At 36.9% G+C, this 144,179-nt stretch overlaps 1 protein-coding gene across 1 annotated transcript; it reads right to left on the bottom strand.

Annotated features, from left to right (window-relative positions):
• Window positions 1-41,996: 41,996 nt before the first annotated feature.
• LOC149088410 (homeobox protein orthopedia-like) lies at window positions 41,997-101,355 on the bottom strand. The gene is made up of 4 exons (XM_089252960.1): window positions 101,148-101,355; window positions 94,575-94,897; window positions 51,891-52,175; window positions 41,997-43,308 (listed from the first exon to the last, which is right to left on the bottom strand). The coding sequence occupies exons 1-4, from the start codon at window positions 101,179-101,181 to the stop codon at window positions 42,907-42,909; spliced, it is 1,044 nt and encodes a 347-aa protein (XP_089109086.1). The 5' UTR covers window positions 101,182-101,355; the 3' UTR covers window positions 41,997-42,906.
• Window positions 101,356-144,179: the final 42,824 nt, after the last annotated feature.

The raw sequence follows: 144,179 nt of genomic DNA, 5'->3' as shown, positions 1-144,179 counted from the left end.
TATGTTTTTGTCTTTTTAATATTCTTTATAAACAGATAAAATCTTGTTTAGCAAAGTTGAATAGTTTTAACCTTGAATATTTTTCTCCAATTGCCTCAATTTGAGGCGATTTTATAAATCTTTGAACCTGTAGAATTTCAACAGTTCTGAAAAAATGACATCAATAAGGAATCAACTCTTTCTAGATCAGTGTTCCCAAAGTGGGCAATATCGCCCTCTGGTGGGCGATGGAATGGTCCGGGAGGGGGCGATAGAAGCTACGGGTGTGTAACATAGGATCCGATGGTTTCTCCTGAGTTAGGGGACGATGAGAGAAAACAATTTCTGAAGAAGGAGGAAAACAAAAAGTTTGAGAAATTATGTTCTAGATAAAAAAAAGTTATTGTATTTTTCTTGTAAAAAAGTATTGTAAAATAAATGTATTTTCTAAAAATACCAAAAAAATTGTAAAAAAAACTGATATAATGTTTTTTATTTTTTTTGTTATTATGGAACTGCCACGTATATTCAAATATACAACGGACCTATAGGGTTAATAAAATTGATGCTAAAATGGAATACGCACAAGAAGCAGCTTGAATTGAATATAAGCTCTTGGCTTTAGATAAAAAAAAAAGAGAAACCAAGAAAGTGCAAGAGATACACTGTTGGTCCCGACAATGAAAATACAGTAAGACCCCTCTAAACGGACACCCCTCAGATGCGGTCACCCCCCCCCCCTCTTACATGGCCAAAAAATAATTTCTCCTTATATAATAAAAGTATGCATTTCAAATCCCTGATCAAGGATCACCTCTCTTTTAAATACAATTTTTTCGTCCCACCGGTGTCCGCAAGAGAGAGGTTTTACTGTATCTCTGCTCCAAAATCCACCCACAATCGGTGCGAAAATTGTTGTTTTTCCAGCTTTTTCTCACTGTAACAGCCCGAAATATTTTAAAAAGGGGAGCTTGGGAGAGACAAGACATGGCTGTAGCTGATTTTTATTATTATTATTTTTCAAATGTCGTATACCTCTCTCCGAGGGAGCGGAGCGAGAGAAGCTCTAGATCACGCCGGAGCTGGAATGGAACGTAACGTACCGCGGGCTCCAAAGCTCCAAGAGACGAAGAGAATGCATGCGAATGTGTGTAGTGTACGTTACATTCTCTTTTACCCCGAGTTTTGCTCTCAATATTGAGTTCATTAGATATGTACGACATGCGTTGGCGACGTCATCACACGCGCAGCACGTGCAACTAGCTCTTCTCTCTTTCTACATTTTTTTACTTCTCTCCCCGCAAAACTGCCAGAAATCCCTGGATATTTGGTACACGGACAGTCGCGTGACTTCAATTTATCACCGGAATCGTGTCGACATGTTTTATTTTTTTTCCCTTGTTTTTTTAAATATCTTTTCCTACCGTGTTTTTCAGATTCTTTTTTTTTTCTGTGACGCGACGAGGCTTCATACGATGATACGGAGCAAAAAAAAAAATATATCTGGGAGAGAGCGATAGAATATAGTAGATTTTTCTCCCTCTTGCGCTGGTAGTTTTATTCCGGCTTTTATATGGAAATAAAAAAATAATAATGCCGTATATTTTCGCCCCGATCAACTCTAAATACACACACACGCACGCACGCACCCCGAATGGAAACAGGTGTCTCTTTCACGGTATTAACGTCGAATTAAATGATAATGCTTTTCTCGCCTTCCGTTATCACCGATGAGAATTAAAGCTCATGAATAACATCCCCCCCCCCCCACTCGTACAAAGAATTCGTGAATATGCAATTGTTGTTTATTTCGTTACTCGAGTGGAATAAAAATCAAGATTGGGGCATAATATGCAAATTTACTAGCTTCCACTTACATAGGATTAAAAGCGGAAGTAACTGGAGTATTTTGTAATCATTCTTTACAACATAGATGAATGAATGAAAACACGTGTGCATTTTACGGCTGTTAAACAGCTTTCGAAAGGGGTTTCCCTCTAGATGTTTTTGGATTTTAACCCTTAAATGTTATTCATTTTTACTTATTTTTTTTTTAATTGATATTGTTTTTCATAGTTTATCCTTCCTTTGGCATTGTTTATCTAAAGCAGTGGTTCTCAACCTTTTTTGACCCACGGAGCCCTTTCCGGTGTGTAATTTCTATGGTGGAGCCTATTTTTTATTTATTCATTAAAGTTTCTGACTTAGTTTTGTTATTCAAACATATTAATAACTATTCTTTTTCAAATTTACTGCTTTTTTATTTTTCTCGAGAGACCGGTTGAGAACCGCTGCTCTAAAGCAACATAGGTTCCGTTTATTTTGCGATCAAAAGCATTTTATATTGTGAGCTCGTTCCGGCATTGATGCTTCTAAGCAACTTCTAAACAATCGATTTTTACTTGTGAGCTGCTTATGAAGTTTCTATAATTATCAGCAGAGTGTGTCAACGTCTCTCCATGATTGGTGTGAGGCTAATTTCTTCCAGCTCAATGCCACGTCGTCAGCTATAAAAGAAAATTGTCATCGACCGAATTTGACTATACCATTGATGCAGTCTCGATCAGTCGTGTTTCCGTAATCAAAGACCTTGGTATTTCCTTTGACTCCAAGCTTGCATTTAACGATCATATACTGTATATCATCTCACCAATAAATGCTTAAAACTGCTAGGATTTGTCGTGAGGAGCAGCAACAATTTCAAATCAATCGCAACAATCGTGGCACTTTTCAGGACTTATGTACACCCGAAACTAGAGTACTGCATTATTATATGGAGTCCTCACAACAATCTACTCACTGATTCTAGAAAGAGTCCAGAACAGATTTCTACGTTACATGTTTTACAGGCAATTTCACGTCTACATCAATGACGTAAGTACAACTGAACTGCGACGTTTTTTCCATTTCCAATCATTGGAATGCCGAAGAAGAAGTAGTTACCTTCGCTTTTTGTATAAAATTTTCAATAATATAATTGATGATTGCTACTTGTTGATTTTTCTGTGGCAATTGGAAATAGGCCTGTTCGGCGGACTTTTCACCTCCCTAAACCCGAACAAATATTTTACGAGGGTCCCCTATTTTTGAGATGTACGATATATATAATAAGTGCGATGTGAAACCCAATATGTTCAATTCAACTATAAGAGAATTTCTTAAAAGTTATATGTAAGTATTGAATATTCATGTTATTATGCTTTTCCGTATGTACACTCATGTCCATAAATTAAGGATAATTCAAAATCACACGGAAATCAACAATACAAATTGATGTGATACAATAACAAATACAATACAACTTGTGAACAATTTTACTTACAAATACAAATATTTGTTTTATTTGTATTTGTAAGTAAAATTGTTCACAAGAGTTCTGTAAGGAGCTCAGTGCCATAAGCGAATAGTTATGACACAGAGGACGCATGTGGATGATTTTTTACGTGGTAGAATTATCGGCCGCCTGGAATGTGGGCGTACTCAGATGGAAGTATCCGAGGAACTTGGAATTGCCCAAAGTGTCATCTCTAGGCTTTGGCAACGATTCCAAGATAACGGAAATGTCAGTAGACCTTACTTACAGTACAGGTCGCCCCCGAGTTACAACGCCGAATGAAGACCGGTATTTGGCAGTAACTGCCAAAAGAAGCAGACGGAGCACAGCATCCGACTTGTCTCGTCAGCTATCTGCAGCCACGGGTACCACAGTTTCAAGGCAAACCGTGTACAGACGTTTGGGAGCTATTGGTTTTTATGCTCGCAGGCCTGTCAGATGTGTGTCTGGAGTAGAGAACATGCAATGTGGACATCGTCACAGTGGGCTTGTGTGATGTTTTCCGACGAGTCCAGGTTTAGCTTGCAGTCTGATTCACGTCGGACTTTCATATGGAGAACGCCAGGTACTCGTTACCACCGAGACAACATCATTGAACGACACCGTTACGGTGGTGCAGCATTGCTCGTTTGGGGTGGAATTATACTGGGTTCCAGAACAGATCTGCATGTTCAAACCGGAACCATGAAAGCCCAAATTTATCGAGACATCATTCAGGAACAACATGTACATTTGTTTAGTGGTGCCATGGGCACAGAATTTGTGTTTATGAATGACAACGCCCGTCCTTACCGAGCAAACATCGTAAACGAATGCCTTGAATCTGAGGATATAACCCATATGGAATGGTCAGCATTCTCACCTGACTTGAATCCGATATAGCATGTGTGGGACATGCTTGGCCGACGAGTTGCAGCCCGTCAACCACCTCCTACATGTGTACCGGAACTTCGGAGAGTATTGCTTGCTGAATGGAGTGGTCTTCCCCAAGATCAGATCGATAATTTGATACTCAGCATGCGCCTAGGCGTTGTACCGACTGTATTTCATCGCATGGGAGACATACAATGTATTAACCATCATACCAACCATGTAATAGTAAGTTTTTTTAAAGGAGATATTTTTTACAATTGCTCCAGGGAGCAAAAATCGTAGTTTTTACGAATGGTACCATACATACACCATCGTTTTTGTTCTTTATCTTTTGTTTAATAAATGGGCTTTATGAATAAGTAACGTTTGTTTTGTTTCTGAACCTTTATTTGCCGGAGCTGGCATTATCCTCAATTTATGGACAAGAGTGTATTTCTAAATATTGTTCCACTCGTTTTTGCTTTTTCGTAATTTGTTGTATTTGTGTTTTTGTATATCCCTTCTCTTGTCCATCTCTGTAATTGGGCAATCCTTGCCTGTTGAGACGTGAATAAATAAATAAATAAATAAACGGTACAAGTTTCCCATTTCTTCACAAAGATTTTGGCGACAGATACGCACAACATCATTTTCGCACAAGTGTAATTTGGGGACATTTACGCACAACCAAGCCCTTCATTTCAGTTTTTTTTTCTCTCTCTTTCTACCTATTATTTTCTTTTCGCTTTCTTAAGTTAGATTAGAGTTGCATAGGGGCTGTATTAACATCACGTTATTAGAGTTCAAATGTTTTTTTATCACTAGAATTTCGAATGTTTTGGAATTTTTTACTCCAAACTATTTTTTCCCGTAAATGTTACTGGAAAAGTGGCAAATCAGTGATTATGCATAATCACCGATCGCCTCGGTAAATTTGGTGAATTTTAATGTAATTATCACTTTCACCAGCGATTATCCATGATTCCTAATTGAAGTCGGTAAATTTGATAAATTAAAAAATGTATATACATCACCTTTGTTCTTTTCAGTAAACCAGTTTATTAGTTTGCAATATGTCCACGATACGTATTTTGACATAAAAATTAAAATAAGTGTTGAAAGATTTTCTCACACACATAATTATCTACAAATAAAACCAACACATTACCGATCGCATTCACAACTTTTGGTAAATTCAAGTAATTCATTGACGATTTATAATATTTACCAACACGACCTGGGCATTATATATAATCACCGATAAATGTGATAAATTCTTGGGGGGAGGGGGGGGGGTTTAAGAGCAAAATCTTTCAAATTTATAAAATCTCACCAAATACAATCGAGAGCCCATCGAATTTATTACAATGGTATCTAAACATATCATTTCTGAATCCACCAAGGGAGAGTGTTGGTGGTGGAATATTACAAATCTGACCAAAAAAAAATAAAGTTGAGATAACATTGCGTGTTGTTTTTTTGTTAAAAGTTTCAAAGTGGGCTACATGTTTTTTAGGAAGTTTACATTATTTTGCTTTTGCCTAATATAAACTCAACACTTCATATTTCATGGAAAGGAAAAAATGAAAAAAAACCGTAATTTCAATCACAAATATGCTTAAAAGACGATGTCAGTGACACAATTTCATGTGGATACAGTCCCCTTTTAACTTCAGCCTATTTATGGTATAGAAGAAAAGAGGGAAGGGACATTTATAAAAAAAATAAAGGCAAGAAGGGCCTATGTTTAGCGCAAGTGTTTCCCATATGCGGAAATGAACCATGCGGATCTGTCCCGAAATTCCCCATGTGCGGAAATCTACCGTGTGGATCTGTCTATACAGCCTTGACAAGCCAAGCGGGAACGATTTTTGACCCTTGCATTTTTGAGGGAAATATCATGTGTGGAGGATATTGCTGTGCATTCTACAATAATGGCAAACAATAGATGACATTTTTATACTTTTCACATCTATGCTATTCTGTCATATAAATACAGTGTATTTCCTGAATACACATCATCCATACATGTACAACATCCCATATTTTTTTAATTAGGGGAAAATTCATTAAATATTAACAATGCATTATTTTTGTCATACAATAGAGTTCAAGTACCCCTCATTTGCTTAATGTAACCCCCTCCAAATTTTTCTCCTCTAGATATTTTAACGCTCGCCAATTAAAGAGTTAATGACTCATACTGAAAGCCGGAAAAATCATTGAAAAATCTATTTCGAATAAAATTGTACTGCTTATACGTTATTGAAGACGTGGAAATCCTCAAAAATCTCACATAAAATAAACGCAATTATGAAGTAATGTTACTTTCCAAATATATAACTACCTTCTTTGTGTGATTCAAACTATAGTAGGAGAGAAAAAATTGAGTCACGCAAACTTCAAGGTAAAAAAAAATTCAAACAAAGCATTTTAACAAATTAGCAAAATCACATCCATGCATGATGTTCAATAAATAAAAAGTTGTTGTCGTTAATTGGGGCATTTACCAGCAAATTGGAAACGTAAAAAATTAAAGAATATGACTTCACCTTATGTGCATATATATAGGTTGTGATTCTGAATTTTTATCTTCGAACAAACTGCAGTAATGAACGTTTAAAGAACCCTTTGCACACATGCAAAGCAACGCATTTTAAGGGTTAAAAACCTTAATTATGAAATTGAAAAATAAAAATTTACATGAAGAATACGCAGAAAGTTCAAACCTATCAAAACTTCAGCTGTAATTTCCTTTTGTCCCACCAGTAAACACAATGATCACTACTGCGGGTAACAGTTTTTTCTTTCATTTATTGCAATTACTGCGACACTAAGTTTTCTTAAAATAAGTTTTTCCTGTTTTCTTTAGTATCTTTTAAACCTCTCTCTTTCACCTTTACCCCAATTCTTATCTTGAAGTAGTAGATGATTTTTTTAATAGTTTAGGTAAGACGATGAACGTGACTGCTACTAATCACACGTACACTATGAATGTGATTACTGCATGTACCTGTCATGCCACAAATACGATTTGAAGAGGTAAAGATATAACAAAGTCCAGAGATTATAGACATACGTAATACCTCATCTGGCCATGAGGCACATGATGAAACGTATAGGAAAATTCACTAAAAATGGAGACATAATTTCAAACGCTAAACGTAAAGAAGTTATGGCGTTTCAAACATTTTTTTTTTCATACATCCACATTAACACAAATTCTCCTGATGCTTATTTGGTGGCATAATTTTAAATTGAAAGCACTGGACGATGATGGCTATATTGAAATCATACCAGGTAGCATGTCGTAGACTAATGTGAAACAACAATAGTGCTCAAAAGTCTCTTGACAAATGCAATGATATTTGTAGCGTCAACTCATTTGCATGCACTGCCCTGACCGTGACATATGTAAAGCAGAAGGAAGATATTCATCGACACCCGTAGCTGAAATTTGATTGTTTGGAGTTAGAGAGTTTTAGTTTTTTTGTTTTTAGGTGGTTCGAATGTGTTTCGAAAAATATAATTCAATCAAATATGGAAGTAATTAATTCTTATTTAATATGGATTTATAGTATTATTCTGCAGAGCACATAATGAACACTATAAAACATAAAAAATATTCGGTGGATTTTGTTTTCGGTAAAACGTAATTAAGGATCTAAGTAAGGGGTGAAGTCAAACTCAAGCAGCAAGTAATTTTAATACTTGAAGACAGTTCATAATTTTTAGAACCACGTTTAATAATCTCAAGAAACTATAAAAAGTTATTCTCTTTTAATACGACAAAAGAAGACAACAGGTAGGATAGATAGAACAATCAAAATGCATGCAGAAACTTCCTCGAAATGTTCACTAGGCAAATAACCTGATGAATTTAATTCAAAACATTTACTGAATGTGAATGTATTGCTTGTAAAACGTTGGCTGAACATTACGGGCTTGTTTGATTGTCTTCCAAGCAAAAGAAAAAAAAAATCGTTATTGCTTAATAACAGAAGGGCAAGGGAGAAAGAGAATTGTACCAATCTTCCTATTGACAAGAGAAACAAGCCAAAGTACAAATAGGTAACATATAATATGCATATGAGGTATTACAGGCTCCTATAGGTAGTAATAAGGTAAGTAATAAAATAAGTTCTTATTGTTAAACAAGAATGGCGATAGTGGGGATGCTTCTTTGCTAACGGTGTTGGCTTTGCCTTCTGCATAAAATAACACAAGACTGAAGAAAGGTTGAATCCAAAAATTCGTTTCATAACCACGCGTCGTCCTTTACGACGTCACACATGACGCTCTTACCTATATTCCAGCACGACAATGATCGTAATTATGGTTCATAAGTTGTTAGAAATTACTTGAAAAGCAACAAAATGAGAATTTTATGGGTGGTAAAGTCAAAGCCATAACTTGAATACCACCGAGCACTTATGGATGGAGTTCGATAGACGAATCGGAGTCAGAAAGGATTTAAATTCAATGTATTTTTTTTCACTTGTGCAGGAATAGAATGAGGAAAAAATACCCACTGACTATGGGACAAACTCATTGAGCCCACACAAAAACATGGAAAGTAGTTTTACAGTCTAAACTGCTTCCAACAAAGTACAAATACAAATACTGTACAAATATAAGGCCGCAACAGGTAAATTGCCCAACCAGGTGGCTGAGAAAAAGATGCCCATAACAAATATGGATGCATAAAATGTTGACTTATTCTACTTTGTTATGGTGCCCAATGCATGACTGATTTGATTATTTTATAGGTCATTGCTTTCTTGTTTGATTGTGTCAAAAAACTTTTGAGCCAACATAAAAGTAAATTAATTTCTCTCTGGATAAAAAAATTTTAGATTCTCAATTTTTTGTTTATAATAGTTTTTAATGAGACTCGGTGTTTGTGTTTCTTAGGATAGACTTCATTAAAAAAATTCAAATTTTGCAGACACATTTATGGTTTTTAAAAGACTTTTGAGCGTTGCTGTATGTTATAGGAGAATCAATACTCAAAACACACAAAACTCACAATAAACTTTTTCAACTGGAAAGAAAGTGACGTAAAAAGTTCTTGTCAACCTCCGCGTGTTCTTACAACATTTCCTAAATCCCGAGCGTTCGAATTTCAGCAATTTCGAACAATATGTTTCGTCAAAATAATAGCAAAAGACAGATAAAGATCAAAGAAGAAAAAAAAAAGAGTTATCCACAAAAGAAGAAGTTGACGTCAGAAAATGACTTCGGTCCAAGCTCCAATCACGAATCAATCATTCTAACTTTATTTCCAAAGTCCTCTCTCACACCATTCTTCGCCATTTTATTTTTCACCTATAGGACTCCATTCCATTACCTTGAGAGAGGTCTTGAAGAAGTAGAGAGAGGAAAGAAAAAATACATTGAGGTAAAGTGGAATGAGGGTAAAAGGGAGAAAAAAAAAGGGGAAAAAAAGACAAGTTCTCCGACAGTGAAGTTTAAAAACTGTGAGAATATAATCAAAGAGGTAGAGTGGAATTCTGTGTTGCCGTCTACTTTTTTCTGGCAGGGCTGTAAGTAATAGAGAATAAAACATGTTAGTCGACTTTAAGGCCATTAAAAAGTCCAAGTTTTTTTCCCCGTCCCTGAAAGTCCCTACCCACACTTTCAGGGGTTGTGGAAGGAGGTGATCCTGGTAGAAAATTTCAGATCTCAAGGTTTAAAATGCGAACAAAACAAGTGAAAGTACTCTTTAAGAAAAAAGAAAGCTAAAAGAGCTGTCTAAGTTTTTCGGATCTCTCCCAGCACCATACGAAGGTTCTTTCCGGTTTTATTTATTTTTTTTAGCTTCATTCGGTGCAAGGAGGTGTCTGCTTACCATTCGTCACTCTCTTTTTTTTTACCCTCAGTGTTTCTGTATGTGTGTGTATTTATACATTTCTTAAGGCACATTCCACTCCCACTACTCACTCGCCCTTAAGGGCCGCTTCCAATGCTGCAACATTTTTCCTCGTTTGCGTGACAATGAAATGGGTTCGGAGATCGTTTCCTTGCAAGTTCAGGTGGTGCACGTTGTTTACTGGTGGAATTTCCGTGTAATAAATGCAATTCGGTACCTTAATACATTCGATTATGGTAGGTGCACGATTTCGAAGACTTTTCAAAAAGGGGGAATGTTGGAAGTAAAAAAAAAAGAAATAATGGTCGATGGTGAAGTGGTAAAAATACTGATTTATTGTCCTTGTATCATTTCGACACTGCAAGTGTTGTTGAGAATAGAAGATTTCCGAGAACATTGAAAAAAAAAGGAAATGGAGTTTTTTTGGAGTACCGGAGTCAGTATCCAAGGTGGCTTCCGACGGAAAAAGAAGTAAAATAAAAAAACAGTTTTTTCCCCTGTAGTGAGCTAAGTATAAGACAGTAGCGTAAATTAATGAAAGAAATGAAAAGGGTGGAAATGGTATATCGTTACGCAGCCGCATCATTATGCATTATCAACGTTCTTTTTGTTGGGATATTCCACAGTCTGACAACCAAGAATATGTAGGTGGAAAGAAAGAAAACTTGTTGGTCATCAATTTTTTTATGAAGAATCTTTGTGAAACGAAAGCCTTTTCAGACTATACATATTACAATTTTTTGAATAAATAATTAAAAAAAAAGCAGAAATACGTGAAAAATTATTACAGAAGAATTCGCAAATATATTCAAAAAAAAAATACAGTAAAAATTCTCTTTTGTGAACACGACGGGAAAAAAAATTCGTCCGTAAAAGAGGGGTGACCGTTAATCAGAGGATTGCAATGCACACATTTAATGTACAAGGAAATTATTATTTGTCCGTAAAAGAGGAGTGACCGCATCTGAGGGATGTCAGTTAAGTGGGGTTTTACTGTATTAAACTTTTCAGAACAGTTTGAACGCTGAAACGTAATCGTAATCGTGTAGTTCTTATTTGGGCCTGTTGGCTCAATGTCGAGAATCTATAGTTTGTGAGGAAATTTTTTTAAATTGTACAGCATGTATGGATATTGGAAGAGGAATAAATTCAACAAAACCATTCACAAAAGTGATTTTAATTTAACCAGTTATCTGACCAAATAATTATCCATTTTAACTTTTTTCTCCTTTATTTAAGACTTTGAAGCTAATGAAATATGCATATTTCCCTGATTAAATTTTCTAATTTTCCTGTGTAATCAATACTAAAAATAAGTATTGTTGTAAATATATTGTTATCCATCATACTGAATCTGAGAGAGAGCATCGTTATCATAAAAATATTTCATTCATCACGTTTCCATTCATGAATCTGGTGGCTAATTGATGAACTTGCTTATATTGGGTGTTCCATAAAATCGTTTTTGAAAATTCAAAAAAAAAAAAAAAATTGAAGAAATTGGTATATTTGAATGTGGTTTGCGAAAAAGTTTTTCTCACGAAGGGTTTAATTTTTGGTACAGAAACATTTGTTCAAATTTTTGTCGATAGAGAGCGCTGTGTTAATTTCTGCAGAAGGGGCTGAATTTGAACCTTTCTTTAATCTCTTCTGGGCCTAAACCGTTCGTAAAGCTTCAGCCGGTGATTCGTGGCTGAAGTAAAACAACTTCACTAATTGTTCTTTATCCACCAATGTCAACATCATAATGAAAACGTTTTCCTGTTCAAATATTCAAACCGCAGTCAAACATACCAATTCAATTCATTAAATTATACTAATAGTCATACTAATTCAATTCCTTCAAACCGTGCTTATTCCTTCAATTTTTATGAATTTTAAGCAGTTTGCGAATTTACGGGATACCCTGTATGCATAATATTTTTCTCGCATTTATAATGGGATATCGATGGTATATCACAAATAATATGAATTTTAACTTATTTTCATTAAGTCTTACAAAATCCTGAATAAAAAAAAAAGTGCTTCATCAACATTCCTCTGTAAACAGCAAGTTATCTAAACTTGCTAATCCATTTAATCCTAGATTGCTAAATTAAATTCAAGTTTTTAAAAAATTTCTGAACAAATTGTGTAGAAGAAATTTTTATAAACTGAATCTTGATCGACTTTTGAGGGATAAAAGGAAAGTAGTGGTATATAGGAAGTGAAAAAAAAAAGAAAAGTCTCACAAGGTAGTCACAAGTTGACTGACCAAATCATTGGCTTGAAGTAAATGGAACGCCACTACCACCGCCAACCACCACCATAGGAGTCCATCAATCCTTAAAGAGAAAGACACCAAACCTGTTTCTTATCGGCTGTTACTTTGAAGAAAATATTGGTGACTGGCCAGCCTTGAGAGCAAATGGGCCATTTTCTTCCGGCCTTCGTATATTGCCCATTACTGCCCCCAAAAACCACCCGTGACCCTCCTCTTTTCCATCAAACCTTCACTCATCGCACGCAGGAGCTTGGGACCGTCGTCCAACACACACTCTCTCTCACACACACACACGTGCTTCGGAGCATCATACAAAGTCCTGACCACATCTCTCTTTCTCTCTCTCACTCTCATCCAGGTTAAAGCTTTTCTTTCGCTAAGCAGTTAGCGGTCGGGAGATGAACACGAGAAGATATACATTGGTTTTTGGATGAAGCTGGTGGGGGCAAATGGATGAAGGTAGCTTTCTGACCACCACACCATTTTTATTTATTTATTTTAGTTTTTTTTTTGCTTCCACATACTACTTTTATTACCTCAAGGGGGGGGGGGCGGCGGCTTCATCTTCCAAACCCCGTTTCATGTTGTATCCTCCTAGTGGCAAATGGAGTTGAGAGAACTCCTGATACTATACTGGGGGATTGTTTGAGCATCGAAACCCTAAACGGTGCCGCTGCTGTTATGAAACAATGGCTGATACCCGAAAGAGGGGGAGGTTTAGAAGATTGCAGACTAAGGAGTTTTTTTTTTGTAAGCTTGTGATTTAACTTAAAGAATAGCTAGGACCAAGGTTTTTACAGTATCTGTACAATCTTTCATATAATCTTTACCTTTCCATTTCATCGGTGAAACACGCTGGTGAGTGGTTATTAAAGTGGTTGAAAGAAGTTTAAGGGAAACCGAAAAATTGCCATACATCTCGAAAACCTGTGGATGTAAATATATGAATATTTTAGAGTAATAATTATATACAAGAGTGGAACTATTTCCAGTGACAATAATTTTGATAAGTGTTGCACTGCTTCATTAAAAAAAACTGTTTAAATTATAGTAAGGTCCAAACCTTCAAAAAAAGTATGAGGACAATTGAAAATTATGTGCAAAATTTTAGTTTCAATCAAGAAAGACACATTTTTTATTTATAATCTTTATCATTCGGGATGGCATTGATAGAGCATAACCATAATAGATAGAGCATAAACCATAAATAACTAGTTGTGTAACCATCTAACAAGCATGTTTGATGACTGCAGCACGTTTTGCTTGTTACCTCTCGCGTACTGCGCGCCATTTCTACACTCTTTATGAATTAAGAATGAAGAGAGAGAGGGAGAGATAGAGATAGAGATAGATAGATAGATAGAGAGAGAGAGAGAGAGAGAGAAAGAGAGAGAGAGAGAGAGAAAGAGAGAGCTGTACAGGATTAAGAAAAGGACTTCTCAATGAAAACTCGAGGGTTTCCAGCTGAATTGGCTTCAAACCAACACCTTTTAGACTTTGAAACATGTGCAGGAACATTGTCTTGTTGGAGCGAAAACTGTCTCAAAGTTATGAGAGATGTCTCGGAAAGTAAAAATTCTGTTGAAACTATTTTGAAATCCCTATATTTTCAAAATATTGCTCTGTCATTGCATAAGACAGTAATATTTAAAACCATCGAGTCCATACAAATTGCTCCTCACTTCAAAGAAAACACCATCATCCCACTTGATACAGAAAGATACATGCTGTTTGACCAGTTCACATCACTTTTGCTTGTGCCGTTTTATAAGGAGGGGTACTTCGGTTTTGATACCAGACCTTTGAATTTTTCTTATTACACTAGGCAACGTGTGCAAAGCAAGTTGTGTTTCTTCTGTGGATTACATAGATTTTTTTCAGGCAAAAACTGTGAATATAATCGTCTTTTCTTGACCAATGGTAAGAGAAAGAAGCCTTCGTGTGCAAGCTTTCAGTCCATAATTCTCAGGCCCTTTTATGAAACTTTAACAAAGTCTTCAATCTTTAATTCTTCTCGAAATTTCATGACATGGAATCGCAGTTTCTCAGAGAGTAAGTATTTTGCCTTTTTAATGCACAATAAATAAATAAATATGTTATCTTTGGTCATCTTGACACTTTCAGAAAAAAATTCGATTCGACAGTGTGTGACCTATCGAAACGATCTCGGCTTTACGCCAACATGAGAAAATTGTCCCCAACGTCAGAAAACACTCGTGTCCTTGGACTTTTTTTCCGGGTTTTGACCTTTACTATAATTTAAATAATTTTGTCTGTGGCAGAGTGCAGCACTCATCAAAATTATTTTCAATGGAAAATGTTTAATTTCATTTGTAATTATTACTCTAAAATTTTCATATATTTACCCCAACAAGTTTTCGAGGTGTTGTGATTTTTCGTTTGACTTTAAACTTTTTCACCACCTCGGTTTTCAGGGTCTCTCGCTTCATGCGATTAATTGGTTCCGCAAAATAGCGAAAGACGAAATCGCGTGAAGTGAGAAGGAATTTAACATGAGGTAGAGCTTCTCAAAGTGGGCGTCGCGATGAGCTGGAGATATTGATTTGTGTGCCTATTTACGCTTTGAAACGGTTCTTTTATAAGTGAAAATATCTGTCAAACTATAACTGGGGAACCGCAGATGAGCCAAGGATGACAAAAATTTGAGAGTAACCGGGATGGAGAAGTGTTCATTATATATAGGAAGATAAAACAACCAAACCCAACTTCCAGAAGCAAAATAATTTATTTTTGAATGAATCGATTGCTCAAATTTTTAAATAAATCTCGTGAATTTAAGATGTATGAGTGAACTTAATTAATATACTTTTTACTTGTCTTCAGTACTTTTGATTGATTCTAGCGTGAGTGTGGATGTTTTCTTTCCTGAACAGCCTGATGTGATTACTGGCTGATAACTTTTTCTGATGAACCACTTCAGATTCATGTGACAAATAGAATTCTTCGTCTCACACTTCAGTGCAAAGAAAATTGCCTAGAGAATATCCCTCGCAAAAAGTACGAAAATTACAGTTTTATTAGAATCCTTTTCTTTGGTTGAAATTCTGATAAAGTTATCAAAAGATGTTGATTAGTGAGATCCTATTGAATTTGATTTGACCGTGTTCCACGTTTGTCTCATTTTAATCATGAAATCTAATGAATTTTTTCATTTCAACTACGACATACATTATCTTTAATGTGCAAGCCCGTTTTCAAGATTAACATCAACGCCAAGTTTGGTCCCATTTGGAGATATTTAGAGATATAGATGAGCGCATTGGTAGCTCAAAGAACTTCGAAACCTATGTATCAAGATTTTTTTTGGACCCGGCGAACTTTATTTGAAATCTTGTGTAGAAACGTTTCAATAAAAATCTTCAATAATATTCAGGCCCTATCAGCAAACCCGTGAAGATGCCGCTGATCATCATACTGCGTATAAAATTTTCTGAAATATATTTCTGAAATTTTTATTTGATACTGATAGTATATTAAATAATATAGAATATATTTTATCTGTATTATATAAGTTATGCAATACCTGAATAACAAAAAAAAAAAAAAAAAAAAATTATCTCGACCACGTTACACCAGAATTTGTGAAAGATAATAACACTCGCAGAAAAAAAAATGATATAAGACCGGGAGGCATTCTAAAACACCGACCCGCACACCGGAATTATCTAATTTTTCAGCTTCCATGTTCAAGGGGGAAAGGCGGGACGGGAGAAGAAGAGAGAGAGAGAGAGAGAGAAAGTAAAAAGGGGAGCGAATGGTGCACAAAAAGGCAAACAACCGTACTGTGCTTACACAGATATGTCAAGTGGCGTGAGATTGAGATCCCATTCGATTCGGAAATTTTTGTCGTCTGTTGCTGTAGCCGGAAATCACTCTAGCGTGAGATCGTTATTAATAGAAGTTCCCGAACTTTCTGTGCAATGGGATCAGTCTTGCACGTCTACGTGTGACTTGTTTATCGCTTTAAGTTAATGACTGGCCTTAAAATTATGAAAAGTATTCAGACACAATATGCGACATACAGGATGTCCTGTAAGTACGAATTCGTTCGTTATCTCATGAACCGTTTGTTCTAGAGGCATGGTTCTAGGTTTAAAAAATGCTCAAAATCCCTCTGTACCAGTTTTGCGAATGAAAATACAGTTTTGTCACAAAATGAAAAATCATAATTTTTCATTCTTTGTCCTCTAACTTTCAATTGAAAAAATTTCACGTTTCCAAGAGAAATGTTCGCTGAGATATTTGAATCCAAGAATCGGAGAGAGGTTGGGAAAGAACAACATAAATGAGGGAAAGAAGCCTTGTCTGTTAGATTATGCTGTTCTTTCAAACTTTCCTTCGATTTTTTGAAATCAGATATACCAGTGAATATTCCACTTGGAAACGTTAGATTTTTTGGTGGTCTCAGAAGAGGCCGGGCAACAACTTTGCCATCGGGTTTTTCAGGGTGGGGTGTCCATTTTTTTATTTTGTGACACACTGTATTTTCGCGCTCAAAATTGGTATAAAAATATATTTCTGAACACATTTGAGCATTTTGCAAATCGGAATCATATCTCTACGTTGAACGGTTGATGAGACATAGAACGAATTAGGACTTACGGGACACCCTGTATAGTCTTGTGCGTTACATTGACAGTTTCGAGCAAGAAATAAAAACATAGGAAAATATATAAAAATAACAACAATAATATATCACTACACTTCTGCTCACATTTGAGACAATGGCCAAAATTATTGCAATTATCATTTGCAAGACTATAATTACAGTCGGCCCCCCTCTTAATCGGTCATTTGGTCACTTTTGTCGCACCACGGTCATTCCGCATTAATGGAAAATATCTTGACAAGTTAAGATAAAAAAAAAATACATTTGAGAGTAAATACTGGCTTCCAAGTATTCGGGGGGGGGGGGGGTCTCTTCACTATGTATATTTAATTATTTTATTTTTATCATCTGTAGAGCCAATAGAGGGCACCAACTTTCGTAATGCAAAGTAAAAATCAGGTATTGGGATCATTGTAATTTAAAGAATTTTCTTTCCATTTCTCATGTCTGATTTATTCGAGAAGCTTTATTAATATTGATCCTTCATCAGTTTTCAAATATACAAACTATACGTTGTAAAATGGCAGTTGAATTGTTCCAGACATAATTGGATACCACGCATAATCCGATATTGGGTGCTGGAATCGTTGATATCTGATTAACGGCCGTATTCACCGACATGGTTTAAATGGCTTATATGACGTTGTAGTCTAATATGACGACTGTAGTCACAATTTTTGGATAAGAGATCTACATAGATTGGTTAAAAACCTGAATTAAACCAATCCGTGTCGATCTGTTATCAAAAAATTGTGACTATAGTTTTAACCATGTCGGTGAATACCGCCTTAAGCGGGGACGATGACTGTATATCTAGTCCAACTGAAAATTAAGAGTATCTCTGCGAGTAGTAATGTGAGAGTTACGCAGAACATTTCGTAAAGTTGGTTTTTTCGCATTTATGCTACTATGACAGTGAAACCATACGTCAGGTAACCATTAGCTACGGTGCCAGTTTCTTTAACGTTCTTTAACACTCAAGACTGGTCCATGTTTGAGTCTGATTTCTTATTCAGTAGGTCTTCATTGTGACATCCAAATTAAATCTTCCATTCTGGTTAGCGTTCAAGGATTTTCACGCTTTTCCAAGTTAGAGCCCCATAAGCCGTAAAACATGGTGATCTTCTGATACTGGTTGAAACGGTGTTGATGTCTCGAAAAAAGATGGACTCCTTTCTCTGGTGTTTAAACTCGCTGGGATTTTTTTGGTCGCAAATTTTTTTTTTGTGTTAGGCCTATTCCTGTCTGTGACTTGGCAAGGTTAAGTTAGACAAGGGTGCACCACCGTAAATAGTTTAAAAATTCATAAAAATTGAAGGAATTGGATAATTTGAATGAGGTATTTGTGAAAAAGTTATTCTCACGAAAGGGAATTTTTCGGAACAGAAAAAAATTTAAGTTCGAGTTTTTGTCAGTAGGGGGAGATGCATGAACGCAAATCACTGGAAATATGCAAATCAGAGATTCCTATACAATGCAGGGCGTACGCTTAACAGCTGATTTGTGAATTTTCTTGTTACTGGCGCTTACATAAAGGCTTCCATTGCGATTTGGAGAGTACAGTTTTGCACGATGGATAAAGAACTATTGGTGAAGTTGTTTTACTTAAGCCTTGAAAAACCGGGCTAAAGTTTACGAACGTTTCGGACACAGAAGAGATTGAAGAAAGGTTCAAATTCAGCCACTCCTGCAGGACTTGCACAGCGCTCTCTATCGAAAAACGTTTTCGTGAACCACATTCAAATATACTAATTTCTTCATTTTTTTTTAAATTTTCAAAAGCGATTTTGTGGAACACCCAATATAAGCAAGTTCATGATTCAGAACTTGCCATTCCACCAGTTCCAACAGATTCATGAATAGAAACGTTATGAATGAAATATGATACCGATGCTCTCTCTCTCAGATTCATTACGATGCAGGATAGCAATATATTTTCAACAATACTTATTTTTAGACAATGATTAAACCACAGTGTTTAAGCATCCCATTTATCTGAATGCAATATAATTAGCTCGTGTAATCGAATTACTTCACGTTTCAGTCACGGCCCTCACACGGTGCATGCTAATAAGGCTCCTGTTCAGTTGGCTTTGAATTAAGTTTAAGAGCTAAAGTTAAAGTTCAATTTTGAGTTAAGTCTATTTTTATTGGGATAATTAGGCATCAGTTCACAGACTGGAAAATATGCTGGTATATTTCACAAATTCCTTTATTTTCGGTCTTTTCACATACATGAATACGTTGAATGCATTGAGTAACATGCGATTATATACTCTAGATTTAAATCGTGTTTTTCTTGGATCATACATTTTGTAACCGTTCCAGTTTTGCCAAAACTTGGTGTTCAGTTTGTGGCATCGTCATGTTACCCAATAAATTTCATATGAAGCTGTGTTTTTTGAATGCAAATTTGGGTGTAAACTTTTGTTTATGAATTCTTAAATTAGACGCATAGTATAAGAAAAAGTAGCAAAAGAGGCTTTGGGAATCACAGTAAAGTGTAAGCATGAAATTTTTTCCCCTCATTTATTCCATATCAGATGCGCAACATATCTTTTATTCCCTAAGAGAAATCTTTCTTCTGGATAATTCATCGTGTTTCCAGAAACTTCTCGAAAGTATTCGCATCAAAATGAAAAAAAAAAAAAATTAGTTGATAACGAAGAAAATATCTGAACATTAACGAAACTGGATGTTATCAGCTATGACGAAAAACCAAAACAATTTTTATCACTTGGGAATTTCTCGATTATCGGTGAACATATTTTTGTTAGAATCGTTACGACTACTAGGTGACTTCGAAAGTTTTCAATTAAGTAAAATTCATTATCCATAAATTCATCGGAAAATTAAATGATAATTTCAAAATTATTCAACAAAATGAAGAAAATGCTTCGAAGTTCCTTAAAACCCGTCGGTGAATCAGTTGTTATTGGAGAACAAGACCTAAAATCAAAACAAATTCTATCTTTACAATAATATTTGTTTGGATACGGTGCTATACGAAACTGAAAATGAGTTTAATTTGCGTGTTGCAAACTTTGAATATCACTGAAGTCGGGTTATTTAATTATTTAAATCATTTCAGAGTTTGGAACCAGAGTCACCTGGATCTCAACGGCTACTAAATGATGCAGAATGTACTAGCACCACCTAAAGAACAAAGCCCAAGATGAGTGGTGGCTGCTCAACACCGGGGTGATGATGATGAGAGTTTAGAATGACAATTTCGTAATTTATTTTTTAAGGACATGTAGCTTTTATGAAGTTATATTTATTTACTAAAACATTCTTTTGAAATCGAGATATTTTTGACTATTTTTTTGTTATTTTTTCACTATTTTTTATTTTTTATTTTTCGCTATTATACAAATACAAATACAACGCCACAACAGGCAAATTGCCCAACGAGGTGGCTGACTTAAGAACATCATGGATCCTCGAGCCATTTTTTGCAGGCCCTACCTACTACTGCTACACCACAAATACACCTCCCCCCCCTGCGGAACCCCCAAACGAACCCCCCAACGAATCAGTACATGCGGGAATGTGCGTGTACGTGTAGTGCAACCTGACGTAAAGTTTGTTTCTGTGTAATGTTTGTTATGTGTAGTGCTGCCATCAGTTTTTCTAACAATGAGTGAAGTGTTATGATTGAATGATTTATCGTTGTAGGACTGTTGCTCTATGTGGCGAGACTTTTTAACGGGGAGATCGGCTCGCATTTGCGCCTTGAAGTTGGGAACCACAGAAAACCAACTTCAGCCGACCACCACTGTGGGGTTCGAACCCGGATCCTCGCATCGCGAGTCCGTCACTATAACCACTCGACCACCACAGCTTTTTCATCATTATTTTTTTCATTCTTCTGTTTTGTTATCATTTTTTCGCTCTTCTTTTTCATTATCATTTCTTAATTTTTTTCCGTTATTAATTTTTCTTTTTCAGTTTCATTACAATTTTTTTAATAGGGAAAAACTTGTAATGAAACCGATAAATGAAAAATAATAATGAGAGAGAAAACTATTCTTTTCACTACTTTTTCATTATTCTTTTTCTTCCTTTTTCGTTATTTTTCACTATTCTGTTTTTTTTCACTATTCTTTTTGTATTATTTCATCATTTTTGCATCCTTCTGTTTCATTATTTTTTGATACTTCTGTTTCATTATTTTTTGATACTTCTGTTTCATTATTTTCGCACTCTTGTCTTTACTTACTATTTATTTTCTCATAATTAATGAAACAGAGGAAAGATTCCCGTGATTAAACATCACTAGCTGTGCAAAAGATAGTGTTAGGTATATCTTTTTTTTTTCAAGAAAGAGCTTGAATGAATAGTAGAGCCGCAACCGCCATGTTTTAGAGCCGCACAAAAGCCTATTACTCTGAATGAATGTCACCATCATTGGAGATAAAGTCAGTGATCCCAAATTAGTATTCTTTAGAGTAGCCTATTGCTTAATACACGCAGATATAAAATACGAATACGAAATTCATTAAGATAAGACAAATAAGTTTAAAGATGGGGGAAAAAAATTCGAAAACAATTCCTAAAACAAACATGAAACTCAATTCGAAGTTTGTCGACAACCCCGCGTGTTTGCACGGTATTCTTTTTTTCCGTATATGTGGAGTAGTACTCACCGAAGCAATCACGAACATTCTCGTAAAGTATGGTAGAATACGAGATGGTCTAGAAACCTGAAGACTCCAGTGTTGTGTCGTCAGTTGATTTGATGCGTCAGAGGAAGAGGATTTTGATTTTCTTTTTCGTTTTCTTGGCCAATTTGCCGAAAAGACCAGTAACAATGATTACGGTGAGAATTGGTTGTGGCGCGAAGGGAAGTGTCTAAGAATAGTAGTAGCGAAAGAGAGGAGAGAGATACTCTCTCTGTGGTATGTCAGCGACGAAAGGGGGGGCGATTGGTTGTTGCTGATGTGGCAGTATCTTGCTCTTTCTTTTTAAAGACTTCCCCTTGAGTTTTCATTGGACAACCTACTGTTCCAAGAGTTATGGGTCATAAGAAGTGACTGTTGTTAGATTTAATGGGGCGCAAGTCACTGTCCAGTGTCCAGAAAACACACACACACGTTCGCTGCTTCTATATTTCTGTTTTCACTGGTTTGTTATTCTCGTGATAGCATATTGAACGTCGCTTTCTTCAAATATTCTCTCCACCCCAGCTATTTGTAGTGCATGCTTTACAAATAGGGCTAAGTAGAGCAGGCAAATTTCATCTCACGAATTGAATTTTTTGTTTTTCGTGATCCAGTTCTATTGAACAGTGGTGGTCGGTTGAAGTTGGTTTTCTGTGGTTCCCAACTTCGAGGAATGAATGCGAGTTGATCTCACCGTTAAAAAGTCTCGTCACAGAGAGAAAAAGGCCTACAATGGTAAAATATTCAATCATTGCTCGAAAAATAGATGGCAGCACTATAACAAGCATAATACAGGACACACACATTCCAACCACATAATTATAGATTTATAATAGAATGAATATATCAGTGGAAGTATATTTATATGATATGAAAAAGTTCAAGTATTGGGTGGCGTAATCACTAGTAATAGATCTAATTATTCTATTTTGTATTTGCGCAATAGAATGAATCGTACTAATGTAATCACTGCCCCAGATAGCGAGACCAGATAATAAACGTGAGGGAAAAAACGAGTAGTACAATGATAGTAGGAAAGAAAGGGTTGCATTGTCATTGATGTGCTAAAATTTGTAGGGACTGAAACGAAGTTTTGATTGAATCTATTTCACATGTGATTCCCACTTAAAATTTTTGTCAATGTAGTAGGCACCGAAATATTTGATGGTGGATGTTTGCACTAGTGGTGAGTAGGTATGACGTGAGTTGGAAAAGCAGTTAGAGGTATGGAAAACGAGATGGTAGTTAGAATCTGTATTATTCTGCAGAGAGAAATTCATATATTTTGTTTTAGATATGTTAATTTACAGGTCGTTTGCTAAAAACCATTCACGATCCCTGATCAAATCATGATTAATTGTATTAGATAGTAAGTGGTGGTCTGTTGAGATAAATGTAAAAGCACTGTGTCATCGGCGAATTTGATTATTTTGCCATTTGAATTGAGGTTACAAAAGTCATTGATGAATATTGTGAAAATTAGAGGTCCCAGAGTCGCTCCCTGAGGAATGTTCTTTCTGGTTATCATTGGACTACTGACACTTTTCTCACATTTGATTGTTTTCTGTTAGTAAAGTAAGAGTTGAAAAGATTATACGCGTTTCCCTCTAATGCGGCATGTATACAGTTTGTCAAGCAAAATGCCATGATTAACACTGTCGAAATATTTGTGAATGACGAGAAAAATTGTTATTGTTTTTTTTAGATTTATCAATGCTATCAACGATGTATTTACTAAATTCGAAAAAAGCAGTTTTTCTGTATTTTTCATTGAGGGGGAAGAAGTGTTGGTACTTTGAGGAAAAACTGATTAGTGTTTAAAAATAAGAAAAGTCCCCGATGATGGTCTCCAGAATTTTAGTAGCAGTGCTATGGACCATCATCGGTCTGCAATTATTTAAATCATTATTATCGTCTGTTTCATAGATAGGGGTGATTATTGCATTTTTGAGTGAATCTGGAAAAGTCCTATTTCTAAGCAATTATTGTGTTCCATCACCAAAAAGTTGCTTTAAACACTCAGATCTCAGAAAATTCGCAATGCAAATCAAAATCAATGATATCGTCTGATGGGTACTACTAATACCAGTCGGGAGGTACTCTTCCGGTTTCAATACCTCTTTCCGTCCGGGCACCATGCCCACTGCCCTTATTCATAACACAATTGTTTTATGCTGCCTTGGGGTGTACAGTATAAGATGATGATATCTTGTTGAGAAAAAATTACACAATACCCTATGCCAGGAAAGGCAACTTCGAGTTTAATTACCAGGACTAAATATGCATGTATCTCATTGCACTTAAATAACGGGGGTATTCACGTTTAAACTTGGGACTGTGTCATGATATATCCTTTAACATTTTTTTTCCTTATCGTTCCGTGGCTAAGCTAATCCATAGAATCCGATTTTATATTTACAGTTGCTACTACTCTGATCCATTACAGTACGTAGTCAAGGGGTGATATCGTCCACTTTGCGAATAACTTTGGGAATGTCCAACCTGATTTACAGTAAAAAAATCTGAATGTATAAGAAATATTTTGGAAACTTTCTGTTTCCCCGTCACAATTTTTTTTCACTCTACTTGCGTTCGCAGAATTTTTAAATCACACAAAAGAACTCGGCTCATGAATTTATTTTTTCCCCGCTTAAGAGGAAAACGAAGAGGATCAAGAAACAGCAAAAACTAAAAAGAAAATTTTTGAATTTCACGGGGCGAAATCCGGGAACCATCGAACCGTGGGAGTAGGTTGCATTGAAACACATTCTTTTGGAATCTCGTGATCGTACAGCGTATCTACCGCATCTTTCCTTGTAGTTTTTTCTTACAAATATTTATTTTTTCCTTTGACGCTACGCTGACTTCTACTGATGGAGTTTTAGATGCAGTGAAGTCTCAATCGGAGTGACGGGGCATGATCTCTTTTCTTTCTCTCTCTCTCTCCTCGTTCACAATCTCATCCTCTTCATCGTTTTTTCTGAACGAAAAGAAGGTCTCCGTGACACTCCTCCACGCACACACACATACACTCCCTGGTGGTGCTTCACACTCTATAGTCTTTTATGGTCTCATCTTGATGGAATCATCGCCGAGGAAAAATAGAAAGCCTTTCAAGAAAGCATTCACCTCATCAGTCAACTCGACACAGAAAGCGTTTTTCAATGGCCGCCGCTGGCTTCTCCTTTAGAAATGAAAGGCACCCCAGCCATTTACTCTCTTGGCCGCCGACTGCTTATAAATAAGAGGGCAACGAAGAGCAAGTAGTGAGAGGAAAGAGACAAAAAAAAAGTCACACATGTATAGAAAGGAAACACACACTCTCTCACAGAAGAGAGAGAGAGAGAGAGAGGAACAAATTCGGATCAAGAGAAATTTAGAAATGAAATAAATCTATTCGAGTATCGGCTCTCATTTCAAAAACGGATAGATGGAATTTGTTTTCGTTTCCACCGAGCAAGTTCGGATTTATTTGCTTCCGTAAAATATGGTACGTCCCTTTGTGCTTGTGCGCTTACGTCTCTTCGATCTTTATGGTCGCATTTTCCAGAGGAACGTTTCCGTTCTTTATGTATGCGAGGGAAAAAAATTACAGTTTTGGGAAAGAAAATTAATGGATTTTTTTTAAATGAAGTTTCCAGAAAAACTTGAAATTTGTTAAGTTTCAATCCTTTTTGTGAAATTTAGTAAATTTTGACTATAATCTAGTACATTATATGTGAAATCAGAATAATAAATTAAAATTACGACTTATTTTTATGGGGTTTTACTCTTAACAAGTCATCTCTCTCTCTTTGGTTACGACGTCATATACCGTCACGGCTATACGTAACGGTGGCGCCTACGGCGGCATATGACGTCATGATCATTTTCGGTCTATATCACGTGGATATGACGGAATAATTTGTCATATAGCTGCTCCCATATAAGTAACAGTAGTCTTTCTACATTATTTGTTTGCCAGTAGATGGAGTTGAAAAATCATATTTCAAGAAATATATTTCCTGCATTCAATTTTGAACTTGAACCATCCTGGCATTGTGTACAATTAAAAATTAAATATTTCTGTTTTGAATGCTTATTAGTAATTTCTGCAAATATTATTGTTATTATCCCCCCCCCCCCCAAAACAGCAAAGAACATAATAAACTGAATTTTAATGTATTCGCAAAAAAATTGGGACAGACTTCTTTCTTGTGTCGTAAACACGGCCGCAAGTTTTGGCGTGAATGCGTTTTTTGTTCCTTGAAACGCGTGATAGGTACTAAAATAATGAAATTATGGTCGGCTTTGTCTTTCGCATAGCTAACAAACGATATCAATGTCGTTTATTTTCATTGTGAACTGCTCGAGATAAAGCGGAAAACAATTTATTACAAATCAGGACAGCGGGCCTGGTGCCCAAATGGGAAGAGATATTAAAACTGGAGTGATATCACTGAATACGCCTTCACAACGTGCATCTGACGATACCATTGCTTTTGAAGAGCGTTGCGTAGCCTACTTTTTGAGATGAGCGTTATATATAGAAGAATTTTCGTTAAACACCTTTTTCCGAATGCTTCCGGTATCGTCAGGTGTCCAAGTGGCGTGGTGGTAAGATGCTTGTCTATCACTGTGAAGGTTACCGCCACGGTTCCAGGTTGAAACCCGAGGGAGGATACTGATAAGATATTCTCCCGAACCAGTTTGAGGTGACTACCGATAGATCGCGCCCTCATTTGCAACCGATCTCATTAATGGCAGTAAATTGTAATATAGCGATATGGATAAAGTTGGTGAATATCGTCCGATGATTTGAAAAGGATGTATTCACGTCAAAAGATTTTTTTTATTAGCTTGAAATTTCCAAAAAAAGAGGAAAAATGCGCACGGCACGCATGTTCATAAAACATATTTTTTTGGAATAACAGAGGAAAAAGTTTGGAAAAAACAGCATTAAATGCGGTATACAAAACGGGTTATCTGTATTTAACGCTGTTTTTTCCCAACTTTTCTCTGTTTTTCGAACTCAGATGTCGCATCGTACTTACAAACTTGGAATTTTTTTAGTTGACATCAGGAGAGTCAAGTCAACAACTTTCTTACTAGGTTTTTGGGCACACGGGGACTGTATAAAAAAGTTAATTTTTTATTTTAATAAAACTACACAACCCCTTGCAACACGAATGACACATCTGAATACTACTACTATTTGGATACTTTTTTCTAATTGAAAGTATGCCTCTAGGATTAACGGTTCACCAGTAAAATGCCATACTCCTCGTTACCTATGCTGCACCCTGTATAATACTTTTCAGCATGAAAAACCAATTTTATATAGTTTTTTCTTTTCTCGGATAATCAAGAAAGATTTACTTTTTGTGATTAACAGAAGTGACAGCATCTTGAATGTCGTCATTCAGATATGAAAGAAATATTTGCAAAAAAACAAACACAAATGCTGAAATTTCACCTTGTCCCATCAGCTTCCACTTTCCCTACATTTTACAGCAAATATAATAAATCGGCTACTATGCGTAATCGCCAATCGTCTCGGTAAGTTTAATAACTTTACCACTTTTACCAGTGATTACGCATAATATTCTAATGTAGTGTTTCTCAAAGTGGGAAATATTATCCATACTATTAATATTATTCATTATCAATATTGTTACCCATAACTTCTACCGCCCCCTGGCGCCACCGGGGAGCGGTAGAAGCAATGGGTTTAGTGTAGGATCTTACGTGTTATCTTGAGTTGGGGAGGGCGATGAGAGCAAAAGTTTTTTCTGAAGAAGGAGCGATACAACAAAAAGTTTGGGAAACCATGCCATAATGCAATTCATCAAATAGGAGTTATTTCCGGGATGTTCGGAAAAATTTGTTAAAGCAGAGTTCATTCATTATACCCGGTTCAGAATCTGGTACACAAGAACGGCCATTTAAATACAGTAATAAATATTATTACGCAATAGGATCGATTTATCATATTTACCAGCACGGAATGGCGATTATACATAAAACCGGCATATGTGATGATGTAGTATGATTTTTAATTTTTACGAATGACACTTGTGTATTGTGCATAATCACCAGTAAAAGTGATAAAATTTAATAAAATTTATGAAACTTGCCAAAATAAGTGACTGTTAAGCATAACTGTTAAGCATATTTCTCACATTTACCATAACATATGTACAGTGAAACCTCGATATAACGATATTATGCGGACTAAGAAAAAATATCGTTGTAGTAGGATTACTACGAGAGATTATACATCGAGAGGCAACATTATCATCACGTGCCACAAAATTTATGCTGTTGGCATCTTTTGCTGCTGATAGAGATATCTTTAGAATAATTACTAAAGGAGACTAAGTAAATCTGCTAAAACAATTAATTATTAGCCTAATAAGACAAATAATATTAAGCCAGCCCATAAAACATGGCTGCATGAAATTTCAACTCTGGTAATCAAAATAATGACAATACGAGAGCTGTGAAGTTACCATTCATACGCTGAACTATCTGACCAACGCTTACACACCTGAGCGGGTACTTACTCCCTGATGACTTGCAATCACGCCATAGCTTCCTTGGCTTTCCATAGATCTCAAAGTTACGCCAACGTTTCCTAGCTTTCGCGTTGGTGCTATCCGCCAACTGCTTACTCACTTTCCGAGCCGTCACTTTCGCGCGTGTACTCCCGATCCGCCACCACGGATACGTCACGTCATTCTACATCATAAGAATTCAGCCAGCGCTCGTGTCCTAACGCCTTCGAACTCCAGAGGACATGCCGTACCATTCCAACGTGATGACATCCTGGCTTCCAGCCTACTCATTGTACAAGTACTGATTTTCTAACATTTGTTGACCGTCGAATGCCGCCTAAACCTACTCACATCGCTGGCCATACTCGACCAATGTACTCGCCTCCGCCACGTGCGGTCAAACGTCTTTTCATTCGTTGAAGCTTTCACTGCGCCAAACAAGCTTTCAGATGCCGATCAGATCCAACGTACTATTGGAACTTCCTTTTTTAATGATGAAGAGTTCCACCTTTTATACCTTCCCCCCCCCCACAATTTTCATTGTTTTCTATCAACAATTGCAGTGAACTAATATGTGACTCTGTTGTCACGTGATAATTGTTGACTCCCCCCCCCCCCACTGCAACAATATACTTTTTTGTGATTTGGCATTTCCTTCTCTATAGTTGAAACACTGAAAAGAGTTAAAAAGTAACAAAGGCATGAAAACCTGTTCCAAGATTGCATTGTTTGAAAAATGCGGTGACCAGATACATTCATCGCGATCTGAGGCATATTTACAGGGAAGGAGGGGACTTAGCTTTATAGTCTGGGGCAGACAATTTGAGAGATGATAGGTCAAGAAAATTAGCAGAATGTGAGGAGGGCAGTAAAATTTGTGTAGCCCACAGGCAGCAAAACCATAAATCAGCTTTTTCCTAGAGTGACAAGGTCAGTGACTTAGGCATTGGAATTCGGAGAGCGGAGGCTCTTTGAGCATCTCCCCCCCACCAAATAAACTTTGTGAGGGAGGCTGAGCACCCAATAATTTATGAATATGCAATGCAACGTATCCCTCCTTCTATTGCATATGCACTTGAGTCCCGTATATACAGGAAGATTGGCAACTTGCAGTCCCCTAATGTTTTCTCTTCATGTCGGTACCTTTTGTCAATAAGTAGCCAAAAGAGTGACCTAGAGAGTTAGAGGCCAGGTCGTGAGCAACCGAAAGAATGTCCTATAGCATGTGCAAACATGTAAATGGCTAAAAAATGTTAGCTAGAGAGTGACTTGTAAGGGATCCAGGTCAGTGAGTGACCTAGAGAGCAAGGGACCGTACAAATGAGTGACCTAGAAAGTGAGAGACAAGATGAACGAGTGATCTAGAAAATGTGCGAGACGTGAGTGAAAGTGTGCATGTGAGTGAAAGTAACCTGGAGAGCAAATCACCAGGTCAGAGAGCACTAAAAATAGTGACCTGGAGAGTGAGTGATCAATGATCGACGTAGAGAACAAGTGACCATAAAATGTGTGACAAAGAAAGTGTGCAATCATGCGAGTGACTAAGAGACAGAGGCTTATTTACAGAGCGGAGGGCGGAAAATTTGAGGAATGAGTGGTCAAGAAAATTAGATCTGAATACAAGAAGCGACAAATCTGCAAGACCAGGATATGCAGGCTACTTAGCAGCATGAGAGAACGATATTTTTGAGCAAAAAGAAGTTTCGAGTTAAATATTAAAAAATAACGTTGTAGCGGTATGAAAATCTCTTAAAAATATCGTTATAGAAGGATTTATCGTAGTTGAGGATATCGTTGAATCTGAAATTTAATATTAGAGTACTGACATTTCCAACCAAGACTATGGTTGTAGATAAATTTATTGTTATATTGAGTATCGTTGTAGCGAGGTTTCACTGTATATCAATTTTTCTGCATTCTACATTCTATTATATAGAGTGTAATTTCTTGATTTCCCTTGCCGTATTTTATCGGTGAAACGTTGATCCTAGAAGCATACTTCCAATTAGGAAAAGTGCCCGAATAACGTGTAGACCTCAGATACGTCATTCATATTGCGTGGGGGGGGGGGGGGGGGTTGTGTAGTTATTAAAATAAATTGAATGATTTATAGTTATTAAATAATTGAAAAATTTGAGAAAAATTAGGGAAGAACAACAAAAACTAACGAAAGCCAACGTTTCTTTCCGAACTTAAACCCTATTTTCAGTTCTATAATATCCCAGTGAATATTGCACTTAAAAACATGTTGTTTTTGTGTTTTGTTTTAAAAATTTTTTTGTTGTGCTGAGAGCAACAACATTCTAATTGGATTCTTGAGTACAGGGTGTCAGTATACAATGTTAATTTTTTTATTTTGATAACTACACAAATCATGCAACATGAATGACGTATTTGAGTTCTACACGTTATTTGGACACTTTTTGTAATTGAAAGTATGCCTCTATGATCAACGGTTCGCCAGTAAAATGCGGCAAGAAGAATCAATCAAGCAATCACCTTATATGTCTATCGTAGTTGTACATTTTTAAAATTTTTATGCTGTAAGAGATGTGTATGCCTCAATGGCCCTGAAGAACAGTGGAAAATATCGCCGAAAATTGTGTTGATCAAAGAAATGTCTCCACGTATGCTTATCCTGCATGCTTATCCTTATACTCTGTACAAGAGTTTTTCCTATGTATCCCATCAATGCATTCTTGTCTTCACATAACGGAATCATTGCGTCCTATCGAAAAATCCGTTGTAGTGGAAAAAATATTCAATGCAGGGTAAAAGTTAATGAAAAAGGGGAACATTCCGGTAGAAATTTCTTTGAATAGCAAAGTTCGTTGTATCGAAGCTTTTTGTATAAAGATTATTGTGCGTGTTTTAAAAGTAAAGCCGCATCTACGAATGTATCTCGTTGATGAAACGTTAAGAAATATTTAAGAGCTTAACATGAACACAGCATCGCTTTATGACAAGTGTTCTTGTATTTAGATAAAAATTTGATTTGCCAATTTACATAAAAATTGGCAATGAAATATTAATGTATGGCCACAAATTAGTTCTAACTAATTTGAGTGCCCTCTGATGGTCAATCAAATATTTATTACGATCTACGTTGAAAAAAAAAAGTTTTCTTTCTTCAAATTATTTCATGTTGATGTAGAAAGATTCATACTCATAGAAACTAGAGAAGAAAATCACGTATACTCATTATTTGACGTGTAAGCGGACCCGAAACAGGACATGCGAAGTCTGAGAAAAATTGAAAATTCAATGTTTTTTTATTTTTGAATCCTTTTTCCATCAGCGTGTCTATGTTTTAAGTCTCTATGTGTCTACGTCCAGTTTTAATCGCTCTCACTTGGCCAGTTCATTTTTAGGCTTCGCTGGAGAATCATTTAATTTCCACTTATATAACAACCTAAATTGTCGGTTATATACATCTAATTTCCCGATTGTCTTCAGTCTTGTCAGGTTTGCTTTACTGAAATCAAATAAAGTAACGAAAACCTACACAACTCACGAAATTCAAAAAAAAAAAAAAATGTTTAAAACCCAAATCTAAAAAAAAAAAAAAGCACCCTTATGACAAGTTTGACATACGAATGCATGAAATCAGAATGATTTCAATCCTTGAATGCAATTTGTAAAGGGTGTTCTAGTGGAAAGTTGATCAAGTGCTCCTAGCACGAAATCGGACACAGTCACCGAGCACTCTGGGTGCTTTATAGTGCACCGTGGTGCTCACGCGCAACGGGTTGAAGTTGCCTGGTATAAATTCTATCAACTTTATTACAGTAACATCTCCCACCACCAGCACTTTAAAATAAAAAATACTTCGGGGAGATAACTTTATTAGTTTTTCCTCAAAGATGAAGTAAATCAATTGGATAAGGTGAAAATAGCCTTAATAATAATTTGATACACCATATTGAATCGAAGAATGTGTGTATTATCAAGAAGTAAGGCCTACTTTCGGTAGTTCGAAAGGGTATTTTAATTTAGGCGCAGGCCTACTATAAGAATATTGGTGTTATTCACAACAATTCTTTTTTTTTACGTACCATGCATATTTATTTTTCATTTTTGTGCATCTGACCCCCCATAGTTGGCATTAAATTATTATTATTTTTTATTCTTTTTTGAAAAAACTACTCAATTGCTAATTGGAAATAAATTTTCTATAATTTTTGGCCGTCTGATGAACAATAATCCGAACTAGATGAGCAACGACCGCGTTAGAGAATCTCTTCATATTTTATTGGTGCTGGTTACTCGCGCAGGTTCTCGTCCGATCACCGAAGTTAAGCAGCATCGGGCGCGGTTAGCACTTGGGAGGGTTACTCGTGCAAAGATAGCTCTATATGAACAAAAAGAAGTAAAATTTAAGTGTCAGGTAAAAGTCAAGGTAAACTTAAACAAAAAGGTAAAGTTTAATTTCCATATAAGATTGTCATTTCTCTGTATTTTACAAACAGATATTCGTTAGGAAAGTCTTTATAAATTTCTCAGAAGAAATTATGAATGTCCGTAATTGAAATTGAATTTAATTAGGTCTTTAATGTTATACGATATTACAGTGGATCCCGCTTATAAGGTTCTCACTTGAAACGTTTTTCAACTCAAACGAGAGAGAGAGAGAGAGAGAAAGATCTCTCTTTTTCCCGACACTCTTTGTAATACTGATCCAGATTTCCCGTTTAATGTGTTTTTCCGCCTATAACGTTTTACATGACGTTTTTTATGAAACGTTATAGGCGGGATGCAGCCTACTGTACTTGTAATAAAAGTTCTACAAATTGTATTTTTTCTGGGAAAAAAGAATCAAAAACTTATGCGCCACATCAATATAAACCTCCAAAATTATGTTTTTGAAAACACTATCACTGCTCAGTACATGACTGAAAACACGGTAATGATTAAAAATAATAATAATAATAGAAGCCTGGATTGACGATGGGACGCTAAACGATCGATAACTTGCTTGCTGCTTCATGGATTTCGATGACCACGTTGAAAAAATTCTGGGGAGAAGACGAAAGAAAAAACTCCTGAAATAGATATATATAAATTCACTTTTGTTTTTCCCCGAGAAGTGAAAGAACTTCAACCCTTTCTATCGCACGTAAATATATTGCCGCTCGCCAGACACATATAGACCAATCTCACTTCGTTCAGTCAACTTGCCTAAATCGAACAGATTCCAGAGCATTCCTCTCTATCTCTGGAGCAAGAATGAAATTCCGGCAGTTCAAGTCACCCGACTTCACACAACCTGATTATGAGAGGCAGTTGCTAAGCAACGATGGGCGTGGTTGAACCCCATGGGACGCCCTCCGGAGCATAATGAGCAGCTTTCCACACACACCGCCCCCCATCTCCCTCTCTCTTCCAAGGAATAAAAAGAAAAACGTGAAGAAAAGCAAAAGAAAAAAGATGGCTGCCTTTTCTCTCTCTCTGCATTCTTTTTAGACACCACCGCCATATTTCTGATCGGCGATCCATTTTTCTTCTCCTTTCGCCGTCCGCAAATTGCTCTTCGATTTTTGACAGCGGCTTTTGATGCTTAAAAATATATTCGCGTTTTTTTTTATTTCTTATCCTTTTATATCTTGATGGAGAGTAGACAGACGCGCGCAACCTCCTTACGCCGCTTAGTTTATGAGAAGTGGTTACGGATAATTATTAAATTAAGAGCGATCAAGATCGTGAGAAATTACCTACGGATTATATTTCTCAAGCGAAAAAAAGTAATAATATCGGATTTGCTATTATTGATTCGAAAATTTATTCTAAAAATAGAGTTTTCTGAGTTTATTGACTTTCTTAAATCAGTTTTTATTCATGCTCTATTTGATGTTTATCTAAAATAAATGAAAATGTTGGTAAATTCAAAGTAGAAGATTCCGGGATATGTAGATGGAATTACTTCCAAATGTTTTGTTCGTTTGTGGTGTGTTCAGATATAATTAAGTGATCTTCCACGACTGTCTAGAGATGATTCGTAGATCTCTTAAATAACGTTTTGAAGAGCGCGGGGCCACACTTCATTGATGGGAAAACGATTCGCGAGCCACTTAATTAAATGGTCTGAAACAGTGCCTCTGGTTATTTAATGGTCCGTAAATGTGCTGCGGGCCGATTGGGTGATCAAGCTCCTCTTCTGGAAATCTTATCTTGACCAACAATGCTCTTTCTGACATCATCAATTCTATTTCCCAGTTTTTTAACAATGAACTTCTTAACAGTGTTCTGGAACGATGCTACGGGCCACTTGAGTGATCTGAAAATGTGCCGCTTAGTTCATTTTTTTACAAAATTACGTTTGAGATCGCGGGTCACATCAGAGGACTCCGAGGGCCATGGGTTGAGCATGTATAATGTGGACCATTGTTTCATAAACATTTTATTCCACCGGCCCCTTCATCATAAATTTTTTTCCCTTCATCGTCGTAACTGAATGTCGTAGGATAACCCATAGGATCCTATATTAAATCTAAAGCTTCTACCGGCTCCCTAAACTCTTTCATATCTCCCAGGGGCAGGGGTGGGTTAGGGCCCAGGGATGGGCCTGTGTCTCAGGATGGGCCCAGTTATATTTAATAACTGGTTGAGTTAAATTCAAAATGAAATACGTAGTTAATGCATTTTAACTGCCTTTTTTTCTTATTTGAGGCCCGGTGCCGGCCTCACACTACCTTCTACATCAGCCCATATTCAACCTTGCTTACTATACAATGGTTAAACCATTCTAAGTTCTTTTAGAACTTTTTCTATCCTCTTTATACAAACTCTTTTGTGCCAACGGCGGGACAAAAGAGAAAAAAAAATCGTTCATTGAAGAGGGGTGTCCATAAAAAAGGAGGTAATTGAAACGTTTAAAACAGAGCTTAATTATTATTTTTCCGTAATAAAAAAGATGACTGCATCTGCGGGGTCATCGTTAAGAGGAGTTTCTCTGTACTTTATCGCCAACCTGTGAGAAGCATCACAGCCTTCTTTGACTTCTAAAAACAGAACCCCAAAAACTTCAGAACAAATTGTAAATTAAAGACTGAACTTAAAATAAAACTGAAAAAATAAAACATCTTTATAGGATGCTTCCATTGATATGTCCATTATGTGATGTTTTAAAATATCTAACAATATTTTATCAAGAGGTATTCAAATTTCATACATTTTAATATGGATGTTGAAAAACTACTCAAATAGCAAACTACGATTATATGAGAATATAACGACTCAAGTTCTGATTAAATTTTGAGATTCATCAGAATTATCAGTTATAAATGATAAATTATCAATTTCACTAATCTATTAAATTCATATTTTGAAATGCTTTTTACATGTACATAATTTTCAACTTCAGAAATTAAAAATGACTTTTTAGATATTTCCAACAATTAATCATTTCGGAAAAAAATTCAATCGCTATAATTGCTCAAAAATTACCAGTGGAAACATTGAATTCAAACGAATAATAATTAATATGATCATCGAAACTTATTTCATCAAATATTCAAAATTATTGCTGAATAAATCCTGAAAAATTGTAATTTACATGTTATAAAAATTACCTAAGCAATTTCGAATGTGAACTGTGACGGTTCCAATGAAATAAAAACAATTTGGAAATTGAATGTAATGACGGAAATATATCCCGAATTCATTATTTCCAGTTCTAAAACTTCCTTTAGGAAAAAGAAAGGAAATATTAGCTGTTGGTGAAAGTTTCGAGGAATTTCTTTCGGTAAATATTTCAAATTGTTGTTTCTGATGGAGTGAAAAAAGAGAATGAGAGAGAGAGAAATTCATTAATTCCAAAGATATTTGAATAATCATTCGAAGTTATCGCGGAAAAGTAATTAAGTGAAGGGAAAACAGAATAACAAAAATGATTCTTTCGTGATTTTTGTAGATACGAGAAATATCAAATCGCTTTTGTATTACTTTCCCCTTTACGTGGACTATGAGATATCGACTTGCTCTCACTTCAAATAGTGCTGAAGACTTACTACATTTAATTCTATGATTAGTTTTAATGATATAATCACTTTTGTTTTTGATTCTTCGTAGAGATGTGTACATTGCTGATGTGGAATATAGAATAAATCTCTGTTGGCTTTTATGTTTATGGGCCATTTTTATGGCATATTTTTATGTTATTTGGCTTTGATTGTTTATGCTGATTGCGTTAGATATGAAAAAAATATATGAACTTTTTATTTTATTAATTAAAGTTATCGCCGAAGCTCTCTCATTGAAGCATATTTTCTGTATAAAATACAAATTGGAAAAAAAAAGAATTATTGCAATTCTTTTGTAAAACGTGTCAAGTAATACGAGTAACATGTTGTTTGCATTTTTTTTTGAATCTATGAAAAGATCGCATAATTAAATAGGAAGATGAAGTTTTCAAAGTGAAATTATATTTAAATTTTTTTTAAGGGAAGTTTCATTTCGACTAAAAGTGAACAAAAACGAAAAAAATAAAAGAAAATTTTATAACTTTTGGAAGAGCCAAGTGAAATGACAACATTTTTAGAAATAGAGGGAGAGCAAAAACCATTGTGACAGCTAATTCATAGATTTCGTTATAATTAAAATCTTTGGTATAACGGTTTCTTCATGTTTCCATATAAATAAAACAAACAAGTGTTTCAGAACTAGCACTTCGCAATTTCGTATTCGGTATTCCATATAATATAATTTTCTGCAGAAAAATTATTTCAAAACTCATGGATACAAGCCCACTAAAATACATACATGGACTTCATATATATTTTTAATTGAGTTAGTCAAAACATGTAAAATTTTGTACCGAATTTGATGGATGAATATATATACTGTATTTATAAACTAACATACATTGTATTCCTCAATAAATACAATAATTATTCGGCCTACTTATCTAAAAGAATAATTTTCTTTTAAAGTTCTTTAAATCTCATTTCAGGTAATTCTCTTAGTAAATTCAATTTAATTTAATTAATTCAATTATTTAAATCGATTCTTGAAATTATTATTTAATTCGATTTAGCTTCTTCCAGAAAAGTGAATCTTGTTTGTATTGAATGATGAAACAAATGTAATAAAATCTTTTCTGGGTTATTGATTCATATTTGATACCCTTTGAAAAATACATTGCCAGTTTTGTTTACAAGTGTTTATGGTCATTTGTAATTAGTTATCGAAAAATACTTCGTAAAGCCAAAATACCCAATGAACCTATTATGATAGGATTATAATCTCTAACCGTTTGTTACCGTAATAATCCTTGATTTAGTATCTATTGTAATTTTTAATTTATAACGTATAAGAAATTATAGCAGATATTCACTGAATTGTGAATTTTCCGCGAAAACGTGAATTGAAGTAAATCGAGGCATTTCAATCATTTTTACTTCAAAGTCAAAATCGCACCGAAAATTATTATTCTCCTGTTACAAAACAAAGAAATTTTCTCGGTTTTATTACTAATGTTACTATTTTTCTTAATATTTTTCGATAGCAAGGAATTATTATTTTTTAAACATTATATCTATCTTTTATATCAGTTTTATCAAGGAATCTGCTGATTTTGATTTATTAATCTACTACTACTACTACTCAGCATGGTACATGCGCCTCGTAAACATTCTTTTGGGGAATTTCTAACGAAATGGTACATGCCGGATCGCGTTCTCCGTGTATGTGTGATTCTGACGTGTTCATGTCAGAGTTATGCATGCTTCGTGTCCTTGGGGTGGTGCCATTTGTCTTCCATATTTTGAAGTGAAAATAGCAATGCTTCAATTATCGTGTTAAAATTAGCTAATAAGAAACCATACGATAAGTAGAGAAAAATAATCACAATAATTGATTAATGGAGAAAAAAAAAATTAGTGTTTCTCATACCACTAATTACAGCATTTTGCATTAGATTGATTAATCTAATGAACCTGGTAATATTATAAATGTAAAACTGAAACTAGTTTGTATCGAATCTGCTCATGGATCATTTAGGCAAATGTTTTCCGAAGTGGGTGACATTTGGAATTCATGGCTTCACTTTGCAATTTGCCTTTTACCATTGGTTTCTTCTTCATTCCGTTCAATCAGACACAGATTTATCACTGCTCCCTATACACCAGGGTTTGACATATCTTCTCAGGAAGCCCAGTCGGTATATTGGTGCCTAGGCTTTTCCATATATATGCTAAATTGGATGGAGCCAAAGGATGATATATAATTTTCTGATTTCATGACATTGGTTTTCTAACGTCGGAAGAGATACAGCGTGTCCCATAAATTCATAAATAGTTTAAAAATTCATAAAAATTTAATTGGCATATTTGAATGCGGTTGACAAAAAAGGTATTCCCAGGAAAGGTTTTTTTTTGGTACAGAAGAAATAGTTTAAATTAGTTATCATTAGTTCAAATAAAAATAGTTCAAAATTTTGTCGATAGAGGTCGATGCAACAAAGCAAATCACTTCGGACACGCAAATTAGAATACTTTAAAAGCCAGGGTGAATGATTCACATCTCATTTCTGAATTTTGCTCTTACTGGTACTTACACAAGGTTTTCATTGTGAAAATAACTTTTTTTGCAATAACCGCATTCAAAATATACCAATTCCTTCCGATTTTTATGCATTTTTAAATTATTTACAAATTTATGGGACACCCATTAAATTAGGTTCGTTCTTTAGAAATTTGCCGACGCCTAATTTTTTTCCGATTCGTCAAGCCCTGATATATACAGATTATAAAGTTTGAAATGAATGAGAATCAGCGAGTGAAATAAGAGAAGAGAGACGCCATGTAAATTTAAACATTACATTTTTTCATGCTACAATAAAAAAGAAAAGAAACAAAACTACGCGTACATTGTACAGAGTTTGAGTTTCAAAAACTTATGATTTTCTTCCATCGTTTTCTTTACACATCAAAATTTTATGTCTTTACAGAGACCTGTTCCAGGTTAACATTTACACTGAATATTCATTTTAACGAGAGATCAGTTTTTTTTTCGATTTGTGTGACGACACTTTTTTTTGTCTTTGAGAGGAAGGACAGCGATGTACATTGGAATAATGTACAAATATTTGCACAGGTACGGCAGCATCTTATCTGTGTGTTCTGTGTCTGTCTCGGAAAATATACAAGATTTTTTTTCTTTTTTTTTGTGGTGTTCGAAAATATACGGTAATCTCACAAGTTAAGAGTTTTTTGAATGTTATAAATTCCAATATATAATGTGAAATGTTTTCCAATCGAATTATATTGATTTTCATTCACATACGATGATTTTGTGGTTTATAAAATGAAATCATCGCATCTACAACAAAAACAGAAAATGTGAACCAGTTCAGAAGCACAAAATAACACAGTAATCAAAATGTATTATGTTACGAACTGAATAAAAACTTGATTAACTTTAAAGAGAGAAAATAATGTACAGCTATTTTTTTTAATTTAAAGATTCATAACATCCTTAGTTAGTTTTTTTTTTTAATCAGCTGTGAAGTTTATAGTGCTTATCGATTCGGGTTCAGCTCAGCTTAGTATGCAAATATAGGTAAACCTGTATATTTTAGGCACGTGCTGAACTTCATTTGGATATTTCTATCGATGAGAAACATTAAAATCTCGACATCAAATGTAATTGTACGTAAAAAATATCGGTGACAGGTTACAAAAACACCCAATATGTATATATCTATTGACCTTTACCTGTGTTACTGAGGGTGTTCAAAGTGATTGCTCTTAATGACCAAACAGCGATCACAAATGCGTGTAGTGATTTAAATTGCAATCCCGGTCAATGTGTCGATGGTAATTTCTGCACGATGTGTTCTAATTTTTGTTCTTATAAACACGTGGATTCTCTTGTGCTGATCAAATACACTCGTGGCCGTTTATTTATTATGAGTTTTAATGGTCCATAAATTTATATCAAGCTAGAAATGGGCTTCAGTAGACCACGTGAACTTCTGTTCACTCTCCATTTGCTGATCAAATAATTGCTTCTCGAAAAATTCCCTTGGCTTTTAATTGTCCTTATAGAAAATGGCTTCATAAACTACGACCCGATAACAACGGCTTCCGCAATGACTTCATTGTAACAATGGCGTTACAAAGCATTTCTTTGGCTCCAAAAAATGTTTTTAGAAACAATAGATTAACAAACACTGTCTTCTGAAAAATGGCATAATATTTTACATTCTAGGTGAAAATGACTATTTACGTAATTTCTTTTTGCAACAATGTTTTCACAAACAATGATTGTGAAAACATTGTTGATTTGGGAGGCAATGCTTGATGAGAATGTTTTTCATGTTGTTTTAAATTTAATTCACTCACGAAACTGTATGGAGTGTATATATCGAAGTAGATAAAGTAGATGGTGTGGTCTAATGGAGCTCATTTCAATCTCAGTGAAACAATGAATCGTTATACAGCGATACCTCGGTTAAAGAAGGAAATTCGTTCTGGAATTGCATTCGCTAGCCGAAACGGGATTTATCATAAGTTTCTATAGAAAATCATTTAATTGGTTCTACAGGCACTGCCCAAAATCTGAAGATAAGGTTCATAGAACACCGAGAACTTTTTTAGAAGACATGATTAGAATCACCATTCTATTGCAGGAAAACTCGCTATTCCTGGTCAGATTTTTAACAGAATTCTTGATTTGTTATCTGTTGGAAAACCTCTAAAATTTTCATTCAAGTCTGGTTCTATATATGGGTCTGGTACTAGGTTTGGTTTCACAGACCACGGCAGATGTGATCTATGTGATGTGGTCAGCTCATTTCTGTATAATACATGCAGATGAAAACTCCTAGAATACAACTACAAACAAACTACAAATACAACGCCACAACAGGCAAATTGCCCAACGAGGTGGCCGACCCAAGAACATCCTGGATCCCCGAGCCCCTACCTACTACTGCTACACCACACATGCACCCCCCCCCCCGCGGAACCCCCCCAACGAATCGGTACATGCGGGAATGTGCGTGTACGTGTAGTGCAACCTGACGTAAAGTTTGTCTCTGTGTAATGCTTGTCATGTGCAGTGCTGTCCAACTTAGCTGTCAAACCAACTTAGCTCTTAAGTACGCAGAGGTTTACCCATGGAACCACTTGATGACTTTGAGAAATAAAATAGAATACTACCAATAAAATTTTTCTTGGTTTTGTGATTTTAGCAAATAAGGGCGTATGTAGCTGGAAAATTTAAAAGTTTTGTGGTTATTGATCATATTTTTTGAGATTAAATGAGAAATAAAAAAAAAAAAATCAAAATTTTCATCTTCCTGTAGTTAAAGTTTGTTCACATATAAGTCAGTAAAAAAAGTAAATAATTTTGTGCTGCCATCCAATAGCTTTATCAAATCTTAGAGAGAAAACATATATTTTTCAAATCAACCACTCCTGAACCACCACTCTAGTGAAGAAAAAATTTTGAACAGCCCTTTGCTTACCTAACTCGGAAACAGCTCAGTCACACACACTTTCCTCACCTGATTTCAGTTGAATACTTCACATCTCAGTGATTTCTGTTCACCTTATACTTGTAATGAGGCAGTTGTCCCAAAACAATATGGATTGATTGACAGCTCAATAATTTCACAGGTCTCTCAGGCTAGGGTTGCGACTAGATACTTGGTCAGCATGGGCAAGAGCGCGCATTTTGGCGTTCCCGCGTAATATTGAGATAAGCTTAATTCGCCCCCCCCCTTTAACCAAGCGCCGGGGTACCAAACCAGCCTGCCTCCTCCCCTCCCATAGTTGTGGCTCTGCCTCGGGGGGGGGGGGTTCCCTTTAGCTTGATTTTCACCAGTCCCTCTGAATATCCCAAGGCCACGGGGGAGGTAGAGCACGTTGCACAAAATGTCGTTTTTATTAGACACCTCTAAAAGAACAAAAACTGGCGAGGAATTCAAAATTATCAAGGAAACAGTCATTTTCCGGACACTACGCTGAGGCAAACTCGGAAAGAAAAGTCATCACGTCTCCGCCGGGACTCGAACCCAGGAAGATTGGCTGCCTAAGCTGCTCAGTTTAATGTCAAGAATCTTGCACTAAAAGCAGGTGTACACCAAAAACATTCAAATCTAGTGCTCCCTTTTATGCATTTTCTCTTAAGTTTCATTTTACATCAAATAGCTCAAAATTTCGATGATGATGATTAGCACGAAAATTCAGCACACGACGTGGCTATGATATTTTGGCGTCTGCATCAATGCCAACGGAAATCTTCGTTAGCTGAATCCGTATTCGTTAGATGAGATATAAATAACGCGAAAAAAATCTTCGATAGCCGAGGTATCAGAGTAATTCTGTTTATTGTTCGCATATTAAGTTCGCATATTACGTTCTGTTCAGAAATTCGCATTAACGTTTTAACCAGTGTGATCCGAGCAACTGCTCACCGTTGCCATCGTTGTCTGACAGCTAAAGAAAATTATTTCCATCACCTTCAGTAACTGCACAGGTAAAAGACAGCAATAACCGTGCTTTTCTGTAGCCTGTATTCGACCTTTCATGAGCAATGACATTCACAAGCAAGAACTTTCTTTCGTTGAAATGTGCAGTGCATTCACATTTCTTTTTTTTTGGTTGACCCTGTGCCTACCGGAAAGAAAGAGGACAACACAGAACACGTGAGTATATTTGCTGCCGTAACGTGCGTGACATTTAACGGATCCTCCCTGGCGCAGGCGATGACTGACGAAATTGGAATTTTTTTCTTTACATATACTGTATATATATTTGCGATTAAGATTCGTTCACCTGAAGACGGACATGGAGGCTGTGTGTTCGAGGGCTTTCCGCCTTAAGGAAGCGATGCTTGTGCCCCGCCACATGTCTCCGGGATCGGCCCCTGGATGATGGCTGCCCGCAACCATGGATGTACCACCAAGTCCCATTCCGGCCCCGCCACATCCGAGTTGTGGGGAGGAGGAACCCGAATCGGGCGGCGTCGTTCCCGTTGCGGCGCCGGAAGCAACGCCGGGCATCCCGGCTGCCGTGATTCCAGCGGTGACTGGCGATAGCCCAGGCGGCGGCGCTACCGCCGCTCCCGCGTTCAGCGAATTCAGACTTCCGTAAGGGGATTGATAGACGCTCGCTGAACATGCACTCGTTGATGTTATGGAAGGCAAGGAGTTGGATACCAATTGGCTTGAGACCTGAAATCACACACAAAAAAAGAACCGACCAGATAAATGAATTCAATTGCATCACTGGGAAACATTTTAAAACTTGAACATTATAACTATCAATAAAAAAACATCACTTACATATTGTATTGCTGTTTCGTTAATCAAAGTTGCATTAATTGAACAAAATATCATCAGTTTCTTATATAAAAATACATGGTCATCATCACTTACATATTGTATTGCTGTTACGTAATTAAAACATAGAAAAGTAAATACAGCATGTTTCAAGGTATCCGACTACCTTCCTTAGCACTTTCCTATGAAATAGTAATGGAGCGAACTTTGATAACATTATTTGATATAAAATGTCGAAATATATTGAAAACAGTAATAAATTTTATTTCATCTACGTCATTTTTTAAGAAAAAGTTATTTTTATGTCAGATTTTAAGAAAAATTCATGCAATATTCGAAACATGATTGCACGGAATTATATGAACCAAATGTATTTTAACTTTCACAGACTACTATTAAGGATGCAGGTTTTGTACCAAAATTTAAAGGATTGTGTGGTATGCTAAAATTCACAGCAAAATCTGTTGATTGTTCGTGTGAATTTTTTGAAATGTCATTTTACATATCGTGTATAAAACACCGTAATTAGGCAAATAAATGTGATTGATCGCCGCGATATTGGTTCATAACCTCAACAATACATGTGTGTGGCAGAATACCGTATCAAATTTTGTAATGATACCATCAAAACATCATCAGAAATCGTGTTTCAAATTTAATAAAAATGTCCTAAATAATAAATTTTCATAAAAAGCGTGTAATCTTTTTATTCGCAGATTACTTTCATGTAAAAGTGTGACATTAAAGTGTGCGTAACTTTCGGTTCTAAGCGTCATATACACAAAACAAGGCTTTTTGGAATCACAAAAAGTGGGGTTTTCACGAAAGAAAAAAAAAATCGATGTTTTCTTCCAAAACGACGTTTTAAAAGTAGTCGGATACCTAAAGTGCATTAAATATATATGTTACATTAAATGTGATTAAACAGTTACTAAGTATAATCGCAGGTTGTTATGCATAATTTATCACTTTTACTGGCGATTATTCATAATACCCAAGCTACGTCGTAAATTTGATAAACTTGAAATTTATCGCTTTTTACGCTGATTATGCACGATACTCTGGTATAATTGGTGAATTTGATGAACATAAAAAATAATTCCCAAATGAATCTAGTATGCTTGAAAAATAGGCTATAGTCGGACTCCGATGCAATGAACTCCCATTTGATGAATTTCATGATTTATAGATTAAAATCGCGATTAAAAATTCTTTAAATTGTAGAATTTTTTAAAAATGGGAGTTTACTATATTGGAAGTATGATACGAAATGTCGATTATGCATAGTAACCGGCAAATGGGATGAATTTAGTAAGATTTATCATGTTTACCAGCCACGCTTGTGTATAATGCATTACTACCGGTAAAAGTGATAATATTTATCAAATTTACCAACGACGTTTGGGTATTATGCATAATTGCTGGTAAAAGTGATAAATTTAGTAAAATGTATCAAACTTACCAAAGTGGTCGGTGATATATCACATTTATATCAACATACAAAACGTATAATTTTAATTTATCAATCAATCTATGGTTACGAGAGAAATAATTTTTTCATCAAATCAATTTCTATTTCACTCTGATGTATTATAATATGAGTGATAGATTGGAATTTTTAATTCTGCAATTTATCTTCACCGATGTTAATATAATGAGTAACATGTTAGGGGACTACGGTGAATTTTCCGATAACAATTTATTGAAGAAAAAATTCACTGGCATAACGCATTTACTCGACGGTATCTCTTTTAGATGACAATTAGCGAAAAATTCATGATCATTATTAACTAATATCTATACTTAACACCAATATAATATCTCGATAATTTGCGAACGATAATTTTCTTCTTCGAATTGACAACAGCAGGTGAGCTGTCGTCGATGAATTGTGGATGTATTTTTCCCGAAAACAGTTTCTTAGTGTCTATTAGGCACGGAAAAACTATGATTTGCATTAATTAACGCAAAATCAAAAAAAAAAAAGAGAAATTGATTTGATGCTGTTATACAACAATCGAAGCATAATTATTGAAAATTAAATAAGTATTTCAATTTATCAAAACAATGGTTCATTTGACACGCATCGTTATAAAAAAAACTTTGGGATGGTGGGACAAAATTTAGTAAAAAAAATACATGGAAACTTTCATAAATTGCTATCCATGGGGGAAAAAATGTAAAACTGTGTGTTTCGATATATAAAACGCTATTGGGTTATCATACGGAAATGTTTTTTATATAAAGGGGAATTTTTCCCCCTTCTGTGGTACTGTCAGAATTGATACACTGCATATGTCATTGTAAATATTTCATGACTTACACATATTATATTCCCTATTTAACCTCAAGTTGAGTATTATTCACCATTATTTTTATCTACATTATCATAGTCATAAAGCCCTAATTACATCACTATTAACATGTTGCATCGCGAGCATTTTACTCATCGTATGATGACTTTATCATCATTTATTCATATTACATCATATTATCACATATAATTAGTTATCATGAATATATGACATCCATTAGTTCCTGTGGAGGTGTCTGGTAACTCCCGGGGTAAAGGTGTACTTCCAACTACATTTCTAAATTTTTTCGCCACCTTAGAGATGGTGTAAGATGACTCTTAAATTGTCCTCATGCCTATACTCTCTTTGGAAACTCATTTTTTTTCAATTTTTAATTAATATAAGATTTTTATTACTTAAAAAATTGAATGATGACATTTTTTCCCCCTCAGGGAACTAGATAATCTGAATATAACAAGGAACGAGAATATTTACCTTCCACGAAAAATGTCTACAATTTAAGTTTATAACAAATGTGTGTGTACATGTTCTCAATTATTATATTTCAATGAAAAAATTTTAGAGTTCCCTATAATTGAAATGTAAGTAAAATCTATAAATCTGTGTAAAATTTTGTTAATTCTTGAAGTTTTACAGCAGTGGATGTTGATAAATTGAAATATGTACTCATTTAGCCATTTTGAGAGATACATATATGAGAGTTTATACTAGTGCTTCTCTCAGCATAGAACTTCCTACATTCTGTTGCTTTAAATTTTTACAGCTGCTTCGATTTTGGCTCTTTCTGAGCGATTCATCAGCGCCAAGGGATTTTGTGAAGAGAGAGAGAGAGAATATTTTGAATAGAATTCAACAACTTGTATTCTCTCAGATAGAGCATTTCCTGTTTAAAGGATTACTAAACAGAATGAAGCCTGGTCGATTGCCCTCAAAATGGAAAGGTTTGGATTTTCGTCGTGTTCTCGCAATAGGTCGATTGCCTTCAGTCTGATTTTCATCATTGTAGGTGATGGGGAGGGGGGTGATTTTGAAAAAAAACTTCTCAAACATGTAATTTAAGTAACCAGGAATCAATGTAAATCGGAAGAGTGATTAAAAATATGTTGATACGCCAGCCAAAAAGAATATTTTTATTAGCGTCCCCTGTTGGTGACTTGAAGTATTAATTTTTGAAGTGACCCACATTATAGGAATATGTTTATGTCTTCTTTTGGAGAAATTTAGGTTATATGTTATTATTTCAATAAAAATTAATACAACTGAGCTAAGCATAGAGAAATTTGATGCATTGAAATATCGGTTAATATGCATTTTTTAATTTAATTTTGTTGTGGCGGATCAATTTTTTTCCGTTTCAAATCAGTTTCGGTATTTGTGCATGCCAAAATAAATTTGTTTTGTTTTAAGCGTCATCTATCTTTGACTTTATGTATTACTTTTTAATTTCATATACATAAACTTTTGTAATTTTTTTTTTTCATTTACTATCGTTTTTCATTCGGGAAATCAATTTCACAATAATTTACAGAATAATTGAAGATTTTGATACGTCGCGCCCACTTATCAAATGATCTGATACAGTGAAACACACATAGATTAATATATAATATGATGTGTCTCTCCCGTTTGCAACTGGCATAACGTTTTAAAACTTGGTGCTCGTTGTGATGTATTTCGTAGTACAGGGTAGGCAAAAAGTCCGTAGAAACTTTAAAAATGAATAAAAACCGAAAAAAATAACCCAAATAAATAGCGGTTTGCAGGGTTAGCATCGCTACGTCACGGGAATTTTTTGACAGGGAAAAAACCCTAAAAAAGCAGCCGATAGGTGGCACTGGTGGAAATATGCAAATGAGACGGTTATAAAAACTTGCGCTCCTAATGCACAACCAGTTTAACGTTGTAAACCATGTATGTGGACGTGCTGCACTCTTTTGTTGCTGGATTTGTGACTCTCCTGCAACGTGTTTATTCCCTGTGTTGGTTTGGTCATGTGGAACACATATTGCTGTAGTAAACGATTTGCAGGCATTTTGTTCATTATATGCGCATCTTTCCTTTGATTTGTGTACGTCAGTGCCACATATCGGCTGTTTTTCCCCGTCTTAAAAAACTTCCGTGACCTAGCGATACTAACCATGCAAACCATATTTTATTTCGGTAATTTTTCCGGTTTTATGATTTTTTAAAGTTTCTACGGACTTTTTGCTCACCCTGTACTTATCCATTATGTTTTGAAAGTAGGAATCAGGGCTGGACCTAAATCTATTGCCCGACATTCCTGGGGCATATAAAAATGTTATCAGCATACGCTTTTTATTGGCCTATTCCATGGATACATAGTTTTCGTATACGTACTGCATATTTACATTCTTTAATGGTGATGTTTTTTCAGAATGACGAGAAGCACTGATTTTTACTTGGAGGGTATTCAGAAAGACTTCCCACTTTCACTTTTCTTTTAGCCCCATTGTATATTATTTGTCTCCTGAGATTATTTTCCGGCTCGTGGTTTTGACCTGATTCCGGATTGAAAATTTGTTGCACCATTTGCATAGACGTTGACTTTCTGTTTGCACTAATTTTTTTCTTATATGCACACTGGAAACAAACTTCATATCCACAGAAATTTAGATTAATAAAAACGCAGTATTTACTATGGTATAATTAAAACACCGAGAAATAACTAAAAAATATCTCGGAGTCATTCATTTTGTACCTTCATAAGCAATCGGAGGGGGGGGGGGGTATATAAGGAATCAATGATTCGGTGTGAAGGCAGTCGATCCACACCCATTACAATTTCAATCATATTTGCTTATACAGCATACAGGATGCACAGTAAACAGGGAGTATACAGCATTTCACTAGCGAACCGTTGAACCTAGATGTATATTTCCAATTAGAAAAAGTTTCCAAATAACGTGTAATGCTCAGATATGTCATTCATGTTGCAAGGGGTCGTATAGTTATTAATTATTATTATAATTATTATAATTATTATTATTATTATTATTATTATTAATAATAATTATTATTAATATTAATTATTATTATTATTATTAATTATTATTTTTTATGCAGTCCCCAAAACCAAATAAGAAAGTTATTGCCCTGTCTCTCTTGATGCCAACAAAAAAAAATCCGCGTTTTCAAGTTCAATATTCACTGGGATATTCGGATTCGAAAAACAGGAAATTTGGGGGAAAAAAAAGCTTTAAATGCAATGGCTATGTATAGGAAGAGAATCGATGCTCATTTCCTTTTAAAAGTTCAATTTAGAATTTTTAAATATTTCTGCATTATGTTTAAAAAATGCTCCGAATATCATTTAATAGTATTATCCCAATCGGTAGTAATAGTAGACGGTATTGCATGCGGTAATACCCGTGATTCCTAAACACTGTGGTAGAGGTTTTCCTCAGCTGAATCGTTTTTCAAGTAAAAATGAGTAGAGTCAGTGTGCACGGTCCTCACATTAATTTCAGAAAGACAGGCCTTTTGCCTTTATTCCTTGATTTCTTAACATGGCAGGTAAACCCTTCATATGAATTATATTATTAGACAAATTATCCTCACTCGGACTGCAAGCGAAACGTCGTTCATCCCTGGCTCTCCCTATTGTAATACGCAAAAGTTGATGTGTGAAGTTACAATGTGACCAGAACAAGTTCCATCCGTGATGTTTTTTAGTTAGTTCTTGGAGTTCTACTTATACTATATAAAAATATTGCGTTTTAATTTCTGTGGACGTAAAGATTGTTTCCAATGAAAAAAAAAGTAAAAGGGAAAAAATTATTGTTCTATTTTAATTACGAAGAGTAAAACTTTTTTTCCGCATTTAGAGGTTTTTTTTTCCAACTTCCCCATTTTTCGAATTCTATAATGTCCCAGTGAATACTGTACTTAGAAACGTGGAAATTTTTTTGGCATCAGGAGAAACGGCAATAACTTTCTTATTGGGCTTGAGAGCTTTTCCGCGTAATCAAAAGAGGTGAAACTTTCCATTGGTGTCACAGCTACTCTTAAGGGGTGTGGTCGCCCCTGGCCTCGCGGTTTGTTGGGGCTCCGCACTCACAGTAATTGGCTTTCACCAATTCTAAAACTATTTCTTTCATCAAAAATTTTTATCAATATTCTGCAGTTTTTCTTCCCTTAAATAATTCTGAATTATCCTCAGATCTAGAATTCCTCCTGTCATCAGTTTCACACACACATCTATTCTGAAATCATTTCTTACATCAATTATGAATTTTCATTGGTAATAGAATTATTTCTTTCAGTTAGCTTATTATAAGTTGATTTATTATTATTAGTTAGCATATTATTTTATTACTTTCGGGAACTTTTTCTCTAATTAGTTCAAAATTACCTTCAGTCAAGACCTGTTTCTCACATGGGCAAAGAGGATATGTGCCCAGGACCCACAAATTTCGAGGGGCCCCAAAATTGGCTGCCATTTGTATTTTAGGTACTTCTCACATGCCCCCCTCTGCCTCAAAAAACACTATGTATAAGGGGCCCCAAGATTTCATATTTGCCCAGGGCCCGAACTTGTGAGAAACAGGCCCTGCCTTCAGTGCTGAATTTTCATCGGTTTTTTTTTTGTTAATTTATATTTAATTTTTGTGTGTTTAAGATTTTTTGTTTGGATATTTCCTATCATTCATGTATATTCTGAAATAATAGATGATGATTCCCCTCCCCCAACAAAATGCATAAAATCGGGGCATTGGGGGGGGGGTCTTAAACATTTATGGTGCAACAAAATTGTTGTGACGCGTCTGGCAAAAAGCGGACGTGATTGGCGGTACAATAAAAATGTTAGAGATATATTCATCTATTCGTTTGAATCTACACGGACCAAAACATTAGAAACGTGGGCGAAAGTTTTGGTTGGTGGTTTACGAAAATTTACCGCTGAGAAAATTCATCGACATCAGTTCGACACGAGTCAGTGAGCTAGTAAGTGAGCGAGGAATGACCGAGTGAGTGAGTCAGTAAATGATACAGTAGTTAGATAGTGAGTGACAGAATGGTAGTGATGGTGAATGAGCAAACCAGTGAATGAGCGACCTACAGTAGAGTAAGTGACCTAGTGAGTGAGGGCCATGATCAGTGACTCAGTGGTAGACTAAGGGATTTAGTGCGAATGAGCGACCTACAGTAGAGTAAGTGACCTAGTGAGTGAGGGCCATGATCAGTGACTCAGTGGTATACTAAGGGATCTAGTGCGAATGAGCGAGTGATAGAACGAGCGACCTAGTGAGCAAATAAGTGACCTGGTGATTGAGCGCGAGACAGAGTGAGTGATCTAGTCATTTAGTAAACGACCAGGTAATTGAGTGCGTGTGACAGAGTGAGCGATCTGGTGAGTAAGTGATAGAATGAGCGACCTAGACAGGGAGCAACCTAGTAAGTGAGTGACCTAGTGAGTGAGTTACAAAGTGAGCTATCTAGTGAGTGATTGAATGACCTAGGGAGTAAATGAGCGACCTAGAGATCAAGTGAGTGATCGGCCTACTGAGAGACCGATTGAATGACATGGTGAGCGACATTGTGAGTGAGTGACCCGATGAGCAAGTGAGTGACCTAGTGAGCGAGTGATATAATGAGCAACCTAGTGATTAACTAAGTGATTTTGTGAACGAGAGCGAGCAAGCTCTAGTGACGGCCGGTTTCATTCATTCATTCACTGGTTCACTTGCTTACTCGATCATTCATCCACTCATGTCAAAGTAATGTCGATGAATTTTCCAATCCGTGAATTTTTTGTCAGTGAATTTTGTTGCCACGTTCGTTAGTAGTTTTAGGACAAATATTACCAGTTGAGATGGTTGAATATCACGCAAAAATACGTCTGGCTTGCCAGTGTGACAATATCTATTAAGAAAAAAAAAACCAACAACGGAGCCACTAACAAGAGAGGCACAGATCCTGTGATGATTGAATACTTGTCCTCCAGAGCCTGAAAACCACTCCACCGTGTCTGTCGCTTCATTTCATTTCCCGTGGTTTGTGGAGGGGCTCGTATAACTCTTTATCTATTAATGAAACATTTACGGACTCTAACACTTCTCTCTCTATTTTTTTTATTTTTGTATTTTGCCTCCTCTCCTTTTATGAAAAGACAGCAACACAACGGCACTTTTTATTTACCTGATTCATGCCTCCCATGGCAGCAGCCACTGCGCTGTGCTGTGACAGGGACTGTCCTAGGCTCGGTTGTCGGGACAGGGATGGTCCCAAGGGACCTAGCCCAGGGGAACCCATCTGAGCCATAGGCCACCGAGTGTCTGCCGCTGGGCTGAATGAACAGAATCCGTCCCCCATGGAACCGAACGGGGGCAGAGAGTGCGACGGCAGCAAAGCTCCTGGAGTGCGGAATACGTTCGTGGTCTTCTTGCGCTTCTTCCATTTGGCTCTTCTGTTCTGGAACCAGACCTGCGGGAATATCAGACAACAAGAAAAGAATACTAAGATTCTAAATTTCTCCGATTTCATAATTATGATCAATAGAACAGTGACTAGAATATCAATGACAAATATCTGACGATAAAATGTACGACTATTTATAGAAGTAACTTCCCCGGGTCTGAAGGCAAACAAGCATCTAATTTCTTAGCAAGCCGGTGAATATCCCCTCTAAACCAGGGGTTTTCATTCAGATATCGTGGGCCGAATTGAATCTTTTCATGAAGCCCACGGGCCACCAACTGTCATTCTGAGGTATTTAGAATTTATAGAAACCATATTTTTTTACAATAGCTCTTTGACATCTTAATAGCAGGGCCAGATGAGCCTCTGTGGTAAACAAGGACTCAAAAAATTGAATACTTCATGTAATTCTGAAACTATATCTATCTCAATTTTATAATTATCAATTTTTATTAGTTATGAAATAATTACTTTCATCAATTCAGGAAAAATTTCTGATTAAATACTTCTTTTAATTATTCTGTAAGTATTTTCAATGATACAAGATGTACATAAAAACTGGCTAATTTTGTAGAGATACTGATTTTTTGGAAAAAATCAGTGCCCCTACCAGGACTCGAACCCGGGTCCTTCCAGCCCCGGTAGGAGCGGAGATGAAATTTTTCCAAAAATCAGTATCTCTACGAAATAAGCGTTTTTGTTATATCTTGTATTAATTAGTGGAGAGCAGTGCCGTCTTAACCACTGGGGCCCACCCGGGCACGGCCCGGGGGCCTCAAGAGAAAAGGGGCCTCACAAAAATGGGATCCGGTTGAAACTTTTTAGGATTTACCGCGTAGGGCCTCCGAAAAACCACTTGTCCCGGGGGGCCCATGATACTCTTAAGACGGCCCTGGTGGAGAGAGTACATATTTCTATAAGTACTTTAAATGAATCTTTAATTATTTATTCCGTTAATTCTCTTAAAATTCCTTCAAACATCTTGAAATTACTTCTTTCATTAATTCTGAAAATATTACTTCCATTAGTTTTGAAATAATTACAATAATTCTGGAATTATTTCATTTCGTCAATCATGAAGTGATTTATATCACTAATTATGTAATAATTAGGCGAATTATTGATAATTAATAATTTGTTTCGGCAATCATGGAATTATTATTCTGTTATATATTTTTATCAATAACGAAATAATTTCAATAATTTCGAAACTATTTATCACTAATTTCAAAAATTATGAAATTGTTTTTCTTGAAGGTATTTTTCAGCATTTCTGTGAATTCTGTTATAGTTAGGTATGTATTTGAGCAGCGGTTCTCAGCCGATGCTCCACGGTGCCGTTAGGGCCCCTTGTACACTCCCCAGGGGCTCCGCGGCCGCTCGAGAAAAATAACCAAAAACAGTAAATTGAATATTAAAACAGTAAGTATGAATATTGTTAAATAACAAAAATAAATCTGATGTGTAAATAAAAAAGTAGGCCTACGGAGCTCCGCCGTAGGAATTATATACCAGAAAGGGCTCCACGAGTCAAAAAAGGTTGAGAACCGTTGCCCTAGAGGGGTTGCGTTATCAAACTAGATCAGCGGTTCTCAACCGAGCCTCCGTGTGAGGAAAAAAACCCAGTAAAATTAAAAAAATAATAATTATAAATATTTTTAAATAGAGTAATAAGAAATATAATTCAAAATTTTAACCTTCCAAATTTTGATTTTTTTTGTTTTTCTGATTTGTTTTCTTTCCCCCTTTACAAAATGTTTCCCCTGCCTTTTTTCAAATATTTGCATATTCCCTGACATTTCCCATTTCCTTGCCCCCCCCCCCCCCCCCCAATTTTCCAACACTTTCCACATTGGCTCAGAACCCTGTATTAGTAAGTCAATACAATAAAATATCAGCATTTAAAAAAGAAAAAAACGTTTTTCATAAACCTTTATGATTTAAACACATTCTGTTATGCGCCGATTCATTAGAAATTCCGTAGAGGAATGTGTACGAAGTGCATGTTTGGTTAAGTAGTAGTAGTCCCACGCTCACAAACTTTTTAAGTCACTCCTTTCCATGCTCACACATTGACTTTTAGTCATTTATATGCTTGCACAAGATTTCGGTCACTAACATTCTTACACACTATTTTGATCAATCTCATGCTAACACACTCCCTAAGTCACTCTTTTTAGTCAATCCCGCATTTGCACTGTTTTCTCACATGCCTGCTCACATAGTTGCACATGCTCTAGGCCACTTTTTTGGTCACTCGCTGGCATGGCTCCTTGCTTTATAGGTCACTCTTTTGATCAATCACACGTTTACACTTGCTCTATGTCATTTTCATTTTTTTTGGTCATTCACGTGCTTATACATGCTCTATGTCACTCACTGACCTGGTCATTTGCTCTGTAGGTTATTTTTTGAATCATTTACATGCTTTCACACTCTCTAGGTCACTCTTTTGTTCATTCACGTGCTTGACGCTTTAAGTCACTTTTTTGCTAACTTACGCGCTTGCAAATTCTCTAGATCGCTCTTTTGATCACTCACTATATTAAGTCCCTCTTTTTAGTCATTCACGCATTTGCACACTGTTTTCTCACATGCTTGCTCACATAGTTGCACATGTTCTAGGTCACTTTTTGGTCACTCACTGGCATGGCTCCTTGCTTTATAGGTCCCTCTTTTGATCAATTACACGTTTACACTTGTTCTATGTCATGTCCTCATGCCATCATGTCCTCACTGCCTCTGCAGAGGCGGATTTATTTAGGGTTTAGAGTTATACAAATTTTGCCTCCCTTCTCCCATTCTACTAATGTTTTGGTCACTCATTCCTCAAATTTGCCGTCCCTCTGAACTTTCCGCCCTAGGCTATAGCCCGTTAAGCCCCCTGTAAATACGCCACTGGATGCCCTACGGTTGATGGTTTCTCCATTTTCAAGAAACGGAGGGGCCACGGGTGAAAATCAGATGGAAGGGGGAACAACGATAACTGGTGAGAGGGGGGCACAGAGCCGTGAATAAATAAAGCTTTCAAGTGAAACATAGTAAAGGGAAAAATGAGACTTCTTTCTATTTTAGAATCCGGCAGAAAACTGTCCATATCTTTGGACAGTTTTGTTTAAAATTTGTTTATTTTTTAAAATTTAGTTTTTATTAAATTCAATTCGATAAGTAGAAAGGGTCTCACTCTGGAATGAGGGTATGGGGGCCCTGGATAAGAAAAGGAGGGCACGAGAAGAAAATATTGTTTAAAAGGGGGGGCCATGGGCTGGAAAACTTCAAATTTTCAAATTCCAAATTTATTTCAAGTACTGGAGTACACAAGTACTGGAATTGTTAATAGGGATTATCAATAATTAATTCTAATAGAGGAAAAATTGAGAAAGAAAGGTTTTAGAGTGACCCATAAATTGATTACTGGTGGATGTACAATGCAAAATTGAGTTAACCTCTGGGCCTAATCATAATTCTCGTAGGCGAGCGGCATTCATATAAGTATTAAATAGGGCCGCAAACCTGTTCTCGCACCGGGCCGCTAAATGACCAAGACCGTCTTTGATCCCAAATGAGCTCAATACGCTCACGTCCACTGCTTAGATGGAAGCTGGGTGTATCTAGTCTTCCTGGTGTAATGCACTCATATATCACCCACACATATAGCCACTTCAAAACACCAAATTCGTATTTTGCTAAATTTAGCGTGCATTCTATTTATACCCCTCATCACCTTTCCATTTGATAATTTTTAACACATTGGGGGTGTAAAGCTAATCTTCCGAATATCGCAAGAGAAATTTTATGTGTGTTTACTGAGTATTACCGCCGAGTACTTTGCCCAAGAGCTGAAGACTACTGAGATCAGTTTCCGCGTATTCGACATTTTTACTCCCGGAAGAAGGTTTCCATTGACCAGAATCTTCTAGAAGACGAAAGAAAAACAAAAGACTGTAGAGAGAATCTTTTATTCTCCGATTCATTGCGTTACAACAGCCACGCGACTGTTCCGCAGAGGCTCTTTGTTTTCTTTCAAGAAGTATTATGCATTGAACTGTACGATAAGGCGTTACAGAAGATTTACTCGTATTTTTTCTTGTTTTTTTTTTTTTGCTCTATTTCTCTCTCTCTCTCTCTTCTACTCGCGTTCTTTTTATCGTAAGCGATGCTTTCTTGAATGTCAAGCCTGGCAGGAAAAATTCTAGAACATTCTATCTCGTCGGGAATCGATTGAGCAAACCGAACTATCGATTCCAGAGAAGAATACCGTGGCAACCCAGGCTTTAAGATGCACCTCCCTTTACTCGAGTAACGCTCGGTTCTCTCCTCCCATTTTTCCGAATCTCTTTCTCTGCTTTACATCGATCAGAAGAAAATTCTGCTTTCCTCCGGACTTTTGTCTTTTGTTGTTGTCTATTTTCCGTTACTCTACTGCCATCACTTTGCTGGAATCACGTCTCGATCCTAGGGTGGAATTGTTTAAAGTATTCCTGAATGAACAACGGAAAACCCAACAGCATTTTATCGAAAATACCAAAGGCTTGAATTTTTTAAATAAAATTATGTGAAGCGAAACCGTTTCCACAATCTCCGTCTTTCGGAACCAAGATGTAATTCTTCTAAAGTATATAGAATTTGAAATAACTTACTAGTCCAGGGATGGCCAACCCGTGGCATGGCCCCATGGTATCAGAAGTAGCACGTGAACGCTTTTCAAAAATTAAGAAAATTCAGTTTTTCAATCAAAAACTAATTCTCTCCAACTTTTAAACGATCCTTTTCTTATAAATGTTGATTATACTTGTATAATTATTGTCTAATTTATTAATTTTTTTTTTCATAAGAAGCTTTCTATATAAAGATCAATTAAATCCTGCATTATTTTAAATCAATATATGTATGTTATTTATTTCGACTCGCGAGCAATCAAAATTATGATCAAAGTGGTAATGCAATTGTTCCACTAGCAAATATTCAGCTCAACTGGAGTGATCTTTAATAATTTAGATGGAAAGTGCCTCGAAATAAAAATAAATTTTGGGTTACCTGTTTCATTTTCAAAGAAAAATTTGTTTTTACGTCGACATTTTTAGCGAAATTCATGCAATATTCGAAACACGATTGCAAAAAATCCTATAAATGAAATGTTTTGTTATTTTCACAGTATATTTAGCTAGTGATGATGCAGGTTAGGAACCAAAATATGGAATGGAAGTGGTGATGATCTAGAACAAGAGTTTCAAACCTTTTCACACCTGCGGACCGGTACAAATAGTTAAATAATTTCGTGGATCAGTGGAAATGAGAAGCAATTTGCGGACCGGCAAAAAAATTTATAAATAGGAGACATAATTTGCAGACCGGCAAAAAAAAAATAATAATAATAATAATTTGCGAACCGCAAAACAAAAATTATTTCAAAAAAATATTTTGTGAACCAGCTGATGGCAAAAACAGAAATGATAACAAATTTAGAGACAGTATTTTATTTTTTGAATTTTGAAATATTTTATATAGCGGCTACATAGATTTGACGAAATTTTTTTTGTGGACTGTCACCGGTCCGCAGACAAAGAGTTGAAGAACACTGATCTAGAGTTCCAGTTATATATATAAGTTATTTTCTTTTATCATTACAGATATGGTTATTGTTTGAGCTGCTTCATTTTAACTTAAATTATCCCGATATATACTGTTGGATAACTCGAAATAAAATTCGAGAAGAATTCCAATCACAGAATTCCAATAAACTTTATGAAAGAATTTAAACAAAGATCACATACAATAAAATTCTTATTGAAAGTGCATTTAATTCTTACTGAAGTAATTAGTGAATTTTTCTATGCTGAAAATATGAGTGAACGGGCTTAAGCTTGAATTGAGTTAGTGTTAATTTGTGTTGTTAGACAAAAGCTCTGACAGCTTGAATTATTCAAAAATAGGAAGAGTATCGATGCTCATTTCCTTTTAAAAATTCAATTTAGAATTTTTAAATATTTCTGCATTATGTTTAAAAAATGCTCCGAATATCATTTAATAGTATTATCCCAATCGGTAGTAATAGTAGACGGTATTGCATGCTGTAATACCCGTGATTCCTAAACACTGGTAGAGTGTAGGTCGATTTCCCTCAGCTGAATCGTTTTTCAAGTAAAAATGAGTAGAGTGAGTGTGCACGGTCCTCACATTAATTTCAGAAAGACAGGCCTTTTGCCTTTATCCCTTGATTTCTTAACATGGCAGGTAAACCCTTCATATGAATTATATTATTAGACAAATTATCCTCACTCGGACAGCAAGCGAAACGTCGTTCATCCCTGGCTCTCCCTATTGTAATACGCAAAAGTTGATGTGTGAAGTTACAATGTGACCAGAACAAGTTCCATCCGTGATTTTTTTAGTTAGTTCTTGGAGTTCTACTTATACTATATAAAAATATTGCGTTTTAATTTCTGTGGACGTAAAGATTGTTTCCAATGAAAAAAAAAAGTAAAAGGGAAAAAATTATTGTTCTATTTTAATTACGAATTTTTAGGAATATCACAAAAAAAACGAATGCATCAACTAGAAATGAACACATAGAAAGTCAACGCCGGTGTAAATGATACAACAAATTTCCGATTCAGAATTAGCTCATGACCACGAACGAGCCGGAAAATAATCTCAGGAGACAAATATGTAATATACATACAATGACGATAAAAAAATAAGCGGTGGCAAGTCGTTTTTTGGAAAATCATCCAAATAAAAAACCGTGCTTCTCTCGTCATTCCGGAAACTAACCGTTAAAGATCGGGGATATACAGTACATGGGAAATGTGTCGAGGTATCGTTGTTCCCCCTTCCATCTGATTTTCACCCGTGGACCCTTAGAACATTCCAGGACCACGAGGGGCCATACGGCAACAGATTGAGAACCACTCAACTAGGAGACTACTCTAAAAGACTCGAAATTGGGTCCATCAAAGAAACTTTAAGAGGAGATTCCAGAGTGCAGGTTCGTCTTAACGCCTAGACATGGGCCAGTAAATTGGGAGCCCCATGTCAACGAGACATATGCAAAACCCAATATGTGTCGAACGAAGCGAATGTACAAGCATATAAAAAAATGTATGCTTGGTGAAAATTTTCATCAAATGTGCCTGTTCTGGGAATGCCGGGCAATCGATTTGTCCCCAACTTTGTTTCCTTCATTCAAGACAATAAATAAGCACTACAAAATAGTATATTGCAAAATTAATTAATTAATTAATTATTCTATGAATTATTAATTGATGAATTGATTTATTCTATGAATTATTACTAAGAAAAAAAACGATAGAAAGTGGAAAAATGCGACCAAAACTTATGGTGGTATTTGGTAGATAACACTGAAAAACGAAACTAATTTAATATGGCACAATCATCGAAACCGAAACTGGACAGAATTTGCCCACCGAAACAAAATACTGTGAAACCTCAATATAACGATACTCTGCTGACCAAGCAGAAATATGGGTGTAGAGGGATCATCGTTGTATCGAGAAGCAACATTGTCATCACGTAACACCAAATTTAAGCTGTTCTTGGCATCTTTTCTACATCTGCGTTGTTATTAACATCAGGAAATTTGCTTTAAAGTATTATTCGTCGCAAAAAACTGTGATTAATTAGTTGATTAATGAAATTCATTCAGATGTCCCTGTAGGAAAGTTTATTGTACTGCACTTTTGTGTCGTACAGAAAAACAGCTTTATCAACATTTTCGGTGATCATGTGGTGCTAAACAACGATGTTATTAGATGCTCTTGGAATGAAAATAAGTGAGATGATGTTAAAATGAAATTCAAGACGATTTTGAGGGAAATATATAGCTGCTGCGCTGTTTCGAAATCTCATGAAAAAAGATCGTTACAGAGGGATTTATCGTAATAAAGGATATCGTTGTATCGAGGTGTTTAACATTAGGCTATAGACAATTCCAAACAAGATTTGAAAAAAATATCGTTGTAGAGGGATTTATCATTATATCGAATATCGTTGTATCGAGGTTTCACTGTAAAAAAATTGCTAACTGATATTTGACTGCATCAAAGTACTCTATAATTGAGCTCAACTGTAATAAATTTCATCAAAATAATAACTAACTACATAAATTTCTCCAAAATAATGAGAATTAAATACACTCCTATGCATGTAATATGTGTCAATTCATAAATTAATGTTTTAAGTCAGTAATAGAGGACGCTAGTAAAAACATTCTTTCTGGCACGCGCATCAACACATTTTTGATCGCTCTTGCAATTTCTTTACCAAATTGCACATAATTTTTACAACCTATTACTGGTAACTTAAATAAGATGTTTGAGAAATTTCAACTTCTCCCCCCCCCCCCCCCTACAATTACGAAAATCAGACTTAGGGCAATCGACTTGGACTTGTTGAGAGAACATGTTGAAAATTCAAACACTTTCATTTTGAGGACTAATGACAGAGCCCCCCCCCCCTTCGTAGTACCTATTGTAAGCAGCTTTATGGGGGTTCATGAGATTCACCACAACAAGATACATTGAAAGTGCAGTAAAATTTGAACAGAGTGAATCTCAACCGGTGTATTTTGAGATTAAGAAGTAGTACCGTGTATATTTAAAGTTTGTAATTTAATTTTAAAGTGTGTCGCAAGCGTGAAAACTTATTAGTTTATCTTATGGATACCATGTGGTCAGAAATTATCACACGGAAAACTCCAGAAGAGTCAAACCCTATTTTTTTCATCATCAATTTATTCATCTCAATACCTCACTGAAAATACTACTAATGATATATTTATTATCATTAATGGACATATTTTTTATGTACATAATTACATTTCAAGTGAGCTATACACATGTGAGCAAAGAGGAAATCGTATCGAACCGAAAATACGTAATTTTTTTCTGTGTATCGAAAATAAAGAATTATTTTTTCTCCCGAAAATACAGAAATCTCATAGTTTCAGAATTTCGTTAACCTTATAAATGAAACCTGCACCCATGTATGAATAACAAAGTGGCTAATATCAATCTAATGAAAATTTTTAGCAAAATATAATTTGTAAAAAAAAAATTGATAACACACGCTGTATAATTTTCACACTAAATACTGCAATGCATAGTAAAAATTCGGAAAAATAAAGGAAAACAAACGAAATTCTTGCGATTCTAGAATTTAATATAAAACGTCTCTTATAATATCTAGAAACAACAGCTGAAGGAATTACTTTACAACGATTCCTCGCACATGAATTACTGTCTTTTAATATTTATTCTCCCCCCCCTAATATAGTGTATCTCTGAACACTAACACTACACATATATCAAAAAAGTGCAAATTTATACTCGTATTTCCAGACATTTTCTTTTTTTTTCCCCCGTTTCATTCGGTGACAACACCAACGCTGTGTTCTGAACAGAAAGCGCATTCCAACAAGGGGGAAAAAACATTTCCACGGAAACATACTACCTAAAGACCGTTTAATTTACTGAAACTGCAGTATTTCTGACGTTAGGAAATTTTTCCTCAACGTGCATATTTCATTAAGAATATTTGAATAAATAACTGCACTCACACACACACCACATGTTGATACTCCTATACCGAAAATTCTTGTTATTCACATACGCAGCCATTTCATCAATTTTTACCGAACTAAAAACCCTTGTTTTTTCCAGCCGCGGAAACATCTTTTTCTCTTTTACCTTTCAACAAATCGGGAATTTGCACGGGGGGTGAATTGAAAGCAGTTCTTACATTTTCTACCAAGAATCCCCTCTTTCTCATCCAATAATAATAAAGAATAAAATGAAATTCTTTTCCCCTCTGTTTATTCCAAACTCGCATAATGCTTTAAACGGATATCCTCAAGGTACGATAAATGCCAGAAATGCCATTAAATTTGCTTATACCCCTCAAATTTATTTCTTATTTGCTTATTAAGCTCTTGAAAACACGCAGAACGTGTGGGGGAAAAAATATACACAAAAAAAAAGATAAAAAGAGAGATTTTCTAGATATTCGTGTGTTGAATAAAATAAAGAGGAATATTGAGGAAAGTAGAAAACACTCGTGGAGAGGAGAGAAATGGAGATTTAGTAAAAAAAAAACCATGTTTTTCGTATACATTTAAAACATTCATACTTCTCGCAGGTAACTGGAGCGTGGATAGACCTTTATACAGCAACTCGTGCCAGAAACCGAAAATAAAAAAATTTACATATAAGGACATAACGCTAATTTTTTTTCTCTTGCCATTGCTGCTCTTTAAAATGCAAATCTGAAAGCACTTCTCTCTCTCTCTCTCTCTCCCTAGCTTTATCCATTTCATTTATATATTCTTTGTTTTTCTCTTATTTTTTTTCATCGCATTTATTTCTTTCACAAGAATTATTTTTCTTATTTTTTTTAAACACAAAGCTTTTATTTTGTAGGCAAAATAGAGCGAGATGTAGGAGAGAGAGAGAGAGAGAGAGAGAGAGGGTTCGTTTGTGCTCTCGCTCTCTAAAGCTCCATAAGAGCTGGTTCGGTTTTCCTACGCGAGTGGAAAAAGGCTTCAATCGGGCGACGATGAATATAAAAAGCTAATAACCTGCTCTGAAGAGAGAGAAAATAAGTGAGAAAAGGCAAGGAGAGAGAGAGAGAATAATAAAAATATATATAAAAAAAACATTATTAACGGCTAGATTACGGCTATTTTGTCAGTTGTTATTCATAAGGCTGAAATCGTCGGTGAAAAAGGCTTGTTGGTAGGGAGCAAACCAGAGCGAGTAAATGGGAACCGAACCCTCCCTATCTCCTCTCGAATAAAAGAGAGCAAGGAGAATCGAGGATGGAGTAAGGCTTGCCTTTCTCCGGGGAATTCCAGAATGAAACACAGAGAGGTTGGAGGGAGCTTAAAGGAGAACAGGAGCCTGGAAAAGGCAAGGAATTGTGGAAAAGTGGGCGGTGAATGTGAGCGGTGGAGCCCAAAACGCTCACACACACACACACACGGAGCCCAAAGACTCTTCCGTTTTCACACCACCGTTTATAAATTATCCACGATCTTCGACGACAGGGGCGCGCTTGACAACAGCAGAAGCCGCTGTGACTCTCTCTCTCTCTCTCTCTCTTTCTGTCGTCTAAAACCCCGGAGAACCGTTAGCAGAGGGGGCCTAACACAGAACGAGCATTTGATATTAATGTGGTTTTGCTGTCCCCATTAAAAAGTAATCCGTCCGACGGTGTGACTTTGCATCAGCTTGGTGTGTCTGTGTATGTGTGTGTGTGCGCTATACCCACTCACTCTCATCTTTCAGATTTTCCACCCTCCGTTCCTACATACGGCATAAAGTTGTGCAAGCAAGAAGCTATGCAGGATGAACGTGCGTGTTAGTAGTAGAAAGGGGTAGTGTTCCGATAGTGGGAAGGATGGTTGTTGCAAAACAAGGAATGGTAGAAGATTCTCTTTCTGCTCTTCCCTACCTCACCACCGAATTATAATGCATCCCAGAGACGACAGAAATTGTCGAGGGATCGAGATCAAGACGGTAGGAAGCCGTATTTAGCTGATGCTATCCGTAATTAAGGCAACGTATTGAGAGTGGAGGCAAAAAAAAAAAAAAATCACGTGCATAATGGCGGGTTGGGAGTTACTTTGACAGGGCGAGGAAAAAAATGCATAAAATATAGACAAAATGTCTTACGAATTTGCATTTTTTTTTCTGTACCCTGAATGTACCGTATCGATGGATTCTTTTAGTCTTCACATCTAATGGAAAACTGATTAAGTAAAGCTTCACTGCAACGTCATATTTCTTCTGTGTACTAGGCATGGTCAAATGGTGACGAGAGATGCAGGAAAAAAATACACAATCTATTTTTTACAAATTGAATGTGGTGTTTGGGGGTATGCAATATGGATGATGTTGCGCGCAATGAACATCAGCCTGACATTACGCGTTTGTGTACAGAGGTACTTAAGAATAAGGTCGATAAGAAGCAATACGAGCACGCTGACCGTCCAGTCTATCCTCACAGCTCCAGTTCAGACAGTGATAATGATGTCTTCGATTATCAAGGACTGTTAGCGATTCAGTTCAACGAGCCATAATCAGTTACGTATTCTAAAACAGTAGTTCTCAGCCTGTGGTTATATAGCCCTCTTGTGGTTCTGGATCCTGAGATATTCTAAGGGGGGCCACGAATGAAAATCACGTGGAAAAGGAGCCATGACAGGTGTTTAAAAGCTGCGGAAAATATTCGGATGTGGAGAAATAAAGTCTGCGGTAACAAATGAATATCCATCTAGAGGAGTGATCTCAATGAAAAAGGAAGTGCATCTTGCTACCCTGGAATATTCTGGGGGCGGGAGGTTATGGGTGAAAAGCAAGTAAAAGAGGAGCCCTGGCAGGGGCCACGTAGATCTCTGAAGAAAACTGCATTCAAGTAAAATATGATGGAGGAAAGTGTGACGACTTAAGAATCCATCAAAAACGCCTATAGAGTCATCCTAATGCATGAAAATCCGGCATGACCCGAAAGCCTCATATTAATAAAGGAACCTACATGATCAGATCTGATACTATGATTTCCGAGAGTTAGAATGCAAATATGTAAACTGACACTTCCAGCTAAGTATGTCCCCCGGAGCTTCGACATCCCTTTGTCTGATGGCCCACGATGTTCAGACGGCCCTGCATAAAAGGTCTCTTCTAAAGGTAAACGTTTAGCCCATAAAAAGTCTGGAGACCGACCTTACTTAAGCACATTTATTTTCACTATAACTTCGCCAAAAAATAGCAATAAGTGGAAAATGCTCGGTCCTGGATGGGGGGGAGGTGGTGCACTGGATAAGACAAGGGGTGACGAGAAGAAAATATTTTCCAAAGGGGAACACGAAAATTTTTTAAGAAGCATTGCTTTAAGACGTTGAGACTTGCTGAGAGTCATAAAATACAAAAGTTTTGAATAGCGGTATTGACACTTTTACGATTATAAATCGATTTATAAATCGATTCTACTACTTACTAAAAACCACTCAGTCTTCCACTTAATTTATCAAGGACATCAAAAAGATACAATTACATTCTAAATATTCTCTTGATACATAAAACCGAAAAACCATTTTACATACCTTATTCCGAAATTTTATAACAAACTACCACTTGATATTATTTTTTCCCCTTCCATACCGTTACTAAAAAAGTTTAATAGAATATCTTTTCTTAATAGCTAACACCAACGATCATTTTTGAAAGAAGTAGAAGAAAAACAGAGCTCTATATCAGTCAGCACTAAATCCAATATTTTATCAATAAGTACACTTCCTACTCTTTGCCTCCAATTGTCGAAGTCACTAAACAATACTCGCATCATTCTAGCATTTTATATTCTTAATTCATAGTGTATATGTGAGTATACTGTATATCTGGAATGCTGTACTGTATTCTGATTGAATACTTGTTCATTACATAGATACACAGTTAATGTCAATGTATTTATTTATCTTTTTTTGTTTGTTTGTTCTATGCTTGAAATTGTATTTCAATTATTCATTCATACTTCGTGCTCATCAGTACAGACCCACGTGATCTCTTGATCAATTTGTTTTTCTTATTATTATGCAAAATTTCATCATGATAAATATTTTCGAAAAAAAAAAAAAAATCTTGATTGCGGCTGTGTTTGCACGCGATAATTCTCGCTCATGTACTAGAGCATCCACCTTACAGTTCGGACCTGCTACTTTATGAATTTACTTTACTTTAGTTACTTTATGAATTACTTTATCTCCTACCCCAATCATCGAAAAATCAACAACTTCTTGGAATGCTGATTGTTGTGAAGTGCGTTGTGAAAGATTGGTTGTTCTCACAGTCCAAGACCTTATTGGACGAGATCTCTTCTTTCAGGTTCAAGACAGTCAATTCTAACTGGCCTGTACAATCAGGTACACCTATTAGTATATATGTGAGTGGAAGTAGCATACGTATAGCATAGTATATCCTGGAAGTAGCATACGGTATTGTAACCCATGTTTTTTTGGCCCATTCACACGTCCATATATTGTTACCTCTGTTATTATATACAACATCGTTTTGAACTCACACTGTCGATATAACATGCTAAAAACACTCTCTTAACTTAGAAAGTAATTCGGATATAACATAGCAAAAAACCTAGAAAAATGAAGCCAAAAAACGACTTATTTGTGCAAGATGTATTGCATGAAGGTGATTGAATCTTGATGTTTTTGTTTTGCTTTTCTTCGTCGCAAAGAGACGTAAAACTTTTGTAATAACGAAAGATTTATTATCGAAATAATTACACTAACTCTAAATAATTACAATCTAATGGTCTACAGCCAAAAAGCGCCACCTGTTCGTAAAAAAAGTTGCAACAGTAAAATTTTGTGTTATATGAAAAAATTCTGTCTTTGCATTTCTGTGAAAACTGCATGAAATATGCTTTTTAAATAACTGAATGTTTTATTTTTTTCCCCGTTATTTTTGGAAGTCAGTGATGAGCGATTGCTGTGATCTTTAAAAGCACAAATCCTAAATCCTAAATGTGACGTAGTGGCCAGTGGGTTCCGACTAAAATTGGCAAACAGTGCATATGTAGTAGCGAAAGATCATAAGATCATCGAGTGCTTGAGTAGTAAGCTAGAAAACGACAATAATATCTTTCAAGCTGAATTACTAGCGTTATACATGGCAACCATAAAAGCTCAAGAATTCCAACAAGCAACTATAATCTATAGCGATAGCCTTTCAAGTATATATGCAATACAGAACCCGATGACCATCCATGCTATGGCTAGGGAAATTCGGCAGGTCCTCCACAAGAACCCACAAATTCGCTTATCTTGGATCAAAGCGCACGTGGATGAGTGGGGGAACGAAGAAGCAGACGCAATAGCCAAAGCAACGACAATCAATGACGCACATTTAATTTAAATATTATTACCATCATCAACAGCGAAACAAAAGGCAAGAAAAGAAATAATCTATGGCAAACCCGATGGAATGATGCCAAAACTGGAAGAAGTGTCCACAAAATAGTACCAAAAGTTTCATAAAACGCAAAAAATTGGAGCAGAGAACTTGTATTTTTTACAACCAATCACGGACCTTTTCCAAATTACATTCACCGCTTTTCAAGAAATGAGGAACAGATCATTGCCTTTGTGGTAAAATCGGCACTCCCATCCATTACTTGACAACATGTACATTAACTGCACATGTAAAGCATATGGCTGTGCCCGCTGCTGAAAATGCCACACTCTGGATCAGAGAGATTTTTGAAAACAAAAGTAGAATAAATAAAGTCAAGAAAATAATTAGATGGATAGAAGACAATGAAGACAAAGTGATCCCACGGACGCCTTATCAGCCTATAGCAGAAGTGCAAACTGCACCACCTCCCCGCTCACAAAGAAAACAGAAACTGATCAACTACAAAGAAGACTGACTGATAGCACAAGACCAGTATAATGTCATGGAAATCGAACGATTTAAATTGAGGATGAAATCGATTATGAATTTTATCTGATTTATTATTGATTTCAATATGTGATTTAGGACTTTATATTCGAATTAAGATTTAATATGGAATATATAGGATTATATGCTTGATTTCCGATTGTATACGTAGATTTGTGATCTCGCAATTGATTTTACACTTAGATTATGGTTTTATAGTTGTTATGATTGTAATGCATGCTTTTTTTATGAATAAATTGCCAGAGGTATCCAGTCCGTGTGGACAATGAGCCGATATTGCCATATGGCGATGTGGCCTGGGTATCTTTCGGTTTGACGGCAAACAGTGCTGAGTCATTTCTTAGCCATTCTGGACTAGTAGTGCGCGATTTTCGCCATGGTTGTATATATATATATTTTTTTAACTACTTAGAGTTTAATATTACCCATGTCGGGTTATTAATCTGGGGGAAAAGAAAGCTTAAGCAGGCAGGAGAGGAAATAAAAAACAGAAAGGCACTTAACAGGGCAGTGACAGAATGTCATAAGCCTGTTAGGACGTCATTAAGTTATAATTAATGCTATTTCATCATAATGATTCATCATAATGCATATATTACCAACTCTAATTTTTATACTTAGCGCCAACTATATATGATATTAATAAATGCGATTATATGTTATTAAATGCAGTTAATTATGATTATTTGATTAAATATATATAACTACAAATAATTTGATATTTTGCAGTTGATCTAATTATTTACACTATATATAGGTGATTATATACATTTTTAACAATCCCGATACCTCCGGTCTTTTCATAACCAAAACATTTTTGGGTCTGGAAAAAGCTGATATCTGATCTTTGGGGGTAAGTGGATATTTCCCTAAGATGCTGGTATTCTGACTCTTCAAGAGTTTGGAAGAGATTATTAGCCAGCTTTTGAGCAAAGGAGTATATGGTGGGCATTCCTGTATCGTTTCTTATATTTCTATTTCTGATGAACCAATTGACTTCCAGCAGAGCTCTTATTGTTTTGTTTTGATATTGTGCTAATTTAACCATGTGTTGATTGCTCGAGTAGAGCCACACTGGTGCAGCATATAAAAGTATGGATCTGACAGCAATTTTGTATGCATTTAATTTGTTTTTGATTGTCAATGTGTTGATCTGTTTGCAAGTACGCGTTTCAAAGTGTGTTTTGCTACGTCTGCTTTGTATTACATAATTGCGTTGTTGCACAAATGCCAATCGTTTGTCAATTATTATTTCCAAGTATTTAGTGCTTATAACAGGTTCAATGAATTTCCCTTTCAAGGAGGGGTGGGGGGGGGGTATCGGCTCGAATTCGCACCTTGAAGTTGTGAACCACAGAAAATCAACTTCAGTCGACCAGTACAGTGGTTAGGCCAGGGTGTGCCGGATTACTGGTAATTATTAAAGAAAACCCCATTTGAATAATACAGTTAGCGTCACTTATTAGAATCACCGATAATGTTATTATACAGGTATTGTTACGTTGCATCGAGTTGATGGTTGTCTTCATGGGGAGAACGACGCGAGTGATTCGATACTTGCGAGCACGGGGCAAGGGGAGTCACCACTATAAATCTTTGCTTACCTTTCCGACACAAATCCGCCTCTTTTGAGGTAACGAAAGTAAGGTGCTTTGCATCAGTCCGGGGTTGTGAGTGGTTCTATTTATCTGTCTACAGGTATTGTTATGCGACTGATATCATAACATGGGAAAAAAATCGTTTATAGTTATCAGAATTTAGGTTCGCGTGGTCTTTTTTTTGCCTGTCAAAAGTTTTTTTCCGTATTTTGACGGTGAGACTTACTGGCCAGACTTAATGCCCCGATAAATGATCTTCATTATCTGTAAGACAACGTAGGAGGTCAGAAGGTGTACCCTTTACTTGCTACTACTACTATTACTTTATCGTACATGCACTGACTCGTACACACTCCTCAACGGAATGTCTAACAAATCGGCACGTGCCGGAATGTGTATTCTGCGTGTATGTGTGGCCCCTAACGTATTTATGTTGTTGGGTTGCGCTTGTTTCGTGTTCGTGCTGCCACCTGTCTTCCATCTTCTGAAGTAGAGATGGAAATTCTTGAATTTTAATGTTATGTCAGTGTCGTGTTATAGGTATGCCAGCTCTCTGCGGAGAAACTTTTTCAAATGGGGCTGGGGGACAACTTCGCCTTTTCACCTCCAAGCTGGAAACCACGGAAAACCAACTTCAGCCGACCACCACTGTGCCGTCAATGGGGTTCAAAACTAGTTCCTCAGGATGAAAGTCCATCACGATCCACACAACGGCAACCATTACTTGCTGACAATTGTTTCCTCACTCGGTCCACAACGCTCTATTTTGGTAGTACTACAATGGCGCACCTATAGTCTCTACTATAGGTGATCTTTATGTGACGCAATTCGCAAATTCTAAAAAAAAAAAGTGTAATGTAAAAACAAAAGGTTCTTCCTTTAGTTTTTGGTCAGTTTCTTTCAGTACACCAGATTGACATTTATTCGGCAGAGAATAACACTTTCTCAGATCATCGGCGGAACGTACCGTACACACACACACATAAAAATTATCATAATTTGTAAAACATAATACATAATTCCATTCAAACCCCTAATATTGGCTGGATAAAAATAATAAACACAAGATTTTTTTCAGCTGAAAACAAAAATATTTTCTATTTCAAAACAATGTGGAAAAAAAAACGGCACGACAGAACATTTTGCAACCAGTTGTGCGAAAAAAGAAAAACCGAGTTATCCCGTTTTATACGTCCCTTTCGATTAAACTGGAGGTAGTCCTCGTATTTACTTTTAGATTTCTCCCGGATATACTTATCAATCTATTATTGTTATCAGAAACTCCGAGTCCCGATGTGATCACATTAAGTGACATACACTGCATGTTTAAACTTCTGTGAACAGACATATACAGTAACATGTTTTCTTTCTTTTTTTTCTAATGCTTGTAAAAAAAACGCCAGATTACTGGACGAGCCGGTTTAGCGCGCGGCCGGATTATCGAGAGTAGGCCTATACTTGTACGTCCATAAACTATGTACTTAGTTTTCGCAGAACGCGTTCGAAGAGAGAAAAACCTCCATTACTTTGACCAATGATTCCATTCATTACGAATCTAGAAATTCAAAGCGTTAAATATGACGGCCGCGTGGTTCGCCTCTGCTAAGCTGAGAGCCTCGAAAGAGAGAGAGAGAGAGAAGCATCCAAACTCAAACATTTAAACGTTATCTCTCTCTCTCTCTCCGCAACAAATCGATCGGAAGATGGAGTAATCGGCCGAAATTAGCGTCTATCAAACTAAACTCGCCCCATTTAATCAAAGGATTTATTGAAGAAATTTAATCTTGAAAGGTTTGTCAAATTTAATTGGACACGCCGATCTTGGCGCCTTACAGAAGAGCACTCCAAACGCCGATATATTTACCCTACAACCAGAAATGAAAAATATATACACAATACATAGGAACTATTTTTTTTAATACTTGAGTGATGAATGTCTAAAATAAAAAGATGAATGGAATGTGTATGTTGTGGTATTCAATATTTATTTTTCTAATTTGATTGCATAAGAGCGTCTGTGGACCTTGATGCTAATCATCAACACACGAATGGCGGGGATGAATTATTTACAGGATGCGGGGAAATCATGGTTAATTGAGTGAGGATATGATTCCCTCTCTGTTTTGTGAAAAGCATTTCCATTTACGGAGATGCATTTTTATTCATAAATTTGATTTTTCGTCTTTGCTTTTATTTGTCATAATTTATTTTGAGATTCAATGAGACAGCATTTGAGAATATTCAATTTTATTTATTATAGGAATATATATATATTTTGAATGTCATGGTTTATTTTATTTGCGTGAATTTTTAATTTATAGAAATAGTCTTTTAATGCAATTTTCGTTCGATTTGTAAAATTGAAATACAGTGACTTTAAACGAAAAATACGAATAATTTTTAACTACGGGAAATAGGTCTCTCGAAAATAAAATTTTTTGTCTACGCCACTGTGATATTGTATGCGTATATTTACCATTGACTATGACTATTAAAATGATTGATGTCTCCAAAATTTTATTGCTTTTTGTGTTTTCTGTATAATGAAATTATTTAATTCATTTCTGAAAATATTTAAGTGGTTTTAATTTAAGCAGATTTAAAAATTTATTCGAAATACGATTATTTTTTTTTTATTTAAGCGAGATTTTAATTTGAAAAGAAATACTTTTTTTTATGTCGTTATTTTTTTTAGTGAATTTTTGTTCGAATTGTAACTTTGAATGAAAATACAGTGGCGCAAATGAAAGATTTTATGCCGCGAAGATCCCTTAAAACCTGAAAATACGAATAACTTGTGGCTTAAGAAAAATCTTGCCAATAAAAGTTTTGTCTATGCTACTGTGATCTTAAATGACATATGGTTACCAACTGTATTAAATATCAAGTGTTTGATTCTGATTTCTTTTAATGTTTTCGAATTGAAAAAGTTATTTGTTATAAAATTTTAGATGTTTCGTAAATTGTAATTTATATCCATAACAAAAGTTGGACACAGGGGGGGGGTGGCAAGAAATTCGTAAATTAAAGACATGGGTAAAAGACACAAGAAAGAGGCTCGTCCGGAATTCTGTTATTTGTTTTCGTGCAGTGTCATTTTTCATCAAACATTTAAACTTTTTTCTTTACCACAAAAAACTCTTTCCTCTTGAGAATAGCTTTTCACAAACAGCATTCAAACATACCAATCCCTTTAATTTCTATGAATTAACAGAATACTTTGTATAATATTAATGAATTTTAAAAAAATTAGCAAGTCTCAGATATTCAGTCATCGAACAATACAAATATAAGTTATATTGTTTCAAATAAAAAATTTTTAATCCATTAAAAACTGCTATTCACTAATTTAAAATTACATACGAAAGCAATCTCGAAAAAGGGCTTTATTCATTTTAACGTCACGGAAGTGTTGTAGAATATTCAGCAAATATTCATAGTTCCAGTGGCAAAGGAATCGTGCCCATTCGGATTTCTATAGATTTGGATTCACGAGAATTCACTTTGTTCAGCATGAATAAACCTTGTTTCCATGCACATTACTGAATTCCTAGGTGTATGAACATGCATGTTCCCCATGTACGTACAGAAAATGTTTTTTTAGTCTGACGTGTAAATGACAGAGTTCTACATTCAAGTTGGGCAGCGAATCGATAAAATTTTTAACTGGTTAACCAAATTTTTTTAATCGAATATTTTCAAATGCTATTCATTTAAAACGAACGCAGTATTTTCTAGCCCAAAAAGGGTAGTTCTGTATATTTTCCATCATTTTATTTATTTATTTATTCAATATTTCTGGCACGAGGCCTCTACAAGAGGATGCTGTGGTTAAGTAGGACCAAAATGACGATTGGTGTGACAAGAAGTTTCGGAAATCGTTGTACAATCTATAGTATTTGGTGGGATGACGGACTTGCATCGGGAGGATCCGGATTCGAATCCCACCGTCGCCATAGTGGTGGTCGGCTGAAGTTGGTTTTTTGTTTTTCCCAACTTCGAGGCGCGAATTCGAGTCGATCTTCCAGTTAAAAAGTCTCGCCACAGAGAGCAACAGGCCTACAACAATACAATTATTAAATCATTACACTTCACTGATAATTAGAAAAATTGATGGAAGCATTACACACAACAAGCAGTACACAGAAACAAACTTCACGTATACATACACACATTCCAACATGCACCAATTCGTTAGAAGTTCCGCAGAGGAATATGGATGAGGTGCATGTGTGTGTGGTTCAGTAGTAGTAGTAGTATTTGGTGGGAGGTTGTTCCAGTCAATAGTAATTCTTGGGAAGAAATCAAATTTATGACAATCTGAAGAAGCAAAGATTGGCTATTTAAGTTATTTGCATAGCGCACACGGCATATATATAGCACTTATTTTCGAATCGGCATAAATATGATGAAGAGGCTATTTCAGCTGAGCACACTGAGCGAGGACCCTCGTACCATCATTCAAGATTTCAAGAAACGTGGTATCGGGATTAACTGATGCTATAAATATGTATAGGCCTATTTTATTCATTTCACGCTCGTATTCAATTTGGATTTTAATGGGATTTTAATCAGATTTTGTTCGAGTTGATTAACTGAACTAATATTTTTAGAACAGCCTAGTTTTTATACTACTCTTTCTTCGAATTCGCCACCCTGTGAGGCTTCATGGATGGCCAATGCCTTAAAAAGACCGGAGCCGACAAGAAAACTGATCAGGCTTGTTAGATTTCTACAAGAAAACCCGGACAAGGCTAAGATGATCGGACCGGACTTGAATGAGGAGAGGGTCAACAGCATCGCTGTGGAGCCAAGACGCTCGGCCAGGCTGGCAGGAAGACATCAGCTATGCGTCGAAGACTCAGACTCGTCCAAAGCTGCATTAAGAGTTCCTTTCAAGCGGCTTTGGACTCGTCAGACTAGGTCTGACTATTGGCTTGTCCTTCGACCAAGCTGGACCCAAGCAAGTCCTGCGCTGAAGGCCCTCGGTGAACGTTCGCTGTGCAGTTGTCTTCCTCCCCCTTTCTTTTATTTAACTGCCATCATGATTTGTATATATTGTAATTAATCTAGGATTTCCTTTTGTCTGTTATTTTTTCTTTCTTTCCTTTGTAAGCTAATTTTTTTTAAACTTTGTTTTTATGTATGTATTCTATATACATGGAAAATGAAGTTCCCCGACACCACCCAGCCCCTTAACCGGGACATGGGCTGAAATTGACGAATGTCGACAGAGTTTAGATGGTGTACGGTTAAAAGTAAAAATAACCCGATTGACTTCCCTCCCCTATTTCTGCAAATACACTGTGTCTCTAAAGTCATTCTTTTAGCTATTTACATGCTTGCACACTCTTTTGGTCACTCACATGTTTGCACACGCTGTAAGGTGAGCAAAAGAGTGACGTGTGGAGCTTGAGCAAGCATGTGAATGACCAAACGAGTGACATACAGAGCGAGGGACCAGGTCAGTGAGTGACCTAGACTGTGTGCAAGTATGTGAGTGTCGAAAAAAGTGCCCCAGTGCCCACTAACCTGGTCCCTCGCTCTCTAGTTCACTCGTCTGTCATTCACATGCTTACTTGAGCTCTAGGCCACTCACACACTGTTTCGGCCACCCGCATACTTGTACGCGCTCTAGATCCCTCACTGACCTGGTCCCTCGCTCTGTAGGTCTCTCGTTTTGTCATTTACATGCTTGCTCATGCTCTGTAGGTTACTCGTTTGTTCAATCACATTCTTGATCATGCTCCAAATCACTCTTATGCTCACTCACGTGCTTGCAAACTCTTTAGATCACTCTTCTGGCCATTCACTGACCTAGTCCCTTGCTCTATAGGCAGAGGTGGATCTATTGAGGGTTATACAGATAATACAAATTTTTCCGCCCTTTTCTCTCGTACTAATTTTCTTGGCCATGCATTCCTCAAATTTCCCGCCCCTTTGAACTTGATGCCCTGGGTTATAGCCCGCTAAGCCCTCCCGTAAATACGCCACTGACAATATACTCTGAAGTTTAGAGATAATTCTTTTTTGGACCACGGCCCTTAGTCCGAAGTCACCTCACCTTGATAACTGCCATTATATTAATATTCGAGAGTTTTACTTATCAGATATGAGCGATTCAGAACGGATTCTCCTAAAAGCAGTCAAATAATTACAAAGGAGATTTTTATGCGACGAAATTCGCAAATTCTAAAAAAAAAAAAATCGAAACAAAATTTAAGATATAAAAGAATATCTTCCAGTCAGAGCCATCTTTTCCCTGGAACCTTGATTACAGGGGGATGGGGGGGGGGTTGCAACGGTAATGAGTCCTGATACTATGATTTTTAGTTTGTATGTAAATGGGAAGATTTTTTGGCCAAGTAGGGTTTTCTTAACACAGAAATCTGTGATCCCCCCCCCCCCCGGGATTCATAGAACATCACTTTGGCCATGATGCTGAAGATACTTGCCATGTAGAGAAAGATGTCTTCTTCACCTGCTAATACAAGATATTCCGGAAACTGGTTGTTATGCATAGAGATGATGACTAGGAAAGAAAAATTCACATCGTGTGGAGTGGCTTTTGCATCGTACATATGCCTTCCTACAGTGAAGGCAAATGTACGAAGGAAAAAAATCCATTTCGTGTGGGACATTAAGTTTACTATCCTTTTCTTTCAGTTGAACAGATTCAATATTTTTCCGAGAGACTTTTTCAAGGAATCTATGAAACGTATTGTCACATTAAACAAGTATCGTAATCCGTAAAATGCATTAGATAGTTTCACTGCTATGTTTTACAATGGCTGAAAACATTAAAAAAAAAATCAGGATTTTTGCTCGGGGGGGGGGGGGCGTCCCGGTTCAGAGTAGAATTTAAACAAAATGTAACTATCTGAACATTTTGCAACCAATTACGCGGGAAAGGAAAACAGTTATACCAATACGCGTTTGCCATACGTCCCGTTCGGCCAAACGGGACTGTTTCCAGACATTGTTATCATTTCATTATTATTCTCATAAACCCTGAGTCCCGATGTGACCAGATCAAGAGGCGTCGGCTGTATATATCGCTCTATTAATTTTCTTTTAAAGGAAAATATGAGTCAAAATGATCAAAGAGGAATATTACTGCTTCAAATACGAAAACTCGGGGAAATAAACATTGCCGCATCCATAATCCGGAATCCCTTAGATTCCGAGGGGTCCGGATTTGAGAGGTCCTACTGTACTATAATTATTGGTAATTGATTAATTACATTACTCACGATGAGTTGAAGAAACCATTCTATTCAGGATCGAAACCCGATCCTTTCATTAAGTTCGGGTTGGGGAAAAAACAAATTCTCTGATAGCTTGTATTCTGTACAAATTCAGAAGGAAAAAGAAAAAAAAAAACCAGAGTGGGGGAAAAAAACGGTATGAAATAATCATGTTGTACCTGATTAGCGCCCATTATATTCGTGAGTGTATAGGCCCACAAATCTTTGACAATACATGGGCCCAGCAAAAATAGGGAGCCCCGATCGCATAGAGAACGACATCATAAATATCCGGAGGAGTTTAGTTGGTTTTTCCTCCCGTTTTTATTGTGATCATTATTACTTTTTTTTGGTTTCGTTGCAGTTGCCTCGCTTTTCTCGATATCTTCGTGGGTATTAGCAGGATTCGGTCCGTAGGATGTACCCCCCAACACGTACGTAGTATTCCAACCATCGCTCCCCGTAGAGCGGACTGCGGGGGAAGGGACTATTCGCGCGAGGACAAAATGTGGTAGAGGGAGGATGAGGTTAGCAGAAGTGACACCTCATTTAAAGCTTTTGCCCTATCCTTTCCAAACCCTGGTGGCATGGCATTCCGCATCCTCCACCTTTTGCAGGGCGCATCTGCTGACAAATGGATGTGATTAGCGGAGCTACGAACCGTGGAGGCTGACTTCCGACAAGTAATGCTTCGCCGGACCGAGATTGAGCCTGGTCACGACGAACCAACAAACGAAATCGGGGACGTCCCCTCATGTATTCAATGTTCCTCTACAGGTCATGGTATCATTCGAATTACGGAAAACAAAACCGTGCCGGGAATCTGATTTCTTCTCGGATGGTATTCTCATTAAAAAATTCCAAGTAAATCGATTTCAGAAATAATCTCTGACAGCCAGGATCATATATTTAGGGTCTCTCAGGCCCGTCTGCAGTCAGACGCGTATTTTCATCGGTGCAAGGGGGGGGGGGGGGTGAGCGGGCCAGTAGCAAATTTTAGGAGGAATGAGCGGTCAAGAAAATTAGTAGAACGGTGAAGGCTGTTGAAATTTGTATAGTCCACAAATGGTAAATAAATAGTCCGCCTCCACCTAGAAAGCGACGAGAAACTACGTTAGTGAATGGCCAAACGTGTGACCTAGGGAGTTTTCAAACATGTGAGTGACGAAAACAGTGTGCAAGCAAGTAGATGATCAAAAGAGTGATCTATAGAGTATGGGTGTGACCTAAAGACCGAAGTATTGGGCAAGTGAATGAGTGACCAAAAGAGTGACCACTCAATCATTCCTCAAATTTAACGTTCTGGGTAATATCCAGCTTAGACTCCAAATCACTCTTTTGGTCACATACATGAATGTACACTTTTCTAGTTCCACGCTGACCTGGTGTCCTTCGCTCTCAAGATCACTCTTTTGGTCACTCACATGCTCTAACATTTGCGTGTTCCCAATTTTTTTCCACTCATTGACCTACTTTACCACATACCAACTCTGGCCACATTGTTGTACGGAATTTACTGTCATTTACGAGTTGAGTTGTAAATGAAGACGTCATCTATCGGTGGTGACCTCGAACCCTCTAGGGAAAATATCAGTTGGCTGAACTCACTAACCTAGATCCTCATTCGCTAAGACACCACTTTCTTACACATATTCTACCGTTACACTTTTGGTCACTCACCAATCCAGTCTTTCGCTCTCATCCGGTCCCTTTCACTATATGATCACTCTTTTATTCACTCACATGCTTTCAAACTCTCCGTGTCACTCGTTTGGTCACTCAATTACCTAGTCCCTCACTCTCTTGGCAACGACTGATTTTTTTTACCATCTTTGGACTATACAAATTTTGCTGCCATTCTTTCATTCTACTAATTTTTTTGACCAATTATTGTTCAAATTTGCCTCTTCGAACATGCCGTCCTGGGCTATAACCCGCTAAATCCCACTGTGAATACGCCTTTGTGGGGCAATGTGACAAAGACAGACTAGTCAAAGAAAGAATATGTCAGAGATGAACAAATTCCAAGCGCCTGATCGCCACGGCGACTAGAAAATCGGTATTGGCGCCTAAAGTTTTCTATATGTGGTTGCTAAATTGGAGTCTCAGAGTGACACAAATATTTCCGATTTCATTACGCAACATCTTTCTGCAAAATACAAGTAATTCCATGCTTGGCTCCTAAGAAATTCGGCTGGAACCTAAATATCTCTTCGATTTATCAAACTGCGGTCTATATGCATGTAGGAATAATTATTTCAGTTGTAACGTTTTCCCTATAATGTTTTCCCTATTAGTCTTCCGTATGGTTATTTAGACATAAATCTGAAAATAAAATTTCTTTAAAAGCAGAGAATCGGATGAAATCTATAGCGTAATGTATCATGTAAGAAAGAGATAAATAGATAAAAAAATAAGAGCAAAAGAAATGTATCTCACGAAGAAACTTTATTTGTCAACTCCTTTTTGGCGGAAAAACTTCCTCGAAGGAGTGAAAAATTAGTTGCTTTCGTGCACTTTCAACTCTGCGTTATTTTGTGGCCCTTTTCTCTCTTATTTATTTATTTTTATTTTTCTCATCTTATTTCTTTCTTGTTCTTTGGCTTGATGTCGTTTTTCGAGGGCAAAAAAGCAAAAACAATTTTTCTTCGTTATACAAGTTCCTGATATGCGTTGAGAAAGTGTCTGCCAAAGCGATGCTAGCGACCTGTGAAATGAATCTTTGGCTCGCTCGGATGTCGCTATGGCTATGCCATGCTATAGCTACTATGTACGCTACTGTAGGCATATTATATATTTGGCTGGTGTTGACGTGCGTTCCTTTTTTTTTCTACCTATCATAGTCCAGTTTTAGAATCTTCACTGCGGTTTAGTTATTCCGGCAAAACTGACTAGCTTGACAAAATATTTTTCGAAACTGACATTTTTTTCTCTGCTTCGTTACTAGAGATGATTTAGCGTCTATGTACAGCGAAGAATATTTGAATAAATTCTGAAAAGATGCCATTTTCTGGTCTGTTTTACGATCTATATTAGTCAATCAGTCGGTAACCAAAATGTTACGCGAGGATTTTCGAAGCCATTTGAAATTCATTAATTTTTGTCATACGTAGTTGTGTCGTAAATCTACATTTGAACGAATGTAACCAATACTCTTATTGGTTGATTTTTTCAAGTTTTGTAAAAGATCTTTTATCAAGTTTTTACAGTGTAATCCCGTCCTATATATAACACCCAATTTTTCCGAATTATTTTTTTCATTGCATTGGGTAATACAATCGACATGTATTTTCTATCATCCCCGGCCAGTGCCGTCTGAATGAGCGGAGCGTTCGTGATTTGGTCAAAATTTTCTACAGTAAACATGAAGATTTGTAGGGAGACATTTCTAGCCAGGTAGGACCTCAGAAAAATCACTTTACCCTGGCAATACCTCCTACAGACATGGCCAGATATTTAGTCCTTTAGCAGCCCAATGCCAGAATGGTTTTGCGGCCCTCTTATTAATATATATTATAATATAATATATGTATGCCGCGCCTCTCCGCACCCACTAGAGATATGATAAGGATTAGGCCTCATATATAGATAAAAAAAATTTTTAAATTATTTATTTATTTAACCATAAAATGTGCTCTATGCATTCACCTGAAATCAATTTATGGGGCTCCATACAAGACTCGGAATTCGGGTCCGTCAAAGAACTTTTCCGAGAAGATTCCGGAGTGCAGGGCCGTCTTAACACATGGGCACAGGCCCGTTCGATAGTTCAGGTTGATAGGGAGCCACATGTTGCCGAAACATATGCAAAACAAAATATTGTCTAATACAGGAAAAATTGTTTGAATTGGGATGGGGGGGGGGGTATAGCACTGAGAGAGAGAGACCCCCATAGAAACATGGGAAAGGCTAACAGGACTGGAGGGGGTGGGGCTTAGGTATTGGCGTTATATTTTTCCAATATTTAAAACCAGGCCTATATGAATATTCTTGAAAATTAATATAACGAGCCAGCTAAAAGTCGTAGTCTGGGGAAATGTCAAAAATCAAGGCCGCATTTAAGATGATATACGGGTGCCACGGTTTCTATACCATAGGCCTATGTGTGTCTGCAAACAAATCGACATATTTTTCATCAATAGATTGACAGAAACCCAAGTTTTCTTTTTAAAGCAGTTGTAGTTGAATGTAATACGTAATCGATATAGTGAAATTAAGTTCTTACTGCAGTTTTGCGGCCCGGTGGGATTGCACCCTTCGCACTTGCCCATAGATATACGGTATATATATTGGGTGGGGTGAGGGGAGGGTATTGATTCGGGAGTCTATGATGCTGTTGAGACAGCTCCCCGGTCTATTACACCCCCTCCCACCAAGGGAAGATATTGACCATTTCAGGAAACATTGATTGAAGGTAATTCTCGATATTCTGTTTCCAATATAAAAATAATGATTGTATATACACAGTAAATGGGAAAAATGGACGAGCAACAACTCGTCATAAAGCACGAAATCGTCTCCAATCAAAAATAAAACCTGTCATAAAATATACGAAAGCTTTCGAAATATAAAAGTAAACAATAATGAAATAAAATAAAATAAAATAAAATAAAATAAAAAATCGAAGAGACGAAATTGTGAAAAGAAACACTTGATTACATGTTGATCAAATTAAGTGAGGTTATTCCACAACAAATTGACGAAAATTGGTTAATTAATTATATTAATTATGTTAAATAAACAGACTGATTAAATTTGAAAAAAATATATATAATTTAATGAAGGTAAGAGGAAAGAAAATGAAAAGTGGGATAGAGAGAAAAATAATGCTTTTCCGTTCGAATTAAATTACCGCTAATTTGAAGTTAATTAGTCACTTTAGAAAACTTCTCGAAATCGAGACGTGAGAAGTAATTTACAGTTTTTACGACAAATTAAACGCATTCGTTTGCAAATGAATAAGAATACCTTGTGGAGGAAAAAGTTTTTTTTTTTTCGTACCATATTTGAAAATTTGCCCACCACCGACTAACACTTTCCTTAGAAATTTAACTACTTGAAACTCAACTGAAAAGCGTTTTCTTTTGTTCGCTATTTTTTCCTCATATCCTGAAAATTTTCCTTTAAACAGTTTAATATAATTTCAAACTTAATCATTTAGGAAATGGGAATAATTGGATATTCTGTGAATTAATTATTCTAGAAAAGAAATGGACGATATTCTGTAAGCGAAAAAGTTCTTTTCTTTATATGATAATTTCGAATTTTGTGTTGTTTGATGAAACTAAATGAGTTAATTGTACCAATATATATATATTAATAATATGTGCAGTCCACACTGCTTAATGTGATCACATCGGGAGCCTGGGTATTTGATAACAATAGCCGAATGATTTTTTTTTACCATATACTCCGTTTAGTCTGGTGGCCCGTATGGTAAACTGATATTGGTCATACTGTGTGGGAAACTCTGATTTCCTACACTATCAGTTTCGTAATGTTCAATTGTTCCATTCTTTTCAAATTCTAAAACGGGGCTTTTCTTTTGAGCTGAAATCTTGCATTTTTTCATTCAGTGATTATGAGGTGTTAGCATGGAACTTTCTAATGTACTGTACAGTGAAACCTGGAAATAACGATACTTTGTGGACCAAGAAAAAAATATCGTTATAGAGAGATTATCGGTATATCGAGAGACAGCAGTTTAACATTAGAGTATAGACATTTCTGAGGAACGCTTGAAAAAATATCGTTGCAGAGAGATTTATCGTTATACATAGTATCGTTGTTGGAAGGTTTCACTGCATATCATGAAATTTTACGATACCTTTTTTAAATGCATAATACGTTTCATCGATTTCGTGAGAAAAAGCCTCTTGGAAGCTTTGTAACTGGTCAACTGCAAGAAACTTATCAAGAACCGAAGGAAATGCCTTCGCTATAAAGAAAGACAATTGCAAAAGAAGCTCCACACGTTACATGGATCGTAACAAATACTACGGACCAATTATGGAGTATGAAAATTTTTGTTTATAAGGAAAGGAGGAGAGAACACCTCTCTCTTCTAGGGAAAAACTATTTTTTTTTTTCAAATTTTACCAATTTTGGGTCTAGACACGTTGTATTTTCCCTGGTTATCGATCAAGGATTGCATGACAGAAGGGTGGAGCGCCCCATTGCGCTCGGACAGTTCAATCCACCCAGTCTGATTCACTCTTGAGCACTCTTCAAGATCTTGAAAATTTCTTCGGGGCTTCGTTAGATTAGGGGATTTATCCTGATCCTCGTTTGCAAACAGTGCCACCTGCGCTCTGTCAGGGTAAAGACGCGGCGATCTCCATAACGGGGTCGCTGGTACCGGAGTCACAGGAGCTGGAGAGGTCGGATCTCCATCTTCTCTGGACGTTACACAAGGAATTTCACAAATTTAGTTATTTTTTCTTTTGATTTCTCTCGACGTAGTATGCCAAGCATCCATGGTCTGTCGAGATGCAGTCTATTCGAAGGTTTTTAACAGCTGGTTGATGCAAAGATGTAATTAGAAAAGAGAGAAAATTCAACTGCCCTTGCGAAGGGTTTTTTTTAAAAAACCAGGAAAGTGAAATGACGTGGGTTCGATTCCCCGCAAGAGCAGTTGAATTTTCTCTCTTTCCTAAATACATCTTCGCATCAACCAGCTGTTAAAAACCTTCTTATGGATACCAGGGAGTGACATCATCCTCTGAGATAAAGTCTGACTCCGGACCACCTATGCCATCGTCGCAGACAACAGGTTCAGAAATGCTTCTTTAAAGGAGGTAAATAATGCGAAGAAAAAAAGCCTTCTCTTTCTCTTCCAATCAATTTAACAATACAGTATTTCAATTTTCAGACACTCCTTGTTGTGGAAACCCGCGGATCCCTTGACCACCTTTGGGAAACAACTACTATATAAAAATCATATGACGAGAGGGGGGGGGGATGTTTCATGGTCTTACTGGTGATACAACAATTTTTTTTCCTTATTTTAAAATTTATGATCATGAACAGACATGAAAAAGAAAAATTGAAATTAAACTTTCTGTCTAGTTGTGAATTGATGAGTTGAAAATGTAGCGTAAAGGGGCAGAACGGTAATGGCAGCTAAGAGACAACACACACACAAAAAAGAGCAGCGAAAACAAACATCACTCTTAATAGAATTTAGACAGAATCCTCCCTTCCATTAGAACGAAATGATGAGAGCTGAATAAAAAAAAAAGAGAGTTTTCTACAGCAAAAGAGTTTCACCCGCGCTACATTCTAAGCATGAATCCCCGATTGATGATACAGGAGAGTATTCGAACCCGGGTCCCCGAGGACTGAGGAGTACGTCAAGGTTCCGTGACGGAGGACTCGTCGAATACAGACTAGCCATTAAGAAGTGCCTTTTTTTGTGCTACCCCACAAAAGGTTTTTCACGTTCGAGTCTAAGGGAGATGATGATTTTATCGTGTAATGTATCTGAAGCGTCGTATATAGCGTATAATCACCGTTATAAATAATGGGCTAAATGCATATTCGTTCTTCAGCCCCAAAATGGTGTCATTGGATATGGTGACTTGTATTTTAGAATCAATGACACACGATACTTCAACAAATTTTATTTTGTATATCTCCGTTAAAACGGCATTCAAGAGAAGTTTCTTTTTTATAAACTAGCTCTCGTTAAAACCGAAGTTGATGTTTTTAAAATATTGGTATGAAATACGGCAAACCCAGGGTCGTAACTAGAGGGGGCGGGAGCTACTGCCCCGGGAAGAAAAACTTAGGGGTTGGCAATTTTAGGTGGGAACAAAGAACACCGTTATAAAGCTATGGAATTTTCAAGTTGTGGGGCGGCAAAATTATATTTGTCCCTGGTGGTTAAATCATCTTTGCCGGGCAAAAATCGTAGTTACGACCTTGGCAAACCTATCTATCAGCGCCCCTCTCCTTCAAAATTTTTATGTGCCCCATGCATGTCGGGTAATAGATTTGTCCAGCTCTGGTTCTTATATTCGAAACATAATAAATAAGCAATAGGAAACGAATACATGGAGAGAATTTTTTAAAGGGAATCAAGTTTTCAGACGTTATTCCAATGTTTTAGGCTCATGAAGGCAGAAAAAACATCGTATTAACCGATAATTCTCTTTTTCCGTATTATATTCGGAAAAGACCAAGTATTCTATAAATCAGCGATTCCCAACCTTTTTGTTGACTCGCGGAGCCCTTTTATCACATAATTTCTACAGAGTGGGCCTGTTCTTCTTATTTTTATTTATTTATTTACTTATCAAATTTACTAATTTAGTTAATTTTCCTCGAACCGCCCTGGAGCATCACGTGTGCGATTTGGTGCAATCAGTGCTCTAAATTGTTGAGAAATTGATTGTTTGGACAGAAAAAAATAAATACGGTAGAGAGTGGAACAAAATATGCCAAAAAGTTTATACGTGTGAAATTAGAAAGTAAGTTGACGATAGATGATGCTAAAAAAAGAAACTAATTCATTTGGGCAAAGTACACACAATTACCGGAACAAAAACTGAGCAAAATATAAAAAAAAATTTATCATAATTATAACTCACAAATGAATTAATTTATCCAGAAAGACACATGAAAATATTGCTAAAATCATAAATTAGTGTTTTGAATTAACTAAATTAACAACAGATGACAATAATAATAATAATAATAATTTTTTTTTAATGTGCATTGATTGAAACTGAAATGATTGAAGTTAGGAAAGTCCATTGTGTAAGCATTTGAAGTTTACGTGCAGGGCTGTCTTATCTGCACCATGGGCGCCTCGGACAAAGTGGTATTTTGGAGTTTCTAATTAGCTGAAAGCACCGGATAATAAACCTCTATGCTTTTTCTTTGTAAAATCGCAGCACCGAACCTCATTATCACGAGACTCCCCGGGTGCGCGCATTAAGACGGCACTAGGTATATATTTGCCAATAAGAGACATATACGGTGCGTGCTCGATTATTATTAATCGAGATATAATAAAAAGGTAATATTCTGCTAATTTCATTTCTGTAAGAGAGATTTGAAACATGCGATTTTAAAATTCACGTTTTTGTTTCTTTTCTCTCCTGAAGAATTGGTGATGCAATTGAATTTTATAATAGTTTGTGTGCCTGTTGAGGAGCAAGGATAATTTTTTTTTTAAATATGGTTTCAGGTATGTGACTTTCACATTTATACGGAAAAATACTTGGAAAATACAGAATTTTATCCCTTTTGAACTATAATCTCGTTTTTTTATTCAGAAATTGTTTGAGCTAGATTGAAACTGTCTAATGGGTATTACGAATTACGATACTTTTTATAATGCAGCCTACGGTGCGTTATATTGGTTCCCTTGCGACAGTCTTCTGGCCGAAGAACTGTGAATGTGGTCAATTCAAAGACCTGACGAAGAACTGAAGAAAGGGACTATTTTTGCGGCTTCATTATAAGAAAAAATTGCAAAAAAAAAGCGTCGTATGTACTTAGATCATAATGGTTATTACGGCTCGATTACGACATTGTGAACCTGAGTAAATACAAATACAAACACAAAGGCCACAAAAGGCAAATTGCCCAACAAGGTGGCTGAAAAAAAAAGATGCCCATAAAAAATATGGATGTCAGATGTATAACCAAAATGCAGAAACCCAATATATCGTATCACGAACGGAAAAGAAACCTAATAACAAAGAAAAAAATTTAAAAAAGCCAATAATTAATAATATATAAGAAATACACTGCCCATAAAAAAATATTTTATGCTTGTCTAAGTAAGGATAGTTTCTCGATTAAGAGCCGTATTCACCGACATGGCTTAAACTGTAGTCAATTTTTGGATAAGAGATCAACATAGATTGGTTAAAAACCTGAATTTAACCAATCCGTGTCGATCTCTTATCAAAAAATTGTGACTATAGTTTAAACCGTGTCGGTGAATGCCGCCCTGAGATAAATCCAGAAATTTATCTTCTTTTTAAACGCGTGAATAGTGTTAGAATTCATGATTCCCGGAGGTAAGCTATTTCATTTATTGACAACCTTATTAGGGAAACGACCCTGCGACACCTAAGCCTGGAATTGTCCCTTGCTAAACGATGCTGGTGCCCCATTGTGGAAACAGTCGACTGTCGGTGTATTATTCATAGCCCATACTATACTTCCCGTTGAAATTTTTAAACACTTCGATCATATCCCACGACACCTGCGTTCCTCCAATGTATACCTATTCAAGAAATCGTCTTTCTTCATAGCCGAAGCCTTGCGTGCTAACAAGAGTACTCGTAACTCTTCTGTGCACTCTCCGTCAGTTAACCAAGTCTATACCCTGTGTAGGTATGGTCTCCAAAACCTTACGAAATTTTTTTTGTCATCAAGAAAGCTTTTTGACCTCCTACATAACTTTGCTTGTTCGTGACGATAAGTAATGGGGAAAAAATGAGTCTGCTTCAACCTTAGGTTCAAAATATGTAAAAAAATTTTGACAAAAAATATATAACATAAACCGAAGTCCTGATAACTATAAATCAATTTTTCTTCATATTATGCACTGGTCCTTTCCGTACTAGCGAAAGTGATAACAATATCTGAATGACAACATCATCCGGTGCTGGCGTTGTGGAATAATAAAGAACTTCATAAAGACGTGGCAGTGGTATCAGACGAAAAAGTGTTGAACAGATGTCCGCAAGCTGCCGGTGGTATGAAGGAATCCCGCTGGTTACCCTCAATCAGCGGGTACAATGACCAACCTTTCAAAAAGGCCATCCGCCGCCCAAGGGAGTGACCATAGGAGACTCACGCGTCACCGCTAATTGAGAAAAGGGGAAAGGAAATGAACTCGTGAAAAGTCCCCATTGAAAATGACATCCTTGGATGTGAAGGATCATCGAAAACGCGATTAGAACCCTATTGATAGGTTGGCCATAAAAAGGTTCATTCATCGCAGGGCATGAAACTTCCTTTTTGTATTGCCTCAAAAGTAAATTAAAGTATGTTAGTGCACATTTCTTTATTTAATTAGTTCAATAAAGAGCCAATCACCCACTTACTTTACCACGCAATCTTCAAAGTAGAGCTCAATTACTCAATTTCACATCATTAACATACTCATGGAACACACATTGGGGGGGGGGCGGAGATTGGCAGCAGGACTCTACCTTGGAGGCCTGAGACGAATCTTATTTACTGTACATATATATTTTTTTACCCGTGAAGTTTCTGTCAGTGAAAGATACTGAGTCTAGGGTCTGACTTGTGGATGTGGGTGGGCCATATGAACATCTCGTCAACATCGTGACAAAAAAAAATGAATGTGCAAATTTTCGCTTTCTGGGTTTCTCAGCTGGTTGGATATACAGTAATACCCCGACTTACGCTACCCCGAGTCGCGGTGAAAAAGAGCATATTTCTGAATTTTGCACATGATTACTGAATTATTGCTGAGATCGTAGAGATTATAAAGTGATTATCTCGAGTAAGAAATTTTTTTGTTCACTCAGAACATTATGTGTAATATAACTATTCTGATTTTTGAGGGGCATAAGATGATTCATAGTGATAATGAGATGATATCGATGATATCTCGCTGTGATTTAGCAATGGAGGCTCAAGGATTGCGTGGTGCAGTAGCTGCCATTGTTTTGCACAATAGAACGCAATGTCATATCTGAAGTCCAAAGTTATTGGCTTAAAATTAAAAAAAATCGTATAGTGTGTGAGGTGCACTGATGACAATTCACCTGGTTTGAAACCCTCAATTAATTCTAATCCACGGGGTGTGAAAATTGTTTTCTTACCTCCAAACACAAGCAACTTATTTCGTGTTTGATGACGTCATTAAAACATTCAAACCGTTTAACACATACGGCTTTCTTTTACATAGATTTTAGGGAATAGGCCTACAGCCATTTTTTTAAGAACCGCATAGCAGTCAAAAAGCAAGTTAAATTTTATGAAATCATAGAAAAGCGCCGTTGTGATAGGCTGCTGCTGTGCGCCCATAGTGAGAACCGGGGGGGGGGGGGTAGAACTTGAGGGTGCTTGTCTTGATTTTTTACGTAGGAAATTTCGATTTCTGAATCAGTTCAGTGGGTGCTCAGACCCGTATCACCGTGGGTGCAAAATTTACACCGGTTAAGCAGCATAAAGATGAAAAACTTATAGTTCTGTACTATGTGTTGTTAATTTTCCTACTGCACTTGTGATTTTAAAACCATATCATATTAAGAATTATAACAAATAATTTTGTTTTTATCCAATACGTGACAGCAAACGTCCCATGGTTCGAACAATGTTTTTGTGCGCATTTCTCTTCCATGTAAAAATTATAAGTGCGGGAAAGCTTACCGTCTCCCTTCCCTCTAATATTCATCACAATATCTCCCTTTTTTTCCTTAAAAAATAATCTGATGTTATTGAATTTCTGAATTTTCGGAGAAAAAACTGGGACAAACAGCTGTCCCGAAAATAGTGCATTTATTGGTAAAAACAGGGACTCGCCTTGGAAACCGGGATGTCTGACCAACCTAGCTAACGGTGAACTATATTATTATTTTACCGAAAGAAGTTAAATTGTTTCTGCTGGTTGGGTTGTGGCTGTGTGGACTGGTGTGGGTGGTTTGCTGATCTTGGATGTCGTTGGATTTTTCCACCGTGGCCTACGTCTCCTGAGACGGACCAGCTTATATCCCCTAGGGGGACAGAGCGGGGGTCACGGTTGGTCTGGTGGTGGCTGCTAAATATTAAGAACGCAAAAGAAAAAAGAAAAGAAAAAAAAAAGAATCAAAATAAATTGAGTACACATTTTTTGGATCATGACTGTCAAAGAAAGCATTTCTGTGGAATTTCGCGTATGTGTGTAGGAAAACATTTCATCATCGTCGATGAAAAAAAAAGACGGCTGTGTATATCCCATTTGTTGAAAAAACTTTTTCCCTACATACCCGCGTCGGTTACATGGCCGAAAAAAATACATGTCCGGTCAAAATGTTTGTGCCCCGAGCGTGTTGGGCAGTAGATTTGTCCTTCTTCTTGTACAGCTTTGAAACGCGAATGCGAGCCGATCTCACTTTAAAAAGTCTCCCCCCAGAGAGCAACTGGCCTACAAAGACACAATTGTTCAATCATTGCGCTTCATTTATAGTTAGAAATATTCATGGCAGATGGCAGAACTAAACATAAGAATTAATTACACAGTAAAAAAGTTCACGTTAGGTCCACAACTTGTACACGCACATTCAAACATGTACTAGTTCGTTAGAAATTCCGCAGAGGAATATGGACGACATGCATGCGTAATTTAGTAGTGGTAGTAGTAGATTTGTCCTGTTCTGATAGGCGGATGTTTATGCGCACGCGTCCTACGCATTTTTAGGGAATACTTCTTGAGTATGAAAGGTGGAGAGCCTGATCCAGACTAATGGTAAAGTATTTTTTCTAAAATAACATAGGAAGGATTTAAACAAAATTACGTCAGTTAATTTTCCAAAAGAAAGCATCATTCGCCGAAGTAACCACATAATCTAAGTGCCCCAAATTTTGCTGACTGGCTGAACCATATTTGGCTATAGCCATTGGGATTCTCTTCGGAGTAGCCTACCTCACATATGACCCGATGTAGTCAGTGACAATCCACGGTCAAAGTCTGTGTTTGCCACCTGCATAAATCTTTAACAATTTGCCTTGGACGCGGATCGTACTTGATCCCATCATACATGGTCCGCTTAGGACCATGTTTGTTTGTATATGTCATGTTATTACTTTATTTGTGTGTTTATACAGCTTCTATATATGGACATGTATGACACGTTGGAGATAAAAAAAAATGAGTTTGGTTTCTATCGGGCCGTCTTACATCAGCACATCAAGCTTCGGCCATGAATATCCAGCCATTTTGCGAAGTCTGAAAGATTCGTCCTTGTAATCCCAAAGATTCGAATTTTGGTTAAAACTCGGCCAATTGTGATAAATCGGTGATCATCCATAATCACAGATATGTATTACATGTATTTATGTGTAAGTTATGTTAATAAATTTCTGTTTCAAATATCTAAAAAAAAATTAATGTATTAGATAATAAAAGAATAATCCCTCTGATTATAAATGTGTGCGAAATTTGCACGTGTTCTTGTAGGACTGTTTATATAGAAACCACAGGGTTAAATTATAACTTAAATAATTATATGTTAAATAATTATTATGTAAAATAAGTAAATGTTAAATATTATGTAAAATAATTATTTCATGATAAAAAAAAAATAGATGTATGAAAGAAGTTGTCACTTGAGTAGAGTGAAAAGTCACAGAATGTGTCAATCATGTAAACCAGTATTTCTCAAAGTGTTCGTCACGGCGAGCTGGAGATGATTTGTGTGCCTATTTATGAAAAGTGGTTCTTTTATATAAAAAAGTATCTACCAAACTATATTCTTGGGAGCCTGAAAACAAGAAAGTCACGGGTGCTGTAAGTTTGAGAGAACCACTATCAGTGGTTCCATTATTATAAACCATTATTCTTTTAAAAGCAACGCACTATCGCACTCTTCTGAACCGTGAAGACATATAAAACACGTATAGGCCTACTGTGCAAGCATCGAAATAACTTTAAAAAATAAAATTTTAAACAAAATTTGGCATCAGGCACTACATGAAATCAGGGATAAAATGAACCATTTGAAAAACACACAATTGTATTTAAGAGGATAATGTTTTCTTTTAGTTCATCCACTTATGTTTGCGGCATTCCTGACGAAACATGTTGCCAAATTGAATCACAGCCTAAAATCGCAAAAGTATTATCTTGCATTATTGTAGTGCATTTCTTAATTGTGAAACCTCTGTATATAAACCTCTCTCCCATAGTTTTCAAACTGGTGTTCCGCGGGACCCAGGGATTTGATGAGCCTTTTCTCCGGGATTCCGCGGAGTGGAACGTTTCGGAACCCGGAGCTGTTTCAAAGAAAAAAGAAACTTCACGTTGATTTTTTTCACTTTATCTGGATATCATAAGCAGTGAAAAAGATGAGTTTTTTAGTGTCAATAACCGAAGAAATGGTGTAAACTTGTATATGTTCAAAATGTTTTAGGTTTCCGTGAAACGGCATCATAATTAGGCTGACCACATATATCAGCGAGAAAAATCCTTGAATCAAGTTCCCAAGTACCGAATATCGCAGATTGACGTCGAAAATCTGCTAGAGAAGAGGAAAGTAGGCAACTGGCAACAACAATTTGTTGAAATATTGCTAATGGCGAAAAACTAAGGACTAGTGTAAGCGATGTGAGTTGAAACGCATTTCACGTACGAAAACTATGAATATGAACGATAGGATTATTATTCAAATTTTTGGTCATAATTTTATCACATTAAAAGTAATGAAATGAAAATGACCTTCGTGATGATAACAAAAATTAAAAAATTGCATAAGTATCGTTAAAAAAATGGGACATTTCATAAAAAAACTCGAACGTCCGAAATTGGGACCGAAAAAAAACGGACATATTATAAAATAGTGTCATATCGTCATATAACCCATTTAGGATTGCGTGGAACAGCCTCAAAATTATCAAAGGTTTCACGAGGGGCCCCACAGCAGAATGTTTTGCATTGTTCTGCAACGAGTCCTCGGCTGACTGGAAATGTTCTGCAGTAAAAACCACCATAATAGTGTGTTTTCTACACTTTTCTTAAAATTCTTCCATATTGTTCTGCAGTAGCACTAATTGTTCTGAGACGTACGTCGCAAATTTCAGCATATTCTGCTTTGGGGACGAGGGCTTTTACGTCGGAAATGTCTGCTGTAATCAAATCAATTTTTCTAACAAACAAAATAGAGTAAAACCTGTCTCTCTAAGGGCCGTATTCACCGACATGGTTTAAACTGTAGTCACAATTTTTGGATAAGAGATCTACATAGATTGGTTAAAAACCTGAATTTAACCAATCCGTGTCGATCTGTTATCAAAAAAATTGTGACTATAGCTTAAACCATGTCGGTGAATGCCGGCCTAAGTTGAATACCTACGGTTCCATTAAGATCTGTCCAAGTTAGAGAGGTGTCCAAGATATAGAGGTACAAAGAAGTATTTCATGACACCATTTAAAGCATAGTTTCACAAACTTTTTGTTTCATCTCCCTCCTTTTTCAGAAATGTTTTTATTTCATCGCCTCCAACTTAAGTAAACCCATAGGATCCTACGTTAAATCTGTAGGTTCTATCGTCCCCTTGGATCATTCCATCGCCCACCAGAGGGCGATATTGCCCACTTTGGGAAACACTGATTTAAAGGCTTTAAGTTATAGAATATGACAAAAAAAACTAACTATGTATACTTATAAGCATTAACCTTTTGAACAGGTATTGGAAAATAATTATGTACAAAATACCTCTTTAACTACTAACAGTATTTTACAATGAAGAAATTTAAATGCATTACTTTAATATGTATTTTGGAATGTAATAACCATTTCATTTTTTCAGTTACATAAAATCAATACTTATATAAGAAATCGGTTTAAACGCATTGGGTATTGTTTTGTTCTATTGATCGTTGCAAATATCCATTCATTTTCAATTTTACGTCGTAATTCGAACAAAGTTTCAATTAAATCTGTGGTTGATTCAGTCACCCAACCTTCAATAACTTCATTTTTATTTTCAATGATCAACTCTGCAAACTTTCGTTCACGGACGGCACATGATGCAGCAGGGCCCAAGGGCTGGGATCTTTTGGGAGACCCCGACGTCAGAATTTATAGTGCGAAAAAATAAAAACAAAGATGATAACCGCACCCCCGGGCTTGAGCCCTGTCAGTCCCATCCTTATTGAGGCCATGATTTCGCTCGCTCTTAATGCCCAGTTTAAATTTATTTGCACACTTGCGGGATGTCAAAAATGATACTTCACATACAGAGCTCTATTGAAGGCTGAATAAAAGTTTAAAATGCCGCGAGATATAAACAAAAACAAAAACAACTAGAGAAATAAAGGGATGTACAGAGTTGTCGGAAAAACACCAAACACCATAATCTAATTGCTACAACTCTATTCAACAGTAAACATGCCTGAGAGACGGGGAAACTTACTCTCCCAACAACTTCATATACACTGTCAAGCATTCAACACTTAAGCAGATAATCAGCAGATGAACTGCACCTGTCCAAAAAAAGAACCCAAAGGGTGTCCAATGTCCAAGATAGAGAGGTTTCCAAGATGCAGAGCATAATTTCCTAAACTTTTTGCTCCATTGCCGCTCTTCTTCACAAATTTTTTTCTCTCATCCCCCCCCCCTCAATAGGACCCATAGGATCCTGTGTTACACCCGTAGCTTCCATCGCTCCCCTTGGACCATTCCCTCACCTACCAGAGGGCGATATTGCCCACTTTGGGAAACACTGATGTAGAGTATTGTGGATATGCTTTGATGTAGGATTATGGGGCCGGTTCCATTTAAAACTTCCCAATATAGGGAGGTGTCCAAAAAAAGTGGCAGGTAATACTGTAAATAAATTTCTTCCTTTACCCCTCCCTTATTTTTTTGCCTTATTTCACAAAAATGTATCGCAAATTGAAATATTGTTTTCTTGTAGAATATCGTGCATTAGTCAATAAAAAGAGAAAAACGAACTCAATTTAGCCTTCACGGAAAAGACTGATTTGTCTCGTCCCATAAACAAATATTGTAGGTTCCAGTTGCCCAAACTGGGTTCGGGTGCATCGAAATTGCAACCTGTGGAGGACATTCGTGGAGCGGGAGGAGGGTATCATAATCCTCATGTTACGTTATTGCATCAGAGTATTATAAATATGGTAACTTCTATAAAAATATATGTAATTTGACAGTTTGAAAACTAAGAAAACGTTTCAGTACGAAAAAACAATATGCAGATTTTTAAAATCGTTTGAATACCATAACGAAAGACAAAAATACAAAACTGTGAATAGCTACTCAATCAATGATTGATCACTGATGTGACATATAAGAAATGCAAACACTTAGAGGATTTTTCTTATCAAACATCACCCACGATAAGAAAGATGCCACTGACCTGGACACGGGATTCGGTGAGGCCAATCCTCATTGCGAGCTCCTCTCTCATGAAAATGTCCGGGTAATGAGTTTTTGAGAAACTCCTCTCAAGTTCCTGTAGCTGAGCCGGGGTGAACCGTGTCCGGTGCCTTTTCTGTTTGACCGGCTTATCGCCACCACCGCCGACATTGCCTTGGACGCCACCGTCATTGGAGGGAGCAGATCCCGTACCACCGGGAATCGAACCACCGCCACCGGAACCGTGGATGCCGCCACCGTCCAGGACGGACAAACCAATCCCGTCGTTGGCCGACTTGAGGCTGTGTCCATCCTCTTTACTGCCTTGAAAGGAAGGACAAATCAGCAATCGTCACAATCAGAATATACCAGGATATAAAGATAAATATAGTCTATATGTTCTATGTATTTTGTGCACAGTTAATCCCGCTTATAGCGTTGCTACTTGGAACGTTTTCTCGCTCAGTACGACTTACTTTCATGGTCCTAACTCTAATTCTCATTAGGATTTCACGTTAAAAGAGTTTTTTTCGCTTACAACGTTTTCTCATGACGGTTATCGAAAAGCCTTATAAGCGGGATACGGTGTATTTAACATGAATATTTGAAAATTGCCGATAAAGTATGGTGGTTTCCACCTATAACGTTCCCACTTAGAATGTTTCTCACTTTTATCTCTATTATATATACGTAATAGAGATAATTTATTTAGATCACTCGCTACATGTTGAATTCTTGATATCCTAGGAGCAGTTCTCTGACTACCGCAGTGAAATGGATTTATGGCTGCCATAGATTCAGTCGTATCGCCATTTGTGGACAACCATATTAAACTAACTACAATGCACGCACTTTAATTGTAGAGTTGGATTTCAATAAACAATTACCGAAGCCCCTGAAGCCAATTCAATGCTTCGCTTCATATGCTGAGGCCCCATATTATGCGATCTGTTCTCGATTCATAGTATCGTTCAATATTATTGAACTGAGTATGGATATATATGTTCTGAGAAACTGTATGAGGGCTCTTATAACTTGAAATTCAATACTATGCACAAAATTTGGAAGCGTTCTTAAGCCTTTAATAAAAGAGCGTTCAATAAATTTTAAAACTCAACACCCGCAGACTATAAGTCAATTTAATTTACTTAGCTCCTCAAGGAGTAGTGATTTAAAACTCTCTAAAGCAGAGTTTCTCAACCTGTAGACCGCGGACCACAGGTGGTCCGCAACGATGGCACAAGTGGCCCGCAAACAGACTTTAAAATTCAATTCCAACTGAATGAAAACATTATTCAATTGTTTTTATTGATATTAACGATATCCATATGGGTTAAAATTAAAAATTCATTCTTAGGTCACCGTACGTCATCATACGGAAAATTACCATCCTAAATACGTGATATCACTAATTGTAGTAAAAAAAATTGCAATTTACGACAAATGCTCTAGTTACTGCTAAAATGGATGAAGGGTGGGAGAAAATAAAGGGCTGCTGTAAGTATTAAAAATTAATATTTACATTTATAGCTATAATTATCAAAGAATGAAAACGCTGTTTATTCATGATCTTAGTAAATATCACAAATTCAAATAAGAATCGTTGAAAAACGGCGCAAATTGTTTATAAGAGAATTGAAACAACCATAATACAGGAATGTGTACGGGCTACAAGAGGTCCGCCGAATTGTTTCACACCTTTTAATGTTCCTTGGGTTACGAAAGGTTTAGAAAAAAACGCTGTTCTATATATATATATATAAAGTAAAACTATCTGAAGGATCTTCATTCTCTGATCTTCTCATAACAGAAGAGAAAATAAAATTGTTCCAAAAAAAAAAAAAAATGTTTATATTAAAAGGTGTGCCTAATATAAACATTGCATAAATAAAAAAAAAAAAAAAAAATTAGAGTTCAAAAACTTCGCCTTGAGCCTTCACCCATATTAGTGTCTCCCTACCCTTCCGATAATATTGGCCCTTGTAGTGAGGGTTAAATCAACCCGCCCCGCGTCATAAAAATGTCAATAATAATTTACATATCATAAAAAAATTGGAGTATTAAATCACAATTTTACAGCACTACCATTGATGCAATGGTGTTTACGTAGAAATAAACTATTCCGCGGACACCTTGGAAAGTAGCCTACTCTGCGAAGTACCACAGGCTACTACTACTAGGCCTACTACTTAACCGTACATATATCTCGTACACATTCCTCTGCAGAATTTCTGTGAAAGTTGCGCTTGTTTCGTGTTCTTTCAGCCATTAGGACCACGGACTGAAAAACACTGGGGGGCAGACTATGAATTCGGGTGTGATTGTTTTTCATTCTAACCTTTTAAGATTAAATTTCTGACGTGAAAATTGCCACGTGGCATACAACTTTGAAATATTTATTCAACAAAGAAAAGAACATTCTTAAATTATTAATTTTTAAGCAACGAAACTCTTCTTTTGAGTTTTTTTTTTAAATATGCTAAATTTGTGATCCTTATTAACAATCTTGATTGTGAAGAATTTGTTCTCAACATTTTTACAAAGAAAATTCAATTACGAGGATTTCAACAGATCTGCCCAGCTTATTTCATAAATAATATTTGAGGTAACTCGGGAAAGTTTTGTGTGTTTCCCTCACCTTCAGACTTTATTCATATGCTTTTCATTGGATTTAAAACATCATGAAATAACTTTTTTTTTTCAGTGTACAAAAAAAAAGTCATGCGTATTAAACCTATTTATTTCTTTCATGCATGATGATATGATGACAATTTTTTTCACAGAAAATGGAAAACTTCATAACAGATAGATTACGATTATTTTAAGAACTTGTAAAACATTTTGTTATAGAAAAAGTCGATGTAGATACTTTTCATTAGTGGAGTTACCTTATAAAGATAATTTGAAGAAGTTACGACTCTATAGTTTTTATATCAATTTGAAAAAAATCAAAAGAAAGAATCGCATTATTTCCTCAATTCATTATTTTTTTATTGTGCCTCATTATTTACTAAAACCTCAATAAACAAGGGAAACACTGATAAATGTCAAGAAATATTTCTCATACCGAATAAGAAATCAACAATTTTTTTCTGAAGACGTGTGTTACTTCTTCACGATTTATCTCTCCAAGTTAATTAAGATGAGACCCGGTCGGGATTTTTGAAATGAAGTTTCACTGTTCTTCTTATGATGGAAAAATAAGGAAGTAAGAGTGCAACAGATTGGTAAGAATTAAATAGACGTCATTAACTGTCATCAATTTAAGTGAATAGTAATTAATATAAAAATTTTAAACATTGTAAAATCCGGAAAAGTCTTAATGTAGTGATTGGAGTGATGTGATCTGTATTCAATAAACTGATCATTTCATCTCCCGAACATGAAAGCGGTTGCTTATTCCCATTTCAGCATAATAATGTGTCTGAGAATTTCTCTCTATGAATGAGAGAGTAAATGAGAGAGAGTTCTCCTAACAGTGAAAAAACACCAAAGCAATTTCGTAAAAAATATCGATTGCATAAAATAAAATAATCAGTCAACGATATATTAGTGGCATTAATTTTCTGAAGGGGAAAAATATTCTACATTGCAAAAATTATCATAAAAATATTGTTTTATTGCTGTCAATAATTTGAATTTATTCTATGTCCATTAATACATCAGAACAATTTGAATTTTGGGGGAAATCATAAATAAGAAAGAAAGAAAGACATATTCCGAATTCAGAACTCTAAAATCAATCGACACTTGCTCATTGACGCTCATTGGCAACAAGAAGTGTATTAGGGTCATCCACCATCAAGAGGAGAAACACTTTATTTTTCCACGAATTAAAGTCATTGATAAACTCAGAACATTAATAGTTGTGTGCTCACAATTATTTACCATTCATATTTTCGATTTAAATTGTCAACGGACACAATTTCATATTTAACTGAACATCTAACTGCGATTATTACTAAAGCCAATGTGCTTGAACGGTGCATACCTATGAGAAAATTATTATATTTATGAAATTCCTTTAGAATAAAATTTTAATAACATATAATCACTTCTCTTTCATTCAAGAAAACTAAATGAAAACTTGTGGAAATACTTAAAATAGAAATATCCTTTGGTGGTGTACCTCACTTTCCAGCTGTTTTTGTTTCAAAAAATGTTAATTTTACATTACTTAAAGTAAATCAATTTTCTAAATCATTTGTGTGTTCATTCGATCGAATATCGACTTTGAGGTGGAAATTTCATTAAACATTTCCAAATTTTAACTTCTCCTTCGCGATAGTGTATTTCCCTTTTTATACATCTAGCTACAAAAGACACAAACCAACGAAGATTTAATAGAAGTACGCGAATCACGTTTATTATTCAAATAAATTTATTAACCATTTATTTATAAGAAAAATTAATAATTAATCAAAATTATAATAAAAACATTTGATACCCCCCCCCCCCCCGATTCAAACATACACTTTACGCTTAATCATTAATCAAATCAAATCCACAGAAAATAGACATAACTTCAAAAGCATTATAATTACTAAAAACAAATTGATAAATTGAAATATTAAATTCTTAGAGGCTTGATAAAGATATCATATCAATACAATAATTTAAACATTATCCATACTTTTCTATACAAAAAGTTAAGATTATAATTAACCACAAAGGCTTAGTATGGTAAACATTATAACAGAAAATTTGTATTGGATAACTAATTTCAGAGAATTTATTTAATAACTAGAAAATTTGTTTAACAACTAATATTTTAAAATTAATTTAATACCTTATAATTAGAGAATTTATTAAATTTCGATAATAACTGAATGCTAAATGAAATAAAGAAATGTCTAGACTTCTAATGTCTAGAAGACAGCAATGGTGGATGATTTCAATGAAAATTATAAGAATTTTGACGATACTATGAGCCGATGAAATTTCTAAATAAATGCCATTTATACGGAACATAAATACTAAATAGCACTGATTGTATTGTATTTTCGTGTTTATTTATCACTCACATGTATTCATTAATCGGATATGCATCTTAAAAAATGTGATGAAAAATTCCTAGAATTTTTAAGATGATATACACAAATGAAAATTATGGATTCTATGGATTATGGTGTATATTTATGAATGAATATAATGCATTATAACTATCAGGGGTCTGTCCAGACTTCGTCCATAAAGTCTTGTTTTTTTTTGAAAATGATAATTAATTTGGTGAAAAGTAAATAATTTTAGATAAATCAAACAATTTAGTTGATATTTCATAAAAGAAATGCAATGTCAAATTTATGGTTTTGTTAATTAGTATTTTGTGGAGGGTCCATTTTTCATGCCCAGAACTTTGTGAAGTGTCCGTAAAACGGACTCAAATTTCAGAAGGACAGTATCCTTTTACTGTGAAATTTCTAATCAAAATAGCCTCTTTTTATGGAGAAATTTTCTTGTTCAATGTTCAATACACTTCAATGAATAGAATGAATCGCACAATGCAATTATAATTCTCAGTTTTTGGAAATTAAATTTTTTTTGTGGTTAATAAGGGCCAGTGAACTGACATAGCTTATATGATAAAATGATCGCTTGTAATTTGGTAATACACCCACGCACATGTTCGTGTATCTAAATCAACAAACTGATAGTATGAAATTTAATTATAGGTCACGAGGCTGGAGAACTTTTTGAAGTTCTAGCACATGGTGTGTGCTTTTCTATATGAGAGGTGTTTATATTCTAGATTTTTTTTTTCTAATAAATTTAACTAGCCGCTATTTTACTCACCAGCGCTGGCAATACAAGCAATCAACGCTATAGTTATTATCACTCTGGGATTCCACCGCACCGTGATGCATTGCTGGTTAGCACTCGAGGCCTCGCATCTCCCAAATGGACATAATCACTACGAGCAGTACGAAGTAAACATGCAAATGACCGATCGGAGTTATGACCATGTGCTTTATATATACATGTACTTATGCAAATATGTATATGTCTGAGAGGACGGAGAGAGACGACGGAGATCCTACTGCTGCTGAGGTTTTCTGTCCGATATCTGAGAAACCTTTTGCCCGACTTCTCCGACACACCACTGCCTGTGCGTGTGTGTATGTGGTGCCCACGTGTGGGGGGTGAAAAGGTTCGGGTCCGCGAGAGACGTTTTTGGCTATTTATTTCGACCGCACGTCGTCGTCGCCGCCGCCCTTTTCCAACTTTTGCGCAGGCCCCTTCATTTGGGGCAAATTGCATTTAGCGCGGGGCCTTAGAATAGGCTGACGGGAAAACTAGTTAATCCCCGGTTCACAAATTTAATCAGCTGCAAACCTATCAGATCAGTACGGGCTAATGAAGGGAGCCGGGCTTGATAACTCAATTAATTGTGCTTCAGAGAGAGAGAGAGAGAGAGACTCTCTCTGGAAGAGCAAAGGAGAGCAGAGAGAGCGAGAGCAAGTAGAGGGTGTAGGAGAAGGGGGGCGTCTCTTATGGGGTGTGTGTTGCCAACAGAGAAGGAGAAAGAGACACACACACACACATACACAGTACAAATTTCGTTTAAGTCACTTACCTAGAGGTGCGGCTCCGTGCAGGTTGTTAAGCATCCTGGGTTCCGGATCGAGTCCGAACAGGTAACCGAACGGATTTGCCAGTTCGGTTTTTTCTACCAACAGCTTTGGACCGAAATACTAGAAGTGTACTTGAAGATTGTTGGGATTTGCGGAGCCCCTTGTAAAGTTTTCTTGCGTTTAAAACGTACTAGGGGCCTTCGTCTCTGAGAGCAAATGATAGTGAGGGGATAGAATTTTCGGAATGGCGTTTAAAACACCCAATATACTCCGGCGCGGGTCCCCCCTTTTGTTTCCAGGGCGCACTCACGAGCTCCGCCAATCACAGCGAGGAGAGGGAGGCGATGGAAGGAGAAAGGGACCTCCTCCTTCTCTCTCTTCTCGCCGCCTACATACATGGGCACGAACCACGCACCTTCTCGCTCGCACTGTCTCCCCTTTTTTACTCCTCGAGGTGCTCCTTAAAGTGGATATTTTCTACGCTATTGTACGTTAAGGAATCGCAGAATGACAAGGAAGTTGTTAGTGCTCGGCGTCTCGCCGGCAAATAATCACTTTTTTTAGGGGGGGGGGGTCTACCTGCAAATTTGACCAAAACACGAGTCTCTTCACACTATGATGTCAATTCCTTTTCGGGGGACCCTTTCATGTTGCATTTTGCGATGTTCACTTTTTTTGCCGCCCCCCCCCCCCCACATTGCGTGAGCGCAATGTGAAACACCAAAGCCGGTTTTTTTAAATGGCGACTACTGTAGGCTTGAAGGAAAGTAGGCCCCATTATATGTTGTAGGAGCAGAGCCGCCCTTAAGTTCGCTAATGACGTGCGTATTACGTAATCGCTAACACGTAATTTCATTCAGAAATTTTGAAATTTCATTCATCTTGGAACTCTACATTCTCATCTAGAAAAAAGAATTTGAGAATTCTGCATTTCCATCGACAAAGAGAGAGAGAGAGAGAGAGAGAGGAATAATTCTGGAATTATTTCTCTCGTTTATTTTGAATTTTCATTATTCTGAAATTATTTCGTTCATAAATTCTGAAATTATTTCTTTCATAAATTCTGAAATTATTTCGTTCATAAATTCTGAATTTTCATCAATTCTAGAATTATTTCTTTCATAAATTCTGAATTTTCATCAATTTTAGAATTATTTCTTTCATAAATTCTGAATTTTCATCAATTCTAGAATTATTTCTTTCATCAATTCTAGAATTATTTCTTTCATCAATTCTAGAATTATTTCTTTCATAAATTCTGAATTTTCATCAATTCTAGAATTATTTCTTCATAAATTCTAGAATTATTTCTTCATAAATTCTAGAATTATTTCTTCATAAATTCTAGAATTATTTCTTTCATAAATTCTAGAATTATTTCTTTCATAAATTCTGAATTTTCATCAATTCTAGAATTATTTCTTTCATAAATTCTGAATTTTCATCAATTCTAGAATTATTTCTTTCATAAATTCTGAATTTTCATCAATTCTAGAATTATTTCTTTCATAAATTCTGAATTTTCATCAATTTTAGAATTATTTCTTTCATAAATTCTGAAATTATTTCGTTCATAAATTCTGAATTTTCATCAATTCTAGAATTATTTCTTTCATAAATTCTGAATTTTCATCAATTCTAGAATTATTTCTTTCATAAATTCTGAATTTTCATCAATTTTAGAATTATTTCTTTCATAAATTCTGAATTTTCATCAATTCTAGAATTATTTCTTTCATCAATTCTAGAATTATTTCTTTCATCAATTCTAGAATTATTTCTTCATAAATTCTAGAATTATTTCTTCATAAATTCTAGAATTATTTCTTCATAAATTCTAGAATTATTTCTTCATAAATTCTAGAATTATTTCTTCATAAATTCTAGAATTATTTCTTCATAAATTCTAGAATTATTTCTTTCATAAATTCTAGAATTATTTCTTTCATAAATTCTGAATTTTCATCAATTCTAGAATTATTTCTTTCATAAATTCTGAATTTTCATCAATTCTAGAATTATTTCTTTCATAAATTCTGAATTTTCATCAATTTTAGAATTATTTCTTTCATCAATTCTAGAATTATTTCTTTCATAAATTCTAGAATTATTTCTTTCATAAATTCTGAATTTTCATCAATTCTAGAATTATTTCTTTCATAAATTCTGAATTTTCATCAATTTTAGAATTATTTCTTTCATAAATTCTGAATTTTCATCAATTCTAGAATTATTTCTTTCATCAATTCTAGAATTATTTCTTTCATAAATTCTAGAATTATTTCTTTCATAAATTCTGAATTTTCATCAATTCTAGAATTATTTCTTCATAAATTCTAGAATTATTTCTTCATAAATTCTAGAATTATTTCTTTCATAAATTCTAGAATTATTTCTTTCATAAATTCTGAATTTTCATCAATTCTAGAATTATTTCTTTCATAAATTCTGAATTTTCATCAATTTTAGAATTATTTCTTTCATAAATTCTGAAATTATTTCGTTCATAAATTCTGAAATTATTTCGTTCATAAATTCTGAAATTATTTCGTTCATAAATTCTGAATTTTCATCAATTCTAGAATTATTTCTTTCATAAATTCTGAATTTTCATCAATTCTAGAATTATTTCTTTCATAAATTCTGAATTTTCATCAATTTTAGAATTATTTCTTTCATAAATTCTGAATTTTCATCAATTCTAGAATTATTTCTTTCATCAATTCTAGAATTATTTCTTTCATAAATTCTAGAATTATTTCTTTCATAAATTCTGAATTTTCATCAATTCTAGAATTATTTCTTCATAAATTCTAGAATTATTTCTTCATAAATTCTAGAATTATTTCTTTCATAAATTCTAGAATTATTTCTTTCATAAATTCTGAATTTTCATCAATTCTAGAATTATTTCTTTCATAAATTCTGAATTTTCATCAATTTTAGAATTATTTCTTTCATAAATTCTGAAATTATTTCGTTCATAAATTCTGAAATTATTTCGTTCATAAATTCTGAATTTTCATCAATTCTAGAATTATTTCTTTCATAAATTCTGAATTTTCATCAATTCTAGAATTATTTCTTTCATAAATTCTGAATTTTCATCAATTTTAGAATTATTTCTTTCATAAATTCTGAATTTTCATCAATTCTAGAATTATTTCTTTCATCAATTCTAGAATTATTTCTTTCATAAATTCTGAATTTTCATCAATTCTAGAATTATTTCTTCATAAATTCTAGAATTATTTCTTCATAAATTCTAGAATTATTTCTTTCATAAATTCTAGAATTATTTCTTTCATAAATTCTGAATTTTCATCAATTCTAGAATTATTTCTTTCATCAATTCTAGAATTATTTCTTTCATAAATTCTGAATTTGCATCAATTCTAGAATTATTTCTTTCGTTTACCCTGAATTTTCATCATAATTATAAATAAAATAAATAAATAAATTCTGGAATTATATCTTTCATAAATTCTGAATTTTCATCATAATTCTCAATTTTCATCATAATTATAAATAAAATAAATAAGTAAATAAATAAGTTCTGGAATTATTTCTTTCATAAGTTCTGGAATTATTTCTTTCATAAGTTCTGGAATTATTTCTTTCATAAATTCTGAATTTTCATCATAATTCTGGAATTATTTCTTTCGTTTACTCTAAATTTTCATGGGGTAGTGGGATAATCGGCGTCAATTACTTTTCTTATTTACAATTCATGGATTCTGAATTTTCATTAGTTTTTAGACAGTCCCCCCCCCCTTCATTAGGTCCTAAATTTCAATTGGTTTCGGAATTGTTTCTGTCTTTAATTCTAAATTTTCTTTATTTCGAAATTTTCAAAAATTTAAATTTTATCAGTACAGTATTCCTGTATATTTTGTAATAATGTACGAATTTTTTGGATGCTGAAATTATTAAGAAGTCTCTGGCCCCACTATTATTTTTTCACGGGCCCCCGCGTCTGGTCAGAAGGGCGGCCCTGCGTGAAAGTACCGGCCGATATTCTACCTACTCAAATATATCAACACTTTTTACTGCACTATTGTCATACAATTTGTGGTCACGTTTGGCTTTTTTTAATCCCCATTCTTCACTTCCACTTGCCGGTATAGATAACCTTGTGTTGTCATATCTTCTTATCTGGGATCAAAACAGTAGGAGCCACAGAAATCGGTAGTGACGGTGATGCCAAAGAAACTTGCACTACCAGACGCGTCTGGTGTGTATTCCAGGAAGTCGAGGAATATGGACGTTCTTCTTCAAATAGAGGCAATGGTTTTCTGGCCCAGATGTTCGGTTTTCTTTGACTATTGAATGAAGATTCCCCCAATGATTGCCCCAAGGGGGACGATGAACTCCGCTGGAGACTTTCTGGATCAAGACACTGCATTATACTGTAATTACAGACATAAATGTGTGTTTGAAGGGACACATCCATAGCCCTCTAGGGACCATCTTAAGATCGATTAATTCTCTACATCAGCGTTTCTCAACCTTTTCGTACCCAGGGACCAGTGAAATGTCTGTAACATTTCCACTGTGAGTAGTGTGACTATATGACCCGTATTTCACGGGACATTCCTGTATTTTTTAGTTGAACTGACTTTTAATGATTTTTATTACGCAATTTTCCCGTTTTCCCAATGAAACTGATTTTAGTACGTATATGTTATCTTTGCTAAACCTGAAATGAACGTACATAATTCTCACTATCTATGATAATTTTATTAACATAATTATCATCTCACAGATTTTTGTCTTATTATTTCAACATTTTTTCCCCGAGAAATGCATTTCAACTACAATTCACTGCAATTTCCAGTAGCCCCTCATTCAATTGCCTCCCATAGGTGACTTTTCAGCAATTTTAGCAATAATTGGTGATTTTGCCAACTGATAGCAATATTTTTGGTGACAATTGGCGATGCTCTGAATTTTGCCGCGTATTCGGGATTCCAATTTTCCGTGTTTTTCCTGAATGAAATATAATCACTAAGTTTTAGCGGGTTTTTTCTTTTGACCGTGATTTGCAATGGGCCGTAATTTCAATAATTTTCTGCAATAATTGCCAATTTCATTTGTAATTTCATGTCTTGGCGGTAGTTAGCGATGTTTTGTATTTAGGATCCGAATTTCATTTTTTTTCCGATGAAATATGGTTATTCATTGTATGAGGGTTTGGTTTTGTTTGTTTTAACCCAAGACAATATTACTAATTATATAATATTCATCGAGTTAAAATTAAATTTCCAAATCTGCCTGTAGGCTATCTGTACTATCATCATGAACCACCTCTGGTCCGCGGACCGTAGCTTTAGTAACGCTTCTCTGTCGACAATTCTGAATTTTCATAAATTCTGAGAAAGTATTTCCTTCATTAATTAGGAATTTTTATTAACAGTAAAATTATTTACTTCATTATTTTGAAACAATTTAATGAATTTGAAATAATTTATATAATCTTACATTATTTATTTTATTAATTTTGAAACTATTTATTTCACTAAATATCAATTTTTATTAATTCTCAAATTATTTCATTCATCTTGAAAATATTTAAATAATCAATTCTGAATTTTTATTGATATTCTGAAATTATTTCTTCTATTAAATATAAGAAAAATTTGCATCAATTTTTATTCGTTTTTTGCGTTTTTATCATTTATTTCTGAATGTTCGACAATTTTGTGTATAACTTTCTCCTACATGCAGTGGATCTCGCTTATTACGTTTCCTCTTGGAACCACTTTGAACCAACCCATAGAGCAGTAGTTCTCAAAATGTAAGTCGTTGCTCTCCGGGGTCACCACCAATGCTTATCAAGGACGTCGCAAGCTGCCGATATTGATGTGTGCTAGTTGGGTATTTTGAAGTTGCCCCTTTTTATGAGACCAGTGTCTCTCAATCTAAGGACCAGTAAAATGTCTGAAACGATTTGACCGACCACTCGTGTCCCGTATTATGGGACATACCCGTAATTTTTGTTGTTCCGATTCCTTTTCGTTTTTCCCGTTTTTTTCAACGATACTTATTCGGATTTTTAATAATTACCAAAGTCGTAATACACACAGCGTTTTTATAATATAAATTATGTTATAATAATTTAATGGCAAAAATTATAAATATTCATCTCACATAAATTTGTCAGGTTAAACGTTTTTTCCCAGCAATTTTAATTACGTTATTTCTGGAAATTTTCTTTTATGACAATTGGCGAATCCGTATTTTACATATTATTATTAAAGATCCCAATCTACCGTCCAACCTCTCGATGAGTATGAAAAACAAGCTTGCCGTTCGGAATCGGCAATAAATTGTAGGTCCCGGTCTAATTAGCCGTCGTGTGCAGAAAATGACCGTGGTGCGACAAAAATGATCAATGATCAATGATCAAAAATGATCAATGACCAATCTACCGTAATCTTTTCAATGAAATATGGTCGTCAGATCATTTAAATTTATTTTTTTTCGTGAAATACTATTCATTTTTGTTAACTGTGATTTGTGTGTGCGTAGCAGCCCTTTATTTCCCACACCCTTCAGCAATTTTAGCGGAAATTAGCAAATTGCATCCAAAACAATAAATTGAAATTTTTTGGCCAAATTTAGTGACATCCCGTATTTAAGATCGCAATTTCCTGCATTCTCGTCGAAGATGAGAGGGGGAACCTAACAAAATTATAGGTATAATTTTACTTTAACCCACACACACATATGGATATTGCTAATATCAATTCCATGGATGGATAATTTTATCAAGCCTGCCTGTGGACTACCTATGACATCGTCGTGGACCACCTCTGGTGCGTGGAGCAAAGGTTGAGAAACGCTGTTGTATTATTGGACTAATAAAAATTTAGTCCATTTAGTCCGGAACTGTACCATACGTCACTTGAGTGATCTGTAAATGTGCCATGGGTCACTGTATTTATCCCGTTGCCAAGATTTCTTCCAACCCAGCTTTGTGGCAGAATTCGGAACATTTTGAGTCAAAAAAGGGGAAAAAAGAAAAAGTTACAAAACACATACAAAAAATTTTTACACCATATTTTTCACGGTACTGTCGAGATTAACAAACGTTTTTGGTGATAAAAGACGACACGTGGTTGGGAGTTGCCACTTAAGTGCTGTGGAGGTCACTTTATGATCTGCAAATATGCCACGGGTCACTCAAGTGATGTGAAACTGCACCGTAGATCACTTGATCTGTAAATGTGCCACGGGTCACTCAAGTGATGTGAAACTGCACCGTAGATCACTTGATCTGTAAATGTGCCACGGGCCACTTGAAAGACGCGGAACTGTGTATCGGGTCTCTCAATGATCTGTAAATGCGCCGTGGATCAATTAAGGTATCTGTAAAAGTGCCGACTCAAGTGATCTATAAATATGCACGGCTTACTTGGAATGTAATCTTGAAATGTGCCGCGCGTCAGTTCAGTGTTATCTGTAAATGTGTTGCTGTGTTCATTTTTACAGAATTATATTTGAGGTCGCGGGCCACACATTGGCTCGCGGGGTCGTAGGATTAGCATAAATGGTCTAAAATGTCAGAGTAGCCATGCTTTTCTTAATATGCGGCGCTCGTTACTCGTAAAAGGCTAAAAACGACCTGCTAAAATGCTAAAAAAAAATTTCTGGGGAAACAAAAGCTTTGTTTTGGGAGTTAATGGCTTCATTATTTATACTGGTTAGAGTAGAGTTTTGAGAAGTAGATCAGAGAGTCTGTGAGAGCAGCTGAAAACTCGAGAGGAGCTTGAAATCCCATATTGATTCATCCGGGACGGATTCTCTACTAGAGACATAAGAGAAAGGATATATAGGCGTGTGTAGAACCTGTCAAAATACCGATTTGCCGAATAACCATCGCGTAAAAAAACCATCTTTCAAAGTGATCTCTTAATATGTCAGAACTGATGACAGCAATCCGCTGCGACCCCACGCTGTTTTCGTAATGAAAACCCCGCCGGTGCTTCTCACAAAAGGGACCTCACGGTTCGAAAGTTATATACGCGCACGAGGGCACGTGCCGATTTATCCTGTGGGGGTCGCATCAACGGAGAGCACGTGGCATCTACCAGCGATTTAACCCCCCCCCCCTTCTTACGATATTACAACCACTAGTACACGTATGTATTACGAAGGGAGTGCGTACGTACGAGGCTAACCCGCGATGCAATATTGATGCGATTAGTATTGTTTGGTACATGCGACTTGCGTATTGTTGTCGATCGTAATACGTTTTACGCAGTGTTAATCGAAACGGGCCGACACGTGCATAATATCCCGGGGAGCAACATGGCGCAGCTACACTGAGAGAACGCGGCTATATCACTGAGAGAACATTGTGCGATTTTGTGGTTTTTGTGAAATTCGTGAGGATATTTAGGGTCACGTGAGAAACCGGATGTTTTAAACATGGGCGTTTTAACTACTGATCTGGTGAGGTTCGAACCCGGAGCCAATGGGGTCGTATTATGATCCTGTAAATCATATATGCGCAATCCATTACCCGCGGGCCAAATGTGGCTCTACCTATTTTTGCAAAAATGAACTAAGTGGCACACATTTACTGATAGCTAAGTTATAAGCGACACATTTACATATCACTTAACACTTTGCGGGCCAGAGGTTTTTTCGGCAGTTCCTTGGTACAGGTCGACTTTATAACGTCTCACCCGCAATGAAAAAGGCCACTGGATGCTTGTCCCTTTGCAGTTTTTGTATAGCTTATGAGTTCTACTCATAAGCCGAATTCGCAGGGGCTTGCCTATTATCGTAAGAGGCCGTTGTAACAATGAAGTACCGTTGTTTCCTGATGCGGTAATAAGTCGAGTCCACCTCGTAAAACGTTAATTGATCCACGCTGCAGTTCCCACATCCCTCAAGTGACCCACGACACATTTCCATGTCACTCAACTGGCCCGCAGGACATTCCTAAATCACTGAAGTGACCCCGTTGCATATTTATAGATCACTGAATTGACCCGCAACAACTTTTCAAACTAACGAAGTGGCCCACACTCGCCTAAAGTCTAAGTACTCTTGCTGTAAATTATCCCCCAATTAACCTGCAAAATTGAGGGTCCTCAAATTAACAGACAAAGAAGTTTCTAATATTTAAATTGAACCCAAGGTGTCCCAAAAAATGCGCAGGCCCCCAAAATTTAAAACTGGTCTGGTTGTTTTAACCCTTTCGAAATATTTATTAAATATGGTCTCATAAATAATCAGGTCCTCCAACGTTCCCTTGAATGGGTACTCTCAGCATACACTTTTGTAGATCTTTTCGTAAATTTATAGAGCGAAAGGGAAAATAGGTTGATTCTTTTCTCAGCACTATAACCCCCCCCCCACCCCACCGAGGGGACTCACAACTGTAGTAGGGGGCATTTTCTTGTCTCGCGAGCACCATGAGATACTCAGTGATGTCCCTCTCCAGGGAGTGCTCGATGGTTGTGTCCAATTTTGTTCCCGCCAGTTGTTGGCCAACTTCCGGATCATTTACTCAAGTTGTACCCAAGGCCGCAAATGATTGGTCAGCCGAGGAAAGCACGCATTTTGGCGTCCCCTTGTAATGTTGAAGGAGCGGTTAAAAGATGAAAAAATGTATGCGCCCTCTGGTCCAGTGCCCGGGGCACCAGGCCTACCTGCTCCTTCCAGTAGTGGCCCGGGCTGCAGCCAAGGCATGACTTCACAAGGATGGGGCTGATGGAAATCCAGCCTGAGGGTCTCGGGACGATTATTATGTTTTTTTGTTTTTGAAATTCACTAGAAATGGGGAGGGAAGTGAAAAAAAAATTACCTCACTGGTGGTGGGCAAAAGATTCCAGCCTAGACGGAAGGCCTGATGCAGGATGTGGGGGGGGGGGGGGTCACGATCCAAGGATGAGCATTTACAGTGGATCCTAATTATAAAATTTTTCATAAAATCATTATTGAAAACGTTGTAACTGGGAAAAAGCTGTAAACGGGAAATCTCAATGAGTATTAGTAATTGTTGAGAGAGACCACGAAAATAAGTCGTACTAAGCGGGATCCACTGTATGTTGATTTGACATGGAGTTGCCCCTATTGCTGGGCCCTCGCAACGGGAGCAGAGGAGGGGGGGGGTCAACGGGGCTTCAAATCAAACAGGACTCTTATCCTAAAAATTTATTCGGGGAATTTTTAATCATTTTTTCTTCACAATTCTTTCAATTTTAATTCCTTTCTAACAATTTACTCTCGAACAGGTGAGTTGTGACTGAACACTTTGTTGGTGAATCTTCATTGTACGTGTCTGACCAACGCCATCTTTAGCTGTAGTTATGGGCGGTGTTGATTTGATGCAGTGATTCTCGAAGAATTTGCTTAGGCCATAGACTGAAACTGAAGAGCCAAAAAAACCGGTACAGGCATGCGTATGCAAATAAAGAGATATGGAACCAATCAGAGTACGACGCTGGGGTCGGCAACGCCTATATAACACAACAAGTGTCTGGCATAGTTGTTAGATCGGTTACTGCTGCTACAATGGCAGGTTATCGAGATAGCCACCTCGTTGGGCATTTTGCCTATCGTGGCGTTGTATTTGTATTTAAGTGAGTTTGAACGTGGTGTAGTCGGCGCACGAGAGATGGGACATCGCATCTCCGAGGTAGCGATGAAATTTGGATTTTCACGTACGACCATTTCACGAGTGTACCGTGAATATCGGGAATCCGGTAAAAAATTAAATCTACGACATCGCTGCGGCCGGAAAAAGATCATAGAAGAACGGGACTGGCGAGAGTCATTAAACGTGACAGACGTGCAACCCTTCCGCAAATTGCTGCATATTTCAATGCTGGGCCATCAACAAGTGTCAGCGTGCGAACCATTCAACGAAACATCATCGATATGGGCTTTCGGAGCCGAAGGCCCACTCGTGTACCCTTGATGACTGCAGGATTCATGGTGTCAATTACTTCCAACACTACTTCAGACATTAGTCGAGTCCATGCCACGTCGTGTTGCGGCACTTCTGCGTGCTCGCGGGGCCCCTACACGATATTAGGCAGGTGGACCAGTTTTTTTGGCTCTTCAGCGTATAAGAGTAACTATCTTGGCTATCCACTCTCTTAAATTCAGCAAATGGCCCCTGAGGGAGGCTATCAATGCCTTTATTTCAGCGCCTCACTCCACAGTGCATGGAATAACAAAGGCGGGTCGTGTCTCCGGTGGTACAGGTGGCAGCATGCTTACCTTGTCAACAAGAGGGCTTGGGTTCGACTCCCACCGGAGATCAGATGACTTTTCTTTCCGAATTCCCCTCCGCTTAATATCCAAAAAAATATTTTTCATTTTTTTTTTGTATAAGTTGTTCATATTTTTTACAGACATTTTTCACCATTCCCTAAGCCTGTGTATTCCATAATATTGTTATGAATTTTTGAATGCCGACATATCTCTCTCTCTCCCTCCCTAAACGAAATCAGATATAAAGACAGCCCCTTAAAAATGTGTGGGTCACAGTCGAGGTTGCCAAAATTGTTAAGACTCCCTGAAACTTCTGGAATAATAAATCGATTCATAACAGGATTGTACTACACAGGCTGTCCTTGTAAGTCCTAATTCCGCCTTTATCTCATCAACCGATCGTCGTAAAGGGATGGTTTTAATTTAAAAAATTTTCAAAATGTGTTCACAAATCCCCCTGTGCTCAGTTTTGAGAGTGAAAATACAGTTTGTCGCAAAATAAAATAAAAGTCTGAAGTCTTATATGGACACCCTACTCTAAAAAAATCCAATTAGAAAGTTGTTGCCCTGTCTCTTCTGAGACCAAAAAAAAGTCACTTTTCGGAGTGCAATATTCACACTGAGATATTAAAATTCAAAACACAAAGAAAAGTTGGGAAAGAGCACCATAACCTAACGGACAATCTAAAGGAGACCGCTTCTTTCCCTCATTGCTTTCCATTTTTTGAGATTTTTTTAATTCGAATATCTCAGTGAATATTGCACTTAAAAAGGTGAATTTTTTTTCTCGGTCTCACAAGAGACAGGGCAACAACTTTCTCTAATTGGATTTTTTCAGGACAGGGTGTCCATATAAAAATTTATTGGCCTTTCATTTTATGGCGCACTGCATTTTCACTCTCATAACAGGTACAGGGTGATTTTTTAAACTGAAACGATTCGTAACGTAATTACGACGAACCGTTGATGAGATAAAGACCGTTACAGGACACCCTGTATACAAGTTTGTGGCTCGTCAGTGCCAGAATTACCGCATGTTTCGCCCGCGAATTGAAAAGGTTGTACGTACAGTCGTACACCCCTAGGATTTATGGGGCGTTTTTGTACAAAGTTGTTCGGATGTGCCGGCGTCATAGTAGGCCTACTATACTAGGTTCGCAAAAAGGCGTGGTGATCGCTGATCTCGATTGAATCGTTCGTTCCTCTTCTTTCTTTTCGGGGTATTTCATCCCCCGTATACCACAGGTTTTGCCGGAAATAAACGCGGACGCATAATGACGGGAATATCCATTTTCGGCATTCACGGAAACGGCAAAAGCAAATGGAACAGGAAGCGCCTGGGGCCATCCCCATCTGATACCATCAACCAATGTGGTTCACGCCCTTTCCGGACAAAAATACGATGTTAGGTAGCATTTGGGTAACCTTGTGGCAAATGATGAAGGGATTAATCCATCTTGAAATCGTTTCGAGAAATCAAAGCAAAAACAAATCAACGCTAAGTGTGATACTCGGTTATAACGACGGTGAAGTCTGTCAAATTTAGTTTTTATATGCGAGATTTACAGCCCTTTTTTTACTACCCCACCGTTGCCACTGTGGCGGTCGGCTGAAGTTGGGGTTTTCTATGGTTCCCAACTTTTTTCGAGGCGTCAATGCGAGCAGATCTTCCCGTTGAAAAGTCTCGCCACAGAGAGGAACAGGTATACAACGGTACATTAATTCATTCATTACGCTTTACTCATAGTTGGAGAAATTGATGGCAGATGGCAACATTACACATAACAAGCATCACAGAGAAACAAACTTCATGTCAGGTACACTACACGTACACTCCAACATGTACCAATTCGTTAGAAGTTCGGCAACGGAATATGAATGAGGTGCATGTGTGGTTTAGTAGTATTTTTTGGCGTAAAATATAATCATATACAATGTAATACTGTGCATAAAGTTGACCCGGAAATTTCGCCCCGACGTTTCGTGTGCCCTGACTGTATGAGTGAGTGAGTGAGTGACAATATGAAGTGAGTGCGAGTGACTGTGTAGATGAGGGAATGACCATATGAGTGATCAAGTGAACGTGATGTTCCGAAAGCCCTTTTTGCAACGCGTTTCGGTTTTGATTAGGCGATATTGAATTTCAAAGATATCCAATTTTTTAAATGTCATAAATATTTGCTTTGTTTTTTGATGTACTTGGTGTCCCTTTTACAAGATGGAAGGAAGTGTAGCGAGGTGTATGGTCCTTGATTTTCGTATACAGGGTGATTAAGAAAGAATCATCCGATTTTAAAATGATTCTACACTTGAAATCGACCATCAACAAAAATTGTTCATAAAACGTAGACACATTTTCCCCCGTATATTCATATATTACTTATCATTCTATTCTAGGTTTTTAATTTTTAAGAAATATACAATTTAGAAATCGGATGATTCCCTCCAAGTCACCCTGTAAAAGTACTAACTTGTTATCGTCCGCCGCTTGCCAGAAGCCCCACCGAATGTACAAATTTTCTTTTTTTCCATCAGCTGCTTGGATACCTTGTTTTGCTATCTAAGTTGTGTCTGAAACACGAATGTAACATGCGTGTGTTTTAATAATGCCGTATTGAAACACACGTTACAAAACATTTTAAGAAAATAACTTCCATAGAGTAACCATTGAAACGTCATTTCCCACGTTTTTTTTTTTTTCTGCAATGTATGAGTGACCATATTAGCGATCAAGTTAGTGATCGTATGAGTGACCACACTCACTTGGTTTCTCAGACGATCACTCAGCCATATGGTCACCCACTCACTCATTTGGTCACTCGCCCAGTCATTTGGCCAAAAATAACAGTCATCAACTTTGATGACTGTTATTTTTGTATTGTCAATATTACTGGCATAAACCGAAATAACTGCATCATGCAGACATATTCTGATTTAGGCTCTGCAATACCCATCGCTCACTCATCCAATGAAAGAAGAATATGATACCATAGCTCTTTGGTTAGCAAGGAGGCTACACGAAATATCCTTGCTTCATGTGCCTAGGGCAGCGTTACTCAACTTTTCTGAACCCCAAGGACCAGTAGAATGACTGAAACAATTCGACGGACCACTTGTGTCCGTATTACGGGACATTCCTTTAATTTTGGTTGTTCAAATTTTTTTTATACACTTAATATTGAATTTGCAATGTTTATAAATGTCATGAATATACATAGCGAAACACTGGCCGGTGGGGATAGCAGAGCCAAACCATCCCACTGGATAAGGAAAGAGGGGCGTCCGTGAGAGAAAGAACATGACTACTGGAGAAAGAAATTTCATTCGTAAGCCCTTTGTTGGACGGGACAGAATCATCTTGCCTCCTTTGCATATGAAGCTAGGGTTAATGAAGCAATTCATGAAAGCTCTTGATCAGGAGAGTCCTTGCTGTGACACATAGGATAAAAAATGCCTAGGAATAAGTACAGAAAACTTAACCCTAGAATATTTGATGGTCCTCAAATCAAAAAGCTCAAAAGCTATGAAACAATCATCATTTCATGGATTCAGAGCGAAAATCGAGGATATCATTCGTTCATTACTTGCACAGCCGTTTCCCTGAGATTTTCTTAGCGGTAGGATGCTAAAGCTAGCGAAAAACAAGGTGAACGATAGCACCAGGCGATAAAGATAATGAAGGACGGATATCAGGACAGATGGGATACTCATATGATGACTGTTGTCATCTGCTAACGAGATTATGTAAATTAATTGCACTCAAGAATTTCGAACAAAAGAAGCTTTCGGAACAGAATAAAATTTTCCTTGGTTTTTACTTGATTCTTCTCATTTCCAATTTTAAGTTAAGTAATTGTAGATTTACAGGAGTGTTGCTCTGCTTCTTTTCAAGTAAAATGTCTCATTACAAAATTTCTTAAGGAATTTTTTTTAACTTAACACCTATATACCGAAAGCTTAATTTGACATTTTAGCGTAAATAATGATACTGTCATATCGAAAAAAATAAGAGCCGATGGGCAAAAACTAATGTCATAGTTCTTTTCAGCTGACAAAATTCACATAAAATCAGTTAAAAAAATCCCGGCAACCAAATTATGTGTAGCCTTGTGTTATAAATTCAAAAATTCAAAACATCACCAATTCTGAATTGTGGCCTCCGTGTCTCCAGGAACCACCTCCTTTTTTTCCCTCATACAGAAGAGCGAACTTTTCTATATATTGATTTTTTAGTGAAAAAAATTTATTAATAAGTTTGATATCGGGTGGTGCCCCCACCCCGGCTCAAAGTTCAGTGAGCTTCGTCCGAGCCTCTTGTCCTGGTTCTATTCTTCAGAGCGAAACAATGATGTGTGGCAGTACAGGGTGTCCCAATAGTTTGAAAAATTTATAAAAAAATTAAAGAATTGGTGTATTTGTGAATGAAAAAAAAGTTATTCTTAGGTCGAGATTACGTTATAAAAGTTTCATAAAAGTTCTTATAAAACGTGAAATATGCAACCATTAAGCGCTGGGACGTAACTAGGATTTTTAACGCCCGAGGCAAACATTATTTTGCCACCCCCCCCCCAACTTTAAAATTCCATTATTTTGTAATGGTGTTCTTTGTTCCTACCTAAAACTGCTGTCCCCTAAATGTTGCCACATGGGGCAATTGCCCCCTCTGGTAACTGCGCTGATTAAGCGTATCGGCTACATTCACGCGAATGTAACCTATAGGCTTATTGGTTGTTTTTTTTTCAAGTTTTGAAAAAGATCTTTTATCAAACTTTTATAGCGTGATTCCGGCTTTGAAGGATGATTTTTTGGTGAAGAGAAAAAAAAATCAAGTTCACACTTTTGTCGACAGAGAGCGTTGCACGAAAGCGAATCATTGATGATTGGACCTGTGATCTTTTTTTCAATCTATTCCGTGTTCAAAACATTCGTAAAGTTTCATTCGTGGCTGAGGTTAAACATTTCCACCAATAGTGCTTATCCACTTATGAAACAAAAAAATGAGCTCCAGCCATGGTCACCCACCCACAAGAGTGGAGTGGACAATTAATGTCATTTTTTCTTCTTTCGTGCTATAAATTCACTACACAAGGGCTGCTGAGAAGTCTGGTTTTAGGGCCTGCCAAGGATCCCAGCCTGCTCCAGGATGTGGGGCCACGGCGCTAACAACAGGAAAATTCAGAAATGAGCTGTTAGTCCAACCGATTCTTTCAATTTTTATGAATTTTTGAAATTTTTATTTTTTTCACTAATTTATGGGACACCCTGTTGTTACACTTTATATCTGCCCCTCCCCCCACTATATTTCAATTGAAATTCATTTCTCACGTGCACATTTTGTTCACAGCTTGCAAATAATCACGGCTCCTCTTTTTCACCCGCGACCGTACCCGGAGGGGGGGGGGGGGGCCTTCGGATATACAGCTTTCAAATCCATAACATATTCACAGTAAAATGTAATCGTAAATACTCAATATATCGATTGGTTTCGTTTTCCATCAGTAGCAGTTTTATCATAACATACCAGTTCATGGAAAATTTCGAAATTAAAATTTATATGCCAAATGCTCAGCATTTTTTTCGATTCAGTTGTTTCGTTGGAGAGTGATTTGAAGTCACTTATGACCACCGAGAATTCTTCCCTACAAAGGAATTCCTTTTGCTGAAAATCGTTCGAAATCCCGTTCATCGGAATTCCCAGCGCAACGTTTCATTCGATATTGACTACTTTTATTTTTCTTATTTTCCGTCCAACTTTAGAATGGTATCTCTATGCTGTGACACTATTTCTGCAATAGGAGGCGGGAAGTGACCGACCTTCTGTGACAGAAAAAAAAATCGATCAAGGGAAATAACGATTCACATAAAGAGAGAGAGAGAAGGAGAGAAAAAAAATGCCGTTTACCTCAAAATCTCCGATTTTTTTCTTTTAGGAGAAGTATTTCAGCAATAGCGAAAAACGTAGAAATCGACAAGAAATGACCGTTCTTTTGATGAAAGATCACATTTCTTTGTGTGTATCGTCGTCGGATGCTTCACCTAACCTTGTGTTCTTGAACGATTGGCCCCGAGAAACTCTATTTCAATTGCTCTGTATTCTTTTATACCATTTGAACGATGATGAATTCTTATCGATTTCGTAACAGTTTGTTTTTCTTAAAGAAAGTAACACAGAGATAGAATTCAATTTTCATCCATTTTTTATGTGAATTGACTGGGAGTGACTGGCGTGATGACATTAATGTAATTTTTTAAATCAATCTTCTATCAACTTAGTTGAATTTAAAGTTCTAAAACCATATTCAGTCAACCTAGCTATGGTGGGTATGTAAATATGTAATCGTTCACTTCCAGCTAATTATGGGGGAGGGCAGAACATCACTTCGCCGTGACCCATGATGTTAAGAAGGCAATGCATAAAACCCTCACAAGAAGGAAATTCGTTGAACTCTAGCCCAAGGTAGGCACTAGCCCAGGGTGACGTGTCGGGAGGGTTGATTCTAGGTTCGATGGCTCGTCCCATATTTTACGCAGACCTATAATTCATCTTCAATTCGGGTCTTGGGAGAGCTGGTCACCCACCTTCTTTATCGGCATTGGCCCAGGGTTCTCGAGATCAATCTCATTTATAAAATTTTTGTTCACTATAAATTTGGTTTCGATAAAATTCAATCCAATAAGTAAAGAGGGTCTCGATCTGGATCGAGGGGGGGGGGGGGGCGAGAAGAAAATATTGTCCAAATGGGGCCGGTGGTGGCGAAGCATTGCGACAAATTTTTAGTGCCACTAAAAATTTGATCATTTTTGTCGCAATACGGTCATTTTCATGTTATTTGGGGGATTGACTGATTGATGACCGCTCACGCCCAGAGCTGTTGTGCAAGACGACTTTCTCTCTTCACCTCCTAGGAGGCTGGGTCGCGTCGGAGAGCATCTTCTATTTATTCAACAAATGAAAAATTATAATATACATTCTATGGAAACAATCCATCAGAAGACATTGAGGATACTTACAATCCAGATTAACTAAGAGAGACATGAAATAAAAATGAAATACAAAACCAGCGAAAACAGATTCAATACACGCTAATTTGCACTAATTAGCTATGCACTATTATATGCATTCTGTGGAAACAATCCATCAGAAAACATTGAGCACAATACAATCATAGGATTGTCATACATACAGGATTATCATGTTATTTAGGGGAGCTGCATTATTGCGGGCAGTGCGGTCTTAACGCATAGCCTCATCCCCGCTTGGCCCAACGGGCCAATGGTGCAGAGGCGGCCACATGATAATATGTTATTATAATTTTCGAGTATGTGATAGACAGGTATTTCTTGCTATGTATAGGGGGCAGAAAAGTAACTTGGTGCCTGTGGGGGCGATAAAACACTATTAAGACGGCCCTGGTTGCGGGGTGAAAAGGACGCTTATGAAATTTTTATTTATGTGAAAAAAACAAATATTGTTCAGCCGTGTAAGTACTAATAAAAACCAAACACAGAATATTGTATTTGAAGAACTATAACAAAATAGTTTTGTTTTTATTGGATAGAGGGTTGCAGGTGTCCCTGCTCAACGCTGTTTCTCGTATGTATAGTGGTAGAAAGTAGTGGTGTAATATGAGAAACATGCCTTTTTATTCTGCACACGGGAAAAAAAAATAGCTGGAATGATACCGCAAATATAATTGAATATTAACCGGTAAAAAGTTATACTGCAGTGCAGTATTAAAATTAATAATTTTTGGTATCATACCATATGTTGTTCATTTTGGAACTGCACACCTGTTTCAAACGAACTATCAATTAAAAAGGGGTAGCTTATGTTTCTTTTGATAAGTGGCAGCAGAATTCCAACGCCCTTTCTCTCATGCATAATGAAGCTTATTTTTATAACACACTTCTTCACCGACTTTAGCCACTATAAGCAATTTACTGCCGAAACGAGTTGGGTTGGCAATGAAGGCGCCATCTATCGGTGGTAGCCTGACGATCGGTAGAGAAAATATCTTTCCTCTATATTCTTCTTCCCTCCGAGTCGAACCTTGGGACATGACGGCAATCTTCACGGTGGTGGTAGACGAGCATCTTACCATCACGTCACTTGTGCTTTTTGTAACACATGGAACCACTGCTGCCATCTACGAGAAAAAAATATTACATTACAAAACAATTTTTTTTTTCTTTTTGCTGTGCCGAAAATATCGTTGAAACTGAAGATAAAATAGTTTTTCGGCACAGCAAAAAGAAAATTTTTTTTTTTTTTTACGTATGTAACACAATATGATAATAGCTGACATTTCTGCGGCAAACACAAAACATATCAACTGGTATTACGGTGTATAAAATTTACATATATATTCACATTATACTCATATATATATATAATTATGTAGCACCATACACCATATTGTTCGTTTTAATGCTGCATAAATTTTGAACCGACAACCAATTTTACTTTTAGGGTAGTCTTGTTTGTATTTGATAGGTGGCAGGAGGAGTTTCAGCTCAAATAGTAGAGTATGAATATGAAAAGTCATGTCAGAAGGCTACGAAATTTTACCTCATATTACGAATGCCATTTTTTTTCGCGAGTTCGCAAATTATTTTTCCTAATAAAAACTAGTATCAAAAGATTGAAGATTTACCGAGTACTCCCAAGGCCAAGAATTTTCGAGGGATCCTGTCATTGATTTATATTAAATTCACGCAGTGAAAAAAATAAAATAAATACCCTTCACCCAGCTATATACCCGTCCAGTGGCGTAAACAAAATTTTCCAAGAGTGGGGATTTGTACCCCCTTTGCGTACATTAGTGTACCCGTAATCTTCCTTCTTTAGGGCGGGGGAGTGGTTCTATGGAATTCTTAAAATAGTCAAACTTTTTCTGTTACACTTCATTTAAATGTCTCGCATTTATTTCTGTTTCTCAGGTCTTCGTGGCTCCTCAAATCACTTGCAAATGGTGTCCACTTTTTTATTTAATTTTTCACCAATGAACCACGTCAAATATCCCGGGGCAGCGCGGGGAGGGGGGTTCACCTGGCTCCCCGTCGAGTACCACTATTAGATATGATCTCTCATGCCTTGTTCAGTGTCTACTATCCATTGAAACCATCTGCCATCATTAAAAGACAGTCTTTTATTCAATAATTAAACGTAAAAACTTACACGTGTACCACGGCTATGGGTAGCAAATTATGTGAGGGTCATTAATTTAATTTTATACAAATTTTTATGTATTTGATAATTTTTGTTAATACCTTGGAATAATGATGATCACGTGCTTTGTTTTCTAAAGCTGCTCCGATATTCGCTGAAGCACTAAATAAGAGTGATGAAACCGTACAAATATTTCGATTTTATCGGAATTTATAAACTATTATGCAGGAATTTCTGATCTTCTACAGCAATATTGGCCATGCATGTAGACACATGCACAAACGTGAATTCTAAAATAAGTTTTGAATTCAACGAATGGAATTTATTACGTAGCATGTGTATTCGAATACGGCGTAAATTGGAGAATAAATGGAAACCTGCCGATGTTTCAAGTTATTATGGTTTTAATGTGCACGATAAAATCTGTAGAAAATTTAATCCACTGGAAAGCTTCTCATTCATGCTAACGAATAAATAACACGGGAAAAGATTCATATCATCGATTTCAGCTCTTCGTTTATATACGCATATCACAAAGCATCGTCTCTATTGCCGAGTGTATTTATATAGCGCTGAAGCAGAGGCGGTGGCATACGTATGAAAGGTTGAGATCGGACACGAATGCACCAGACTCAATATATTGCATTACGTACCTAAAGGATTTCCCCCTCTAGATGTATGCATTTCAAGGGTTTCCTGTAGTAAAAATCTCGCTCGTTGTCGGGAAGAGAGACAATAGCTGAAGCATCACTAAATGCGCAGCAGCTGCAGCTCTGTTTCAATCAAGGCGTTGAACGTTGAATGAATCATTCGAGGAACTGCGAAAATCCAAAAGAAAATTTTCATTACCTTCTAGTAACACGACTTGTTGAATAGTATGAACAAGCTTCACTTATTTGTTATAGTGTGAAGTATATACAGATAATTATTACTTCTAAATTCCACATTGAATAATTTTTATTCCGTTGTATAGCCATATTGTCCATGCTTTTATTCTCATATAGTCTACGATGCATTATAAATTATCATCATCAAAGAAGAAGAGACCTAAACAACATCGCCTGAGTTATTTCAATTCCCATTCCCTAGAACAGTGTTTCCAAAAGTGGGCAATATCGCCCTCTGGAAAGGGGAAAAGGGAGGGGGGGGAGGTGAATGAATGGTACTTTGGGACAGTGGAAGCTGTGGGTATAACATAGGATCCCATGGGGGTTGGCTTAAGTTTGAGGGCAACAGGAACTAAAAAAAATTCTGTAGAAGGGAGCGGCAGAACAAAAAAGTTTAAGAAACTCTGCCCTAGAAGACGAAGCAGGGCCTAAGCACATGGGTAAATTATACAAATACAAATAAAAGGCCACAACAGGCAAAATGCCCAATCAGGTGGCTGAAAAAAAAGATGCCCCTAACAAATATAGATGTCATACATTGGTGGTCCGCTGAAGTTTATTTTCTCTGGGGAATGTGAGCCGATCTCCCTGTTAAAAAGTCTCGCCACAGAGAGCAACAGGCCTACAATGGTACAAATATTCAATCATTACATTGTACTCACTTCACTTCTGAAATATAGATGGCAGCACTGAAAATCAGACGAAACAATATGCACGCAGAAGTTTACACAAATTCTTATTTCAGGCACAACTCACTAGGTAGTAAATTGCCCATGTGCTCAGTTTGAAAAAAAGAACCCAATTAAAAGTGCAATTATAAAAACTAAAAACTACTGTATACGTTACATACATAATAACATATATTACACTGTCCATAAAAATATTTATGGTTGCCTTATGTAAGAATGGATAGATTCTCGATTTACCCCAACATGTTTGTCGTATTTCCTTCAAACATGTCAATTCATTGCCCGTGGGGGTAAGCTATTTATTCACAACCCTAGTAGAGAAAAATTCCCTGCGACAACACAAGCCTGATTTGTCTCTCACCAATCAATAATGATGTCCCCTTGACGAAGCAGTCTATTGACGGTGTATTAATAACTCTTGGTCCGTCCCATCAATCCCGTTGAAAATTTTAAGCATTTCGATCACGTCCCCCCCCGACACCGGCGTTCTTCCAATGTAAATATTCAAGAAGTCAACTCTTTCTTCATAGCTCAAGCCTTGTATCTTGTTTTTCTTTTCATGTTGTATTGTCAGATTCGGCCTATGAAAAACTCTTCCAACAGAGAGGACAAGATGTGAGGAGTTGGTGTTGAAGATCAGTCATCCGGTTACTGGTTGGGGACAGAGTACGGTGATGAAGGCGGATGACTCGGGATGTTTTCGTTGGTCTCTTGCGTAGGCTGGGGACTCGATGATTAGGTGCCGGCTGGGGTTTTCGGGGGCTTTGGGGGGGTGCGGTTGCCGCGAGTCGGAGGTGATGGGGGTCTCGGTGGGGTTGGATTTTTTGGCTTACGGGCCGGGGATTCCCCTGTCGGACCCGGACATTGTTTTTCCAGCATGGCCCAGCCGTATGGTAATCTGCTTCAGAGCGGGGGCCATGTTTGGTGTTAGTGTTTTCGGTAATTTGCGTGTGTTGGAGGTCCGGTGGCGCGATGCCAGCCGGCGTTTGGCCCGCAGTCTTGGTGGCTGGAGGGGCTTTTTCTTTCTTTTTTCCAGCACGGTCCAGCAGTAAGGTGACCCGCTTATATCTCACAAGGGACAGAGCGGAGGTCCCGTGTGGTGTTTTCATAGCTCAAATCCCGTGTACCAACCAGAGCACGCGAATCCCTGCACCCCTTCAATTACTATGAGAACATGTGTGTTTTTCTTTTAACATTAACGAAATCGGTTGTACCAAGGTATTAGAGTCACAGACACGAAAACCAATGTTCAACAACGATCGAGGTTGACTGATAGAGAACGAGCCCATTTTTGTTTTTTAGGAGGAGAGTATTACGGCCGCTCTTAGTGGGCCGCTTATGCAAGCAATCGTGTCAGGATCCGAGAGAGAACAGGATATTTCGAGGTGCCTCTTATATGGATATATTATAGTAAATTTTTTACCCAAAAAAACATTTTTCAAAAACTTTGAAAAGAAAAATGGCAGATGCCTGATCTTTCGTGATACGTGAGTATCGTGTTGAAGATCTGCCGTGTGCTCCTCTGCGGAGAGACTTTTTCAAATGGAAGACCGGCTTGCATTCGTGCCTTGAAGTTGGAAAGTCATAGAAAACCAACTTCAGCAGACCACAAACTGTGTCGCCATAGATGTAATGCACTGAATGACTGAAAATGGAGAGCAAGAATGTGCACATAGGTTGTGTGCTATTCACGGCCCTCAGAATCTTGGTGCATAAGGAATCAAAAGATATCATTTCTCAGTGTTAACAATTTAGTCAGTTTTTTTCCCCAGGGTCTCATGATGCTGTTGATAGGCTTCTGTCATTCATTCTTCTTCGAGTTATTGTTTTGTACTGCTTCAATTAAGTGGGTTTCCGTATTAGAGTAGGGATTTTATAATGTTTTTGATGTACTGCAAGTGCTTAGTTAATGCCACACCATTTTGTTCTGTCCACCTATAAAGAGAGTCCAATTTTATCTTCACTCTATATCTACTCTTTTATCCACTAACTTTTATTATACTCGAGTGTGGATATTCTCTTCCGAATAAAAAGTCATAATAACGCCGAGAATCTCTATAATGTATATTGTCGATGAGGAAAAACACACCAGATACGTCGAAAGTTCGTCATTACAATATGGTGGGCATTACGAGCATGAAACTCATTTCTCATACGACACCATATGTCACATCAGATTATTTCCAGCATCATCCTTCTTTTATTTTTCACCTCAACGAATAAGATAGATGTATCTTTATGAAAACATCCCGCAGCCTCTTCTATATAACTCCAACGAAAATCTATGTAAAAAGCAGCCATTTATTAGAATTTTATAGAAGTAAATACTTGTAAAAAAACCTTCTTTCCGAAAGTTTGAAGTAAATACATCCAGAAAACGAACTCCATATTCATCAGGAAAAAAACCTGAAAAACGCATCATACTCGTACCTACGATTTTTCATACTTTCAGTGCAATTTTTTTTTGTGTGTGTGTCTGAGTATGTTTCTATAGAAGATAGTAGCTGTTGTATATCAACAAAAACACTCAGGAATTTTTTTTTTCTGTCATATTTTCTATACCAAGCAGCTTTCATTATCCACTTTTCAATCAATATCTCTATTTTTCTAGGGGAAAACAAACTTCAGTCTTCCGAACGGTAAAGATGCTTTCGGGCCTTGTTTGCGATGCATTATGCAAAAGAAAAGCACATTATTCAATTTCTATCGAACAAGATTTTCAAATTTAAGACGGCGAACGAACCAAAAATTCTTTATATATATATATATATTTACAAAAAAAAAATCGTATTCTTTTAGGAAAGAAAAATATCGTGGAAAAAATTCTTGTGGTTCAGGGGAGAAAAATAAAAAATCGAATGCACAAGAGAGAGAGAGAGAGAGAGAAGTAGGAAAAAAAAAACCAGTAAAACTCGCCCTCTTACAAAACCATCAAACACAGAAGCATTCAATTTCATCCCTCTGTTTCACACGTCTGTGGAGAAAAAAAAAAAAGGAGTAGGAAAAATAGGAAAAAAATAAAAATATCTAAACACTTTCTCGCATTCGTATCGATAAATATCAATGTAGAGAGGGCCATCTTTTCCATCCATCGGCAAATGGCGCAGACAAAGAACTTGTGGTTCTTGCTTGTAGCTGGTACCTTTGTAAATCCGTTGTGCATGTATGTATGTTGCGCGTCGAGAATCTTTTCTTCAGGAATATGTCGGATTTCTTTTCCCGTATTGTCGTCTTCCGTGATGTTTGGAGGAAAACAGTCTTATAGAAAACCCCATAGAAGTACAGGGAGGGAAAAACAAAAACAAAAACAAAAAAAACCCGCACAGATATATATGTGTGTGTCAGGAAAACAGCGTCTTCGGTTTATAGCGATTCCTTTCGGAAAACTTGGTTGATACGTATATATCTGTGGAAAGAATGTGAGACAGAAAGCCGACTCCACCACAAATTACCTTTTGCCATATTTTGCTTTTCTTTTTACACTAACAGTTTTTCTCCTCGTGCAATACTGAGATGGAGGAGCAAAACAGAAACTATGTATCGTGAGATTCGTCACGTGGAACATCGAAAAGGCATTAAGATGTTGTCAAAACCCTTCACCTTTGCATCAATCCTTCATAAGAATGCCAACTCATATATAGTATACGCGTCCACGCGCTATAGTACAGATATGTGCGTTGATAGAGGGCATTTCAAGAGTCCATAAAAAAATTGTTTATACTAGCATGAAAGTAATTTATTATACGTTAGTGGTGATTAGAGCACTACAGTATATCTTTCGTCAACATTTTTTCGTGATTATTTAACTTTATAGAAAGCGGAAATTCTTCCCCCCCCTTTTTTCCCCGTTTGTGTAAGACATACTACTGAACCCATAGGTCGCAGGCCAAATGTGGCCCTCGAAGTCATTTGAGATGATTCACGACCTCAAATTTAGTTTTGTAAGGATGAATAAAGCGGCACATTTCCGTATCATATTCACGGAGCACTTAAGTGACCCGCGTCATATTTACAGATCACTTGAGTAACCTGCGACACGGTTCCAGATCACGCAAGCGGTCCGCGGTAAAATTCTTGAGCAGTTCGCGGTGCAGCTCCATATCCCTTAAGTTACCCGTGGCACAGTTCCAAAACAATTGGGCCACTCGCTGTGCAGTTCCACATTACTTAAGTGATCCACGGTAAATTTCCAGGTCACATGAATGACCTATCCAAATCGCTCACATGTGTGGCCGGCGACACGTTTTCAAACCAATGAAGTGAACCGCACTTTCCTAAAAAGTTGAGCACCCTTGGTGTAAGAGCTCGAGGTCGAGATCCAGTTACATTTATTCATACAAAATAATAAGGGGGGGGGGGGTGGCTTAAAAATAAATTGTTGCCCCGAGTAACTAAATGCAATTTTTGTTTCCACTTGTGGGCTAAAGTGATCCGGGCACCAGGGCAGTTTTCAGACATAAGAGGCCCCTTTCCTGGCTACCAATTAACATATTACTCCGGAAAATTGTAATTCATTATCATGAGGCCCCCGTGCTGTTCACCTTTTGACCCATGCGTTAAAACGGTACTGCCCACACTCCCGAATGTAACAACGGGCCTCAAATTATTGAACGCTTTCGGAAATTTGAAGTGATTTCTTTCGTAAATTCTGAATTGTCAGTGAATTTGGAATTATTTCTCTCATTAGAGTTCTAGAATTTTTAATTTTCATCGGTTCGGAATATTTTTATCAGTCCTGATTTTTCAGGATCATTCTACGATTATTTATTTCACCGATTTCAATTTTTAAAAGTTGCCGGAGTTATACAGGGTGTCCCATAAATTCGTAAATAGTTAAAAAATTCATAATTGAAGGAATGGGTTTGCGAAAACATTATCCTCACGCAGGAGAATTTTTTTTGTACAAAAAAGAAAAAAAAAAACAGTTCAAATTTTTGTCGATGGAAAACCAGGGTAACCAATCCGTCAGGAGTGAATCAATCAATCTTTTCTTCAATATCTCTGCGTCCGAAACGTTCAAAAAGTCATAGAGCTTCAACAGGCGATTTGTGGCTGAGGTAAAACAACTTCATCAACATTGCTTTTACCGCCAATGCCAACATCACAAGGATAACCTGTAAGCGCCATTAACAGGAAACTTCCGAAATGAGCTGGTAATCGTACGCTGCATTTTATACGACACTAATTTACATATTTCCAGTAATTTGTTCTCGTGCAGCACCTTCCATCGACAAGAATTTGAACTAATTTTTTTTGTAATTTTTTCCAGCTGTATTCAAATATACAAATTCCTTCAATTTCCATGAATTTTTAAACTATTTACGAATTATGGGACACCCTGTACATATGAATCTAAACAGACATTTTTTTGGTCACCGAAATTGTTAAAATATTTTCTTGACCCAACTCCACTAGTTGGAAATTGCCGTATGGCGATATATGACCGGAGTTGGTGTGCGGTAAAGCAAAGTAAAATGATTATATTTGAATATTGCTCGGAAGCACTACATCCAATACCGCACGTGTGCAATACCGGGCATAAGCATTTAGCTCTCACGGGATGGACCTGTATTCTACGAGAAGTGCTGTCAAGATTTTGAGTAGTTTAATGAGTAGTTTTTGAAAATATATAACTTTTTATGAGGTGGAAAACAGATTTTAATACTCACGGAATAATACGGCTTTATCGTGTTTCCACAAAAATATTCCAGTCTAGTTGCTACAAGAACAAGACACTTCTGTATTTTTCTAAATTACATACCCGAAAAAATTCAATATTTACCGATACTTACTCTGTCGTCGAAGAAAATATCACCGATATATATTTTTAGAAAATGTACAAGGTATTCACATTAGCTCAGCGATAGCTTTTTCAAGAATTAATCCATCTTGAAGGGTACAAAAAAATCCTTCAATGGGAATATGAAGAGATTTTCCAGAAAGAAATACATATAATTTGAAAATTCCAGCTCGAAATATTTTGAATGATATCAACTAAATTACACAAACTTCTTGAAAAACAGTTCCTATAAAAAACATGACGATACATATCTCATAAAAATATAGAAGCTGAAAAAAAATGGGAAATCCAAAGAAGACGAGTAATGTTAAGATTTTTTGTTCTCAATTTCAAAATATTGTGACATTATTAGTTTAGTTTTGGTGAGAGAGATCTAAAGAAAAAAAAAAGATTCATATAATGAAATTCCGAAATGGAAAAGCCATCACATTAACGTGCAATAACTTGTAGATTTTTATATATTTTTTTGTTATTATTATTATTAGTAGCATAGTAGGTAATAATTGTGAGGATTTACGGCATAAAAAATGTCTTTAAAAAAAATTACAAGAACGTGTTCATTTCGAGCCTCAAAATGACTCTAAACGAGAAGAAACGTACCGTTGTGGAAGGGAAAATGCTCAACAAAATCAATAATAATAATGGTAAAAATAAGGAAAAAAAAAGAGGTAAAACTATTCGAGAATTTAATTTCTTTCCAGCGACGGCTTTGGAGAGAGAGGCAGAAAAATTCTTTTGCCGCTAAAAGCGCTAAAAGATTCCCCGAGAATTTCGGAATACAAGCCTGGTGGGGGAAAAAAGTAGAAGGTGGATGAAGTTAATTGAGAAGTTATAGCGCCAAATCTAGAAAATTTCTCTCTCTCTCTATCTCTTTTATTTTTTCCTATGCCTCCCCCCTACTCCTACATAGTACTAAATTCTGGGGAAGGGGGAGGGGATATACACAGAAAATGCTAGCGAAATAGCGGCTTAATGGAAGAAAATATCTCCAAAGCACTTGGAGATTTTCAAAAGAAAGCCCAAGCAAGCAAGCTCCCTTCTCCCTCATGATGACTGTAGTCGCCCGTTCCGATGGGATTCCGACGAATCTCTGAGAGAGAAAAGTGAAATTAATAAGCTATTTTTCATTTTATTCTATTTATATTGATTCCGTTTATCTCTTTACTCTTTCTTCTTTTTTTTTTATCGCTCTACTTGCTTCGTTTGAATGTTTGAGAGAGAGATTTACGTTGATTCAACTGATTTGCGAAATGCTCTCATTTTCCGAGTTTTATCCGAATTGTGTATTTTTATTTATCGTAAGATCGATGAAAAATCGTTGTTGATGGATAATTGGTGATTAGCGGTGGTTGCAACAGAGGTAGGTTTGGTTGTGGAGTTACGGTCTGATCGCGAAATATTTGATTTTTGTGTTGAACAATTTTGGGTAATTTAAATTTATGTGTTTCATACAAATTGTTCCAAAAGGGGGAATAAATTTTCTACATTGAGTATAAATTGAAGTAAAATATATTAGTAGAATGAGAGAAATTTGGCTGTGAAAAAAAATATAAAAATATAAACTGAAGAGCCAAAAGAACTGGTACAGGCATGCGCATGCAAATAAAGAGATATGGAACCAATCAAAGTACGGTGCTGCGGTCGGCAACGCCTATATAACACAACAAGTGCCTGGTGTAGTTGTTAGATCGGTTACTGCTGCTGCAATGGCAGGTTATCGAGATTTAAGTGAGTTTGAACGTGGTGTTATAGTCGGCGCACGAGAGATGGGACATAGCATCTCTGAGGTAGCGATGAAATTTGGATTTTCACGTACGACCATTTCACGAGTGTACCGTGAATATCGGGAATCCGGTAAAAAATTAAATCTACGACACCGCTACGGCGGAAAAAGATCATGCAAGAACGGGACCAACGACGACTGACGAGAATCATTAAACGTGACAGACGTGCAACCCATCCGCAAATTGCTGCAGATTTCAATGCTGGGCCATCAACAAGTGTCAGCGTGCGAACCATTCAACGAAACATCATCGATATGGGCTTTCGGAGCCAAAGGCCCACTCGTGTACCCCTAATGACTGCACGACACAAAGCTTTACGCCTCGCCTGGGCCCGACAACACCGACATTAGACTGTTGAGGACTGGAAACACGTTGCCTGGTCTGACGAGTCTCGGTTCCAATTGCTTCGAACTGATGGACGTGTACGGGTATGAAGACAACCTCATGAATCCATGGACCCTATATGTCAACAGGGCTGGTGGAGGCTCTGTGATTGTATGGGGCGTGTGCAGTTGGCGTGATATGGGACCCCTGATACGTCTAGATACGACTCTGACAGGTGACAGGTACGTAAGCATCCTGTCTAATCACCTGCACCCATTCATGTCCATTGTGCATTCCGACGGACTTGGACAATTTCAGCAGGACAATGCGACACCCCACACGTCCAGAATTGCTACAAAGTGGCTCCAGGAACCCTCTTCTGACTTTAGACACTTCCGCTGGCCACCTAAATCCCCAGACATGAACATTATTGAACATATCTGGGATGCCTTGCAACGTGCTGTTCAGAAGAGATCTCCACCCCCTCTTACTCCTACTGATTTATGGACAGCCCTGCAGGATTCATGGTGTCAATTACCTCCAGCACTACTTCAGACATTAGTCGAGTCCATGCCACATCATGTTGCGGCACTTCTGCGGGCTCGCGGAATCCCTACACGGTATTAGGCAGGTGGGCCAGTTTTTTTGGCTCTTCATTGTATATATATATCAGCGAAATGAGAAAGATTCACCTGTGATAGAAAAATGAGAAGATATTATCAAAATGAGGGAAATTAAGCTTTGATAAAAATATGAGGAAAAAATATATCAGCATAATTGAGTAGAAATGTAGCTGTGGTAAAATCTTGAAGGACATACGTATATACACCCTTGTATATGCGTATCCTCTAAGGATAAAATACGAGAAAAATATCAGGGAAAACGAGAAAAATTCAGTTATGATGGGGGGAAAATACCCACAAAATTAGAGAATGCGATTAAATCAACCGTGATAAAATATGAGAAAACATCAGAGCAAATTGATAGAGAAATTCGGGCCGTTCGGATAAAAGCTCACCAAGATATTAATGATAAAAAAACCTGGGTTTTTGATTAAAGAAAGCCCGAAATTCAAGAAAGCGTCCTTCTCCGTCATGATGACTGTACCCGACCGTACCAATGAATCTCTGAGAGAGAAAACTGAAATTAATATATAAGCTATTTTTCATTATATTCTATTTATATTAAGAAGTCACAAACGAATAAGGCAAATACACAAAACTCCTAATGCATTTCGACACACAATGGGTACCGTTTTCAGAGGGACAAAATATTTAACCATTAATCACGATAACCGAGGATCCCACTTGGATTGGATACCAAATTTTAATTCTCGGTTGCGCAGCAGAAAAAAAGTACGTCTGTTCACTTCAAACGTCGTGGTCAGAGTGAAGCTGAGAGCTTGCGTGTAAGACTCGTGCAGCGTCCTGATTGGACGCTTGCGAAATGTGGAAATGCATTAGAAGTTTGTGTATTTTTCGTGTATTTGCCTTATTCGTTGGTGACAAAGTTTTGATCTGCTCCTTTATATTCTATTTATATTGATTTCGTTTATCTTTTTATTCTTTTTTATCGCAACTTGCTTGGTTTGAATGTTTGAGAGAGAGAGATTTAAGAGATTAACTGATTTGCTCCTGATTTTTATCCGAAAAATGTGTTTTTATTTATTGGAAGATATCGTAAGATCGATGGAAAATCGCTTGTGATGGATAATTGGCGATTAGTAGGGTTTGCTGGTTGAAGATAGTTTATGATGCAAAATGTATGCAAATTACTAGTACAAATCGAAAGTCAAACTGGTGAGTTAAAATTTTCCACTAGCCAGCGCGTTTTACGTACTGAAAAACTCATGCTGCCGTACTAGGAATACGAAAGAGAGTTTATAGACGTGTTAGATATACGTGTCGTAATGCTCAGACAGTTTATGGACAGATCTGTACTGTCCAAGACCGTCGTAGAAGCATCATGGGCCCCTGGGCCAAGTGATTTTTCTGAGGCCCTACCTGGTAAATTCTAGAAAATTTCAACCAGATCTCACTTTTGTGGGCCCGTCTTTTTTTTTTGGCCTCTGGGCCGTGCTGGAATTGGCCCACGGAAAGTTTCTAGAATATTTATAAGGTTAGTCGTTAGCAAGCGCGCGCTTCAGAATGAAACTCGTTTTGACGTCATCCGATTCATCACGTGGCCCAATCGAACGGGAGCAAAATGTAAAATTGCTGGTATTTAATAGATTTTTTCCGCATATTGTTTCATAACTTCATTTTTTTGAGGCGGTGCCACAAGAACCACTTATTGTCAAGATATTTTTTTTTTAATTTTAAAAAAATTATTTGAATTTTTGATTTTTTCCCCAACTCATGGGTATGCAATGTTAAGTCAAAGGAAGTAGCTTCTCTCTTCCACGAGAGGGAAATTCTAGAAACCTTGAAGGAAATTATCAGAAACGTATCTGTATCTTTACGAGAAAAAAAAAACATACAGGGAAAGAAAATTATTTATTGGAAGATATCCTAAGATCGATGGGAAATCGCTTGTGATGGATAATTGGTGATTAGTAGGGTTTGCTGGTTGAAGATAGTTTATGATGCAAAATGTATACAAATTACTATATATACTTAGTTATATATAAATACCAAATACTTAGTTGTTCAGTATTTGTGTGTTTATTATTATTTTTGAACTTTGCCACACCTAAACTTTCACCCATTAACTTCTCCTTCAATATTAAAAGGAGGCACTAAAATGCATGCTTGCCCCTGCTGGAAAATCTAGTTGCGGCCCTGAGCAATCATTTCCAGTTAGGTAGGGAGGTTTTACAAAAACCAATTTGCCTGGGGGGGGGGGCAAGATGCTCTTAGGACGGCCCTGCTCTTCCCTCCGAGTACTATAGATATACATACATTTAAAAGTGTTTAATGATTTTGATTGAATTGAAAAAAAATTTTTTTCTTAGTTGTTCAGTATTTGTGTGTTTATTATTATTTTTGAACTTTACCACACCTAAAATAGAGCAATGTACGCTTGCAGATTTCTTGCACAATGCAAACACGCGCGAACTTGTTAAAACAATTATAATGTAGTGAAATTGATTCCCAAACAGGATGCCGCAGCACCCGTGGGTACAGTAAAATGATGCGATGGGGGGGAAGGATCTTCCCAAGGGGGTTTTCGTTCGTTTTTTTCACTGCAATAGAAAAGAAATTCATCTCGCTTCTTTCCCAGTGACGTCTTAACGCACCGGCCCACCCGGGCACGGCCCGGGGGGCCTCAAGCGCAGAGGGGAATCACAAAAATGAAATCTGGTTGAAGTTTTCCAGAATTTGTTTGGTAGGCCATTTGAAAAATAAATTGGTCCGGAGGCCCATGATACTCTTAAGACGATCCTCGGGCCTCATGATAAGGAGATCTCATTGAGATTTTTGAAAGTAAGCATGCAAATTGGTAAGCAATCCTATGGCCGCAACTAGGAAAGAAGGTAGGTCTGGTGAACTGGGCGCCGCACCAGAGGGGGCGCACAACTTTCACCCATTAACTTCTCCTTCAATATTAAAAGGAGGCACTAAAATGCATGCTTGCCCCTGCTGGAAAATCTAGTTGCGGCCCTGAGCAATCATTTCTAGTTAGGTAGGGAGGTTTTAGAAAAATCAATTTGCCTGGTGGGGGGGGGGGGCAAGATGCTCTTAGGACGGCCCTGCTCTTCCCTCCGAGTACGCCAGTGCCTCGAGATATGTTAGGAATTATGTTGAAGACAATGATAGAGCTGTGATTCTGATAATGATGAGCCGCAGCATCTTGGGATGCCGTTGCTATTTGTGCAGCAAATATTCTGCTGATAGTTTTATTATGGCTTATTACTACTTTTACTACTTATTACTATTTTTTACTGGCTTATTACTACATATAATGTAATTTAACTCCCAGAATATCACGGCACCTGGCACGCAATTTGATTCCAGAATAGTAACGACAGGGCCGTAACTAGGGGGAGGTCGAAAAAAAAACTGTCAAAAATAAAACAACTTTCAAAAAAATCAAAAAAAAAATTTGATAATCAACGGTATTCGTGACATCTTCTCAGAAAAAATGATAAAGTTTTGTGAATTAGAACCATATATGCAAAAAAATTAGTCAAAAACGGTAATTTTACTTTGTTTCAACGGGAGACGGTCACTTGATGAATCTCGGGTGACGTCACTTGATTTTTCGAAAAGTATAAATTTTCCTCTGTTCCATGAAAAAGATCGAATGGAATAATCATGAGATCCTGCTGCCATCTACCAACATAGTATGAAACGCAATCGAAACAGGAAATGAAAGTTTATGCCAGTAGATGGCAGCAAAAGTTTAGAGTGAACTGGGAGGGGAGGGGGATAGCGAGAGATTCTACAAAATGAAAAACGTCCGAGAGAATAAGAAATTTATTTTATTTTTCGCAAAGTAAGTAAAAATAAAAATATGTCAAATGTAAAAATTGCTTAAAGAACTCTCAGCTGAACAGCTGCTTACCATGCATGTACATATATTAAAGTTTCATCAAATTCTACATGTACTATAGATTAAGTTATTGTTTATTACAGGGGGATTTAGAAAGAATCAACCGATTTTAAAATATTTTTTAACATTTAAAAAAATTTTAAACAGGGAACGATATGAATGTATAAGGGCAATGCCTGTATTTTAGATCATGAACAATTGTAGTATGCAGTGCCGTCTTAACGCATGGGCTCACCGGGCACGACCCTGGGGCCTCAAGCGAAGAAGGGACCTAACAAAATGAGATCTGGTTGAAATTTTCGAGAATTTACCAGGTGGCCCATCATCACTTGGCCCATGATGGTCTTGAGACGGCCCTGCTAGTATGTTGTTTAGTTCCTTCGTAGGAGGAATAATTTTAGTTGATTTGGTTATAATTTTTTTAATATTCATAACATTTTCATGGCTGTGGCACAGCCATAGCATCCTGAAGCAGGGCTCCTAGGCTGGGATCTTTTACGGGCCCCTTTATGATGAATTTATAGCGTGAAAAACAAAAAAAATGATTAAAATCACCCCGGGTCCCAGGGCTGGAGCCTTGTCAGCCCACCCCTTGTGGTGGGCCATGGGCACAGCCACCTTTTCTTTATTAAGATTGTTTGTCGATTATAGTGATATTTTATATTTTGGAAAGTACCACGTGTGCACTCCCACCAATATATCTTCCCCCTCTTTCTTCCCAATATTTTTAAGGCCTCCCAATATTTTCAATGACTTCACTTTATCAAAAGAGCTTCATAAACGGCACACTAGCGATACTCATTGTTCGTAATCTCCTTCCCCATATAAACATTAATTTGATCTGTTGATATGTAGTTGTTGTACATGTAGAGTTTGATCAAATAACATTATATGATAAGTTACATGCATGTTAAGCAGCTGTACAGCTGAGTTGAGACATTTTTTTAGTTTTGACTCACGTTACGAAAAATAAAAATAATTTTTTATTCCGACATTTTCATTTTGAAAGAATCTCTCGGGACCCCCCCCCCCCCCTAGTTCATAAACACTCTCTAGTCTTCTCGCCCAGTGCCGTCTTAACGAGGGGCCCCACAAAAATTAAATCTGGTTGTAATTTTCTAGAATTAACCAGGTGAGGCCTTAAAAAAATCACTTGGCCCGGGGGCCCATGATGCTCTTAAGACGGCCCTGCTCTCGCCTACTCTCCCTCTAGTTCGCACGCTTTGAGAATCACTGAAATAAATCTGGGGGATAGAGGCACGATGATTGCTGGGGGGGGGGGGAGGGGGGGGCATGATGACGATGTGATGTCAATTCATATATACGCAAATACATTAGGTCAGTGGGCTTTACTTGTGGGCCCCCCCCTCCCCCAGCGTATCTCCGCTCATGATACGAGCTGACTTAATTGATACATAATCAGTGATAAATGTAAAAAAAAATATTAAATTCACAAAAATGGTCTGTTAACTATGCATAATAGCCGGTGATGCGGAATGCGAGAATTTTATGCGAAGTCCTGCCCTCAGAGCGATTGCAGAGGCTTACAGAAGGCCTGATAGCCAGAAGGCGATTATGCATAATAACCGGATTTATGAAATTCCGTAACTTGTATAGCGGTTCTGTTTTGGTTGGGAAAAATTATTCTGGTGGTGGTCATTGGTGTACGCGAAGGGGGGGGGGGGGAAGAGCCAAGATTATAGCGTTATTTTGCAGGAAAAACGAAACTCCCCCCCCCCCCCAGAAGGAAATAAAGTTTAAAACCACCTCTCGAGAAAAATGGTGGTGGTGGCGGCTTTATTTCATTGACAGTAAAGTGACGCCATCTGTTGTGAAAGTTGGAGGAAATGACGTCTTGGGGAGTGCACACACGCTGGCGTCCACATTTCTCGGTTTTCGAACATAATAAAAACGAAGCCTATAACAGATACATAACGCCATCTATGTTCAACCAAAAGAATACCAACAGTTCCTAAATACAATAGTAGATGGCAGCACTAAAACTTATGTAAATTTATTTGAAAGTAGGGTTACGAGATTCGAAAAACGAGAAAAGAAGACTCCTACAAAAACACAGGCTTAAAACGTCGCTTTTCCCAATTTCCGCAACAGACAGCGCTCTATCACACTGTTACCTATAGAACCCCATCACACAACAATAATTTTTCCCAACTAGAACACAGAACCGTTAAAAAACAAAAGTATACTATGCTGCTATTGGTCAATGCATGTAAGGGGGAAACCCCTATAAAATCACATATCAATGAAATTTTCGTCGGGGTGGGGAAGAAAATCATTTCGAAAACCAGGGAAAGAATGAGTTTATCGAACCTTAGGAAGACGCTTGAAACAACATCAAAAACATCATATCTTCTTAAAGGAGAACGCGCGCGTCTGGTCCTCCCCTGAAAGACTAAATTAGGCCAACACCAGCTATAGTAGATACATACTCGTACGTATATAATATATTAGATATCACTCGCGAAGAAAAGGAAATGAATCAGATTAGATTTGATCTATATATATATATAATTGATTTTCTGTGTGTGTGTGTTCCCTATATACAAATCTGCAATTTTAGATCGATCGTCGCCAAATTTCGCATAAATACAAATGGGACCCGACTTGAACGATAGGCTACTTTAAAATTTCGTCAGAACAGGGCAAATGCCCCAAACGGGCAAAAAACTATCGTGCAACAATGGTTTTTGGGGCTCAACAATCACTTTCGGAACGTTTACTTTGGTTACCGTGGTTCCCTAGCAATGCGTTTCAGACGTGTATATGCCTTTACAATGGTTTGTCACTTCTTTAATGCTATATATACTTTAATGCTATACATATATATTTACAATAGTTTATGCCTTTATAATGTTTTGCCACTTTTTCATTCCTTTCAGTAGGCGATGATCCTATTGATGATAGTCCTTATGAGAGCTCTTTGAACAGACGTCAGAATCATCATTAGCATCACTGAGGATCAGGCAAAGGATTATCCCCCATACAAATCAGTGTAATAATTGCAGATTTTACTGTAGAAATGCGGAAATTTGGTGGGGGTTTTCCGCTACATCAATAATTTTAAAAATTTTATTGAATTCTAGATTTTTGAAACATTGAGTTCGCTTAGAGCCTAGCAGATTAAATATGAAGTAATTAGCCGAACCTACTTTTGAGTTGGAGATAACATTGATTTCAACTTTTTATTTATATCTTCTGAAGCATGAAAATTAATGTCTCCGTATTGTCTTTTAATATCCAACTGCATAAATTCATATAGTTTAGGTTGTTTCAATATTAATTATGGTCCCGTAAAGTACATCGAAGAAATGAAGATACATGACATTGATAACAAGAAGTTCAAGGAGGGGGGGAGATCGAAATGTCTAGCACCCCTTGAAAAAGGAAAAAAAAACTTTTCATTTCTACCTTTCTTTAAATTTAGATTTGTTTATTTCATGAGTCGCGCAGGAAGTCGTCATATTGGTTATCTTAGACACGGTTTGCATGTCCCTCAAAGAAAGAGGGAGACATCTCGTGATCCAAAAAACCCTCATTAAAGAAAACCCGGGCAGCTCCGGGTATTATAGCTAGTAAATAAATAAAAGAGAGAAGCCTTCTTCCTGGCTACGCCATAGAAATTATAGTATACTTAAAAACTCCGAGAGTCAATAAGGGGTTAGAAGCGCTGCTTTCAGGACCTTAATGGTAGATCTCGCTCTGCGTACGGAAACCACGAACCTAACCACTTCAAACACCTCGGTTGTGTCATTTCTGCCCATAGTTGTCACTTCGTCCCGTAACCAAAGACGGATTTAAAGGGGGGGGGCACTCCCGGAGCCCCGACTTTACGCTTTTTTTTAATTCAAGGGTCCCAATAAATATTTTCTTCTGCATCCGGGGATTCAACCGACCTTAATGCACTACTGTCCGTAACGATGTGATAACCGAGGCCATATGGCTTCCCTTGTGATACTACTTTACCGCACACCAACTCCAATCATATATAGCCCATACGACAATTTTCAACCAATAGAGTTGGGTGGGGAACGAAGGCACCATCCAGGTGGTCATCCCAGGCTCGGTAGGTGAAGAACTTGTTTCTGATGTCTTTGCCGGTGGACCTTGGCAGTAACCTTCGCAGTAGAAAATGAGCATTTTACCACTGCGCCAATCGGGCGCAGACTCCCTCGCATAGGCGGAATTGACTTGGAAGTCTGGGCGGGGCACAGTCAGTATTGCTGGGGGGGGGGCACGAAGATGATCATGTCAATTCGTATAGGCCTATACATATATACATTAGATCAATCAATTCCACCTTTGTGGCTGGTGGGGGTGCGATGCCCCCGACGCACCCCCCCCGTATCTCCGCCACTGTTCCCTTGCGGTACAGGAATATATTGAGGAGGAGGGGGGGGGGTTAACTGGTGAAAATCAAATGAAAGCATGCCATGACAAATGATAAAGGGGCCCATATCCTTTGCCTGATCCTCAGCAGCGAAGTCTATACATACTGTGCACGATGAGATCTTGTAATACGATTTTCGAGTGTAGGTATGTAAGCTGTTACCTTCGGCTAAGTATGGGCACCAGAATATCACTTTTCCCAGGGAACCATGGTGGTGAGCCGGCCATGCATAGAACCCCGACAAAAAGAAAGCTCACTCTATCGCAGGGTAAACGCGGAGGCGTGGTGATATGTCAGGAGGTGTGATTCATTGTGCAGGTTCGTTGAATCGTCCCGTATTTTACACAGACCTATTTTTTAGGGTATACAATTCGGCTCTTTGGAAAAATGACCCCCCCCCCCATTTACCTTAGGGAACTGCTGCGTGGCCCAGGGTTACAGAGGTGAACGATGTTATTTATAAAATTTCTTGTTCGTTATAAATTCAATTTTAACCAAGTTCAATTTTGTATGTAAGAAGGATTTCTCTCCTCGGTGAAGGTGAGGACACTGGAAAAAACAAGGGAGCCACGGGAAAAAATATGGCGCAAAGGGGGCCATGGGCTAAAAAGGTTAAGAAACACTTACGTGGTCATCACTGTACAAGCAAAATGGAATCACGGCCCTTACTGAATCACGGCAGTTTACGGGAAAACGCAGAACGCGCCACCAGTAGGCACTAAAACCCACCTCATTGTTCCGAGTCTCTAACTGTATTAGGTCGAAAGTTATAGTTTTCTCAATCTCTGACCCTAGAGAAGAAGTGGTTCCCATTCCGTACGTCATTCTTCGGTACACACACACATACGCGCGCGCAGGGCCGTCTTAAGAGCATCATGGGCCCCCGGGCCAAGTGGTTTCATTGGCACCCTTACCTGGCAAATTCTCGAAAAATACTTACTTCTCATTTTTCTGAGGCCCCTCTTCTCTTGTTGCCCCCCAGGCCGTGCTCGGGTGGACCCATGCGTTAAGACGGCACTGCACGCGCGTGCGTTCGAAACAAACGCGGATAACTGTAGAACTAATTGAAACGGAGCCAGAGGAATAACGTATAGGTGAGCGGTTCTCAACCTTTATTGACTCGCGTAGTCTTTTTCAGTACCTATATGATTTCTATGAAGGAGCCCCGTAGATTTCTGTCTTTTATTTTTTTTTAATAATTTATCAAAAATTTACTGATTTATTTCATTTTCCTCGAGTGGAGTCACTGGAATTATGGGTATAAATTCAAACTTCCCATGAAGCACGAACATTATACTGTTGTGTGTGTGTATTTATCTCTATTACTATTCTTATAATTGTAAGATAATCTAGATTTTTAAGGACTTAAAGCAGTACGAGGCGCAAATGCGAGACGATCTCTCAGTTAAAAAAGTCACAGAGTGCAACAAGCCTACAGCAGTGCAAGGAATAAATCATTACACTTCACTCATAGTAAGAAAAATTGACGACAGATGACAGCACTACACATAACAAGCATTACGCAAAAGCATACTTCACGTTAGGTTCACACACGAACACGCTCATTCCAACATGTATCAATTCGGTAGTAGAAATTCCGTAGAGTAGTGTGGATGAGGTGTATGTGTGGTTTAGTAGTACTGCAACGGTATCTTAAAATGGATCGGACAACACGGCCCCGAGTTTAAACAAGTGGCCCCCAAATAATTTTAGATTTTTGGTTGTTCTGAAATCATTTTTTTTTCAAATAATTTCTTCTTTCTGAAATTCCATTTTCCAGTAATTATATGGCATTGTTTCTTGCAAAAATTTTGAAATTATTTTTTTCGTTAAGATGTTTTTGATTATTTCCGCAAATTATGCAATATATGTCTGTTTTTGGGTTTCGCCCCCTCCTCAAACTTTTTAAAATGGCCCATGTTATGTAACAGATGCACAGTGCCAATGCGGGGATGGGGGGAGGGGATTCTTCAAATTATTTGCCCTTTTTTTCTAACCGTCGTTTCAACGTTTTTTTAGCCATTTCCTAGAAAATGAAGACAATTACTAAAGCAGGCCACGGTGGAAAGCTCCGAGGGGCCACATTTGGCCCACGAGCTATGTGTCGAAGACTCCTGCACTGGAAGGTGTTTCGTGAACTCGTTAAATGGGAAATTCAACTGTTTGATGCATACTGTTTGTGCTGCCATCTACTTTCAAAATTATAGACGACTCATGCGGTTCGAATTATGTTATGTTGGGATTAAAGAAGCAAAAAATATTTATTCAGTACAGTTCCCTACGAGCAAAGCCCACAAACTGAGATGAATGGCAAGTTCAGTTATTTCTTTGGGGCATAAGGAAACGTCAAAAGCAAAGAACTTGGAATGTAGCAGACGACAAGCGAAAAGAAAATTACTACTATTTGATTTTTTCGTGATACAACAACTAGAATGTGTAGTGCCATCTATTTACATTTTGATCTTTAGAAACGCGTTTGCAAGTTCACAAACTCATCGCTAGATGGCTGTACAGATTGGCAGCCATTGAACCCTAGTTTAAATTTTCATCAACAGATTTAGAAGTAACGGTATTTTTGTTGATTTAATTTTAATAGAAATTACGAACTTATCACAAAAAAATCCCAAAACGTTGTCGAAGTAAAAGAAATCATATGGGGGTTCCTCCACCCCCCCCCTCACTTTGCATTATTATATTTTTTTAGAATCTGGAGGGGGGGGGGGGGCTCTAACTCCCGCGTCAGTAGCAACCTGGCAAGGTGACCAATAATAATGGGGCCGGAATCAAAAAAGTTCCCCAAAAATATTGAAATAATAAACACACGATTTTTTTTCAATTTATTTTTGTGGTTGGTCGTTCATAAACCTAGTCATTTGCTCTCTAGGTCACCTCATAGGTCACCCAATGACCCAGGCCATGGCCCCCCACAAGGGGTGGGCTGACAAGGCTCCAGCTCTGGGGCCCGGGAGGATTTTAATCATTTTTTGTTTTTCACGCTATAAATTCATCATAAATTCATCCCCGTAAAAGTCTGGTCGGGGGGGGGGCGGTAAAAAATCCCAGCCTAGGAGCCCTGCTTTAGGATGTGGGGGCCATGACCCAGGCACTTGGTCTCTAGGTCACTTTAGTGGTCGCTGTTTGTGTTAACTGTTTCGGCCTCTAACATGCTTTTAGAAGCTCTAGATCTCTCCTACGATCGCTCACTGACCTGGTCAATCACTCCCTCTCTAGGTCTCTCTTTTGGTCACTCCCCATGTTCATACACTCTCAATGGCATTCTTTTGATTTCCCCCCCCCCCCCGATGACCCACTTTCTAGGTCACTCTTTTTGGTCGTTTACAGACTTGATCCATTGCTCTCTAGGTCACTCAATGACATAGGCGCTTGCTCTCTAGGTTAATCTATTGTTCGCTCAATGAACCAGGCACTTGGTCTCTAGGTTACTCTTTTGGTTAATCATATGCTTGCTCACTGTTTTCATCACCCACCGACCTGGTCATAAACTTTCTAGGTCACTCGCATGTTTGCCAACTCTACAGGCATACGCGGAGATAGACTTGGAAGTCTGGGGGGGGGGGGCACGGTAATTATTGGATTACACGGTATTACTGGGACGTTCTGAAATATAAAAAAAAGCTGTTCCGTTCGTGTAGCGATTGAGGTAGTTATACAGTCGAATCCCGTTTTAACGAATACCATTATAGCGAAAATCTCGTGTTTTAACGAACACTTTTCTAATCCCCCCAGATAAGTTTACATAGGAGCAATGAAAAAACCCGGGATTCCTATATAACGAAATTTCGATTTAACGAAGTGATTTCTCCGATCTCTTGGAGTTCGTTACAACGGGATTCGACTGTATTAGAAAAAAAAAGAACTAGGTAGGTTTGCTTAGGTTTCGGGAAATCACCAAGCGGTTTGAAGCAAACTAAAATACGTTGAAAAATTCCATTTCTACCCATTTCTAGAAGTAAATAAGTTTGAGAGTAGGCATCTTTCAGGCGCAGATCCAGGACGATGTGACGGGAGGGGCGAATTGTGTAAGTCCGTTTGATTGTCCCGTATTTAACGGGACAGGCAAATTTTCTCATGTTATTCTCATACCTCATTTAAAAAGCCTTTTTTTTCTGTGGTTCACAATTTCGAGGCGCAAATGCGAGCCGATCTCCCCGTTAAAAAGGGGGAGCTCTCTTGTGTTCTCGGGCCAACAACATTAAATCATTTCACTTCACTCATAGTTAGAA

Source organism: Pholcus phalangioides, unplaced genomic scaffold (assembly GCF_987345545.1).
Source record: "Pholcus phalangioides strain wild (caught in Gottingen) unplaced genomic scaffold, Ppha-v1.0 ptg000003l_1, whole genome shotgun sequence".
Taxonomy (NCBI): domain Eukaryota; kingdom Metazoa; phylum Arthropoda; class Arachnida; order Araneae; family Pholcidae; genus Pholcus; species Pholcus phalangioides.
The sequence above is the reverse complement of the archived record's forward strand: the minus strand, read 5'-3'. Positions and strand labels throughout refer to the sequence as shown.

Coding starts and splice junctions, on each gene's coding strand:
- LOC149088410 (XM_089252960.1), bottom strand. CDS start 101,181: ATGCTTAACAACCTGCACGGAGCCGCACCTCTAG. Junction 52,176..94,574: donor TCACCGAATCCCGTGTCCAG/GTCAGTGGCATC, acceptor ATATTCCCGCAG/GTCTGGTTCCAGAACAGAAG. Junction 43,309..51,890: donor CCATGGGAGGCATGAATCAG/GTAAATAAAAAG, acceptor GTGTGATTTCAG/GTCTCAAGCCAATTGGTATC.